The sequence below is a fragment of the Schistocerca gregaria genome, chromosome 2, assembly GCF_023897955.1.
Source record: "Schistocerca gregaria isolate iqSchGreg1 chromosome 2, iqSchGreg1.2, whole genome shotgun sequence".
NCBI lineage: Eukaryota > Metazoa > Arthropoda > Insecta > Orthoptera > Acrididae > Schistocerca > Schistocerca gregaria.
The window spans coordinates 735,847,665-735,991,843 of NC_064921.1; positions in this window are offsets into that span (position 1 = coordinate 735,847,665).

The window sequence follows — 144,179 nt, forward strand, 5'->3', positions numbered from 1 at the left end:
GCAATGGTAACGCCGGTTCCCGTCAGATCACCGCTGTCGGACTGGGCTAGCACTTGGATGGGTAACCATTCGGTCTGCCGAGCGCTGTTGGTAAGCGGGGTGCAAACTTGTGAGGCAAACTGAGGAGACACCTGAGTGAGAAGTAGCGGCTCCGGTCTCGCAAACTGACATACGGCCGGGAGAGCGGTGTGCTAACCCCCTGCCTCTCCATATCGGCATCCAGCGACATCTATGGGCTGAGGATGACACGGCGGCCGGTCGGTACCATTGGGCCTTCGTGGCCTATTCGGGAGGAGTTTAGTTTTTTAGTAAACAGTGATCAGCTGCGCAGTTGGCTCTGTGTGGTATGAACCTTTCCACAGTGTTAAAGCCGATTTCAGTTATAACGTGAACGAGTACAGAACACAGAACAGTTTTTATAGATTGATGATGTAATTTATATTTTTGTGAAATGTGTTTATGATATTTTTGTGATATGTGGTTTTCTTATGAGTCACACCACTGTGTTACTGTACACTTTTGTTTTCAATGTATAGTTCTTGGTTTTCTTGTATGACAATAACTATGTCATACTTCGCCTAAACTAATGTTGCGAATGCTTTTATCTGAGTGTGTGACATTTTCTTACATGTGTGTTGTAGTCAACATTTACACCACTTAACAGATTCATGACAGTTTAAACCTGTAATGCTACTAACATATTATTTATTCGGTATGTAATAGCCTGATGATGGTCAGACGACTGCAACTGTTATGTTAATAACGCATTCTACCAAAAGCGCAAAGTGGTAATATGGCATTTTTCCAGACATATAAAAGCTGTGGGGCACCACCTCCGGAAAATACGCACACTGAAAGTGTACAAGGGTTGTCCAGAAAGTAAGTTCCGATCGGTCGTGAAATTGAAACCACTGGGAAAATCCGGTAAAGCTTTGCACCGACGTGTTGGGCAGTGTCTCTAGTATGCCCGTCGATCGTGTTGCGTCGCTCTTTTCAGTGTTGAGTGAACAGTGAGCACGTAAAGATGCGTAGGGAATAGCGTCACCCGCCAAGTCTGAGGGTCTGGTTAGAGATTTCGCCTGTGTCATGCAGCCCACATAACACAACTGTCGAGCAGTTCCTTCTTCATGCCAATTCTCGGCTGCACACTGCAGGGGCAATGAAGACGCTCCTGCAGAGTTTCTGATGAGAAGTGTTTGATCACTCACAATACAGGGACAGCTCTACTCTCCAATTATACGACTCGATGGGCTTGGAATGCTGTGGCAGACATGAGATCCGAACTCTAAGATCAATATTAATAACAGCACTGACAATGTCACAATCCATTTTATCGGAATGTTTTGAATGGCCGCAGATAGTACCTATATCGGATTGAGTGCCATGGTGCTTTTGGCAGCAGAATTTAAACCAGGTTCAGTCACTGAGCTGGAACTCTGCCTGTAGTCTGGGATTTCAGAAGTTTAGGTTTCTTTCTTTGATAAATAGTAGGACTTTTACAGAACAACCAAGTGTAAAATGTCTTCAAAGTTAAAGTCCCGCAGCAGCTGTTCATTGCCCTGAATCAATCACTCACTTGATCAAATAGCTAACGTCATCTCTGGCAGGTCTCCTCTCTTCAAGAACGAATGTAAAAGTGCCAAGAATCGTTCCCTTGAGATCTTCACTCGAAACGTCCCGGCCTCCACTCCCATAATGTTAGCTACTGCCTGCTTCTCCACTGGCTGAAGGATGTCCCCACCAAAAATACATCGTTCTTAATCTCTACACACGTTATCTAATTCAACATGACTACTCCGTGGACTAAAGTAATAGATTGCAATAATGTTTAAATAAGAAAATATTGTAAATATTCGATCACTTCAATATCATTCACAATAATGATAAATAAAGGATAGTTCATAAATAAATAAGCTAGTATTCTTGTACTAGCGTGCTCATGTTAAATGACAATGAACGGACCTTAAATATGGTTTAAACAGTCATTTATGCCTTCGTGACAGACAAGTCTTTTAGTTCTCTTTTGAATTGTGGTGTCCACTAACACACGATTCACCGCTTTTAAATTAGCACATTTTAATAGCACTTGAAATCAATGTTTACATAAAGTTAGTGGAAAGATAGTAAACTGTTCATTAAATAAATGCGCATGTATGGCAAAATGTGAGGTATTCAGTTAGCATTCATTTGCATTGTGTCACTGTGGAGAATACGACGTTCTAACAAACATTTTCAGAATGGAAAAAGGTATAAAAGACATCGTAAATCAATAAACAAAATAGATACATATACATAACTTCCAGGGACGATCGCTAGAGTGCAATGCTATCATCTGTGAAATCGTTTTTTTTTTTTTTTTTAAATCGCAAGAAGCGATTAAAAGTTGTTAATTCAGAGTTTCATTGTGTAAATGTTTATTCATTGTGAAATATTAGTTTCTGTAGTCTTGAAGATAATTAAATATTCTTCCGTCACTGGATCCACCTTATTTATCTGAGACTGCTGATGTATTCAGATTTGTTTTGTTCCTTGACTGTGGATTAGTTTAGATTTTTGAAGAGCTGTAAGAATCCATCTATCAGGTTGTCTGACACATCGCCATTTCTTGGAGCATTGTCTCCCGCACAAAGGTGATGCGAGCATCAGACGCCCAAATGCCCTGGTTTGGGATTTACACGTTTTCTGTGACGTTCTCCTTGTCCTCGCATCTAATCCTGCATGGGGCGGTCATGTGACGTAGTCTTCCTGCCGACTCACATCCAGCAAGCAAGCAAACATAGTTCTCCTCAATACCAGCTCTAGGTGGACGAATAACCCACTTATATGCTTGTAACATTACATTGTACATGAAGAACTTGAGGGAAATCATTTCAGCCTGTTTTACATGTGTATTCAAGTTTGAGAATTATGTGATCACGAGTATGAAAGACATTGGGAGAGAGCAGAGCAGGGATCCGGCGCTTTTAGCATTGAAATGAAAGTGGGAAGACTGAAGCCAGGCAGCCACTAGGCAATTTTATTTATTGCGCGAGGGAACTGTATTCAACTGCAGCAATGTGGGAGATTCGTTATAGTGGCTATGTTCATCTGAAGATTTCACCTACACGGTCATCTGACACACACAACTTTGCTGACCTTATTTTGGACCCAGAAAACAGAGGACACTTTCCTATCTTTAATAATATGGAGAGAAGAATTCAAAGTGTTTTGTCTGTAAGTTTTGCCAGAAAACAAAACATTCAATGATAACAGTTCAGGCACCATTATACCCTAATGTTCCCAACTAGCCAAACGATTTAGCCACGGCAGACTTCATGGAACCTCTTCCATGCATATGCAGAGAATTCTGATACATGAGAGTGGTTGTAGGGCTAATATCCAGATTTGTCACTCTCAGACCCTTGAAGAAAACAAAAGATTTAACTTTGTAAGGGCTTTACATGAGGAATTCTTGTCACAAGTAGGACATGCGGGTAATATGATTTTAGATAATGGTCCTCAGTTTATGTTGGATAGGTGGAAGGCTACATTGAAGAGGCATAGAACAGGACCTATTAATTTACGTCTCCTCACATCACCCAGCTTCTAACCCAGCAGCAAGCGTAATGAAAGACCTAGATAATTTATGTAGAATATCTGTACAAAACAGCATACTACATGGGATATTTTCCTGAGAGATTTCCTGGTTGTAGTATTAAGTAAACGTCAACTGACGAATCTTATCAGAGAAGTTGTCGACTTTCTACCAAGTATAAGACAGCAACATAAAAAGATAGTGGGGCATGCACTCCACAAGATCTAGGTTGCAGCAAGGAAGTGGAAGGAACGGTCAGACAAGGAGGCATGAGTACGTGAGTTCCACGTTGGTGAGAATGATCTAGTGATGTCGTTTTGACCCTAAAGTAAGCATAAACGACTGTGTCACAAATTCTTTTCGACTTATAATGGACCTATGTATATCTGGAGGGTCGCACACCCAAATACAATGGAACTGGGATCCTTCAAATCCAAGAAATCGGTTTGAGTACTTCATTTATGTCACATTAAACCACATGTTGAGCGAAGTTGATAAATGTAGATTCAATTATACTACGATTGTTATGTTTCGGGTTATTTGTTATTTTAATGTAAAAATGTAGTTGGGAGATATTTTTAATAAGTGATTAGCTCCAAGTTAATAACTTGAAATATAAAAATGTTAAAATGTTATTATGTTGATCAGATGTGGTGTCATTCAGCTTGTAAAAACCTAAACATGTTCTAAGATATACTAATCTGCCTATTTAACCTGTTGTTTTGAGAGAAATAATTAATGGGTGTGCTGCAGATTCATCAGTATGAATCAGAAATAATTGTTGTTTTGTTTTATGTGTGTATCTGTGTGTGTGTGTGTGTGTGTGTGTGTGTGTGTGTGTGTGTGTGTGTGTAACACAATCACGTAGAGGTGTGCCCCGTATTGCTTTTGAATTAAGTTGGCTGTTATATGGGAGAAATTATCATGCTACTCCAGGTTATGAGTGTCTGGTTTGTTTTACTTTTACAAGACATGGTCGTCATTTCGCTTGCCGATAGTGTTGTTGGTGTTTAGTTCTGTCATTATCGTGACCGCGCAAGACAAGCGTTGTGGCCAAGTTGTCTTCTTGAGGGAGTTCTTGTTATGTGCATGCCAAGGATGTGTGCCTGACACAATATGAGCCACTGGGTTACGTCCATGGTAGAGCAGCATTGGGACCATGTTTGTCGACGACGCGAGTTACTTCCAAGAGCCCTATGTCACACTATGTGATGCGATTTGCGCTTCTTTTTCCACAGAGAAATGTGTTACTTTGCATGGAGAGTGTGAGACAATGTGAGTAGAAACTCTACCTGTAATATTTCAGGATATGTTCAACCAAGAGGAGGAATCGTACTCACCACAAACTGAGGATGACAGTCATCTTGCCGGCTTACCAACAGTGATGAATGATGTTGGGTATGTTAACACTAATTTTGTTTTCGTTAGTAGTCAGTACAGTATAATAGAAGTATACACATGAGTTACATGTATTAGAAGATCTGAGGACAAAAAAAATTACAGAAAATAAATATACTCCCTTAGACGCCACTATCTTGTGACAGGAAATACATTCCAACTACACAAAGTGATAAACATTGGAGAAAACCAGCAAGTCAGTAGTTGTAAGCATTCATCTACAAAAGGTTTGTAACCATAAATTTTTGAGCCCACATCAGCACAGCAGTGGGAACGAGATACTACATACTTTGCTCACGAACTTCTAAAGTGAAATTTTGTTTTTCTTATCGTTGTTTGTGTTGTTGGAGAGGTGTTCACAGGATGGCCAGTAGAGGCATCAGATTGCGTCCATTGTCACGTACGACTTATGACATAAGGAATAAGATGGGTAGCCACGCAAATAATCTCTGGTATACTGCATTGTATTTGGTATTATTTGTATCTTCGTATTTCTTGGAATGTTTATTTATCACATTAGGCTAGGCCATATTTACTTTACTGCTGACAAGAAATAGTTAAGTTATTGTCTCTTCAGAGATGATGGAAGCAATTATGTATAAGGTACTTTTGGTGCATTTATACACACTGCTACACAGACAATAGCTGGACCTGGTAGGATCATCTGTGTGCAATAACATACTAAGTTACAATCACACATCACACCCTTACTACAATGGCCAGTTCTTATTCTCTTTGTATATTTATCATAATAAGTTATAAGAGTCGAGGGTAATGAAAGGGGAGATGTGGTTGGGAAGGGAATGAGACAGGGTTGTAGCCTCTTCCCGATGTTATTCAATCTATATATTGAGCAAGCAATAAAGGAAACAAAAGAAAAATTCGGAGTAGGTATTAAAATCCGTGGAGAAGAAATAAAAACTTAAAGGTTCGCCGATGACATTGTAATTCTGTCAGAGACAGCAAAGGACTTGGAAGAACGGAATGAACAGAGTCTTGAAAGGAGGATATAAAATGAACATCAACAAAAGCAAAATGAGGATAATGGAATGTACTCGAGTTAAGTTGGGTGATGCTGAGGGAATTAGATTAGGGAATGAGACACTGGCAAGGAAAGTGTTTCTGAAGAAGAGAAATTTGTTTACATCGAGTATAGATTGAAGAGTCAGGAAGACGTTTCTTTAAGTATTTGTAAGGAGTGTAGCCATGTATGCTTTCGAAATGTGGTTCTATAGAAGAATGCTGAAGATTAGGTGGGTAGATCACATAACTAATGAGGAGGCATTGAATAGAATTGGGGAGAAGAGGAGTTTGTGGCACAACTTGACTAGAAGAGGGATCGGTTGGTAGGACATTCTCTGGGGCATCAAGGGATCATCAATTTAGTATTGGAGGGCAGCATGGAGGGTAAAAATCGTAGAGGGAGACCAAGAGATGAATACACTAAGCAGATTCAGAAGGATGCAGGCTGCAGTGCGTGCTGGGAGATGAAGCAGCTTGCACAGGATAGAGTAGCATGGAGAGCTGCATCAAACCAGTCTCAGGGCTGAAGACCACAACAACAACATAATAAGTTAAAAAAATAAAAAGTTTTCTAAGTCCCCAATGCATCAACTCAGACATATCAGCAGGGCGGCAGCGGCTCTCAGCGAAAACGTCTGGTGGAAGAGGCTACTAAACACAGTTATGCAGGTTGCAGCTGAAGTTGAAGTCTGATCTCTGACTGAGTGTTAATTAAAACGATACCTCGCAGTGCCTCATTTTGCACTTCTCATTGAATTTTCTTTGCCTCAGCTTTGGATCTTCTGAGTGCTGACTGATCAAACTTCTGCTTGTGAAACACTTGTCCCTTTCTTCTAGCAGTTAATCAATATCTTGTGACCTATCATCGTATACAGTAAAAAGCTGGGTCACCCTCTCTGTGCCTCTTTCTTTGACCAATGAGATGCTCTGCATCGTCACCATCTGGACACTCTTTCTGCCTTATAATTTATTTATGTGAGCCAGTGCTGGTGGGTTTTACATTGGGTAAACTTTTGTACTATGCATAGGCAAAACGTTTGGCAGTGTCTTACATTTTCAATGGCCTAAGAATGCGGTCCCTAACCTATCTTAGAGGTGTTTATCTCTGGCTTTCGGTGCTTTCTGGGAAACGGCCAGCTTTCTAAGTTTCGCGTACAAAGCACCTTCTGCTAAAAAGGGCGGTCCCGACTTGTCAACCACGAAACTTGTAAACCAGATCCTCTTAATTTTATCTTAGCATCATACTCGAAGCAGCATGTATTGTCGATTACTCTCTTCCAAAGAAGACTTACCGCAAGCGATAGCTCGCCCCTGACAACTACTGTGCTGATGACGGTCCGCCTTCACGACCTGAACTAAATCCTCGTATGCTTAAAATGGTAGTCCCAGTCTAGACCACACGAAAAAGGATGGCAACCATTAATTTCAACAATTTAAATATTGTTGTTGAAGGCTGTTGGCTGCACTCTCAGCAGGAAGCTGCAATGGTAGATTGTAATTTCTCTAGACTGCAGGACGAGAGGTTGTAGTGCACCGCAGCAACTCTCAACGTCTCGTGTACTGCATCTCGATATAATGAAAACTACAAAAAAGCAATTACAGAACACATATCAGAAAAGTTTAATAAAAATTGGTTCTTATATTTCTCTGATATTGACTCATTTCCATACGCGAATTTCAGTAAGTAAAGGTGACATTGTGAGAGCGTTCAACTTAACACAGCACAAATTCTTACCACTTTGATTGCCTCAGCTTCCATGCCTTACTTACTGTACTGCAGGAAGATTGTTATTATTCCATGAATGTAGATAAATTCAACAGCTTTTTAGTTCTCGATTTGTAATGATCCTGAAATTTGGTGCAATATGTGATTTTTGTTGAATGGAAAAGCAAGAACTAAAGCTTGTTCGTGACTGCAGAATCAGGAAAATTGTAACTAGTCGCTTCTAATTGCATTTTCTTTACTGAAAACATCTTTAGAAAAAGAGGTCTTCTGATTCTTTATATGTGTGTGTGTGATGCTAACATTGAGAGAGATATAATTCTCGTGGAAAAAATCGCTCCCTAATGAAGATAAAAGACATTTTACGAAATTTGAATGAATACTTATAAAAAGTTATTAGTGGATTCGTTTATTGTCTCATAGTATCCAAAATTTTTATTTCAGTTGTCAAATGATCATGCATCAAGCAGACAATAAGTAAAATTGAAAGATTCCTCGCTCTGCCCCCTCTCCTCCCCCCCCCCCCCCCCCTCCGTACCATTCTTCCTCCTCAGGTACTTCAACGTTGAACATTTACGCATTTTGTCAGTTCATAGTATTACGGCATTAGACCTGTACCCTTTTAGGCGTCCATGTCGTATGCACATAATACCTATATCTATCAGTTTATTTCCAGGCGGTAGACTGACCTTTCAATACATGGAAATTGATATAGATTGTTGCTCCCAGCTGTGAACAACTGCCAGTTTGTGTCTCAGTTTTAAATAACTCACTTCAGTCATTAATAGCATTAAATCACTCTTAAACATGAGCTACATGAACGGCCGGTGCGACTGAGTTTTCTCAGCTAGTTATTCTAGATCTCGACCAAAGATCTCCCTGCATCACATAAAGTGATAGCCGAATAACCAACTTGTCATCCACCAAAGTGTTATGATACCACGGACATCTTTTTCCTGAGGGATTGCATAATTATTTATTAAGTGTAGGAACACACAAAAAATCGCAGGATGGTCATAAAAAACAGAACATAGCCACTCGCCGTGTACTAACAGTGAGGTGATCTGATGACACGCCAAATCAAGTCTGCGAGCTGAGCCGACGTAAATAATCAAGCAACACACAATCAGAACCAATCAAGTACGCAAGAGGTCCAAGAAAAGTGTTACCAACCAGAAGACCCATCCTCAACAGAGAAAGGAAGGTAAAGAACTGGCGACATCATTTTTCCTCTTCAATTTCATTTTCAGCTGTGGAAAACTTCGGCAGGCAGCTGAGTGCACCAGTTCTAACAGGCGTATCATTACTGCAATTTAATACTTGTTTGTAATTTTTTATTTCTTGCTAACTTATGGTCCAGACTTAATTCCATAATTATTAAACCAGTTCATTCTAGTGTGGTAGGTGATCACAACGGGACGTGACCATATGTTGATGATTCCAGTTTGCAAACAATTTTCTTTGCAGCTGCATTATGAAAAGAACAATAAGGAATGCAGCTACAAAGAAAAATGTTTATATAGCATCACTTGTTTTAATTTGATTGCCTCCCCTTTTTATATGAAAATGAAAATAAAGTAAAATAATAATATAACATATTTTTAATGTTTCATAATATTATGAATAATGAACGGAAATTAGTTATTTGCTTAAGGTTATTCAGTTTGTAGCTTCTTTCAGTTTAATTTGGATTATAGCTAAGATTTGTTGGTTGTTAAAATTTTTTGTGTGGGGTGGTCCTTCATGTTTTCATTTATAAAAAAAAAAACACTGTTGGTCGGTTTTTATGTTACCAGCGAATCAGTGTCTTACAAACTAGATTATAATTTTGTAAATGATACTGCAGTAAGTCTGACTGCACAAATAAGGTAAAGATGATCGTGCGTGGGTATGTGTAACTATATCGATGTCTTGCATTTTGTCGAAGGATTGTCTTCAGTATTTCTATTAAATCTTGTCTGGTGATGATTATGTAGTGTCCAATACCTGCACTTAGTAGTACTTAGCAATTCTGAATTTGGGTGGTCTTTCTGTTTCATATGCTATGTTGCAAAGTATTCGCAAGTGCTGAAATGTAACGGCTTTGAATCTTTTTATGTGAAATTTCTTGACTCTTTTTGCATGAAACTAACGTTATTAACACTCTACTCCTCTGTTATTCATGTGTACGTATTTGTAGCCCTCTGCTGCTGGAGAGCTCCTAATTTTAGCGTGTATCATGGCGGTCTGTAACGTAACTGTCTCGGTGCGTGAGAAACAGAGCTGCGACATTCGTAACAATCCGACGCCTTGGGTTCACAGTCACCGATCATCCTCCGTGCAGTCCCGACTTGGTCCCCTTCGAGTGTCATCTGTTTCCGAAACTTAAAGATCACTTTGGAGGACCTCACTTTTACAGTGATGAAGCGGTACAGGCATAGAGGAGGCTGTGACTCCACCAACAAAAGTCAAACATTCAACACTGATTATATCAAGAAACTGGTCTCTTGTTGGCAGAAATGTGTTCGTTTACAGGGTGATTACGCTGAGAAATAAATATCTAGACACGAGGAATAAAGATGTAGAATGTTAATAAATTTGGTTCTATTTAAAAAGCTTTAAGAGTATTCACATCAGTTCAGATGCATTTCTTTTCAACATGCCCACGTAATGTAACGTTATAATCGTAAGAATGCTCGTAATATTGTGTTACTTCATTTTGAATTTGTTAAATAGTGACGAAAGCATGCCGTGTACAAGACGACTTTGGAGACTTCATCTATACTAGATCAATAAAAAAATTAAGTTCGTCGAAGTATGTAGAACTGATGATGTGAGAAATGGGCAGGGGAACTCTTGTGTAAACCGCAGTTTTTTGAACTGGGAACGTTTTATTAATCATCGCCTGAATACACGTTGTTAAAGACAGAAATAAAACGTAGGGGAGCAGTCATAGCGGCTGCATGCGAGTGTGTCTGTGTGCATCTGTGCGCGTGTGTGCGTGTTTGTTTATCTGCCTGTCCCTCGCACCCGTGTAAACAGTTCCTGTGTATGTAGGTGTCCCAGTCTCCACTGCCTGCCGTCCGTCGTCTCACATTAACCTAGCACGCGTCTCACCTTTACCAACACTTGTTAGACGCTACTCTCATTCATTCCACATTCCTTATAAAATTACAGCAGTTCATAAATTGAGTGATGGTGACAATCATCTTGTAGTGTTGCAGTTCTTCTTGTTATTTCCGTCCTTTCTACGAAATGGGAAGAGGAATTCCGCCTTATGCAAAACACCTTTTTTCTGTTTTGTTTCACCCAGACATGTTGTTTGCAGTTATGGTTACATATTTAGGTACTATTTTATAAACCAAACATAGATTCTTGAATTTTATGTTTTGTAAACAACATTTTCTTCAAAATGGCTCTGAGCACTATGGGACTTAACATCTGTGGTCATCAGTCCCCTAGAACTTAGAACTACTTAAACCTAACTAACCTAAGGACATCACACACTTCCATGCCTGAGGCAGGATTCGAATCTGCGACCGTAGTAGTCGCGCGGTTCCACACTGAGCGCCTAGAACCGCTAGACCACCGCGGCCGGCGAACATTTTCTAAACAAGATTTTATGTTTTGTAAACATGTCATCAGCAACACAGCAGACAAAACGTAAGGATGAAATCATGTGAATAAAGCAAGAAATCCGGTCTTTGTAATGTGTAACAACAATTTTACAGTTAAAAAAATAAAAAAGAACCCACTGAAGACAGCACAAAGCGTGCTGAAACATGCCTGGGTGAAACAAAACAGAAAAAAGGTGTCTTGCATAAGGCGGAATTCCTCTTCCCATGAGTGATGGTGCTACACTTAGACTGGTGGAAAATGAAAAACGATCAGCGTGAAGTAGTGTCCAGTTTCAGTAAAGGTTTTGCGTAAGACTAATTCCTCTCGACTGAATATAAAAAGTGGGAAGAAATTTGTGCTTATAAAGAACCTGTAGATGTCTTTTCCATGCATTAGCGAATACCACTGGGGTGTTCAGTACGTTTAAGTTTAGGGTCCGAGTTTCCATTTGGCTTTCAGAAACGTTCAAAGTGCATTACACCGGATTTACGACTATCGCTAAGACGTGAGACTAACGCGTTCCAAACTTACGCGAGAACGTCTGGAATTTTTGCACTCACTGGTGTTGCTATGTGACGTCACTGTTCACCCAAGGTTGTTACAAAAAGAGGAAACTTATCGTTCCTTTCACAAACCCCGAAAAATAAATCACGTGCCGTATACCTGGCATTCTTACAGGCCAGTTGTGCAATGCAAGATCTTTTCGCCCATTGTGGACGACGTGTCGTCGAGGCGGGTCATTGTTAAGGAATGTCCGACCGATAGCTGAATGGCCAGCGTGACAAGCAGTATGAGCAGCAATCTACGGGTTCGATTCCCGGCTGGGTCGGGGATTTTCTCCGCTCAGGTACTGGGTGTTGTCTTCATCATCATTTCATCCCCATCCGGCGCGCCGGTCGCCCTATGTGGCGTCGAATGTAATAAGACCTGCACCAAGGCGGCCGGACCTGCCCGTAAGGGGCCTCCCGGCCAATGACGCCAAACCCTCATTTCATTTCATTGTTAAGGGATGCAGATGGCAGTGCGGTACATCTACATCAACAGGGTGTTTCAAAAATGACTGGTATATTTGAAACGGCAATAAAAACTAAACCGTTTGTTGCAATATGCTTGGGACAACAGTACATTTTCAGGCGGACAAACTTTCGAAATTACAGTAGTTACAATTTTCAACAACAGATGGCGCTACAAGTGATGTGAAAGATATAGAAGACAACGCAGTCTGTGGGTGCGCCATTCTGTACGTCGTCTTTCTGCTGTAAGCTTGTGCTGTTCATAACGTGCAAGTGTGCTGTGTACAACATGGTTTATTCCTTAGAACAGAGGATTTTTCTGGTGTTGGAATTCCACCGCCTAGAACACAGTGTTGTTGCAACAAGACGAAGTTTTCAACGGAGGTTTAATGTAACCAAAGGACCGAAAAGCGATACAATAAAGGATCTGTTTGAAAAATTTCAACGGACTGGGAACGTGACGGATGAACGTGCTGGAAAGCTAGGGCGACCGCGTACGGCAACCACAGAGGGCAACACGCAGCTAGTGCAGCAGGTGATCCAACAGCGGCCTCGGGTTTCCGTTCGCCGTGTTGCAGCTGCGGTCCAAATGACGCCAACGTCCACGTATAGTCTCATGCGCCAGAGTTTACACTTCTATCCATACAAAATTCAAACGTGGCAACCCCTCAGCGCCGCTACCATTGCTGCACGAGAGACATTCACTAACGATATAGTGCACAGGATTGATGACGGTGATATGCATGTGGGCAGCATTTGGTTTACTGACGAAGCTTATTTTTACCTGGATGGCTTCGTCAATAAACAGAACTGGCGCATATGGGGAACCGAAAAGCCCCATGTTGCAGTCCCATCGTCCCTGCATCTGGACATTCTTCGTGAATTTGTGGCGGTACAAACTGCCTTAGACGACACTGCGAACACCTCGTGGTTTATGCAAGATGGTGCCCGGCCACATCGCACGGCCGACGTCTTTAATTTCCTGAATGAATATTTCGATGATCGTGTGATTGCTTTGGGCTATCCGGAACATACAGGAGGCGGCGTGGATTGGCCTCCCTATTCGCCAGACATGAACCCCTGTGACTTCTATCTGAGGGGACACTTGAAAGACCAGGTGTACCGCCAGAATCCAGAAACAATTGAACAGCTGAAGCAGTACATCTCATCTTCATGTGAAGCCATTCCGCCAGACACGTTGTCAAAGGTTTCGGGTAATTTCATTCAGAGACTACGCCATATTATTGCTAAGCATGGTGGATATGTGGAAAATATCGTACTATAGAGTTTCCCAGTTCGCAGCGCCATCTGTTGTTGACAATTGTAACTACTGTAATTTCGAAAGTTTGTCTGCCTGAAAATGTACTGTTGTCCCAAGCATATTGCAACAAACGGTGTATTTCTATCGCTGCTCGTTTAGTTTGTATTGCCGTTTCAAATATACCGGTCATTTTTGAAACACCCTGTACATTTAAACACATATTCCGCAAGCCACCGAATGGTGCGTGGCAGAGGACACCTTGTACCGCTACTAGTCATTAAATTTCGTTTTCCACTCGCAAATGAGCGAGGGAAACACGACTATCTATATGCCTCCGTGCGAGGCGTAATTTCTTCTATCTTTGTGGAGCTTACGCGAAATCTACGTAGGCGGCAGAAGAATCGTTCTGCAGTCAGCTTGAAATATCGGTTCTCCAGATTTTCTCACTAATGTTTTGCGAAAATAACGTTGCCTTCACTGCGTTAGGAGCACTACAAAGTGTGTCTGCAGCATATTCTCAAGCATCAGGAATAGGATCAAACTGTGCCACATTGCCGCTTGCAAAGTATTATTAACTACTATTACTGTTAACTACTATTACTATTTACTATTAACTACTATTAGTATCAAGTACTATTACCAGGTCACGGTCCATGTCCCAAACATTTATGTCGAGAGGGACGTAATAACACACCAATTTGTGAATATGGAGAGAAATATTCCGCTTATCATGTCGTTCTCAGATGCCCCGGTTTTCAGGTAGATAGAGACTACAGACAATTAGAATGCGATGTGCAAACAAATTTAAGTGACCAAAACTTGTGTACTACAGCAAACATGACAGCACACCGAATATCTAAAAGGCAACTGTTTAAATTCCAGATAAGATCAAGTGGATGCTCTGAATATAAACATAATGCCAACAGGTCAGAAGAAGCGTTTCCTCAATTACAAACGATGATAGGTATATACAAATTTAATTAAGAGAAACTTCAAAGCTGGCCGCGGTAGCCGAGCGATTCTAGGCGCTTCAGTCCGGAACCGCGCGACTGCTACGGTCGCAGGTTCGAGTCCCGCCTCGGGAATGGCTGTGTGTGATGTCCTTAGGTTAGTTAGGTTTAAGTAGTTCTAAGTTCTAGGGGACTGATGACTTCAGATTTTAAGTCCCATAGTGCTCAGAGCCATTTTTTAGAAACTACAAACACATAAACAAAGGAAGAAAAATAAAATAGAAGGAAAAAGAAAAGAAAGAATGCTGTCGCCACCCACACGGGTATGCTAAGACTGGAGGATTGCCCAAGCACATACACACTAGTGTAGGTGATGTGGAATAGTGTAGCAGCACGCGTTCAACCGTTTCTTCGCTCACTGCAGGCCGACCCGTTGATTTCCCCTTACAGGGGCATCCAGAAGCTTGAAACTGCGCATGGAGTTAGCAGTTGGTGGACCTTTGTTGAACTTCGTCCTGAAGTGTCGTTGCACTGTTATGACTGACTGATGTGAGTGCATTTCAAGCACGATATACGCTTTCTCGGCTCCTGTCGCCATTTTGTCTCACTGCGCTCTCGAGCGCTCTCGCGGCAGAAACCTGAAATGCGGCTTCAGCCGAACAAAAATTTATGAGTTTTTCTACGTATCTGTAGTGTGTCGTGACCATATGTCAATGAATGGAGCTACAGTGAATTCATGAAATCGCTTCAATCATTTGTAATAGCCCTGTACTACGAGAGCTATTCAGAAGCAATCTTTTGTTAGTCCATAAATAATATAATGGAATACTTACAACAAACTACCTCTTTGATAACTTTATACACATTCGGTATAATGCTATTGTGGCTGTAAATTTTTTAAGAGGTATGTAAAATACCATCTTAGGTGCTTCTAAGAAATTTTATAATTTCTAATGCCAGATATGTTTGTAAGGTGTCAGGCAAATCCAACACCTTCCATGAAAACCCTGACATGATAAGCAAATCCAGTAGTATGTCACATAGCTCGGAATAAATCGTGACATTAAATTAACCAAAGTAATACGAGTAACGAGTGAGCAAATGGAATACCACAGACTAACACAAGAATGCCTAAATGCATGTCGTACCTTCCCACCGTGAGGCAGATGCAGTTCCGAGGGGAGAAACGAGGACAGAAGCCGAGAGCAGAACTGTGTTCAGCTAGAAGGCCCTACGATAAGGGAGGGGCTGGACACCCACGCCGCCAGACTACCTGTACGACTACACAACCCGCACGTTTTAGCGTGAGGCTTTTTCGCGTCTCAGGTACGTCAAGGACCACTCCCAGCCCATGTTAAAGGCTAGAGCCCTCCAGAAAAGCAGTATAGATCTTACGATAACAAAAAAAGGGCCACTACCACCCGCAAGTTTTAGCGTGATACTTTTTCGCGTGTCTGTTACATTAGGACAATCCTCCAGCCCATGTTAAAAGATAGAGCCCTCCAGAAGAACAGTATAGATCTCACGATAACGCTAAAAGGACCACACCAGCTGGAGGTTTTAGCGTGAGACTTTTTAGCGTCTCTGTTACGTTGCAAACTTTAAAAACATTGCCCCACCACGAAAAGTATAACGTTTCTCATTGGATAGACAGAATTTTTGTAGGCGGAGCTTAAGGTTAACATTGAGACCCTGATTGGTCAGATGAAAACATAGCCAGATAGTTTTTTTAAACTAACTTCGGTAAATTGTAGTAAGGAGAAGTGAAGAGAGTTGGTTCCGAGACGGCGAGCTGGATGGCTGCTGCGCCGGCCGCTGCCGCCCTGACGCTGCTTAAACACCGACAAGGTAATGAACGCACGCGATGCCGCATTTTTGAGCGCATAAGGCGTCACTCAGAACTGCAGAAGTCTCATCTGTTACACCCCCCTTTTGCGTAATACTAGTGTCGATCGTTAATTAAAACTCATGGTGTTCACATTTGCCACTTGAAGAACAGATCTGAAACGCGATGATTTTTCTTTTATATAGTTATTGAGAAGCCACATCAGCCACTGTAATTTACGACAAGTTAGATAAGTAATTAAAGATAATTGAGGGTCACTGTAGACAATTTTGATAGTTTTCTCTTTTGTGAAACTTAAATTAAACCTAGATTATAGATGTGATATGGCATAGGTCATCCTTCGATCGATTGTAGAACTTGGAAACCCATTCAGGGAATATTCGTTCACATTTTTGTTGAACGCAGTTGGTTTTTACCATCCTGTATTGAAACATTTCCTTTTATCAATAGTGCAATTTATAAACGATGTTTTGTGAGTAGAATAAAATTTCCAATGGTAAACTTAACTGCTTTTTCGACGTTATTTTACCAGCTAACTAAAAATAGGAAAGCCTTGAACCCTGTCCACTAAATTTAGTTAGTATTAAGATTCTTTTACAGGGAGTGCAGTGGAGCTGACGCTGAGATCATTTAGTATTTGGTTATATCATCGCTAGCCTCACTGAACTCTTCTGAATTCTACATGTCATGTGTGGTCTGGCGTCTCCTTACCAGCAACAGGTCCCAGGTTCAAACTAGTTAATTCCCTAAAAAACATGCTCAGAGCGTCGTTGCGCGAAAGTGGTATGGAGACACGATATAAAACAAACAGACACCACCATGAATGTTTAGATGTTAATTGAAAGTCTTCATGTACCCTGAATTGTAGCGTACATTAGTAACAGCAGCTGTTATGAGAAAACAAAAATATTCACGAAAGTTTATGCACTATTCTTGACAATAGCGCCTAGGATTATGTCGAGTATCTTTGTATACATGAAAATAACTTCAGCAGCACGTGATCTTATGCCAAGCCTTTTGATAGATTGTGTAAATACAGCAGCAGCATTTTGAGGAAAGGCTAAGTTGTAATGAGCAAGTTACACAAAGTACTTGTCTGTAAACAGGTGACGAACAGCATTTGTTGTTTGTGTACATAGCAGAAAACTAGCCTGGGCTCACAGTTAGTGATAGGACCTGGTTTTAACAACCGACTACTTCTGGAACAGAGCGGTTCCTGACACAGTCTGCATGGTTATCAAACTCCTCAAGAGCCGATACAGTCTGCATTTTTGTCAGCTCCCCTCTTCCTTTCGCCCCTCCCCAATCTCCTACTCTATAAGCCAATTACGCGAGACCTGGTGGTCACAAAAGCTGACATACCATGCATGGTTGTCAGATTTATCCCAAAATAGGTGACGTCATTGCAGTCACTTTCCCTGCTATGCTAAATGTCAAACGGACTCATCACTCATGTTCTGTACACTGTAGGGAAAGGTTCAACACCATGGAGTGGCAGCAGCAGAAATCAGTAACTGCCCCAAACGGGAATGAGAAAAAAAGTGATACATTCCTCACATTATTCATTGTGTTCAAGTAACTTCACGAATAATTTCAGTTTTTTCCTCTTTTCCAAAGTGTAAAAGCCCTCCTGCTGAAACTGGTCCTATGGTAGAATAAGAAGAGGAAGAAGACTCGACTACATTAAGCAACTTTAAACGAATATATTTTGCGGTATCTGTGTAGAGTTGAAGAGACTTGAACAGGATGGAACAGCCTGGAGAGCTTCTTTGGACTGGTGGCCACAACAACAACAACAACAATACATTTCATGCATATCCTTTGTGGCAGGGAAAGCCACGATGCTCTGTTGACTCTGCTCTCGTAGTGATACTGTTCCCTCAGGCCGCACGGGAGAACACTTAGCCGGCCTGTGTGGCCGTGAGGTTCTAGGCGCTTCAGTTTGGAACCGCGCTACCCTACGGTCGCAGGCTCGAATCCTGCCTCGGGCATGGATGTGTGTGATGTCCTTAGGTTAGTTAGCTTTAAGTAGATCTAAGTTCTAGGGGACTGATGACATCAGAAGTTAAGTCCCATAGTTCTCAGAGCCAATTAAACCATTTTTGAGAACCCTTAGTAGCAGTGTGCGGAAACTGTAAGGGAAATCACCAGTGATTAAAATAGTTTGAGTCAAATGTTTCAAATGGCTCTGAGCACTATGGGACTTAACATCTGTGGTCATCAGTCCCCTAGAACTTAGAACTACTTAAACCTAACTAACCTAAGGACATCACACACATCCATGCCCGAGGCAGGAGTCGATCCTGCGACCGTAGCAGTCGCGCGGTTCCGGACTGAGCGCCTAGAACCGCTAGACCACCGCGGCCGGCAGTTTGAGTCACACATGGAAGATTGCTCAGATGACGACTCTTCGAGATAGGCAGGAAATCCGTTTTCGGTGTGGCACAAATTTTAAGACTGCCACGACATACTTGCCACAACATAATGTGCGTCGTCAGTTGGTAAACTGTCGCCTGCAGCTTTTCTGATCGATGCATCGCTCGCCACACTCACAATTTTTAATAGATTTCATTTCAGAAGAAGCAAGATTGTATATTTTGTTTAAATTGTGTTTGTTCTTATTAACGCACTGGTGATTTGAAGGTTTACTGTTTATTTTCTATTTCGTTACGCTTATTAGAGTTCCTAGTTTTACATGAACTGTGTTTGCGTTTATAGAGGTGAACAGTATATGCAGATTGGGGTAATATAAATAGACTTCGCAGACGGGAAATACGTTATATTTCATGAACTGGTTTGAATTTAATTGACATGTAATTAATAAGCTAGAGAGAAGCTTTGAATGTGAATGCGGATTCGAAAATATGTATGATCTGTGAGCACGAATACTTTGAAAGCTACCGACTGCAATTTTAAGGAATTACATAATGCACTATAAAGTGTGAAGTTTACATCCCAAGGCCGAGCACGGAGGATGAATGCTATATGTTGTTTTAGATTTATAAATGATTTTTCTTCTGTCTTTGTAAAACGTGAATGGTGATTTTGTCATTTGATTAAATTTCGCATCATTCTCAAATACGGGCTCTAATCTTTTCATAATAATCATACCTGTTAAACAGATAGTCACGCAGCATTTGATTTCTGGATACACTTACTGGTCGGTAGCGTTTCACCGACGCCTAACACAAGAAACATCTTTAAACAATAACGATATGCTATTATACACTGAAGAATCAAAGAAACTGATACACCTGCCTAATATCGTGAAGGAGCCCAACGAGCGAGCAAAAGTGCCGCAACACGACGTGGCATGGACTCGACTAATGTCTGAAGTAATGTTGGAAGAAACTGACACCACGAATCCTGCAAGGCTGTCCATAAAACCGTAAGAGTACGAGAGGGTGGAGAGCTCTTCTGAACAGCACGTTGCAAGGCATCCCAGATATGCTCCATAACGTTCACGTCTGGGGAGTTTGGTGGCCAGCGGAAGTATTGTGTTATTGGAGCCACTCTGCAGCAATTCCGGACGGCGGGTGTCGCATTGTCCTGCTGCAATTGCCCCATTCCGTCCGAATGCACAATGGACATGAATGGATGCAGGTGATCACAAAGGATGCTTACGTACGTGTCACGTGTCCGAGTCGTATCCATGCGTATCAGGTGTCCCACCTCACTCCAACTGCACACACCCCACACCATTACAACAGAGCCTCCACCACCTTGAACAGACCCCTGCTGACATGCAGGCTCCATGGATTCATGAGGCTGTCTCCATACCCGTACACGTCCATCTGCTCGATACAATTTGAAACGATATCGTCCGACTAGGCAACATGTTTCCAGTCATCAACAGCCCAATGTCGGTGTTGACGGGCCAAGGCGAGGCGTAATGCTTTGTGTCGTGCAGTCATTACATCTACATCGTATTCCGCAAGCTATCTAATGGTGTGTGACGGAGCGTACTTTCGGTAGCACTATCTGATCCCTCCAACCCTGTTCCACTAGCGAATATTGTGTGGGAAGAATGATTGTTGGTAAGTATACTGGCTCTAATTTCTCGATTTTGCTCCTTGTAGTCAATACGCGACATGCTTGTGGGTAATACGTTGTCCGACTACTCCCGAAAAGTGCTGTACCGAAATTTCAGTAGTAAATCTCTCCGTTATGCACAACGCCTCTCTTGTATCGTCTGCCAGAGGAGTTTGTTTAGCATGTCCGTAACGCTTTCTCACCAGCTAAACGATCCCGTGACGAAAGGAACCGCTCTTCGTTGGATGTTCTCTATCTTCTCTCTCAGTCCCACCTGATAGCGATCCCACTGAAGAATCGTGTGAACAAGAGCCTTATAAGCCACTTCTCTCGTAGACGAGTTACTTTTCCTTAAGATACTTCCGATGAATCTGAGTCTGGTGAATGCTTTTCCCACTATCTGTTTTATGTGTTCTTTCCACTTAAGGTCGCTCTAGATAGTTACGCATAGATATCTTTCGGCAGACGCTGCCTCCAACTTGTTGCCATCAATAGTGTGGCTGTACAGTATTGGATTTCTTTTCCTTTGTATGCGCAATATGTTACATTTATTTACGTTCAGTGTCAACTGCCAGAGCCTACACCATTCATCAATTCTCTGCAGATCGTTCTGCACATTCTTACTACCTGCTGGAGTTGCTACTGCATCATCTGCGAATAGCCTTAAAGAGCATCCTACGCTTTCTACTAGATCATATATATATATATATATATATATATATATATATATATATATATATATATATATATATATATATATATATATATTGTAAACAGCAACGGTCCTATCATACTTCCCTATGGCACTCCGGATATTACATTTACATCTGCCGATTTAGTTCCGTTAAGAGCGATATGTTAAGTTCTATCTTCAAGAAAGTCTTGAATCCAATCACAGGTGTGCTCCGATACTCCGTAAGCTCGTATTTTTTTTTTTTTTTTCATTAAACGGCACTACGGATCGGTGTCAAATACCTTACTGAAATCAAGGAACACGGCATTAAGAATCACGAGTGGTCCTTCGGCTCCGAAAGCCCATATCGATGATGCTTCGTTGAATGGTTCGCACGTTGACACTTTGATATCTGCAGCAATTTACGAAAGGGTTGCACTTCTGTCACAATGAACGGTTGTCTTCAATAATCGTTGGTCCCATTCTTACAGGATCATTTTCCGGCCGCAGAGATGTCTGAGATTTGATGTTTTATCTGATTCCTGAAATTTACAGTACACTCTATAAATGCTAGTACGTGAAAATCCCGACTTCAACACTACCTCGGAGATGTGTTCCACCGCCCGTGCGCCGACTATAACACCACGTACAAACTCGCTTAAATCTTGATAACCAGCCGTTGTAGCAGCAGTAACCGATCTAACAACTGCGCCAGACACTTGTTGCTTTATATGGGGTTTGCCGGCAGCAGCATCGTGTTCTGCCTGTTTAGATATCTGCGTATTTGAATACGCATGCCTAAACCAGTTTCTTTTGCTCTTCATTGTATTTCAAATAGCTATATCTAATGGAAAACTACGACATTACTTCAAAACTGTGTTCTACGAGTACACCAGAGCACAACCAGGACATAGTTTTCAAGATTGCAACAGCTGATAGTACCACAGTGCAAATTATATTTATTTCAGCAGTATATTTATCTTTCTTGAAAGGAATTAATGCTAAATACATTTTTAGAAGTAACTGATATTATCTGCTTGTATAGTCCGGATTATATAAGAAGTTTATATGACGTTAAAAGGCTTCCGTAATTTAAGACTGATGTTGATCAATGATGATTCAAATGGTCCAAATGGCCCTGAGCACTTTGGGACTTCACTTCTGAGGTCATCAGTCCGCTAGACGCAGAACTACTTAAACCTAATTAGCCTAAGGAATCACACACATCCATGCCCGAGGCAGGATTCGAACCTGCGACCGTAGCGGAAGCGCGGTTCCAGACTGTAGCGCCTAGAACGGCTCGGCCACCCCGGCCGGCAGTGATGATTGACAGCAACCGTTTGTAATATGCGTAACTTGATCTTCACTGCCCTAATACATTAAAGGGGACAGTCATCTGTAACAAAAATGTGGGAAGTTAAAAATCGTTCAAAAGCCAAGATCGAACAAAATACTTTTTTTATTCAAGAGAACAGTTTGCAACATCTTAGTTGTCATCTTTAGCTTCTAAACATTTTTTTAGTAAAACATGTTCATTTTACACTAACGTCATGCGCAAGATCTCAAGTCGATAAAACTCTTGACATTTTGTGCGTCACATTCGTCATAAATTCAACATGTTATACAAAAAAAAATGAAATAAGAAATGTTTAAGACAGCTAAGACTGTTGAAACCGGCTGTCTCGAATAACAAATATTTTGTGTGATCTTCGCTTTTTAATTGTTTTTAATAATTAAAACAGATCGTCGTTCAGTACTCTAGTAATAAGAAAATTGTATCGATGTAGGAAGGCATTGTTGTTCGACTACCTAATATTTCTCCGCGCTCATGGTCTCGCGATAGCGTTCTCGCTTCCCGAGCACAGGAGCCCGGGTTCAGTTCCCGGCGGGGTCAGGGGTTTTCACCTGCCTCGAGATGACTAGGTGTCGTTGTGTCGTCTTCATCATCATTATCATCAACATCATTACGGTAGGAGGAAAGCAGCGGCAAACCACCTCCAACCACCTTGCCTACTATGGAGGTGCGGGTCTCCCATATCGTTCGCCTATGCTCTGTCAAGAAGCATGGGACTTCACTTCCATTTCCATTACATAATATGTGTTTACTCATTAGAGACCATTTCAGTTGCCACACTCCGAAGCCCCACTTGAGCTGACTGTAGTCGTGATCAGAGTCGTAAATTTGTGCAAGAGACAGATCACTCCTCAGGTTTCAGTGTTTGATTAAAAGCTACACAACGGAGTGGTTAGGCCATAAATGCATTTTGGCGCTTAGCACTGTATCCTGATATATTCACATATTTTCATTCTAAACCACTGACTGAGAGAGGATTTACTAGCCATGAAATTAAAAGCATGACCTATGTAAATCCAGAATTTTTATTATAAAACTTGATGTGCAAAATTAAAAGAACAAACGCCCGATGAAAGTAACTGGTATACAATAAAAATAATTACTTACCTTGAAATTAAGTTATAGCCAAAGATAGTTGACAAAACATGGCAGTGGAACCTTGATAACGTCAGCCCGATAACATAACTGATTTAATGCAACACAGCCACGACTCAGTAAAAGTGATTGTAAGTCTTCCAATGAAGATAGTAAAGTTACACAAGCCAATATCCTTGTCCTGCCGATTCTGGGGAAGCCTAATCGAGAAGTAACACTGATTCTTCCTAACACACCGATCCTGCGAGACATTCTCACCATACTCAATGATAGTGTGTGAGCTGACTACTGATGACGTGGCAGGTCACCACCAACTTGCACCTGGTAATTCTGTGCTGCAGACTCCATCAGACTACCCCAAAATTGCCTCCGAACTCGACAGCCGCCTTCGGATTCCAGAGCCACAGAGTGGAATACCAGCCCGATGTATGAGTGAGACGAATGCAGAGTCCCGAATCACAGAATAGAAAGTATACAGAAAAGAAAGCTGAGGGCGGCTCCTTTGATCTGCATGAAGCCAAGCGTTGCGCTCGATGCCATATTGAAACCAAGTACACACTAAATGATAGTTGCTTACTACTGAGACAGTCTTACGAAACGGAACCAATCCAACAGACGAAATGAATGATTTTGCGAAAGGAAGCGCTAATGAATCAAGGTGTGATAAATCTTTAGTTAAATACTTACCACATGAACTTTTAAATTAAGTAGTGTTCACATATGCAAGCTGTGAACGGCTACTGTTCTTAACTTCAGATGACAATGAAGCTACTTTGTTTCGTAAATAACGGTTCTTTCCTTGCAACTATTTTATTTTACTCCTTAATTTTTCTTTCCTGGGACTGGAATTTTCATTCATATCTTTAGTCGGAAACTAACTCATAGGCATTACTTTAAATGAAGCAAGTAGGGTGATTAAAATGTAATTTGGATATATGTTTTGAATTAGGCCCAGACTTGTAAGTTCACTGCAATATATTACACAGGACCGGTGCTAGGTGTTTTGCTGCTGTAGGCGAGAACATAAAAATGACGCCCCCTCTTTTTTATTACCATCGCCCTCCCCGATATTCCCTCTTCCACCACCACCAACATCCAACGTCACAACAACGCAAATTTCCTGTCATATTTTTAATCATTAAACTAAGGCGACCAGAGGTCCTCATTTTCTAGGGACAGTTCTAAATTCTCATGCTCTGTCCTCAATTCCTTTATAACTGATTGAGGACACAAAATGTCCTCAGTTTCTTATTTTTTGCCTTAAGTTTTCGGAATTTTCTAATATACTTGAAATCGAAAGATCGTGCTGAACATTTAAAACTAGAACTCAACTCAGTATACTAGGACAACGAAACTTGGTGTAAATTACTTATTTCATTTAATTGCAAGAAAATAGACTGATAAAGGGTTGGAACTAATATGATTCAAGTTAGTTTCCGTTTTGCACTCAGTAGCAGCTGCTTTAGTTTTGAAGTAAGTAAAGGAAATGTGTTTACTTTTGTCAAAGTAAATAATGACTTATTAAGTAACTGTTCTGTATTCTACTGAAAACAATTCGGAGTTTTAATTTTTCGTCACTTTGATTTTTTCTCCTCATTTTCTGAATTTTTTAGCTGTTTGTTTTGAAATTAATTTTTTCTACCCTTTGTCTCCCCTAAAATATTACCTCCCTAGGCGGCCGCCTACTCTATGCTAATGGTAGAAACCACCGTGATATTACATAATATGAATCATATTCATTTAATAAATGAGGATTGATAAATATCGTGAAGAAACTTGTCCAATTTTGTGCTAAATATGACATGTATTCAGCTTTTCCATTATGTAATTGTTGATGTAGAATGTCTTCTTCTCCATCATTTTCTACCAGCAATAAGTACTACAATAAATCGCGATAACTAGTTTGAGAAGCGTGCATTAACTTCCTCCAGAAATATGACACCAGAAAGTGTAAATCATCAACTGTAAAATAATAAAATAAATGTTGTGTGACTAGGGCCTACCGTCAGGTAGACCGCTCGCTGGGTACAAGTCATTCGATTTGACGTCATTTCGGCGACTTGCGCGTCGATGGGGATGAAATAACGATGATTAGGACAACGCAACACCCAGTCCGTGAGCAGAGAAAATCTCCGACCTAGCCGGGAATAGAACCTGGGCCCTTAATATTGACATTCTGTCACGTTGACTACTCAGCTACCGGGGACGGACACTGTAGAATAATGAAAGCATCTAATTTTATAGACGAAGTTCTCGTGTGCTTCCTGGAAAATGATTTGGAACCCAAATTTTTGCTTACCTTTTCTTTTCATGCCTTTTATTAAAGTATTAATAAATACAATATATTAAACATTATATCTGTTTATTTTTCTGAATAAATAAACTTAAAAACTGAAAGCAGAGAAGATAAAGTATTTTACATAGACGGACTCGAACGCGCTACCCTTCGTTTTCCGTTACACATTCTTTTCGCTATGCCACACACTTCCTTTATGTTGCTCTCCCACAAACGACTTTTCCTGGCCCGAGTCGAGCCAGATATGCTATTTTCTTTTGAGCGCCTGGCCATCTGGAGCTACCACTTCTGTCCTTGTACATACCACAAATATGGGCGAAGTCTGTGATGGAGAGTAAGCGCAGTTCCTCATTGAGCTGCATGCTGCTTGTACGTGGCGCGCTCAAATAAAATACTTTTAACTTCTATTTTCTCCATACTGAGTGAGACTGGGTCTCCTTCCAACTTTAAAAACAATTACGGTGCGTTAGCTACATTTAGTATACAGTAACTTGTACTTAAAATGAACCAGACGTGAAGTAGCCAGTGACGACATTTCTCACTGCAAACCCTTCAGATTTTATGCTACAGCGCTCCGTCTTCAGGCCACAAGTGGCACATCGGGACCATCCGACCGCCGGGTCATCCTCAGATGAGGATGCGGATGGGAGGGGCGTATGGTCAGCACACCACTCTCCCGGTCGTTAAGATGACTTTCTTTGACCGGAGCCGCTACTATTCGGTCGAGTAGCTCCTCAGTTGGCATCACGAGGCTGAGTGCACTCTGAAAAATGGCAACAGCTCAAGGCGGCCTGGATGGTCACCCATCCAGGTGGCGGCCACGCCCGACAGTGCTTAACTGCGGTGATCTCACGGGAACCGGTGTATCGACTGCGGCAAGGCCGTTGCTTATGCTACAGAGTACTTGGAAATTAAGTATCACAGCAACTATGAGCCATAACGAAAAAATAGACACTTCATCATCAAGCTGTGATATGAAACTATAAGATAGGAACGATCTGTAGGATACTGCTGTGTGCTTCATATCGAGAAGTACCGCGAAAATGGTATGATATTCTAGCAAGCCATGCGAGATTAGAAATGTTCTTGTAATACCAGAGTCTGGAGATCGGAGTAGAAAACCAAGCAAGCTAGCAAGCAGGTCCGGACCAGAAACTGTAATGTGTTTGTGCCGAGGGGAAACGGGCCCGAATTTGTAGAGCCGTTCTGAGAGTGACTTCGATCCACTGAGGGCTCTCTGGTCATGCGTTGGAGTTGGATGCCCACCCGACCTCGCAGTAAATTTCTAGTGCTGCGAGTATACATACCGTGCTGTCTGTCTTCACTGTATATGTACGAATGATATAAAAGGACTGACTCTGTATGGCACAGGATACGAAGTGCATGTTTACTACATCAATATGGTAAGTGGTGATATATTGATAGGTTGGAGATCGGTTTCTCATTCTAATATTCAAGCTTCTGTCCTCAGTGAGCGAGCAGCGTAGTTAAGTAGGAGTCTTTCCGTATTTGATGATTTGAAGGGTACACAGTGATATATTGATGGGTCAGAGATTGGTTTCACATTCTAATATTCAAACTCTTGTCCTCAGTAGGCGAGCAGTGTAACTTAGTAAGCGTCTTCCATATTTGATGATATGTAGGACACGTTGCAGGGTGTAACTGTCCGTGCAATATGGTGATCTGTGTAAAATAGTTTTTTGCTGCTGAAAGTCTTGTCTGCAGAAAGAAGAAAAAAGGTGGATGGTGCTTCTCACCAGTAATTCGGCGAGGAAATTCGATAAGAGCCAATCTTAATGCTAGATTCATTCATAAGACATCCTTTGTGCCAGGAGTTATGAGTGTCTACAAATTGATGTGAACAAGATGGAGGGAAGGTATCTACGCAAAGTTATGAGAAAGCAAGTGTTCAAAGACAAGTTGAAGCATACCATCCATCTCTGGCAGGGATGCCATCTCTCATCCACCACTATGGCAATAGGACATCTCCAGACCTGTCGTTGTAGGATACCTAAAATTCATGACTTTTTATCTCTTCTGCATGACAGTGCTTCGAATTCTGTTTGTGTAACTGTTCTGAATTGCTTCAGTCAATGCTTAGACAGTGATCTATTTCCAAAGTAGGAGAATGATTTTATGATTAAGGGTGTTTCTGCAAGCTTGCACAGGCTTTTAGCTGTATGAACATTTAACGTTTCTGAGAAGTAAGGACCTACATTCCAATGTGAAGTGTGAGCCATGCTGGGTATGCAGGCACGGTTAGACACGGCTCAAATATTCCATTAGGAACATTAGGAACAAAGGACCCTGTGGTATTCTAGTAACAATTTCTGTAGTGTCTGTGAGGGTGAGTCACTAGGCAATTAGGTCTTCGCTGGGCCACAGGTAGAGAGAGGGTTGACATGTGCACACTGTCCTGAGGACGGCGTCGTGCATTTCCCCCACCATCTCGGGTTTCATGACTTAATGGACGACAGCACTCTCTGGTGGTGGTACTGTGTACTAGGTCAGTTGGACTCTAGATCTTGTGGTGCAGACAGTACCTGCAAAATAAAGGCTTGTGTCCAGCATGGGAAGAGTCCTTTTCCTGCTATTTCCCCCACCCTGGATTGTCATCTTGGATTACATCACGGAACGGACGACAGTGCTCTCTGGTAGTGGTACTGTGTACTACACGTGGACCTTGTGGCGAACACACTGCACCGCACCATCTTGGATAATGGTACTTGAGTCATCAGCTGACGTCATGGTGGCCATCTTGGGTAACCTCACAGATGGGAGGGCCCTCTGGCGGTGGTACTGTGTACTAGATCAGTTGGAGTCCAGACCCATTGGCAACCACACTAGATAGTGCTACTGCCTCTAACGGTTTGAATGAAATGTTGTTGTTGTTGTTGTTGTTGTCTTCAGTCCTGAGACTGGTTTGATGCAGCTCTCCATGCTACTCTATCTTGTGCAAGCTGCTTCATATTCGAGTACGTACTGCAGCCGGCATCCTTCTGAATCTGCTTAGTGTATTCATCTCATGGTCTCTCTATACGATTTTTACCCTCCACGCTGCCCTCCAATGCTAAATTTGTGATCCCTTGATGCCTCAGAACATGTGCTACCAACCGGTCCCTTCTTCTTGTCAAGTTGTGCCACAAACTCCTCTTCACTCCAATTCTATTCAATACCACCTCATTAGTTATGTGATATACCCATCTAATTTTCAGCATTCTTCTGTAGCACCACATTTCGACAGCTTATATTCTCTTCTTGTGTAAACTATTTATCGTCCACTTTTCACTTCCATACATGGCTACACTCCATACAAATACTTTCAGAAACGACTTCCTGACACTTAAATCTATACTCGATGTTAACAAATTTCTCTTCTTCAGAAACGCTTTCCTTGCCATTGCCAGTCTACATTTTATATCCTCTGTACTTCGACCATCATCAGTTATTTTGCTCCGCAAATAGCAAAACTCCTTTACTACTTTAAGTGTCTCATTTCCTAATCTAATTCCCTCAGCTGCACCTGGCTTAATTTGACTACATTCCATTATCCTCGTTTTGCTTTTGTTGATGTTCATCTTATATCCTCCTTTCAAGACACTGTCCATTCTGTTCAACTGCTCTTCCAAGTCCATTGCTGTCTCTGACAGAAATATAAAATCATCGGCGAACCTCAACGTTTTTATTTCTTTTCCATGGACTTTAATACCTACTCCGAATTTTTCTTTTGTTTCCTTTACTGCTTGCTCAATATACAGATTGAATAACATCGGGGAGAGGCTACAACCCTGTCTCACTCCTTTCCCAACCACTGCTTCCCTTTCATGCCCCTCGACTTTTATGACGGCCATCTGGTTTCTGTACAAATTGTAAATAGCCTTTCGCTCCCTGTATTTTACCCCTGCCACCTTTAGAATTTGAAAAAGAGTATTCCAGTCAACATTGTCAAAAGCTTTCTCTAAGTCTACAAATGCTAGAAACGTAGGTTTGCCTTTTCTTAATCTTTCTTCTAAGATAAGTCGTAAGGTCAGTATTGCCTCACGTGTTCCAACATTTCGACGGAATCCAAACTGATCCTCCCCGAGGTCCGCATCTACCAGTTTTTCCATTCGTCTGTAAAGAATTCGCGTTAGTATTTTGCAGCTGTGACTTATTAAACTGATAGTTCGGGAATTTTCACATCTGTCTGCACCTGCTTTCTTTGGGATTGGAATTATTATATTCTTCTTGAAGTCTGAGGGTATTTCGCCTGTCTCATACATCTTGCTCACCAGCTGGTAGAGTTTTGTCATGACTGGCTCTCCCAAGGCCGTCAGTAGTTCCAATGGAATGTTGTCTACTCCCGGGGCCTTGTTTCGACTCAGGTCTTTCAGTGCTCTGTCAAACTCTTCACGCAGTATCGTATCTCCCATTTCATCTTCATCTACATCCTCTTCCATTTCCATAATATTGTCCTCAAGTACACCGCCCTAGTATACACCCTCTATATACTCCTTCCACCTTTCTGCTTTCCCTTCTTTGCTTAGAACTGGGTTTCCATCTGAGCTCTTGATATTCATGCAAGTGGTTCTCTTTTCTCCAAATGTCGCTTTAATATTCCTGTAGGCAGTATCTATCTTACCCCTAGTGAGATAAGCCTCTACATCCTTACATTTGTCCTCTAACCATCCCTGCTTAGCCATTTTGCACTTCCTGTCGACCTCATTTTTGAGACGTTTGTATTCCCTTTTGCCTGCTTCATTAACTGCGTTTTTATGTTTTCTCCTTTCATCAATTAAATTCAATATTTCTTCTGTTACCCAAGGATTTCTACTAGCCCTCGTCTTTTTACCTACTTTATCCTCTACTGCCTTCACTACTTCATCCCTCGAGGCTACCCGTTCTTCTTCTACTGTATATCTTTCCCCCATTCCTGTCAATTGTTCCCTTATGCTCTCCCTGAAACTCTGTACAACCTCTGGTTCAAAAATGGTTCAAATGGCTCTGAGCACTATGGGACTCAACTGCTGTGGTCATTAGTCCCCTAGAACTTAGAACTACTTAAACCTAACTAACCTAAGGACATCACACACATCCATGCCAGATGCAGTATTCGAACCTGCGACCGTAGCAGTCGCACAGTTCCGGACTGCGCGCCTAGAACCGCGAGAGCACCGCGGCCGGCCAACCTCTGGTTCTTTCAGTTTATCCAGGTCCCATCTGCTTAAACTCCCACCTTTTTGCAGTTTCTTCAGTTTTAATCTACAGTTCATAACCAATAGATTGTGGTCAGAGTCCACATCTGCCCCTGGAAATGTCTTACAATTTAAAACCTGGTTCCTAAATCTCTTGTCTTACCATTATATAATCTATCTGACACCTTCTAGTATCTCCAGGATTCTTCCATGTATACAACCTTCTCTTATGATTCATGAACCAAGTGTTAACTATGATTAAGTTATGCTCTGTGCAAAATTCTACCAGACGGCTTCCTCTTTCATTTCTCTCCCCCAATCCATATTCACCCACTATGTTTCCTTCTCTCCCTTTTCCTACTCTCGAGTTCCAGTCACCCATGACTAATAAATTTTCGTCTCCCTTCACTACCTGAATAATTTCTTTTATCTCATCGTACATTTCATCAATTTCTTCATCATCTGCAGAGCTAGTTGGCATATAAGCTTGTACTACTGTAGTAGGCATGGGCTTCGTGTCTATCTTGGCCACAATAATGCGTTCACAATGCTGTTTGCAGTAGCTTACCCTCTTTCCTATTTTTTTATTCATTATTAAACCAACTCCTGCATTACCCCTATTTGATTTTGTATTTATAACCCTGTATTCACCTGACCAAAAGTCGTGTTCCTCCTGCCACCGAACTTCACGAATTCCCACTATATCTAACTTTAACCTATCCATTTCCCTTTTTAAATTTTCTAAGCTACCTGCCCGATTAAGGGATCTGACATTCCACCTCCGATCCGTAGAACGCCAGTTTTCTTTCTCCTGTGATCCGAATGGGGGACTATTTTACCTCCAGAATATTTTACCCATGGGGACGCCATCGTCATTTAATCATACAGTAAAGCTGCATGCCCTCGGGAAAAATTACGGCTGTAGTTTCCCCTTGCTTTCAGCCGTTCGCAGTACCAGCACAGCAAGGCTGTTTTGGTTAGTGTTGCAAGGCCAGATCAGTCAATCATCCACTGTTGCCCCTGCAACTACTGAAAAGGCGGCTGCTCCTCTTCAGGAACCATACGTTTGTCTGGCCTCTCAACAGATACCCCTCCGTTGTCGTTGCACCTACGGTACGGCCATCTGTATCGCTGAGGCACGCAAGCCTCACCACCAACGGCAACTTCCATGGTTCATGGGGGTAGTTTAAATGAAATAGTGGACGCAAAATAATAAAGACTTATGACAAGCACAGGTCGAGTCCTCTCGCCACTAATCCCTAGGAAAAGTTGGCGGTCGGGTGAGTAAGGTTAGTGGAGGTAGCCCAATTGACCTATCTTGAGGGCAAAATTCAAACTTCCCGCTAAATCCGACATCTTGGATGACGTCATCACCGCCATCTTGGATAATGGTACTTTGGCATAGAGCGCAGGCTGTCACAATACTATAATGTTTAGCAGAATAATTGGTTAGTAACTAATATGATAATGTCACAACTAACTGTTTTCTTATTCTGTCTGGAAGATCTTTGGTACATCATCATCCTATCACTACGGTGTAAAGCATATGAATAACAAGACTCACACAGTTGGCCCAGAGAGAAGGGGAGATGACGAAGGTGGAGGGGAGCGGCTAGGGGAGGGGGTGGAGGGGCATCTGGCTACACTGCAGAGTGGTGCATTGTAATTAAGTGCCTGAAATTAGTCGAATTCGACTCTCGAAGCGGAAAGTGAAGACAACCAGCTAGAGTGAGGCGTTGGTTCACCACTTCTATTGTAAGCAAAGAAATTCTGAACCTTAACAAGTGCCTTGAAATTCGTGGCCAGTCCTGGCAGGTTACTTCCTGTTATGCTAGTCACGTGATTCAACATATTAATGTTTAAATGGGTCCACTGGGCACAGGAAATGCGAATTGCAGTGATTGCTGGAAGAGTTGGGAGGGTGAGGGGGTGGATGGGTCGGGGTGTCAGGACAGTAGTCTAACTTTTTATGGAGGACACCAGACTGCCAAAGGAATGAACTATGTTGTGACATGAAATCATGGCGTTCTGTATGCAACAGGTGACCTAAAACAGTTTTTTTAATTACTTTGTGTTATGTAATGGCTTAATCTTCGGTCTTCCCACACTCTCCTCTCCGAAGATTGTTTTGAGGCTTACGAGTATATTTTTTTTACATAATCCATAGATTGGAGGACCAGGCTTTCTCTTACAGGTATTCTCCCTTAAGAACGTCGGCTTCACCACGCTTGAGGAGGCTTTTCTCTCCTCTGGAAGAGAAGACTAAGGAATTAAAACGAAAGACACACTGGGGCCTCGCAATCTAATACCTTTGAGGTCAAAAAAAAGCAAAGAGAGGTTGGTAGGAAGGGGAATAGAAGTCTGACACAAGTAAATGGAAACAATGTCAGACTTAGCTAAGGGGTCAAGTTGTTGCCTCCCACATAGTCCCAAGAAGGGAGCCCCCTACAGGATTACTCTTCGTTTGGTCTGTCACATGCTGATCAGTCTGGCACTTGTGAGCCTGCCAGGAGCATAGTTCAAGCCAGCATATCTCTGAGGATCACTAAGACACAAAAACTTCCTCACAACTTTACGGTGATAGTCTATGTGGAGGAGAAAGTTAGAAAAACATATAAAATGAAAAGTAATTTAATTTTTCAACATAGACAAAGATTTCACTGAATTATAAGATTGAAAACACGTTTATTACACAGGAATTGTGTGTTAGTCGTCTTATGTGTCCTTTAGCATCAAATGTAGCTCTTTCTCCAATGAATGGTTTGTAGTTTGCCTTTAGGAAGCGACCAGCAGTAATCTCCCATCATACTGGCATTACAACGGTCCTTATACTGTCTGCCCATAACTAATCCCCCAATGAAAGCTCTCACCTCTTTCCTCACGGATACTATCTAAGTCCTCAGGAATAAAATGAATGTCACTCTTCAAAAGTGGGTCCTCAGCCTCATAAATTTGTGTAACTTCCTGAACTTTTCTAGCTTGTTGGCTATAACATAAATATAGTGTGCAAACTTTTTGCTGTCTAAGCAAATTAGTAATGTCCTTCAGTGGCACTCAAGGCTCTCTCTTTCTGTCTCTCTCTCTCTCTATCTATCTTTCTCTCTCACATTTCGGACATAGATTTTAGAATGTGAGACTCATCAAACACGCATTCCTTCAATTTGGTATTGTGACAGACGTGGAAACTTCTCGCCAAAGTACCTGAAACGTGCTCTATATTTGGATAAGTCGTTCGTTTGTTGTTTCATTAGAATGTGTAGATATGACAACAGATTATGTTTCGGATGCAGGTGATTTTTGTGCAAAAATCAGAAGGAAAGACCTTGTCATAGTAGTTACAATTAATACCAACCAGTAAAATCACAGCCACCGAAATTTTAAATTCATACTGTTAGTAATAGAAATAATATACGAAAAATATCTTCAAGTCGCTAAAATGCATTTTCTAAAATATTGCACGTTAATTCTGAAAGAACAGAGCTGTATCCAGCGATTCCGACCTCAACTCAGAGAGCGAGATTGTGCGCTGGCTTCCGCAAGTTAACCAAGGAAGAGGCTAAAGTAGATGAAAGTGTAATTAATCTTAACAGATTTTCACCAGGAAACCAACAGTTTCAAAGAAAGTAGAAAATAGCAGGAATTTCTGTTGTTAGGCAGTAGCCATAAAAGAAGCCAGATCACAAAGGAAAAATTGGGTGACAGGTACCAGGTCACAAGTTTTTTCAAGCCCAGTGAATGTCTTTGCCAAGTGATAGAGTCTGAAGGATCACCGTGCAAAGTGGATCATGTTGTGATAGTGGTGAAGTATGAAAGAGTGCTGGTAGAGACCAGGGCTACAATACGAGTGTGGCCTGACGGAAGTGGCATCCGCAACGAGCCATACAAATGTTGGCATGTTCCTGCTTTCATCCAGTATAATCAGCCCAGCTGAACAGCACGGCCAAGAGGATGAATATGGAGTTAGATAAGCTGCTTCGGGCAACTACTTTGTCAGATGTATGTTTGGTTCCTGCCGATACTTAACTGCATCTCAGTAGGAAAGGTTAGGGTAAATTGGCTGGGATGGGAGCAAAATCTTTAAAGGGACGGGGGGGGGGGGGGGGGGAAGGGGGGGATGCAGAGCACTAAAACTCCTGAGAATACCTCTTTTTTTAGGCTAAGATCAGGGTGGCCACGCATATCTGACGAAGGAATTAAACTTAAATGAGCTTTTCAGGACGTGCAACGGCAGAGGTGCAGAGTGTGGAGGCTACAGCTTCGTGTCGCTACCATTTGATCATTATGGCACCTGTACTAACCTGCATTATACAAGTAAACTTATTAAACATAGGCACAAATGGACAATCGTGAAATCTGAGATCCATGTAAAAGCACTATTAATTAAGCACTCTTAATTTCTTTGAGAAGCACATTAACATTTAACGTAGTATTCACGTGACACTCATTCCAACTTTAACATTTCAAGTTTAATATTCACGGAAGAAAATCGCAATTTAAAATTATCTCCCTTTATTTTTCTCTCGCCATATAGAAACAAGAGTCTCATAAAAGTGCAGTGAAAAATAATGTTAGTATACCACAAGACTTCCCTAAAAGTACATTCAAAAATAATGTTAGTATACTGCATCAGAACATCAGGGAATTAAGAAACAAAGTAGATGAGTTTCTTGTTTGTTTACAAGATTTAGAAACTGAGAGTGGGATAGATGTACTATTCCTGTCTGAACATCATGTAAACACAGATATCGATAAGCTAAACGTAGGTTGATACCAGCTTTTAGCACATGTAAGTAGAGATATTACAGAGAGAGGAGGAGTCGCCATATATGTTAAAATTCATTGTAGTGTGAAAAATTTAGAAACGAGATTTTTTGCGTGGAACAACGTTAAGAAGCATGAACCTGTGACCTTAAACTAAATAATGGTACTTTTATAATTGTAGCTGTGTATAGGTCCCCACTGGGAAATTTTCAGCTATCTCTGAAAAACTTGGATTCTTTGTTGTGCTCTCAGTCGGACAGAGGAAAGCAAATGTTGTTTGTGGAGACTTCAATGTAGATTTTCTGAAAGAGTCTGATAGAAAGAATGCCCTTGTAGTATTACTTGGTTCTTTCAGTTTGACATCAGTTATTGATTTTCCTTCTCCGTTAGTACAGGAAAGCACCAAACTGATAGATTATTTTTTATAGTCCTAGATAAATTTAATCAAATAAAAAAATTACTTGTTAAGAACGGTCTTTCAGACCATGACTCAGAGCTAGTTACAGTATATGACATACAGTAGTCCAAAACAGTCCTCCAAAACAGTGCATTCAATTAACCGTTTAACAATTGCAAATTTTAAGGGAAGCCTGCGTCAGTTAGACTGGGAACAGGAAACCAGATGCTAATTTAAATTTTAACCTCTTTAATGATACCTTTGTGAGCATATTTGAATGTAGATTCCCTAAGAAAACGATGAAACACAGCTGTAAGCCGTGGCATACTAAAGGGACAGAAATAGCTTTTAATCAGGAAAGGGGAATGTATCCTATAGTTAGAAGGAGTGATGATTCAGGAACAGTCAAACATTATAAAAACGGCTACTGTATTAAGAAAAGTTAAAAGTCCAAACGTATGTGCCTTATGTCTGAGATTAGCAGCTCCGATAGTAAACTTAAAACAATTTCGAACATTGTTAAAAGAGGAACAGGGCAGCCAGGAAAATAGGAAGACTGTATTTCTATCAAACTCAATGAAAAATTTGTTAACACCAAGTCAGAAGCAGAAAATATTTCAAAAAATCATTTTTAAGTGTTGTAGAGAAAATAGCATCTCACTGTTGATTAGAAAATGCAACGTTGTACGTTGAAGAGGTAATACCAATGCAATTTTATAAAACTGAAATTCAACCCAACTCTCCTACTGAAATTAGAAAAGTAATAAATTCACTGAAAAGTAAAAGTTCCCATGGAATTGACAGCATTTCCAACATACTAAAAGGTTGTTCCCAAAATATGAGTAGCATTCTCACACACAAATGAAGTAGCACGCCATTTTCACAATTAATCTGAAACATGCTATTGATGAACCATTACATAGGAAGGGGGACAGGTCTGATGCTAACAACCACCACCCAATCTCACTTCTCCAGCCTAATCCTTTATCCTTGTAGAGGCAATGTATTCAAGAGTAGCTTTGCATATTTGTTAATATGAAGTAGTAATAAAAAGTGAGTTTGGTTTCCGGAAAGTCTTTCCAACAGAAAATGCTATATATGTTTTCACTGATCAAATATTAAATTCTCTGAGTAACTGAACATAACCCACTGGAACTTTTGTGATTTCCCAAGGACTGTTGATCGTGTGAATCATGAAATTCTTCGAGATAAGTTTAAGTATCATAGTATGAGTGAGACAGTGTAGAAATTGTTTAATTCACATTTAACTGGAAGAACGCTGAAGATTGAAATTAATGTACAGATAGTTTTCAAAAATCAGCAGAGTCCTCTAAGTGGGAAGGTAGCAAGAATGGTGTCTCACAGGGTTCAATCATGGGTCCCTTATTGTTCTTAATATACATTAATGATGTGCCATTCATGAAGATGCAAAGCTAGCTCTTTGTGTAGATGATACAAGTATAGTAATCACATACAACAAACGAGAATTAGCTCAGGATATTGTAAACAAAGTTTTCAGAAAATTATTAAGTGGTCCTCTCCAAAAGGACCCCTCTAAATTTTGAGAAATGACAGTATCACACTTCTGTACAGTAAATGGCATGACGCCGTTGATAAATATATACTTTGATTATAAGTCTGTTGCTAAGGCAGAATATTCAAAATTTCTGGGTTTGTGCATTGATTAGAAATTGAACTTGAAGAAACACATTGATGATCGGCTGAAACGTTTTTCAGCTGCTTAAGACATGAGGGTATTGCAAATTGTGATGATAAACGATAGAGTAAATTAGCCTACTATCCCTGTTTTCATCCACTGTTTTCGTATGGCATCACATTGTGAGGTAATTCATCATTAAGAGAATTGCACAAAAGCGTGTAATAGAATAATAGCGCGAGCCACGAAAGATCATCTTGCAAACATTTATTTGAGGAACCAAGGATATTCACAATACCTTCACAACACATATATTTGCTTTTAGTAACCCATTCCAGTTCAAAAATAACAGCAAACTGCATAGCTGCAACACTACAAGAAAGGACGATCTTCACTATTCCGAGTTAAATCTGTCTCTGGCACAGGAAGGGGTGAATTATGCTACAACAAAAGTCTTTGGTCATTTACTAAATAGCATTAGAAGTCTGACAGGTAGCCAACCAGCATTTATAAAAATACAATAAAAAATCTGACTGAAAATTCCTTCTACTCAACAGATGAATTTGTAGATATGAAGTAGTACTTGAGAAAAAGAGTATTAACGACATCGTACAAGGGAACCTTATGTTAAACTGACACGTTCTACATCATTATGTAATGCTGTATTCATGATCTATAGAACAAGTTCTTCTAATAATTTCCGGGTATGTAGCCGGATCCCGTCGATATTCTGCCACGATATTTCGGCCCAGAGACGTCCGGCCATCATCAGGTGAGTACACAACTACTGAAGAGCCCAGGTGCAGTCGCGGTATTTATGCCGAATCTCGCGCTTGCGAAATGTACTGGCATCCTACAGCGCATGCGTCAGGTGTTGCCATGCGCGGCATAACCGAGTTGTAGGTGCTACCCTCGATGGTGAAAATAAAAGATCATCTAGTCATTGAGGATCGAATGTCGCTGGCGATTCCGCTGTGACTGTACAATTTTAATAACAGGATTCCAATTTTTATCCAGCTGAAAGCCGTTGTCACGATTTATAAGATTATCGGCAAGACGTATTTCCACTGATTCCCTGATTACGGAATCCCAAAATGCGGAAACCGGAGCTAAAATTTTTGTTCCATTGTATTCCGTTGAATGTCCCAATGAAATACAGTGCTCTGCTACTGCCGATTTTGACGGTTGCCGCAGACGGGTGTATCTTTCATGTTCTGTACATCTTTCATGGACAGTTCTTGTCGTCTGGCCAATATATGCAGAGCCACATTCACAGGGAATTTTGTAGACGCCTGCTTTCTTCAGTTGTAAATCGTCTTTAACGGATCCAACCAGGGCCTGGTTCTTTGCTAGTGGACGGAAGATAACCTTGATTTTATTCTTCTTCAGTAATCGGCTTATTTTCGACGACACATTCCCGGCGTATGAAAGAAATGCAGTTGATTTAAAGTCGTCATCAGCGTCCTCAGTGCGCTGCTTCTTGTTATGACAGTTGCGCATGGTCTTTCTTATTTGGCGTGAAGTGTAGCCATTCTCTTTAAAAACCTTCTCCAAGTGTTCTAATTCTGCGTGGAGGTTTTCATCATCCGATATTACACGCGCTCGATGTATTAAGGTACTGAGAACACCGGCTGTTTGTGCTGGGTGATGGCAGCTTGACGCCTGGAGATAGAGATCTGTGTGAGTCGGTTTCCTGTACACAGAATGTCCTAATGAGCCATCAATTTTACGGCGTACTAGCAAGTCTAGAAATGGTAAAGTGCCATCTTTTTCAATCTCCATCGTGAATTTGATGTTCTCATGTAATGAGTTTAAATGATGAAGGAATTTCTCCAGTTCCTGTCTGCCATGAGGCCATACAACAAAAGTATCATCTACGTACCGCCAGAAGACCGTAGGCTTTAAGACAGCAGACTCAAGGGCTTTCTCCTCAAAGTCCTCCATAAAGAGATTAGCTACCACAGGGGACAAAGGGCTCCCCATGACGACACCGTCTGTTTGTTCAAAGAATTCGTCATTGAATAAGAAGTACGTTGAGGAGAGTATATGTTCAAACAAGGCCGTCATTTCTGCACTGAATAAGTTAACAATAAGATGTAACGATTCCATTAAAGGCACTTTGGTAAAACAAGTATTTATGTAATGTAACGTAACAAGCGGCGGCACAGCAGACCCGCGCCCAACGTCAGCTACACATTCGCTGAGGGAGACACGCCCCCTGTTGCCACGTCACGTGACATGATCTCGGGAGCGGGATACAGTGGCGCACACACAGATGGCAAGGCAGTCTAGTATTTCGCCTTCATGGTTACCAGATACACGTCGGCTTCCTTGCTCCAGACAGCATACTCGTACGATGTGAACTTGGGTTGGCCCTAGTAGGCGAGTTCACCTGAAATTGCGATAGAGCTACGACGGACTTGTGTAGTAATTCACAGTGCTGATTCCTTACGAGTACGATATTGTCGTTGGGTAGAATTCCGTGTTGCGCTCCAAATTCTTTACTTGAATTCAATTTGTAACCAGATTTTGTGTTTAAATGTGCTGCTGAATCCTGTGGATGCCTTGGGCAGATGGAGGGAATATTTTGAAGAGTTGCTCAATGTAGGTGAAAATACGATCAGCAATGTTTCAGATTTCGAGGTAGAAGGGGATAGTAATGATGATGGAAATAAGATCACATTTGAGGAAGTGGAGAAAATTGTCAATAGATTGCAGTGCAATAAAGCAGCTGGGGTGGATGAAATTAAGTCGGAACTCATCACATAAAGTGGAATGTCTTAAATGGCTACAAAGGATAATTGAAATGGCCTGGGAGTCGGGACAGATTCCATCAGACTGGACAAAAGCAGTAATTACACCAATCTTTAAACATGGAAACAGAAAAGATTGTAACAACTACAGAGGTATCTCTTTAATCAGCGTTGTGGGTAAAATCTTCTCAGGTATTGTTGAAAGGAAAGTGCGAGTATTAGTTGAGGACCAATTGGATGAAAATCAGTGTGGGTTTAGGCCTCTTACAGGTTGTCAGGACCAGATCTTTAGTTTACGGCAAATAATGTAGAAGTGTTATGAGTGGAACATGGAACTGTATCTATGCTTTATAGATCTAGAAAAGCCATATGACCGGGTCCCTAGGAGGAAGTTATTGTCTGTTCTACGAGATTATCAAATAGGAGGCAAACTTTTGCAAGCAATTAAAGGTCTCTACATGGATAGTCAGGCAGCAGTTAGAGTTGACGGTAAATTGAGTTCATGGTTCAGAGTAGTTTCAGGGGTAAGACAAGGATGCAACCTGTCTCCACTGTTGTTCATAATATTTATGGATCATATGTTGAAAACAATAGACTGGCTGGGTCAGATTAAGATATGTGAACACAAAATAAGCAGTCTTGCATATGCGGATGACTTAGTTGTGATGGCAGATTCGATTTAAAGTTTGCAAAGTAATATTTCAGAGCTAGATCAGAAATGTAAGGACTATGGTATGAAGATTAGCATCTCCAAAACGAAAGTAATGTCAGTGGGAAAGAAATATAAACGGATTGAGTGCCAAATAGGAGGAACAAAGTTAGAACAGGTGGACAGTTTCAAGTACTTAGGATGCATATTCTCACAGGATGGCAGCATAGTGAAAGAACTGGAAGCGAGGTATAGCAAAGCTAATGCAGTGAGCGCTCAGTTGCGATCTACTCTCTTCTGCAAGAAGGAAATCAGTACCAAGACTAAGTTATCTGTGCACCGTTCAATCTTTCGACAACTTTGTTGTATGGGAGTGAAAGCTGCGTGGATTCAGGTTACCTTATCAACAAGGGTGAGGTTACGGATATGAAAGTAGCTAGGATGATTGCAGGTACTAGCAGATGGGAACAATGGCAGGAGGGTGTCCACAATGAGGAAATCAAAGAAAAGCTGGGAATGAACTCTATAGATGTAGCAGTCAGGGCAAACAGGCTTAGATGGTGGGGTCATGCTACATGCATGGGAGAAGCAAGGTTACCCAAGAGACTCACGGGTTCAGCAGTAGAGGGTAGGAGGAGTCGGAGCAGACCAAGGAGAAGGTACCTGGGTTCGGTTAAGAATGATTTTGAAGTAATACGTTTAACATCAGAAGAGGCACAGTCATAACCGATGATGATGATGATGATGATGATGATGATGAAGTGAACGGTAACAGTGTTCCAACAAATAGTGGGTAATAGTGCTTCTTTGGTATGATATCAAGGCGTAGCAAATCAAATGACACAAGAATAACTTCCTTTCATCTGCGGCCTGTGCACTCCACGCCACCACGGCCTGCCATGAATGGCTCCAACAGGTAGTCGATTCTGCGACCACTTGCAGCAATAAATTCGCCCCTTTCGCGAGACTTGATGAAACTAATGAGTAAGTAAATGAATGTCGCCTGATTATTTAACGATGATGCCCAGCCTATGGGACAAATTTCACAGTAATCAAACACAGATACCCGCTGATATTAATGATGCGTTTGTGTCGAAGAAGGTGGAGCCAGACGGGAATTCGTTATGTCGTTACGTCGTGGCGGAACATCCCCAACATAATGAACACACTGTGTTGACAACACAGGGACGCAGTGTGAGGTTAAAGTAGTTACAGTTGGAACTTTGTGTATAATGCAGTTTGTTTTTTGTTGTTCCTCCTACGGACTTCAGTCCGAAGTCTGCTTTGATGCAGCTCTCTGTGCTAGTCTATCCTGCTCAGACCTCTTCATCTCTACGTAACTACCACGATCTTCATCCGCTGAAGCCTGCATTCTGTATTCAGGCCTTGGTCTCCCTCTACAATAGAAAAGAAGCAAACATAGCTAGACATCAAATGGTTCAAATGACTCTGAGCACCATAGGACTTAACATCTCAGGTCATCAGTCCCCTAGAACTTAGAATAACTTAAACCTAACTAACCTAAGGACATCACACACATCCATGGCCGAGGCAGGATACGAACCTGCGACCGTAGCGGTCGCCCGGTTCCAGACTTCAGCGCTTAGAACCGCTCGGCCACCAGCGGCCGGCGCTAGACAACAGTCAGCAATTGGAATTCTTATGGAAACTGACTGCTGAAGTGTTGCTAAGAATATGTCAGAATAAAGGCTGCCATCCCGAGGTGACGACTCATGAAGGAGCGATAACAGCAGACAATAATGTATCAACGGAGTTTAAACCTCAACTACCATATTTTTGTTGCCATTTTCACAAAAAAGTGGATCAAATGGCTCTGAGCACTATGCGACTTAACATCTGTGGTCATCAGTCGCCTAGAACTAATTAAACCTAACTAACCTAAGGACATCACACACATCCATGCCCGAGGCAGGATTCGAACCTGCGACCGTAGCAGTCGCGCGGTTCCGGACTGAGAGACTAGAATCGCGAGACCACCGCAGTCGGCGCCATTTTCACAAATACACTCCTGGAAATTGAAATAAGAACACCGTGAATTCATTGTCCCAGGAAGGGGAAACTTTATTGACACATTCCTGGGGTCAGATACATCACATGATCACACTGACAGAACCACAGGCTCATAGACACAGGCAACAGAGCATGCACAATGTCGGCACTAGTACAGTGTATATCCACCTTTCGCAGCAATGCAGGCTGCTATTCTCCCATGGAGACGATCGTAGAGATGCTGGATGTAGTCCTGTGGAACGGCTTGCCATACCATTTCCACCTGGCGCCTCAGTTGGACCAGCGTTCGTGCTGGACGTGCAGACCGCGTGAGACGACACTTCATCCAGTCCCAAACATGCTCAATGGGGGACAGATCCGCAGATCTTGCTGGCCAGGGTAGTTGACTTACACCTTCTAGAGCACGTTGGGTGGCACGGGATACATGCGGACGTGCATTGTCCTGTTGGAACAGCAAGTTCCCTTGCCGGTCTAGGAATGGTAGAATGATGGGTTCGATTACGGTTTGGATGTACCGTGCACTATTCAGTGTCCCCTCGACGATCACCAGAGGTGTACGGCCAGTGTAGGAGATCGCTCCCCACACCATGATGCCCGGTGTTGGCCCTGTGTGCCTCGGTCGTATGCAGTCCTGATTGTGGCGCTCACCTGCACGGCGCCAAACACGCATACGACCATCATTGGCACCAAGGCAGAAGCGACTCTCATCGCTGAAGACGACACGTCTCCATTCGTTCCTCCATTCACGCCTGTCGCGACACCACTGGAGGCGGGCTGCACGATGTTGGGGCATGAGCGGAAGACGGCCTAACGGTGTGCGGGACCGTAGCCCAGCTTCATGGAGACGGTTGCGAATGGTCCTCGCCGATACCCCAGGAGCAACAGTGTCCCTAATTTGCTGGGAAGTGGCGGTGCGGTCCCCTACGGCACTGCGTAGGATCCTACGGTCTTGGCGTACATCCGTGCGTCGCTGCGGTCCGGTCCCAGGTCGACGGGCACGTGCACCTTCCGCCGACCACTGGCGACAACATCGATGTACTGTGGAGACCTCACGCCCCACGTGTTGAGCAATTCCGCGGTACGTCCACCCGGCCTCCTGCATGCCCACTATACGCCCTCGCTCAAAGTCCGTCAACTGCACATACGGTTCACGTCCACGCTGTCGCGGCATGCTACCAGTGTTAAAGACTGCGATGGAGCTCCGTATGCCACGGCAAACTGGCTGACACTGACGGCGGCGGTGCACAAATGCTGCGCAGCTAGCGCCATTCGGCGGCCAACGCCGCGGTTCCTGGTGTGTCCGCTGTGCCGTGCGTGTGATCATTGCTTGTACAGCCCTCTCGCAGTGTCCGGAGCAAGTATGGTGGGTCTGACACACCGGTGTCAATGTGTTCTTTTTTCCATTTCCAGGAGTGTATGTGCTGGATAGAAATCAGGTTTTATGCGAATGTTATAAAACTGAATATCTATCACATTCATATTCGGTTTCAAGTTTGTGAAAGATGTACACTGGGACCTCTCGGGCCATAGTATTGTAAATTAAAACTGTTGGGAGTATATGCTCTTCCGAAATTCCTTGGAAACTGAACAAATGAGCTGCGCAATGCTCTTCCGACAATCTCCCATTGCTGGCTGCGAAGAAGTGAGCTAGCGACATGCAGCGCTCGTCTCTAGTGCCGAGGGGCGCTGGAATTATTGCTAATCGGACATTACCCGCGTAACAAGACACCTCCGGGGCAGTCAGAAACCATGTGCAGCCTGGAAAACGTTCCAAGCAGAATTACCGCACGCTGTATGCGTCCAGCCTAACATACAATGAAAAGCCAAAGAAACTGGTACACCTGCCTAATATCGTGTAGAGTCCCCGCCAGCACGCAGCAGTGCCGCAACGCGATATGGCATGGACTCGACTAATGTCTGAAGTAGTGCTGGAGGCAACTGACAGCATGAATCCTGCAGGACAGTCCATAAATCCGTAAGATTACGAAGCGGTGGAGATCTCTTCTGACCATCACGTTGCATGGCATCGCAGATATTTTCAATAATGTTCAGGTCTGGGGAGTCTGGTGGTCAGTGGAAGTGTTTAAATTCAGAGGAGTGCTCCTGGAGTCGCTCTGTAGCAATTATGACCTTTGGGTTGTCGCGTTGTCCTGCTAGTATTGCCCAAGTCCGTCGGAGTGCACAACGGACACGAACGGATGCAGGTGATCAGACAGGATGCTTACATTGGTGTCACCTGTCAGAGTCGTATCCAGAAGCATCAGGAATCCCATACCACTCCAATAGCATGCGCCCCACACCATTGCAGAGCCTCCACCAACTTGAACAGTCCACTGCTGACATGTAGGGTTCATCGATTCATGAGGTTGTCTCCATACTCGGATGCGTACATCCGCTCGATATAATTTGAAACGAGACTCGTCCCACCAGGCAACATGTTTTCAGTCATCAACAGTCCACTATCGGTGTTGACGGGCCCAGGCGAGGTGTAAAGCTTTGTGTCGAGGAGTCATCAAGCGTACACGAGTTGGCCTTCGGCTCAGAAAGCCCATATCAATAATGTTTCTTTGAATGGTTCGCATGCTGACATTTGTTGATGGCCCAGCATTGAAATCTGCGGCAATTTACGGAAGGGTTGCACTTCTGTCACGTTGAACGATTCTCTTTGGTCATCGTTGGTCGCGTTTGTGCAGGGTCTTGATGATTTACCAGATTCCTGATATTCACCGTACACTGCTGAAATGGCCGTACGGGAAAATTTCATCGCTACCTCGGAGATGCTGTGTCCCATCGCTAGTGCTGCGACTATAACACCACTTTCAAACTCACTCAGATCTTGATAACCTGCCATTGTAACAGCAGTAACAGATCTAGCAACTGCGCCAGACCCTTTCTGTCTTCCATAGGCTTTACCGACCGCAGAGCTGTGTTCTGCCTGTTTACATATATCTGTACTTGAATACCCATGCCCATACCAGTTTCTTTAGCGGTTCAGTGTATAACACGGGGACACGGTGAATTCTTGAAGACGATCGTCATCCGATGCCATTGTAATCTCAAGACATAGACAATTTGTAGCGAAGATCGTGTGTACTGTTTCGCGTGTCAAATTCAGTCACAGTGCGAATGTTGGGTAAATAATCGTAACATAATGGTATTACTTAGGGTGACCAGACGTCCGGATTAATCCGGACATGTCCTCCTTTTTAGCTCTTTGTCCGGGGTCCGGGCGGATTTTTACAGTGTCCGGCTTTTTCGCAGAGTTGAGCATAATACATTTAAATTTATAATTCTTCCCGTTCTATTGCTCTTTTATTAAATACTTTAACTATTGGCACAGCCTTCGTGATAAACACGCACGAAGGCGGTGTTAGTAGGTGGCACCAGGATCGTTTATGTTATCGTTCATCGACCTATAAGCGAATGCAGATATCGATTATTTAAAATTTTCGTTTCGTATCTCCGCTTTGTATTGGATTGGCTTCCTGTAGTGCACGTGTGATTTGTGAGTTACGTAAAATATTTGGCTATATATAAACGAAAGTGTACATTTTCTGATGTCCTTTACTGCAAATATCCAGCTTTCAAGAAAGGGAAAAATAAATTTAAAGCAGAATGTAAGATATGTGGAGGTGGAACGTACGTCTCAGTGGCCAATAAAGGTAAGAAATAGCTCGACAGATTAACTGTCATGGTTTTATTTCATTGTTTACATGTCGTCAGCTGCTGCCTGATTGTAGATGGTAGCGGTGCGTCGAATGAAGGGAGGTGAATGGTTTTACGTTTTTCGCTTTGTAAACAATTCCGTGTTCTTGACATAACAAAACAATTGACGCCACACTGTCGCCACAATCAATGTTTTTGATTTTATATATTGCTCAGTTAACCACCACCTGACCATCAGTAACAATTAACTACTAGTTTTACCGGTAATTCCCGGCAGTCACGTGACTTATCCAAAGCCGACGGGCGATATACTCGTATGCAGTTGACCCGTTTGATGTGTCCTCTGGGTTTCTTCCTTTGTCCTCCTTTTTGAAGCTGTTTGTCCTCCTTCTTAAACAACTGCATCTGGTCACTCTAGTATTACTGCACTTGTAATGTTATGTTATTGCCTGTCATTATAGTCGGGCAGTTACCTGGGATAAAATACTACACCTAATCCTAAATACAGCAGCGTGTCATTGGTCTAATGTAATAACCTGCATAAATAAACTAAAAACAGTAAGCAATTTAACTAGAGAATCACTTTTTCAAAACTGTCTAAATCTCACCCATTGCCCCGCATAAGATTAAAATTTGACCCAGAGGTGCGTACAACCATCTTCTCTAATGGTACAAAAGCAGGACACCCTGTGACATCCAAAGTTGAAATCAGCTGTTTTCTTATGAGTGGCCGAGCTCCAGACACACCGCCGCTCACAATCCGCACGAAAGGGCCTCAGGGAGTGACATGAAGGCATCAATGGAACCACGTCTCTCTCTGGGGCATTGATTCCCAAACATTTCGCTGTCAAAAACGACAGTTCGCAGTACGTTGAACAAAAGACGTCCTTGACAACATTTAACACTGCTGACACCCTTAGATGTTTCAGTCCTTCTCCAAGGACGTTGTGGGGCTGCCTCACCATTAGACGTAATCTCACGCCCTTGAAAGGTAGCACGACTGTAGTTTTTCTCTCGTATACAGGCTGGGACCGCTAGGGGCCGTTCACATTCCACGAAATCTGAACGTGACCCGTTCCAGGAAACAATACTTACACCCTTTCATCCCTCCTTTTTCACGCCCACCTATGGTTTGATCACATGGAGGTGGAACTTTAAGATCTGCGTGAATAAAACGGCAAAGGGTCCCTATAAGACCCCCAGTTCGGCAGCACCCTGGGTGCCACAAAAAAACTTAGTTGAACACCTTACAAATGTACCCCTCTGAAACTTCGATACTCATTCTATGTTGCAGCCGCTCTAGCACCTGAAAGCAGGCAATCATCGCCTGAGGGGCTGTCGAAGAGCTTGCCTAACAGCCAGGCGCTAGAGCAACCACGAGCCTTAATCTGTGTCGAAGTTTCAGACAGGTACATTCGTAACGTGTTCAACTAAAATACGTGGGTGGTACCCAGGGCGTTGCCGAACTTGGGGGTCTTAGAGGGACCATTTACCGTTTTATTCACTCAGATCTCAATGTTGCACCACCATATGATCAGCCAACACGAGGGCCGAAAACGGAAAGATGAAAATGCGTAAGTATCTTTTCCTGCTAAAGGTGAATGGTTTTGAGCGGCCCCTAGCGGTTCCAGGCCGTACACGGTAGCAAAACTGCAGTCGCGCTGCCTTCCAAAGGGATCAGAACACGTTTAGTGGGGAGGCACCGGCCGGAATGGCCGTGCGATTCTAGGCGCTACAGTCTGGAGCCGAGCGACCGCTACGGTCGCAGGTTCGAACCCTGCCTCGGGCATGGATTGTGTGATTTCCTTAGGTTGGTTAGGTTTAATTAGTCATAAGTTTTAGGAGACTGATGAAAATGGCAAATGGCTCTGAGCACTATGGGACTTAACATCTATGGTCATCAGTCCCCTAGAACTTAGAACTACTTAAACCTAACTAACCTAAGGACATCTCACAACACCCAGCCCTCACGAGGCAGAGAAAATCCCTAACTCCACCGGGAATCGAACCCGGGAACCCGGGCGTGGGAAGCGAGAACGCTACCGCACGACCACGAGATGCGGGCGACTGATGACCTCAGAAGTTAAGTCGCATAGTGCTCAGAGCCATTTGAAGCATTTGGGGAGGCAACCCCAGATGCCAAAAGCGTCAAATATTGTCAAGAAAGTCTCCCTCTTGCTCATCGCTTTGCGAACAGTCGTTGTCGACGGCGAAATGTGTGGGAATCAATGCCCCATGTAGAAGTGTGGTTCATTGATGCCCTTTTCGCCGCTCCCCCTCGCAACTGAGGCATTTTCATGCCCATTCTGAGAGGCGGTGTGTCTGGAATGTTTCTCTCGTCCACTCATAACAAAACCACGTGATTTCATCACTGGATGTCGCTGCTCTGGCCGCCATGTCAGAGGCGTCAAAGCAAGGGCTGAAATGTGGGTAAGAGGGCTATGAGACCCTCATCATCAAGTGACACGTCCACGGCAGCGCTGGGCAGAATTGTGGTGACGTTTGGTGTCAATGCGACATCATTAACCTACCTTACACGTCACATGAACTGCTGAACTGCTCTTTTTTTTCTGCATGCGTTAACGCCTTACTGTCTGAAGCGTCGTCGGGGCAGAAAGTGACGTCGCAGGGCGCCACGCTTTTGCACCATAAAAGAGGAAGGTTTTAGGCACCTCTGAGTCTAATTTCAAACTTATGCGTCGTAATGGGCGGGAATTAAGGGGTTTCTAAAATGTGATCCTTTAATTCTGTTGTGCGGTGATCTCCTTAGGTGGACCAATCGGGTCTGACCGACGGTTGTATCATCCTTAGGCGATGGCGTCATTTGGATGAGGAATGGAGGGGCGTGGCATCAGCACAGCACTCTCCAGACCCATTATTGAAGTATCACGAGGCCATTGGTGTCCTCCCACCATGGAAATATACCTAGTATACCTTGAAACGAACACGAGTCCTCAACATGGCTGTCAGTCATCCTGACCATTCAGCTATGGAGGCGGTCATTTTATAAGTTGCTAAATTTGTTTCCAGCAGTACATTAACATATAATATTTTGCTCATTGAACTGGTTGAACTACTTAGATGTTTGCTACATTCCTTAAATCTTTAATTTGAAAGTAGTGAGCCTCATTAAAATAACTTACTTCTCTTACTAATAATTAACCTGGTAGGAATTTTCTTTTATTCTCTGTTTCTTTTACTTATTATTTGACTACATCGAGCGTGACAAATGTTATTCAGTAAAATTATCTTTATAGTTTTGGTGATCAGATTGTGCTCTCCTGTATCTGTAAGGGTTACTATGCCGTGACGCGCGTTCCATGTCGTGCATATGATATCTGAAGCACAGTAATTGCGGTACTAATTATGGTACTAAACTTCCTCAAAATTTGCAGGAAATGTGTTTATTTAATTCAAAACATTTAATCCAGTATCACACCGGGAAAATTTCGTCTGGTAATCGTGACGCCATTATGTGACAGTGAATACACGTTCAGAGGTGGACAAAATTATGGAGACACCATAAATATAAGATATTTCCGTACCTATTACTTTGTAGGAAAAATGGTTGGCGTTCAGAACAGCTTCCACTCATCTCGGAGTGGTCCTGTATGGTTTCCGAGGGGATCTTATAACATTCTTCCAGCAAAACAGTGGCAAGTTCAGGTAATTATGATGAACGTGGATACCCATCAAGCACCATTCTCTTCATAGTAGACCACAAAGGTTTAATAATATTGAGATCTGCTGACTGTGGTGGCCAGGGGATATGTGACAGTTCATCCATTGTCATCCCCATTATCGTAAAGAAAAATCAGTTGTTTCTTTTTATACATGACAAATCTAGCGGCCAGCATTGCACTGGGCTGTGCCAGAAAAATTTCTTTTAGGAGTAGATATATACGCGTTATCCGGCGACTTCATCGAGGTAATAATTTTCAGTTTATTTAGAATGACTTTTCAGGACCATGACGCAGCATTGCTGACGTCCAGATTTACCAGTTTATATTCACAGCCAGTTAATTATTGAAAGGTTATACATGAGACACATTTTTATTAGGAGGTCAGTCACGTTATTGTTGTGAGGTTACGGAATAATATTCTGTTCGGAGGTTACACTTGGTCTGAATGTGAATGATTATACATATTTTTTCTGTTGGGAGGTTACACTGAATGTGAATGTTATAAATAATCTTTTGCTGTTGCGAGGTTACAACTTTCCCTCTATAATGCTTCGATACGGTGCCTCTTGAAACACCAAAAACTTCGGCTTCCTTGGTTACGGAAGCACTCACTACGCGAGCAACAACAAATTACCCACGTTCGAATTCACGTAGCTCCGACATAATGCACTGACCACGATCGACACTTGTGACGTATTGCGGGCACTGCACAGCAGCGCGACGTGCGGGCTTGGTTAGCATCTGCATTTGTATTCAAGTACGCATTTCTTGCAGTGTTTGCATATATGTATTCAATCCCTCTGTGTGTTTAAATTACGAGATCTACTGCTGGGATTACTAATTAGTTACTCAGTGAATTGTCCATAGTGGACTGGTGACCATATTGTTTAATAGTAATTTATTGTTTCTTTTTCAGAATCAGAAAATTGTAAGCGTTTCTGCCTTTTCAGACTCTTCGTCACTTTTATTAGATTTATCAAGTTCACCAGCATTCATATTAAAAGTTGAGTAGGAAGGGAGACTTGCATTTTCGGCAGTAGATGCACATTTCCCCATCTCGTTCGGGTTGTGTTTCTGAAATGACTGCTTTATTTGTGAAGTGTCGTGGTTTATGCACGTTATCTTCCAATTAAAATATGATAATTAGAAATTTCGATAAGCCGTTCGGCAATATGCATATGTCACTAATCTATCATTCGACATAATATACACAAGCTGAAAAAAAGGTGACTTCAGATAAGGAAAGGTGGCAATGAAATGAATCTTTACTTCTTAAAAGTTATGTAGTTTTATTACACTGTTACAGTGCCGAGTGCAAAGTACTACAAAGTTTCAGTACGATCACACTGCTAGTCCTTTGTCAATAGCATGCTGAAAGGCCTTAGACCCCGATATATGCACTGAACAGTTTGGAAAGGGCACTTTACAGCTGTGCCCGTTCCTGTCCCTCAGCATCCTGAATATTCACTCTAATACGGTTTTGATGCCGAACGACGGGACTAGCCCTGACCTGTGCAGAACTGCGTGCAAATGATTGTTGCCATTCGTCACAGTCCATACTATCAAGCTAAAGCGCCACTGCAAACGCAGATCTGTGTTGTTAACGTCAAGCTATGTGTAGGATGGCATATCAGTTGTCCGGTTCCTGCCACTCTCCTACAACAAGGGGTGACATGGGTTGTTACAGTTAAACCTAGTTTACACGGAAACACTGAGCTTTGAAACTCGTGTCTTGAAACTAATAGTGGGAAACTAGTTTCGTAAACTGCTGTCTACAAGGCGATATCAATGCGCACTTCAGTTTGAACATTTAATGAAAATCGAAGCACCATTTTTGACTCTGAAATGAAAATTCCGGTAGCTGAGTTGGGAGTTCAGGTTTGTCTGCCTGAAACCACTGCAAAAGAAACACAGAAAACCTGAAACTTTTTGGCAGATTAAAACTGTGTGCCAGACCGAGACTCGAAGTGGAGACCTTTGCCTTTCGCGGGCAAGTGCCCTAGTTAGGGAGGTAGGAGACGAGGTACCGGCGGAAATAAGGCTGTGAAGACGGGTGGTGAGTCGTGCTTGGCTAGCTCAGTGCAGTACCACGTATCAGCGCACACCCCACTGGAGAGCGGAAATTTCATTCTGATAGCAAACCTGTTTGAATTCGTGTCTGGCTAAAGAGGAGATATCAGTTCGGGTGCTCAGCGACGAAATTTTGGTATATTACCCCAGAAAGTATGGCAGCCACCTATCAATGATGTTATATCAATTCACGGACCTTAAGGAAGGTACAAGGAAGAAGGTACAGTAGTGCGTGACCCGTTGTCATCTGAATTAAAAATGCAGAACACATAGCGATCTTTCAACCAACTGCGGATTTTATACCTCGTCCCCATAGTATTGATATCGCGTTCCTAATTCAATAATTGACAAATATACTCCAGATAATTGTGATTCCATCTTTTTGGGAAGTTTATTTTCTCGGACATTTGTACATCAAGCTTTTTGCTCCGTACTTAACAAATTATTTAGTTTCACCGTTATCTCCATATTTTATTCTTTGTGTAACTTCTGAATTTTGACAGGCGTATTTTTAGTGTAGTCAGTGTCTTTTGTTTACACCTGTTTATAGTTCTGTGTATTATGCCACGTCTCATCTGATTTATTTTTTTATTTATCATCGTTCCGAAGCTGTTAGTTGACGTCACAACCCAATATGCTAAAATGTGAAACTTGATGTGCAACGTAGCACTATTTTCCAATGGACACAGATTTTTCCTGTCAAAGACACAATCTTAGTCTTCCTGCAAGAAACATAGACTAATAATAATAATAATAATAATATATTTTTTGTCCAAATCTTGTAGATGAACAGTACCAACTCACAAGCAGTCAGGATAACAAATTATACACAAATATCTACAGTGACATTAGGAAATGAAAGAAAATTATTTGCCCTTGTACACCCGTACTAGACAATATATTGCCCTTTTGACATCATCCAGTTATCTGGTCTTATTTTAATACCTCAGTTGAGCTTAGATTACGATCATCTAATAATGCCTTCATTACAGATATTAAAAGTTGCGTGTGATAATAGGCTTTGTGCCACGTGCACGTGACAGCTTTGGCGCTCAATTATCAACAGTACCTGCCCTGTGTATATCTCTGCCCTGTTGCTGGGAAACTGGACGACGCCTGAGCAGCGGCGGGCAGGGACACAGGGACATGTGAGGAAGTGACTTGCTGGCAGCAATGTAGAGAGTTGGAGGCCCAGTTTCACGCAGGGCATGTGAGTGCTCCGGTGGGCTGCACGTAGCTAGAAGGCGGTGGCCGGACTAACCTGTGGAGTGCTGTTGGCGCTTCACCCCAGTCGGAGTTTAACTGTCAGCTGCTCGACCATTGGAGGAACTGAGCCTGCCTATATTGTGTAGTTTATAACGAGCCTGTCTGTGATAGACATCATTCTCCTGCCGACTCAAGGCATGCTTCTTCGGAATGGTAGATCCACAAATCCACAACTGTGTAATGTTGAGGAAAATTGTATCGTTCAGGTGATACAGTAGTTACATAGATTATCATATCAAGTAACGTATTTGTTGCTCACAGTTCGACTGCCTTGTATGAAACAGTTCATGGCTTTTGGCACTATGTTGTGTAACTAGTTAGGTTAATAACGAGGTGTGAGGTTGGAGAATGTGACAGTGAGTCCGAAACCGGTAACCACTATAGCAGTAAATTGTATCTTCATGCAACTGGGAGGAACAAAATAAAAAATTATCAAAATTTCCTCAATAAATTTGTTCTGAACTGACATGCGGTCCAATGTATCCTCGTTCATCCTGCTGTTATTTGTGGTCCTTCCTCCGATATTTGCCGGCCGGTGTGGCCGAGCGGTTCTAGGCGATACAGTCTGGAACCGCACAACCGTTACGGTCGCAGGTTCGAATCCTGCATCGGGCATGGATGTGTGTGATGTCCTTAGGTTAGTTCGGTTTAAGTAGTTCTAAGTTCTGGGGGACTTATGACCTCAGCTGTTAAGTCCCATAGTGCTCAGAGCCATTTGAGCCTTGGATATTCTGTGTGGGTGCGAGTTCGTATTTTTCTAAAAATGTGTGCTTAGCTGATTTTCTAGGCAGGTATCCGTGATTTGTGGCGAATGTGTATTGTAATTTGGATTTTGAGTCTTACTTACCGCATTACAGGGTAGCATGGCTTGGCTGACTGTGCGCGCAAGCCTATGTTTACTGTTTACATGTTTCTCTAAGTTGATTGTCTGGCGTGCTACCTATTCAGCCAGCCTTGTTTTATTTATTGGTGTTTTATATTTTGTTAGAACAGTATTTAATTCTGCTTGTATGTGCTGTTACAGAAAAGATCAGCCATTACTTCGTACCTTGTTTACCGAATTAAAGAGACAACGCAGAAAGAGGTATCGCTGTGCGCTTTAGTTGGTCTTGTGGTTTTCATCAGATTATTTTTGGTAATGAAAATTACTCGTACATCTGTGAAAAGGTATCTATTTTAGTAGGACAGCTGGCCATCTGATTCCAGTAAATCGGAATGCTGTTTGTCGAACTAGCCAGCTGTGTAATGATTATATTGTGATTTGTTTGTTTGCCGTTTCTGCCCGTCGTGCTTAACTGATTCTTTCTATATATTTGATCGGCTACCGCCTTTGTTTTGTTGCCTGTAACCCCCTAACGCCTCTTGTTGGGGTAATGTATTTCAATTATTTATGATACTGGCCAGGGAACCTTCACATTAACAATTAGTTTCCTCTATGATTAACTATAGCTGATTCCTCCTAAATCCCCCTGATAGCCTGACTGCCTCCAGAGGTGTTTGAACTTAAACTTAAGGATTCTTAAAATAATTACTGATGGGCATCTTGTATCCTTAACCAAAGTTCGTGTAAATCCTAAAGCACCTTCGTCCATTGTAAAACTTGTTTGCATCGCCGCCGGCCATTGATTCTGTTACCTTGTATCTCTCTTAAAATTATTAACGATTTTTGAGTACCGAAATTTTATTCGTTTTAGTTTAGTCAATGGTGCCATAAGCTGGTCTTTAGTGACGAGACATCTTAGTCCTTCGTTAAATCTGTATGAAACTTTCAACTACTTGAAAGGGCTTAGCCATAACACACTTTCCTTGGGGCTTAAGTCGTTTGTGCAGTTGCTAAGTTTTTTATGGCTCTGAGCCCTATGGGACTTAACATCTGAGGTCATCAGTCCCCTAGACTTGGAACTACTTAAACCTAGCTAGCCTAAGGACATCACACACATCCATGCCCGAGGCAGGATTCTAACCTGCGACCGTAGCAGCAGCACGGTTCCGCACTGTAGCGCCTGGAACCGCTCGGCTACCAAATTGAAGTTCTTGACCTGTAATTGTCTATTAACGATCAACGCTTACGGTAACTAACAACTCTTGCTGCAACTGCTTAGCACTTTGAACTATTTTTATAAGAAACGGATGGAGATTTCTTTTTTACTTTTTGTGTCCGCAACGCGTAATTTTTTTATCATCACCTTACCCTCATACATTTTAATAACTGCATTTATTGATGTTGTGAGCCTTCGGTTTAACTGCCTTATTTACTAGTCATCAGCGGTCCCACTACTAAATTGTGTATTTTACTAATCGTAAAGTGTTCAGTTGTTTTTTTGATAATAAAGTAATGTTTAAGAATATACAATTTTGTTATCCCCAAATACCCCACTATCGCTTCATTCTCTTAATAACTTGTCTTACGTTCTTGGGGTACCCTTATATTTCTAAAATGCTCTTCAAAATATGTCCGCTGACCCGATCTAAAACTTTCTCGTAGTCTATAAAACCAACATTCCATATTAAAATCCCTCAATTTTTCAACGATCTGTATTATTACAATTACGTTGTCACTACAGGATCTTCTGTTTCTAAGCCCATTCTAATCTTCAAATGGTAGGGGATCAGCTATGTTTTTAAAACGATTGTTGATTTAATTGTGCGTATAGCTTATAAATGTTGCAAATAAGACATTTTTCCTGTAAACTGTTATTACTTTGGCTGTTGTCCAGAATTGCGATATTACTTTTGTTACCCAACAAGAACTCACTATTTTAGATATGAGTAGATCCAGAATTGCTAGTTCATATTTTAGTAACTCTGTCTTAAAACCGTCTGCTACTGCCCGTTTTCTTCAAGTTGTGTAAGGGCTTCATTTAGCTTGTTCGTGGTTTTTGTTGTTGTTGTGGCCTTCACTCCGAAGACTGGTTTGATGTAGCTCCCTACGCTAATCCGTCCTGGACAAGCCTCTTCATCTCCGCATAACTACCGTAACCTACATCCCTTTGAGCCTGCTTACTGTTATCATTCCTTGGTCTTCCTTTATAAACTTTATTCCCTACACTTCCCTCCTTTTCAAACTGACGATTCCTTTCAATCAAGTTGTGCCATGAAATTATATTTTACCATCTTCTGTTCATTAATTTCTCATTAGTTCCGCCTCGTAATTATAAATTAGTTACAGTCAATTCCACAGGGAAGTGTACACCGTTATCTATATGATAAGAGAGTATTATAAATATATGTTTACATGGAAATGCGTGTTATTACTAATTGCACAATTACCTAATAGTTAATCCAATCGCCGCCATTATCTATCATAGTTTGGCACCTTTCTGGCACGCTTTTCACATTTTCTGCATATTCTCTCGGTAACGCTATCTATATCGTCCTAATTTTATATGAAACTCGCTTGAAAATATATATCGGCTTTCCTTTAAGCTTCCTCTTAATTACGACCAACATTACCGATCGGATTTGCATCCGGAGACATTGCAGGCCAGTCTATCTCGGACACCCCTTTGTCTTGTTTCCACGCTGTACAGAGACGGCTGCGCTGTTTCGGATCATTATCCTCTTGAAGCACCCAGTTTGCATCGTTCGAACCAAATAGCTTCTTAACGGACCTTGAAGACATTTTTGATAAATATTGCACATTTTTTCAGCGTTTACGTTGGCTGTAAATAAGTGCTTATAGCCAAAACCTTGTTTAGAGAAATATCCTCAAACATGTACTTTCACCAGGTGTTCGACAGTCCGTTGAAGCAACCTTTAAAACTTCGTACACCAAGCTTTTGAAAGCGGAGACAAGGACCAAAAAGACGATTTACAAGGAACACTACCTACATCTACATCTACATGATTACTCTGCAACTCACATTTAAGTGTTTTGCAGAGGGTTCATAGAAACAACAATCATACTATCTCTCTACCATTCCACTCCCGAACAGCGAGCGGGAAAAACGAACACCTAAACCTTTCTGTTCGAGCTCTGATTTCTCTTATTTTATTTTGATGATCATTCCTACCTATGTAGGTTGGGCTCAACAAAATATTTTCGCACTCGGAAGAGAAAGTTGGTGACTGAAATTTCGTAAATAGATCTCGCCGCGATGGAAAACGCCTTTGCTTTAATGACTTCCATCCTAACTCGCGTATCATATCTGCCACACTCTCTCCCCTATTACATGATAATACAAGACGAGCTGCCATTTTTTGCACCCTTTCCATGTCCTCCGTCAATCCCATCTAGTAAGGATCCCACACCGCGCAGCAATATTCTAATATTGGACGAACGAGTGTAGTGTAAGCTTTCTCTCTAGTGGACTTGTTGCATCTTCTAAGTGTCCTGCCAATGAAACGCAACCTTTGGCTCGCCTTCCCCACAATATTATCAATGTGGTCTTTCCAACTGAAGTTGTTCGTAATTTTAACACCCAGCTACTTAGTTGAATTGACAGCCTTGAGAATTGTACTATTTATCGAGTAATCGAATTCCAACGTATTTCTTTTGGAACTCATGTGGATCATCTCACACTTTTCGTTATTTACTGCCACCTGCCACACCATACAGCAATCTTTTCTAAATCACTTTGTAACTGATACTGGTCTTCGGATGACCTTACTAGACGGTAAATTACAGCATCATCTACGAACAACCTAAGAGAACTGCTCAGATTGTCACCCAGATCATTTATATAGATCAGGAGCAGCAGAGGCCTCGTGACGCCTCAAATACTTTGCTCTCATTTTAAACTGCAACAAAACATTCATCTCTCACACTGTTTATCTACACTCTGTGCAAAAGCGCAGTGATTGCAGATTCGGAGTGGCCGAGCGGTTCTAGGCGCTTCAGTCTGGAACCGCGCGACCGCAATGGTCGCAGGTTCGAATTCTGCCTCGGGCATGGATGTGTGTGATGTCCTTAGGTTAGTTAGGTTTAAGTAGTTCTAAGTTCTACGGGACTGATGACCTCAGATGTTAAGTCCCATAGTGCTCAGAGCCATTTGAACCATTTGTGATTACAGATTCGAGACCAATATCATGGAACATGCCTATCTCACCACTGACTACTAGTGTTAGACACATATGGTTGCTGTCAACAAGTATGGGTCTGAAGATGATGTTGCAACAACATCGAAACTAGATGCCAATAAAACCAACACCTTAATACAGCTGGAGGAATTTCGTCTTTTTTTTAACATCAACATTATGCCTTCATCACTTGTTTTACTTTTTCGCAGACGTCGTGTTCCTTATCGATTTACGTATTTAAACCTTTCTATATATATGATCTGCATTCGCAGCGCCAGATTTGCACCTAGTAGCCAAAATTGGAACTGATGTTTTTTTTTGCATTAACAGATTAGAATATCTGCCAAGTTTCGCTGCCATATGATAACTACAGCCTACACATGACTTCTGTGAGTAGCTGCACTTTAATTTTAACCACCCGGTTCCTGTGTGGCGATTTGGGTTCTGTGCCATTTGGCGAGGAGTTGGTTCTACATGTTGTGGCTACTTACAGGTTGTTGCTATTTTTGTGTTTTGGCCCAGCATAGAATTGTCTAATGACATACTGGACATGACGGGGTACAATACCACACAAAGAACGAGAAAGAATGTCTTCGTCAGCAGTCTGTTGTAAGTCACTGAAGAGACGAAACGTTCTACATGATGGCAAACATGCGCAGCTCATTGCTGTTTACAACAAGGGTCGTCCAACAGATTCGTAGAACTATACGAGGCACAAATATAAATTTTTAACTGTCAATCGAAAAATCAAGCTGTGACCATGAAATTTCGTGATGGTGTTAGTTCTCCCCTACGTATTCACCCTTCAGTGCGACACATTTCTGTCAACGATGGTAAACTCTTGGTTGTAGAAGTTCAAGCAAGGATCCACCTCGAAGATCACCTTGCTGTCATGTGGAAATGCCTGCCATGCAATGGTTTCTGCATCCGACGAAACAGGAAAAAAGTTACTGGGTGCCATGTCAGGAGAATACGGGGTGTAAGCAAAATTCTACAGCGCAACGAAGCTGTCTGTCTGATTATGCCTTGTGCATAATGTGCTGCGGCGGCGTCGTGGAGCAACAACACCCCCTTCGGCGCTACGTCCTGAAAGCCTTGGAAATCTCGTTAGGAGATTGCAGCAGTATGCTCCGGCGATGGTTCATCCTGACAGGCCTAATCTGTCAGTAGCACACCATGGCACTCCCAAAAGACACTCTCCATCAACTTACCCGATGTTGGTTGAGCCTTCGCCGTTATCAGCTTCGGTTAATCCACATGTCTCCGGTACTTGCACTGCCCCTTTATCTCGTGGTCATGATGTGCTCACCCGCAGCTCGTCGACGGTGATTGGGTGGGTAAAGAAGTCGTCAGAACTGGCTTGAAACAGCTGCAACATTTCCGTTGCCGCCTCTGTTGAGAAGTTTTTTAAATGGTTTTGTGCTGTGGCGTCGACCTCTCTCATAATGGCAATGTCGTGCAATATGCTGAAAACTGGTCCACTGGAAGTAAAGCTGTGAAGACGAGGCGTGAGTCGCGCTTGGGTAGCTCAGTTGGAAGGGCTCTTGCCCGCGAAAGGCAAAGGTCCCGAGTTCGAGTCTCGGTCCAGCACACAGTTTTAATCTGCCAGGAAGTTTCATATCAGCGCACACTCCGCTGCAGAGTGAAAATCTCACTCTGGTCCACGTGTGATTTTCACACTTCCCACTAGTGGCTCGACTTTGATAGGCAGGTCTTCGAGCACAAGAGCCTCCAGTCCCCTTGCGAATCCCAGTCCTCCACGAATTCTTCGTGATTCAGCCTTGTCTCACTGTACTGGAAGCGCAGGCACCTCCTAATAACCGTGTGCATAGTTTCAGTGCACTTTTAACTATTCTACATGGATTGTTGCAGCATTTGTTCCCTTTCCTACTTTATCACACTATTCTCTGCTCGATCACTGGACCGCGCCGTTTTGTTTTGGCTCTTCTGAGTCCCCTCCCCTCCCCCCCCCCCCCCATTTTTTTAACCTAAAACATCAGTATAAGTTGACTGCACCCGTTTGATGAATACTCTCAATCAGTTTTGTAAGGAAATTAAGCTGAACCGTATCACACTTCCTTTCCAGAAGGGCGTGCCACGTCTAATTTGATTTACTTCAGTGAACTATTCAGATTAATTTTCTGCGAGATTGGAAGTAGAGGGTGACAAAATTTCAATCATTTGCGTATCAACTGTTCCACAAACATCCATACTTTACCAAAGTTTACGAAGTTAATTGTTGTCTCTGACCTTGACTAAAAGCATATCGATCGCTGACTCACTTCAAACTTCAATAACTTCCAAACAGTGTCAACAAGACCTGTTCCTCAAAAGTACTCTTCTGTCGATGAATTCAGATTAAAATTCATAGTACTTTTCAGCATTCTTGAAATTTAAAATTCTTGAAGGCTACGTAAATAAATTTTTACTTTCACCCATTTACTTTATTATAACGTATGTCATACAATAACATCGATGCAAAATCATATGAGGTCAGACATGAGTTAATATTAATCCTCATTATATTTTCCATTAACAATATTGATCGTACATTATTTTGTTTGTTAAAGACAATTGATCCGATTTATTTTTATGAAAGTCAAAAGAAGATACACGAGCCGACAGAATCTTCTTAAGCGTGACCACCTTCACTTGGTCAGTAGCGGTCAGCTCTCTACTGTTGGAGGCGGCATTGAAGATGCTACCGACATGATGTTAAGGCACTCTCCCTCGACACGAAACAGATTCAAAAAAATAAGTACGCAATTCAAACTTAACTGTTACAAAAATAGCATTAACAATAATCCTACTAAACATACTTTTACTACACTCATGCTCATAAATTCAGGATAATTGCAGAATGTGGTGCCACACAATGTGGCACTACACAAAACTGGCGCTAATAACATAGGCACATAGGGAACACACGCGACACAGATCTTTAAGTCCACGGTATTGGTGCTACATTGAGAAAACCGTCCCGAAACACATGTGCGACAAAACGCCACTGTTTCCTGCGCATGTACCCCGGCATCAATATGCGATATGGTCACCATGCACACGTACACAGGCCGCACAACGGGTTGGCTTACTCTGGATCAGGTGGTCGAGCAGCTGCTGGGGTACAACCTCCCATTCTTGCACCAGTGCCTGTCAGAGCTCCCAAAGTGTCGTAGAGGTTTCAAGTTATGCAGCGATACGTCGACCGAGAGCATCCCAAACGTGCTCGTTGGGGTTTAGGTCTGGAGAACAGGCAGGCCACTCCATTCGCCTGACATCTTCTGTTTCAAGGTACCGCTACACGATGGCAGTTCGGTGGGGCCGTGCGTTATCATCCATCAGAAGGATGGTGGGACCCACTGCACCCCTGAAAAGGCGGACATACTGATGCATAATGGCGTCCCGATACACCAGACCTGTTACAGTTCCTCTGTCAAAGACATGCAGGGGTATACGTGCACCAATCATTATCCCACCCCACACCATCAAACCACGACCTCCATACAGGTCCCTTTCAAGGACATTAAGGTTTGGTATCTGGTTACTGGTTCACGCCAGATGAAAACCAAGCGAGAATCACTGTTCGGCCTACATCTGGACTGTCTGTGAACATAACCTGGGACCACTGTTCTTTGAGCCATTTTCAACACACAGTCACCATTAGCACTTGTGAAAACTTCTGCACACTTACTCGCTGCACCGTATTCTGACATGCACCAACACACCTCTTCGTATGTGGACTGCTGCCAGAGCCACCGTGCGACGACCGCAGGTCAAGTGCACCGCATGGTCATACCCCGAGATGATATAAACCCGGAAACCGCCCACCGGAGTATTGTTTCGCCATGTATCAGCATTATCCTTAGTTTATGAGCATGAGTGTATTACCCGCAAACTGAGCTGTAAGGGGCATACTGTAATTGCCTTGGTGTCTGTTTACACCGCACCCAGAGGCGCGCTATTACTGCAGCTCAGCGCCTTCATTGTGTGCCAGGAGTAGACACATTTACCTTCACACAAACAAAGAAATTAATTACGTAACTTCATTTCTGAGGTAGTAATAAAAACTCAGTAACTACCGCTCGTAGGCGTATATAGGTCGCGTCAATCTGTCGTGTCATAATATATCTACATCTACATCTACATTTATACTCCGCAAGCCACGCAACGGTGTGTGGCGGAGGGCACTTTACGTGCCACTGTCTTTACCTCCCTTTCCTGTTCCAGTCGCGTATGGTTCGCGGGAAGAACGACTGCCGGAAAGCCTCTGTGCGCGCTCGAATCTCTAATTTTACATTCGTGATCTCCTCGGGAGGTATAAGTAGGGGGAAGCAATATATTCGATACCTCATCCAGAAACGCACCCTCTCGAAACCTGGCGAGCAAGCTACACCGCGATGCAGAGCGCCTCTCTTGCAGAGTCTGCCACTTGAGTTTTCTAAACATCTCCCTAACGCTATCACGGTTACCAAATAACCCTATGACGAAACGCGCCGCTCTTCTTTGGATCTCTTCTTTGGATCTTCTCTATCTCCTCCGTCAACCCAATCTGGTACGGATCCCACACTGATGAGCAATACTCAAGTATAGGTCGAACGTTTTGTAAGCCACCTCCTTTGGTAATGGACTACATTTTCTAAGGACTCTCCCAATGAATCTCAACCTGGTACCCGCCTTACCAACAATTAATTTTATATGATCATTCCACTTCAGATCGTTCCGCACGCATGCTCCCAGATATTTTACAGAAGTAACTGCTACCAGTGTTTGTTCCGCTATCATATAATCATACAATAAAGGATCCTTCTTTCTATTTATTCGCAATACATTACATTTGTCTACGTTAAGGGTCAGTTGCCACTCCCTGCCTATCCGCTGCAGATCTTCCTGCATTTCGCTACAATTTTCTACTGCTGCAACTTCTCTGTATACTACAGCATCATCCGCGAAAAGCCGCATGGAACTTCCGACACTATCTACTAGGTCATTTGTACATATTGTGAAAAAGCAATGCTCCCATAACACTCCCCTGTGGCACGCCAGGGGTTACTTTAACGTCTGTAGACGTCTCTCCATGGATAACAACATGCTGTGTTCTGTTTGCTAAAAACTCTTCAATCCAGCCACACAGCTGGTCTGATATTTCGTAGGCTCTTACTTTGTTTATTAGGCGACAGTGCGGAACTGTATCGAACGCCTTCCGGAAGTCAAAGAAAATAGCATCTACCTGGGAGCCTGTTTCTAATATTTTCTGGGTCTCATGAACAAATAAAGCGAGTTGGGTCTCACACGATCGCTGTTGCCGGAATCCATGTTGATTCCTACAGAGTAGATTCTGGTTTTCCAAAAACGACATGAGACCGGAGACCGAAACTCTCCTCTGCTGAAAGAAACATAGATTTCGCAAACAACGTTCGTATGAAACCCACATAGCTGAACTTCCATCTTCTGGCATAATTCCGCGATAGTCGTCGGTAAACGTATCAACACTTTCCTGCACACGTCATTTGGCTGAGCGACGGCAGTTGTTTTACCCATAATCGAGGTATTTACCGTTTACAGTAGACACGTTACACATGAAACGCCCAGTGCCCTGTTACCTCTGGTAAGTCTGTACGCATCTCATACCTAGAATGGTACTCACGTCCTGTCCCGTACCATGTAGACTGACCCGGAAAACCATGGATGATTTCTGTTTGTAACTCTTTTTATTGGAGTGCATATTCACTCCACTGAGAGGTCTATTTTATTGTATGCTTTGGAGCCTAATTTCAGTTTACACAGTTGTTATACTGTAATTTAAAATAATCTTCCCATGGAATTTTGATTACATTCCGTATTTCAATGTGTTCATTAACATCCTCTTTTGGTTTTCGAGCATTCATCATATTTTCTTTTGTGTTCCATAAAGATCTCTCTCGTTTCACATCTTTTGTATATCGCTCCGAATAACCGTCTTAGTTTTCCAAAATCTAAGTTCACCCTATTACGAATGATCTCATACTCCACGCAATCACCTCGACTTTGGCTGGGTTTACGTTTTATGTCCGCTTTCATCTTCTGAATAGTTATTTCTTTAACGTCTTGGTTAAACAAAGAAAAAGCAGACCCATTAAATCGCCTAGGAACCTGTGACTGTCACAGATAGCACATAGTTGCGTTCTCAGAGGGACAGAAATTTTAATGCAGGCCACTGCTTTGACTTACTAGACTGATCCGCACTTGTGAATAAAATGCAGTCGGGTACTCTTGCAGCTCAGCATGGCGCGGACAGTATCGACACACGGAGCGGCAAAGAGAAACGTCTCGTTTTTCTCGTATAAACCAGACAATATCGGGGGTTAGCGGAGCAGTTACAGGCGGACTACATAGCAAAAGTAGGTCGCGCGTCACACAGTTCCCTGGAACAATAGAAACGTGTAGCGGGAGGAAATGAGCAGACTGTGTGTTATAATCGTGTCAGCTCTTTCATCGTTAACGGCTGGAGTCTTGCTCTATATGTCAAGTCTAGACGTCCAAAGCGAATTCGTCTATTTGTGAGCAGCGAAATATGGAGACACGAATTCCCTCCAGTTTATTCTTCATCCTTGTGTTTTATTGTGTTTGTTTGCTCGCTGCCTTTTCTGAGCCCGCTCACTTGTTACTTCTGGCCGCATGGCTCATTCGTTAAGACAACTGGAGTTTCATTCCGGAGGAGGGGAGCATCAACGACAAGCCATTCTAATCTAGCTTTGTCGTGGCGGTGTTAAACGAATCTATCTACCTGTCACTTGAGCCTTGTCCCGCAGTTACGCAGGGTCAGCTATCGTTAATCGGAATTGGCATGTCAATGGTTAAGGGGTGGCCGGATGCCCTTCTGCCGCCACCCCATACCCCCGTGACGGAATCACTGTACTCCAGCTGTCTGCGTCGAGTGTAATCCATGGAATAGTGCGAATGTGTTCAGATGTCTGAGAGCCGTGTAACTGAGGCGGAACATGGGGACCAGCCCAGTATTCACCTAGCGGGATGTGGAAAACCGCCTAAAAATCACATCCAGGATGGCCGGCACATCGGCCCTCGTCGTTTATTCTCCTTCCACTTTCCTGATGATTCTCATCCGAGTGAAATCATCCAGACGTCGTCTCCAGACCATGTTGTAGTGATGAACACCACCATAAAGACTCAATGATTGGCACACACTGTTTCTTTTCGTTCTTTAAACTCCCTCGTGTTGAAAGACCCATTTGGCGCTTTAGTTACACTGAGCTCACACCATGGGACGTCCAGCTTCCTGTGCACGACTGAGAGACATCTGACAACATGCCCTATACTTTCTTTTATTTCCACCAAGTAGTTAATATCGGTCCTGCCTATAAAGTTCCAAATGTTCTCAAGTGGGGAGAGACCTGGCGGCCTTGCTCGCCAAGGCAGGGATTGGCAAGCACGAAGACAACGGCACAAACTCTCGTAGCTGGTGGGCGGGCATTATCATGCTTAAAGGTAAGCCCACAATGATTTGCCATGAAGGGCAACAAAAACGGCTCCTAGTAAATCTCACATATACCGCTGTACTGTAAGGGTGCCGCGGATGACAACCAAAAGGGTCCTCCTTTGTTTTTTGGGTTATCAGTCTTATTGGTTTGATGCGGCCCGCCATGAATTCCTCTCCTGTGCTAACTTCTTCATCTCAAAATAGCACTTTCAACCTACGTCCTCAACTCTTTTTTGAATGTATTCCAATCTCTGTCTTCCTCAGCAATTTTTGCCCTCTACCGCTCTCTCTTGTACCATGGAAGTCATTCCCTAATGTCTTGACAGATGTCCTATCATCATGTCCCATCTTCTTGTCAGTGTTTTCCACGTATTCCATTCCTTTCCGATCCTGCGCAGAACCACCTCATTCCTTACCTTATTAGTCCACCTAATTTTAAACATTTGCCAGCAGCACCAAATCTCAAATGCTTCGACTCTTTTTTGTTCCGGTTTACCCACAGTCCATGCTTCACTACCAGCCGTACATTCTCATAAATTTCTTCCTCAAATTAAGGTATGTGTATGATACTAGTAGATTTCTCTTGGCCAGGAATGCCCTTTCTGCCAGTGCTAGACAGATTTTGATGTCCTCCTTGTTCCGTCCGTCATTGGTTATTTTGCTGTTACGAAGTAGAATTCCATAACTTCGTCTACTTTGTAACCATCAATCCTGATGTTAAGTTTCTCGCTGCTCTCATTTCTCCTACTTCTCATTACTTTCGTGGTTCTTTAATATACTTTCAATCCATATACTGTTCTCATTAGAGCGTTCATCCCATTCAGATCATCACGTAATTCTTCACTACTTTCACGAAGGATAACAATATCATCAGCGAATCGTATCATTGATATACTTTCACCTTCAGTTTTAATTCCACTCCTGAACCTTTCTTTTATTTCTATCATTGCTTAATCACTGCACAGATTGTACAATGTGGGGGAAAGATAAGATCCATGCCTTACACCCTTTCTAATGCGAGCGCTTCGTTCTTCGCCATTTCCGTCTTTTCCCTGGTACATATTGTATATTACCCATCTCTCCCTATAGCTTATCCCCATTTTTCTCAGAATTTCGAACATCTTACACCATTTTACATTGTTGAATGCTTTTTCCAGGCCGCCAAATCCTATGAATATGTCTTGATTTTTCTTCAGTCTTGCTTCCGTTATCAGCCGCAACGTCAAAATTGTTTCTCTCGTGCCTTTACCTTTCCTGAAGCCAAACTGATCGCCGTGTAGCGCATCCTCAATTTCCTTTTACATTCTTCTGTATATTATTCTTGTGAGCAACTTGAATGCATGCGCTGTTTAGCTGATTGTGCGATAATTCTCGCACTTGTCAGTTCTTGCCCTCTTCGGAATTATAAGGATGATGCTTTTCCGAAAGTCAGATGGTATGTCGCCAGACTCATACATTCTACACACCAACGTCAATTAGTCGTTTTGTTGCCACTTCCCCAAATGATTTTGAAATTCTGATAGAATGTTATCTATCACTTCTGCCTTACTTGATCTTCTCCAAAGCTCTTTTAAATTCTGTTTCTAATACTGGATCCCCTATCTCTCCTAAATGGACTCCTGTTTCTTCTTCTATCTCATCAAACAAATCTTCCCCCTCATAGAGGCCTTCAGTGCACTCTTTCCACATGTCTGGTCTCTCCTCTATATTTAACAGTGAAATTCCCGTTGCACTCTTTAATGTTTCCACCCTTGCTTTTAATTTCACCGAAGGTTGTTTTGACTTTCCTGTATGCTGAGTCAGTCCTTCCGACGATCATTTCTTTTTCGATTTCTTAATATTTTTCATGCAGCCACTTCGTCTTAGCTTCCCCGCACGTCCTATTTCAATCATTCCTCAGCAAGTTGTAATTCGGTATTGCTGAATTTCCCTGAACGTTTTTGTACTTCCTTTCACCGATCAGCTGAAGTATTTCTTCTGTTACCCATGGTTTCTCCACTGTTTCCTTATTTGTACCTATGTTTCTCTTTCCAGGTTTTGTGGTTGTCATTTTTAGACATGTCTATTCGTCTTCAACTCTACTGCTTACTGAGCTATTCCTTATTGCTATATCTATGGCCTTAGAGAACTTCAAGCGTATGTCGTCATTCTTTAGTACTTCTATATCCCACTTCTTTGCGTATTGATTCTTCCTGATTAATCTCTTAAGCGTATGTCGTCATTCTTTAGTACTTCTATCTCCCACTTCTTTGCGTATTGATTCTTCCTGATTAATCTCTTAAACTTCAGCCTCCTCTTCGTCACTACCACATTGTGATCCGAATCTATATCTGCTCCTGCGTACGCCCTACAATCCACTATCTGATTTCGGAATCTCCGTCTGACCACGATGTAATCTAACTCAAATCTTCCCGTATCACCAAGTCTTTTCCAAGTATACCTCCTCCTCCTGTGATTCTTGAACAAAGTATTCGCTATTACTAGCTGAAACTTATTACAGAACTCAATTATTCTTTCTCCTCTCTCATTCCTTGTCCCAAGCTCATATCCTCCTGTAATATTTTCTTCTGGTCCTTCCTCTGCAACTGCATTCCAGTCCCCCACGACTATTAGATTTTCATCACCATTTATGTACTGTATTTCCGCTTTAGTAACCTCATAAACACTTTCTATCTCTTCATCTTCAGCTTACGACGTCGGCATGTATACCTGAACTATCGTTGTCGGTGTTGGCTTGTAGTTGATTCTGACAACAACTATATTACTGAACCCTTCACTGTAACACACTCTTCTATTCATAACGAATCCTACTCCCGTTATACCATTTTCTGCTGTTATTGATATTACCCCACACTCATCTAACCAGAAATTCTTGTCTTCTTTCCATTTCATTTCACTGACTCGTGTTATATCTAGAGTGAGCCTTTGCATTTCCATTTTCAGATTTTCGAGCTTTCCTGCCACAGTCAAGCTTCTGACATTCCACGTTCCAACTCGTAGAACGTTGTCCTTTCGTTGATTATTCAATGTTTTTCTCATGGTCACCTCTTCCTTGGCAATTCCGTCCCGGAGATACGAATGGGGGACTATTCCGAAATCTTTTCCCAACCTAGAGATCATGACAGTTTTTCAATTACAGGCCATACGTAGTGTGGCCACATGTCCCTTTAATACAGTGTTTTCCATTGCCTTCTGCATTTGTAGACTTAGAGAAAGCTTTTGACAATGTTGATTGGAATACTCATTTTCAAATTCTGATGGTAGCAGGGATAAAATACAGGGAGCGAAAGGCTATTTATGTACAAAAACCAGATGGTGGTTATAGGAGTCAAGGGACATGAAAGGGAAGCAGTGGTTGGGAAGGGAGTGAGACAGGGTTGTAGCCTCTCCCCGACGTTATTCAATCTGTATATTGAGCAAGCAGTAAAGGAAACAAAAGAAAAATTCGGAGCAGATATTAAAATCCATGGAGAAGAAATAAAAACTTAAAGGTTCGCTGATGACATTGTAATTCTGTCAGGAACAGCAAGGGACTTGGAAGAGCAGTTGAACAGAATGGACAGTGTCTTGAAAGGAGGATATAAGATGAACATCAACAAAAGCAAAACGAGAATAATGGAATGTAGTCGAGTTAAGTCGGGTGATGCTGAGGGAACTACATTAGGAAATGAGACACTTAAAGTAGTAAAGGAGTTTTGCTATTTGGGGAGCAAAATAACTGATATAGGTCGAAGTATAGAGGATATAAAATGTAGACTGACAATGGCAAGGAAAGTGTTTCTGAAGAAGAGAAATTTGACATCGAGTATAGATTTAAGTGTCAGGAAGTCATTTCTGAAAGTATTTGTATGGAGTGTAGCCAAGTGTGGAAGTGAAACATGGATGATAAATAGTTTGGACAAGAAGAGAATAGAAGCTTTCGAAATGTGGTGCTACAGAAGAATGCTGAAGATTAGATGGGTAGATCATATAACTAATGAGGAGGTATTGAATAGAATTGGGGAGAAGAGGAGTTTGTGGTACAACTTGACAAGAAGAAGGGACCGGTTGGTATAACATGTTCTGAGACATCAAGGGATCACAAATTTTAGCACTGGAGGGCAGCGCGGAGGGTAAAACTCGTACAGGGAGACAGAGATGAATACACTAAGCAGATTCAGAAGGATGTAGGTTGAAGTAGGTACTGGGAGATGAAGCTTGCACAGGATAGAGTAGCATGGAGAGCTGCATCAAACCAGTCTCAGGACTGAAGACCACAACAACAACAACATGGAGACCTACTAGGAGCTTAGCAGCTTCAGTAGAGTGTATACAGTTAACTACATAACGAATTTGTTACAGAATGTTGCTCAGTATAGGATACATCGCAGAAATGAAGTCTGTAGCTAATCAGCTGCACTATGCATTAAAGGGTTAATAACGTTGGTTTTATTTAAAAAAAACTTCAAGAATTTTTACATAAAAATTCGGAAGCAACTACTTTTCAACACGCCGTCGTATACAAAAATCTGAATGTATTCAATAAAATGTTGTTTGGTCGGTGGAGAGTCATAATCCCCATCGCACCCCTCTCCAACAGGGATCCGGGTGAGCTACTAACACAGTGTCAAGTAGAAGACATTACACTTGGAATGTACGAGACGCCATACGCAGCAGCTACTATTGTCTATCGTTCCTGAGAAACCATCGACAAGAACGGAGCAACAAAAAATGGTTCAAATGGCTCTGAGCACTATGGGACTTAACATCTGAGGTCATCAGTCCCCTAGAACTTAGAACTACTTAAACCTAACTAACCTACGGACATCACACACATCCATGCCGGAGGAAGGATTCGAACCTGCGACCGTAGCAGCAGCGCGGTTCCGGGCTGAAGCGCCTAGAACCGCGCGGCCACAATGGCCGGACACAGAGCAACAAGTTCACGGCTTATCTCTGCGGCAAAGAGGCCGCCTGCTGCATGCGAAGTCCGGAGAGCCGTCCTCCGGTGGAAGTGGAGGGAGCGGAGCCATCTCAAGTTTAATCTGCTTCCCCAGAGACGGTGGCCGCACCTCCGCTGCCTCGAATTGAGAACTGTGACGGCAAACTTGGCGGTTCCGCTTGTCCGTCCGGAGGAAAGAGAAGTGAAGAGAACGGCAGGGGGCGTAGAATTTGGCCTGAGCACTACCCAGCATCATGGTGTAGCTCTCACAAAACGTGCTGCACGCAGATATAAGGCATAAGTCAGAGATTCTAATACAGTTTGTACCTGATATTAAAGCCAGCACTGAGCTTGTTGTGCCACAGTAAAATATATATGGAACTTTCACAAGCTGCGACATCGTCGCCGAAAAAACAGTGACCCGTATATGTAATAAGTTTCCTTTAATTTAAGTCTATAGTCACAAACGTTTTCTTAACAGATTACCGGTTTCGGTCTTTAATGACGATCACCAGATCTGTTTCATAAAAACAAAGTCCTAATGTACTGCGGCCATAGTGGCGTCGTCAAATGTTAAATGCGGAATCAGCACCATCGTCAAATGTTAAATGCGGCATCAGCACCAGCCACTATGGCTGCAGTACATTAGGACTTTGTTTTTATGAAACAGATCTGATGATGGTCATTAAAGACCGAAACCTGTAACCTGTTAACAATAAGTTTGTGACCATAGACGTAAATTGAAGGAAACAACTTTCAACATGGCTGACGTTTGCAGCAACCGTATACACAAATTTGAAAAATATGTAAAAATCAGCCAACCAGTTACATAGATTTTCCATATACTTTGACCAGGTTTCGTCACCTCTAAGAGCGACTTCATCAGAAGGTAAGGCAAGTACATGAAGAACACGTAGTCAAAGATGTACAGTGATTTAAGAGATGAGTTGCTCAAGTCATACATTAAAATATAAGACATAATGTTCTTCAAAAAGTCACACACCCGTGTGGTGTGAGGAGACATTGTCATATATTTTAATGTATGACTTGAGCAATTCAGCTCTTAAATCACTCTACATTTTTGACGATATGTTCTTCATGTAATTACCTTACCTTCTGATGAATCACCCTTAGAGGTGACACAATCTGGTCAAGGTATATAGAAAATCTATGCAACCGGTTGGGTGATTTTTACATATATTTCAAATTAAAGGAAACTTATGTATGGAACTGTCGGTGTACCAAATACCGGTCCCCGGGTTCGATTCCCGGCGGGATCAGGGATTTTATCTGCCTCGTGATGACTGGGTGTTGTGTGGTGTCCTTAGGTTAGTTAGGTTTAAGTAGTTCTAAGTTCTAGGGGACTGATGACCATAGATGTTAAGTCCCATAGTGCTCAGAGCCATTTGAACCAAATACCGGTTGAAAATGGAGTAGAAACAATTACCTCTCATAGCCAATAGACCATATGCAAAGCAAACGATCTTGAAGATAATATGGTGGAAAGGGATGAGGAAATTTGGAAATTTGTGTTAGTGTCTTATAGGGCCAAACTGCTGAGGTCATCGGTCCTTCAGTTTACGCACTACTTAGTCTAAGTTAAACTAACTTCCGCTAAGGACAATACACACACCCATGCCCGAGGGAGGTTAAACTAACTTACGGTAAGGACAACACACATACCCATGCCCAAGGAGGACTCGAACCTCCGACGAGGGGAGCCGCGCGAACCGTGACAAGGCTCCTAAGACCGCGAGGCTAGCCCGGGGGATGAGGAAGTTCGTTTAGTGAGGACTTAATCGCAAGGTATATGCCAACTTATCGCCTGTCATTCTTTGGTTAAAGGCCACTGGGGGGAGGGGGAGGGGGGGGATCTTGCTGTGGATGACGAACACACCTCGGCCGCATTCGGAACAGTATCATTTGTAAACGTTGACATTTGTTTTCAGGCAGTAGGTCATTGATTCATAAAGTGCTATTTATGTTCAATGAGAATAAAGAAGTTTGCGAACTTGTCTAGTTTGATATTTACGACGATCTATTCAGCTGAGTTGGTCGCTGCGCCCTGCATGTACGCTCCAGCTGGTGATGAAGCCTCTTGCGACCGCGTGCCTCACTACGCCGTCCGGGCCACGTCTGCACTGCCGGAAACTTGCCCAGCTAACGTGAACACCTCGCAGGCTGAAGTGGAGTGACGGCGATCTGCAGAATGGGTGATCCCGACTGCGCGCAGACCCCATAATTTAGCTGTTCTTGAAGTTGTCAGCTGCGCATGCGGTCACTTTTCGCAGTAGCTCAACTGCACGTGGTGATCTGTTTTTGAGTCAGGTCAACTGCATGTGGAGGAAAACGCAAGTTGGGACTATAGTACTTTCCTTCCCATTTTCAGAGACTCAGCGTCTCTATGACTGCTAAGCTAGACCAGTCATAGGTACGGTTAAAAATGTGAGATAAAATACTCATGCCCCCGATGGGACACTCGACAATGTATTTAAAAAGACACGGAAACTATTTTTATGATAGTAAAAAACTCTTTTTAAAAAAATTTTAACGACGCATTTCAAATGGTCACATTCATACTCATGTAGCTCATTACGAGAATGGGATATCAACGCCAAGGTCCATCAGGAAGGAAGTTCTGACTCTGACATTGGTAGGAGGGGGTGTGGTGATGAGATCCATTCCATTTCTGTACTTTGAACCATTTCCTGTTTATACTGCACATATTTTTCAAGTTCAGTGTTAGATCGGTGAGGCTTTTCTACATCATTCGCGTTAAAGTAGGTGGTTGTCTGCGTTTAAACGACAGCGTCAACAAAATGATGTATATCTGGATGTGCAGTTTGAAAATTGAGGCCGAAAGCCCTGTGAAATGCCTCACATGCACTGCTTTACTTGGAATAAAATATTGGTGGGAACTCACCTGTAGGAAGTTTTTTTTAAAAAAAATTATCAATAGTTTCATTGTTACGACTGACTTTATTAGTCAACAGAATGTTGATTGCAGAGTCGTTTGAATAAATACGTGATTTACATGCTTTTATTGAACACCTCAATGTTGCTGCCCGTTGTTTATCTTTTCGAGATTTATGTCTTTCAACAACGATCAACATGGTTCCTCTCCCTTGTCGTACTCTCCACTGGAACGTTACAGTCTTAGTAGTCATGCACGAGGAGTAGGAAGTGGCTAATGATTACAGTGTCACCAACAGTCCGGTGCAAACATTACCAAATAGAAAATAAAACATGCGCTGTGACGTGTTTGCTGTTGTCTTTGTTTTTTTGTTTTTAATAAACTGGCTTTTGAGAGGTGCCCATACAGCCATGTCAACAGTGCCAGAGACATCAAGTGTTTCGACTGTTCAAATCATTCACTAGAGCAAACATGTAACCCGATGCAAAGTTATGTATGCTTAGAGTTGTCATGTGACGCCGTTAAGGTGATTTTTGCGTTAGTTTTGACGGTACGAAGATTAGTACCACACAAAGCCCAGTCACTGAGCGGAGAAAATCTCAAACCGGACCGGGAATAGAACTCGGGCGGGTCCCTTCTGTTACCAGTCTGCTGCGCTGATCCCGCAGCTACCGTGCTGGACATTCTTGCGCGCTCTTGTGCAATCTGTACTCACCTTTGCAGAATGTCGCCCTGTCATCCTCTGTGCGTCGTCTCTTCTGAGATAATGGCCAGTGAGTAGACATCTAGCAACCAGAAGTACTTCGCCATCAGCCATACGAAATATGTATCAAACGATTGCGCCGCTGTTCTTTTTATTATAAAGACCTTACTCTGTTTTATATATGGTGTTCCTACTTTAATGACCTGTGCTCTACGTTTATATTTAGCGAATAGTTGATAGAAATTTTATTTTGAAATTGACCTTTATAGTTTTTACAATTGATGATTTATCTTGTAGAGGACACGCATATCTAGCGTTAAGAGTGGGGAAAACTGATAGCTGGCAGATGATATGTACTTTCCGTTTGACAAGGCACGAATGTTCGTGGACCAAACACCTCCCATAGGCATCATGAGATGAATGTTCTTTAATTTCAGATTACGTAATTCACAAGTAACCTGGTAAGAACATTCTCACTTGGTTGAGGGTCTTAATAAAAGCCTTATTTATTTTTAATATTGTAGGGTCTGAAAGTGCCTATTGTGAGCCGACATTGCCTACGGTTGTGTCAGAAAAAGTGATGGTATCAAGAATAAATAGAAGCTTAGAATCATATCTTCCTTGGTAATCGTCCCCAGTGAAAGAATTCTGTCTTGTGCAGCGGCGTGATGACGCTAGAACCTCCTACTTACGCAGTCATTTGGAAGAGTCTAGGGATTTCCAGACAGAGCTGCGTTAAGCCATCCACAGTAGTGTTTGCTACGAAGCCTGTGCGATACAGAAATAGTACTGGAACGATAGCACTCTGCTACTATTTGTGAACACACAACAGATGTAGGTCGTTAGCTGCAAAGTGTTGCTTTCCTTTCGAAAAGTAATATATGTAGTTCCCCGACGATAGGCGTTGCAGGCAACTCACTTTGGAGGACTTATAGTGGGACCAGAGAAGAAGGGAGTCTAGAGAGCAGTTGGAGCACGATTTCACGAATGTTTATGAGACAACCAATGAAAAAGAGTGAAAAAACCCGAAGCGGTTAGGAGAACGGAAGCATGTGGGGAGCGATGACAGTCCGTGTTAGTCTGGTGTGGGCGGCCAGATCGCGTGCCGCGAGTGCGGAGTGCTGCTAGAGATACAGAGGCAGTGCATAGCACAGTATAAAATGTCGAAAGGAACGCGCCGCAGTCAATTAACAGGTGGGAAGAAGGGTTTTTGTTCGGCCGAAAACTGAAGGACCCACAGTTTTCTTTTAAAATTACCACACCAGGCAGCAGTCCGTCCCTGGTAGCTGAGTGGTCAGCACGACAGAATGTCGATCATAAGGGCCCGGTTTAGATTCCCGGCTGGGCCGGAGATCTTCTCCGCTCAAGGCGTGGGTGTTGTCCTAATCACCATTTCATCGCCATCGACGCGCAAGTTCAAATGGTTCAGATGGCTCTGAGCACTATTGGACTTAACAGCTATGGTCATCACTCCCCTAGAACTTAGAACTACTTAAACCTAACAAACCTAAGGACATCACACAACAACCAGCCATCACGAGGCAGAGAAAATCCCTGACCCCGCCGGGAATCGAACCCGTGAATCCGGGCGTGGGAAGCGAGAGTGCTACCGCACGACCACGAGATGCGGGCGACGCGCAAGTGGCCAAAGTGGCGTCAAATCGAAAGACTTGCACCCGGCGGAAGGTCTACCAGACGGGAGGACCTAGTCACACGACATTTACATTTATTTGCTAGGCAGCAGAATTAAAGGATCACCGAGCGAGGTGGTGCAGCGGTTAGCACACTGGACTCGTATTCGTGTGGAAGACGGTTCAATCCCGCGTGCGGCCATCCTGATTTAGGTTTCCCGTGATTTCCCTACAACTCTCCAGGCAAATGCTGGGATGGTTCCTTTGAAAGGGCACGGCCGACTTTCTTCCCCGTCCTTCCCTATTGCGATCAGACCGATGACCTCGTTGTTAGGTCTCTTCCCCCAAACAACCCAACGCAATTAAAGGGTCACTTGTTCGAAACTCTGCGTCTCCCATTGCAGCGCAGAAGTTTTAAATCTGGCCCAAAGTTGCCTGCGCCCTTCCTCTACAACGGAGAAAAACCGTGGAGCGCTGTGACGTCACCCTCGATCTCGACGACGCTTGAAACAGTTAGGTGTCGACGCATGCGAAAACATTGCCAGACTTCGTAAATCCATGAGTCGTGTAGGGCGGGATGATTACACTGAGGTGACAAAAGTTACGGGACAGCGATATGCACATACATAGATGGAGGTAGTATCACGTACACAACGTGCAAAAGGGCACTGTATTGGCGGAGCTATCATTTGTTCTCAGATGATTCATGTGAAAAGGCTTCAGACATGGTTATGGTCTCATGACAGGAATTAACATACTTTGAACGCGGGATGAAAGTTGGAGCTACACACATAGGACATTAAGGAATTCATCCACAATGTCAAGAGTGTGTTGACAATACTAAATTTCAGGCACTACCTCCCATCACGGACGACGCAGTGGTTGACGGCTCTCGCTTAACGACCGAGAGCAGCCGCGTTAGCGTGTAGTTGTGATTGCTAACAGTGAAGCAACACTGCGTGAAATAACGGCAGAGATCAATGTGGGACGTACGACGAACGTACCCATCAGGACAGTGTGGAGAAATTTGGCGCTAATGGGCTGTGGCAGCAGACCACCGACGCGAGTGCCTTTGTTAAAAGCACGATATCGCCTGCAGCGCCTCTGCTGGGCTACTGAGGATGTCGGTTGGATGCTAGATGACTGCAAAACCGTAGCCTGGTCAGATGAGACTCGATTTCGGCTTGTAAGAGCTTATGGTAGGGTTCGAGCGTGGCGCAGACTCCACGAAGCTATGGGCCCAAGTTATTGGCAATGCACTGTGCAAGCTGGTGGTGGTTCCACAACGGTGTGAGCTGTGTTTACATGAAATGGACCGGTTATCTGGACCAACTGATCCGATCATTAACAGGAAATTATGTCTAGCTACCTGAAGACTATTTTCAATGGTTCATGGACTTACTGTCTTCAAACAACGATGGAACTTTTGTGGGTGAGAATGCACCATGTCACAGGACCACAACTGCTCGCGGTTGCTTCGAAGAACATTCTGGACAGTTCGAGGGAATGATTTGCCCAACCAGATCACCCAACATGAATCCCATCGAACATTTATAGGACAATATCGATACACAAAACCCTGCACTGGTAACACATTCGCAATTATGAATGGCTATAGAGGCAGTATGGCTCCATATTTCTGCAGGAGGCTTATAACGACTTGTTGAGCCCATGTCACGTCTAGTTGCAGTACAACGCATGACAAAAGGAGATAAGGGTATATCCCATAAGTTTCGTGACCTCAGTGCATGTTCGCATTGTCACCAAATTTCAATGCAATCCTGATCAACGCCACTGTGAATGTTCACACGATGGGAAGGTCATCACATGCTTTCTTATTCATATTTATTCTGACGCCTCTGCAATGGAGATCAGAACCGTGACGCCCAGCGTTGAAATCAAGCGGTTTTCTTGTCGGTGGCCGAGGAAAAGAATTTTAAAAATGTTCCTAAAGTGAGACAACCAGTGAAATAGTCCTAGGCGCCTGAAGGCAGGCAACCCTTCAGAACCCAGACGCTTACTAGCAGGCACCTCATGCTACTGCACAGGTTGTCCTACTACTAAAGGTACGGTTTGAAAACTGTCTGTAAAAGTGGAGAGGTCGAACAGAGGGGTCTTTGAGGGACCCTTATCCGTTTTATTCATCGAAGTGTCATTGTCTGTGATCACGCCACAGGAGGGTGCGTAACAGGAAGCCTGAAACTGCTTAAGAATCCTTTGCTGCTTCGGATAACGTTCAAATTTCGTCGACTGGTTGTGTATGTCCCTAGTGGTTCCAACTAGTACATGAGAGCAAATATTGTGATCGCGGTTCACTCCAAAGGGTTGAAGATGTTCAGTGTTGGTGCAGCCACACAGTGCCCTTACATCTACACCTGCATCCATACTCCGCAAGCCACCTGACGATGTGTGGCGGAGGATACCTTGAGTACCTCTATCGGTTCTCCCTTCTGTTCCAGTCTCCTATTGTTCGTGGAAAGAAGGATTGTCGTTATGCCTCTGTGTGTGCTCTAATCTCTCTGATTTTATCCTCATGGTCTCTTCGGGAGATATACGTAGGAGGGAGCACTACACTGCTTGACTCCTCGGTGAAGGTATGTTCTCGAAACTTCAACAAAAGCCCGTACCGAGCTACTGAGCGTTTCTCCTGCAGAGTCTTCCACTGGAGTTTATCTATCATCTGCGTAACGCTTTCGCGATTACTAAATGATCCTGTAACGAAGCACACTGCTCTCTGTTGGATCTTCTCTATCTCTTCTATCAACCTTATCTGGTACGAATCCCACACTGGTGAGCAGTATTCAAGCAGTGGGCGAACAAGTGTACTGTAACCTACTTCCTTTGTTTCCGGATTGTATTGCCTTAGGATTCTTCCTATGAATCTGAGTCTGGCATCTGCTTTAAAGACGATCAACTTTATATGATCATTCCATTTTAAATCTCTCCTAATGCCTACTCCCAGATAATTGATGGAATTAACTGCTTCCAGTTGCTGACCTGCTATATTGTAGCTAAATGATAAAGGCTCGTCCTTTTTATGTATTCGCAGCACATTACACTTGTTTACATTGAGATTAAATTTCCATTCCCTGCACCATGCGTCAATTCGTTGCAGATCCTCCTGCATTTCAGTACAATTTTCCATTGTTACAACCTCTCGATATACTACAGCATCATCCGCAAAAAGCCTCAGTGAACTTCCGATGTTATCCACAAGGTTACTTATGTATATTTTGAATAGCAACTGTCCTACGAGACTCCCCTGCGGCACATCTGAAATCACTCTTACTTCGGAAGACTTCTCTCCATTGAGAATATTCTGCGTTCTGTTATCTAGATAAGGATTGAAATGTCCGTGGGTGTCAGCAGTGCCAAAAGTAGTCGAGAACGTCGTCCTGCAATTCATCACACTGCGAACTCTCATTTTCGAGCTCGAAATATGTATAACTCAACGTCCCAACGAAAGGTGAGGTTTCAATGATCCTCTTTATGTCACCTCCGTTGGTCTTTTCTTGTGTATTTAGAGCGGCAGTGTGTTGAAACAATTTCCGCAACCACCCATAAGAAAACCGTGTGATTTCAACGCTGGAAGTCGCAGTCCTCTCCGCCAGAGGTGTCAAAAGAAGGGGTGGAATGTGGATAAGAGGTAGTGTGCCTATCTTCCCGTTGTTTTTCTCGCTGTTTGGAGCGTCGCCGAGCCCAAGGGGGACGGCGCAGGGTGTCACGCTTTTGCACAATGACAGAGAAAGGTTGTAGACACCTTTGAAACAAATTTCAAACTTTTGCGTCGCAATGGGAGACACAGAGTTAGAAAAAGTGAGCCTTTATGTTGCACAGTGTTCTTACTGCTGTCAGTCTTACGGCAGTTCTCTGATTCTATGAACCAATGCCGTACCTTCGAGTAATGAACATTCCGATGGCCCTTATGATTCGCCTTTAAGCAGTTAGGAAATTAGCCCTCATTCACGGAGTGAACATTTTATTGTGAGGGTAAACCTGTGAATTTTTTTCGGCGATGGTGGGGGGAGGGAGGGAAATTAGATATAGCTGAACGTGAACGTCTTTATTTAGATGGTTATACAAAAGGGTGGTACATCACAACTGTAGATACGATACTGCGAGAAGAATTTGACAGAGCAGTGACAGCTAATCGTTCAGAATTATTCAGATCGTTGAAAGAACCACGACAAAAGTATTCCATGCGGTATGCAGGATACATGAAGCAGACGTAATATCATCAGACATTAAGAAACATTTAATAATTGTACTGTTGAAGAAGGTAGGAGCTGAGAGGTGAATACTACCGAACCAACAGTTGAATAGGCCATGATTTAGAAAAAGATAGAAAGAAAGAACATCCTCCTCCCAAAGAGGCATCGGAGGCCCAACGGTAGCCACCGACCGCTGTCACATCCTCGGCCAATAGGTGCCACTAGATGCGGCTATGGAGGGGCATGTGGTCAGCACACCGCTCTCCCGGTCGATGTCAGTTTTCGTGACCGGAGGCACTACTTTTCAGTCAAGTAGCTCCTCAATTGGCCTCACGCACCCCGCTTGCCACTGCAACAAGGCCGCTGGGCAACATTATGAAACACTGACACCAATTATTTTTAGGTGAATGGAATAACAGGTAGTAGCCAACTTCGGGGACGATTAGTTTGTGTTCTGGGGAGATGTAGAACCACGCAAAACGCTATTGACTTTACATCATTTCTTAAACTGAACCGAGGCAAACGTGCCGTAATAGTATTTGTAGATCTAGAGAAAGCTTTTGACAATGAGTACTGGAACACAGTCATTGAAATTCCGAAAATATCAGAATCTAAGTACATGGAACTAAATGTTATCTTTTACACAAAACCTGACTGTAGTTGTGAGTCAAATAACATGAAAGTGGATCTGTAGTTGAGAAAGGAGTGAGACATTGTTCGCAGCTGATATCATAGTTATTCTGTCGAAGACGGCAGGGGACTGGGAAGAGTAATTGAACTGAACGGATAGTGTCTTAAAAAGAGGTTGTATGGTGAATAGCAACAAAAGTAAATCGAGGATAACTGAGTGTTGTCGAATTAAATCAGGCTGTGCTAATAGAATTAGGTTAGGAAATGCGATATTAATGTGGTAGATGAGTATTGCTGTAACAAACAACGAATGGGGTACGTGATACCTAAATATCATTGTGTTCCCCAATCCAAACTACTGAAAGTATGGGTAAATAACTCACACGTATAGGTCTTGCTGGTATACAGTGTGTTTTTGATAACAGTCCCTGCCCTGAGGCCTTGAAAACACGGTTTCTCAGCACCGTAAACGTAATCCCTGTTATAGGCCAAAAAGAATAAGTCAAGGAGAGCGATAACTGATGAACACGATGGTATGGTAGAGGACTATTTCAAGCCATTCGTCTTCCTGCGAAGGTTTCAGAAGAGGTCCTCCACTGCCCATTGGAGTAGACCATCATAGACTTGGAGGTGCAGACCTGCAAGCTGTATGAAGCATTACTGGGCCAGTATGTAACATACGTTGATACTGTGTGACCTTTACGAAGAAAGATGGCCCGATTGGAGAACTACACATGAGTGCACACCTGACATTAACCATTGAGCTTTCCCGCGTGGGTTTTCTATCGAGTAGTCCATCTAGCCACGCACTATCATATGCTGCTGAAAGATCAACAAAGACCACCGATTTCTTTAGTTTCTTCCGGAATCCAGCCTCAGTGTAGGATGTCGAGGCCAGAACCTGTTCGAAGCCAGCGCAGCTGCTGTGAACAGATTCTAGCCTTGACTTCCTACGCTGAGTCTGTATTCCAGAACAAACTAAAAGCATCGGTAGCCTTTGTTGATCTGTCAGCAGCATGTGATACTTACTGTGTGGATAAATGGACTTCTGCTGAAACTAGAAAAGCATCTCTCAAGTAAGAAACTTATGACACTTGTGGGAAATATGTTAACCAACCGTTACTTCAAGGTTAGCATTGGACAAAAACAGAGTAAGATATCTTTAAAAAAAGGATCCGTCCTAGCATCCTTGTTCTTCAACCTGTGTACCAGTGACATGACAAACATTACAAACAAAAATTTTTGTTACGGCGATGACCTTGCTGTAGCCTTACAAACCAGCACACTAGAGGAAGGAGAAATATTATCTACAGACTCAGAAAATCTCAATATATGTTACAAAGCATGGAGACTCCTACCAAAATCAGCTAAGAGAGAAGTGTGAACATTCCACTCAAACAACAAATCGCAAACCAACAGCTCAATGTGAATTTCTATCACCAGAGAATTAGAAACGATTTTAAGCATAAGTACCTTGGTGCTACGCTCCATCGTCGTTAACATTAAAAAAAAAAACACCTGGGAAAAAAACCACCACCACCAGATCATATAAAACAGTTAGTAGCCTTTCCGACACAACGACGTTTAAGACACCGTGAAATAATTAATTTAGCAATGGAAAGCATCAAGAAAGGCGCACAGAAAGGAAAAATCTACAGAATTCACGAGTGAACATCAAGAGTTTGCCGGTAGGTCAGAAAGTGTTGCTCAGAAAGGAAAGCCTTTAACTAGCAAGTTTGTCTTGGTGTATGAAGGTCCCTTTCGCATACGACAATCGCGCATTCAAGAACTGTGGAACTAGAAATCATCAACATACATAAAGCAAGAGGTCTTCATCATGTATCGATATCAAAGGTGCCAAAGAATAGTATCCTAACTGGTTTACTGTACTTTGTTGATCATATACAGTGGCGACCATAGGTGCCCCAGACGTTACAGTGCATTTTCTTACTTAAGCTTACAGCACTGTTTCGTACTCTTCAACTAATCTGTGTATCTGTTAATGTATCTCTTGCTGTCAATCTACTTAATAATTTTGAAAAATAGTGGTGATCTATAACTTGTGTTATGTGAAGAAAAGTTCTTCGAATCTGCTAAGCATAGTCTGAAAAGCTGACAAAATAGTGGAACTTTTTTTTTTGCATCTGTATTTCCTCTGACAATATGGAATGGCAAGCCATCTGTAAACAATTTAACTTTAGCTTCTGTTATTCTGAATCTATTAATAAAGTATCTGATTGAAATGTAATAATATTAGATTATTTTTCGGTTATTTCTTTTGAGATCTTTGTATAGCAGACCAGACTAGATTTTGAGGTTCTAAGATAGTCATTTTTTCTTCAGGAAGATAGTTTGAACATATATTGAAGTTTCTTGTGTGTTGTGGTAACTTGTAATGTATATTTTGCTTTACCTTTACCAGACTGAGTACTGTGTTATTTTTGAGGAAAGTGCATGAAATGACTTTTTCTATAGGTACATATTTCGTGAAATAGGTCATGAATTGTAAAGGTGTAACTGCTGACTTTACACTGAAGGAGCCATGTGTAGGAGTGGTTCTGAATTGGGCAGTAGTTTTAACTAGGAACATTTCTGACTGATGCTTGTTCTGCTATTTATGGAGTATTTTTGAAGAGCGATAATTTCAGAGTTGTATGCATACAGACCATGAATCTAGGGAATACTGTGCGATATAGATTTGGAATATCATGAGGAATTTTGCTTTAGGATTGATATCAGAGGCTTATGATGTTAATATGGTTTATTATGGTGCAACTAATGCATATTTTTGGTGCAGTTACGGTATATTATGTGAAGTGGACAATGAATCGTAGGAAATTATGCTGAAGGTTTACGAAATGCGTCATTCTGAGGAAGATAGACTTGGAGGCATTATATACGATTTAGGGAGAAAATATTTTTTGCAGCTATTTATGGAACAAGACAAGGTAAGGAAAGCACAATTTTTAAACGAGGCAACCCACAGCTGTACTAGATACATGGAGGTTCTGTTTGTGCACATTGTATTCGAAGGTAGTCACAGTGATATCCTCATAAAAGATTTATTTCGTCATGAAAGTATGTCTGAGAGGACAGTACTACTGAAGTTTTGTTGCTAATGACAAAATGTATTATGATGTTTGAGATACCAGTCATACCTGCTATAGACATTGTAAACGCTAGAAAACACGTAACCTTTACCTGTATAAAACACCAGCGCTTGCAGATGACACATTTTCTCTTCACCTATTTGAAGACAGGAGTGCATGTTTGAGTGTATGCGTCAAGTAATGAACAAGGATAGTTTTACAAATATTTTTTTTATACTGCTGTATTATGTGAGGTATACGTGAAATGAATTTTCTAGCTTTGCGATGTTGTGGAATAAAATTGTCTCAGCAAAAAAAAAAAATGTTTTTCTTCTTATTACTGTTTACACTTTTACTTTCTTGTTGTGTATGACATGCGCATAGTTGATTTTTTTTAATTGCAGAAGTAATACAAAGATAATAGAACTCTATGCATTTGTAGGAACTAAACAACGTTTTTCAGATCACAGTATAACGTACATAGTGAGCGAGTTACATTTTAACAATGCAAATGTTGCAGTGGTCTGTTATGGAGAACTAGATATTGCAGAAGTACCCAGTCGTGCTAAAGACATTGATCAATGACGTGTGTATAAATAGGTTATGCATTTTGACAGCCTTTTCTTTTCAGCGTGTAGCATTATTACACCTTGATGGAAGTTGATCACCTACATTTTCATGCATGTTGTAAATAATTGCGTAAAATAAGTTACTTGAGCACATTTGTGTCTTTCTATTTAAACAGTTTTATTTCAGATTTTCTCTTAGGGTTCTGTTACAGCAGTGATGCAGTGCCGATTCTGTCACGTCAATGATTGTTAGATGATGACTTTTTTCTCTTGTCATTAAGCAGTGCTGAAGCTCAAGAGAAATTACTTGCTTCACTTTCGATTAATAAACCATTCCTTGCACCTACTACTGAACAGTTAAAGGATAAATCTTTTTTGTGTTGCATCTTAGAGTAATTTAGGTCATTAATAGTTACTTTATAAGATATGTCTTTTGAATGTTGTATGTATTTTGCAGTTGTGACTACTTGCACATGGCCATAAAATTCTGACTTGAGAGGTCGCAGCCTGCCATGATTGTACTGGTAGCGCCGGAGGAGGCTGATATTAATTAAGAATTTTTTTGGTAATTTGCCTTTTTGTTGCAGGTAGTTATTGGTAGCTTGCGTACTGGAGGGATTCTATCAGATTTGTGTATGGATACACTCAGTCATATTCGTATCTTAGTTGTGGCCAGAAACGAGTTTATTGAGTATAAATATTGTGGAATAATTAAAAGTCTGTGAAAAGTTTATCAGAATTTAAATCATCTACTTTCTGAATATAGTAAATTATAAGTTTTTATTGATTTCTTTCATTTTCCTTTACGTCATTTAAGGTTTGCTCACCAAACCTCTAACAATTATTCACTTTCTATGTATGAAAGTATGACAGTAGTTGTTGCAATCAGTCCATGCATTGCACTCTGCATGTATCGCAGTACTGGATTTTGAAATATTTTAGCATGTTGCAGCGCAAGACGAGATAGATTGACTGTTACGTACAAGAGCATTGCAGAACAGTTGCAACAGGATGTTTTAAAACTCGGAATCAGATGGCTGAAATTGATTTCTTTATAATTCGTCACCGGACAGGGTAGAAGCGCTGTTCTAGGCGCTACAGTCTGGAACCGTGCGACCGCTACGGTCACAGGTTCGAATCCTGCCTCGGGCATGGATGTGTGTGATGTCCTTAGGTTAGTTAGGTTTAAGTAGTTCTAAGTTCTAGGGGACTGATGACCTCAGAAGTTAAGTCCCATAGTGCTCAAACCCATTTGAACCTGTTATAATTTGTCGGAGGAGTAATTAATTTTCTGTTCAAATTTCTGTTTTTATTTGTTCTCGATAAGAATACCATTGTCAGAGACAGAACGTCACAAGTTCTAGGGGACTGATGACCTCAGAAGTTAAGTCCCATAGTGCTCAAACCCATTTGAACCTGTTATAATTTGTCGGAGGAGTAATTAATTTTCTGTTCAAATTTCTGTTTTTATTTGTTCTCGATAAGAATACCATTGTCAGAGACAGAACGTCACACGCACATTTCCGTACACGTCTTTAAAAATAATTACGAACACGTTTCAACAGCTTCTCAGACAAGTTTCCTGATTGCTACAGCAAGAGAGAACTAAAGGCGCACAGGTAAACGCCGAGAGATGCCTCACACGGAGAAGGCCTCATAGACAGCAGATTCTGTTCATATTTGGCAAGTCACCTGTGTACAGCCTAAAATGAAATGCTCTAAGATATTTTGAGAAAACCACATGATCCGTGTGGCTCGCCCGCGGTGTGTATCGCTATCTCTGCTTTGCGCGCGTTAATGGGTCTGCAGCATCGCCTGCCGGCCTTCTTGCCCTGCTGGGAGGTGGCTCGAAGCCGAAGAGATGAGCCAGAAGAGAATAGCAGTGAAGAGCAGACCTCGCCTTAGTCCTGGTGCAGCCTAGTTTTTACCTTACCCGTTGCTCTGTGACGGGAAGGCTGTGGCACGAGCAGCTTTTCAGTATTTCTTCTGTGGGCTGAGCTGCATGAGGAACAGGCGTGGCGCATGCCTGTGTTTTCAGTGGGGCGGTCACAGTGATCTGCTGGAAGCAGGTAGTTTAAGTTCCACTAGAGCTGGTTCTGTCAACTGAGTGTGGCTAAGAATGCTGTGTTCACGGTTGCAGCCTACCGAGTTTTGTTCATTGTAACCCAGTGGATTTCCTGTTCGTTGGTGAAAGTATTCTAGCAATGGAATTGTGGGCCGTTAGTATAAGTATTTTGGTACGCTGTTGAGCCTAGCTTGATTATATGTTTTCTTGGCAGTACCTTGTACGTAACATAAATTGAACTTATGGTTAAGTGGTGCTACAAGAACGAGGTTTAAATGTGAGTTAATCCCTTTAAAAGGTCCTATGACAGTAATTGTAGTAAATATCTAGCTGGTCCGAGTCAATTTGGAGCGTTTACCAGTGATTAATTCAACCATACAATGAAGGGGTGAATTACATTCGCTTATGTAGTTACTTTAAGTCAAGTGTAATATTATTTTCCTGTTGTTTAGTATCATCCGAATTAATTACTCGCACTTGACGCCTAATTTATGTCGTCTAGTTGCACACAACTGATAGTTACCGGGCCGTTGTATCGTTTATGTTTGATTCTTTCCCAGGCTTGTTTACTTTTGCTCTGTATCTTAAAACAGCTCGTGTGATTACCTGTTCTTACATGGGATTGTATCGGTGTAATTTGCTATGGCATCTTGCCCATCATTGGTCGTTCATGCGCAGTCTTGTTGTGTTGCAGATGTACCTGTGAGTCTGGCTGGCCTTTCCTACAGTGGGGCATCGACGGTGCCTTGTCGTTCGTAGTGCTGTCAAAGCATTTGGTCACACGCTGGGGGCAGTCATCAGATTAATCGCTTGGTTATTGAAATGACTTATTGTATGACTATTGCCAAGGATTAATTTTCCAGAGTTATGATTTTAATATCTTTCTAATTCTTTGTTTATCGAAAGCCCAAAATTTTCTGTGATTAATTATTACTGTTTAAAAGGAGAGTTTTTGGTATTATCGTTATCGGCATTTGGGCATAACGTTACATCACTCCCAAGGTTTAATTCTTTTGGATTTGAAGACAGATTTTTAATAATGAAGTTATTTGGTATTTGTGTTTCCATTTTTAATTATTTATTGCTTTATATGAGATTTTCATGTCTTAGCCAGATTCTGTAACTAAATATTTACAAATTTTCTGTCATTTTAATTTATTGTTTACTGCCTTAAATGTGAATTCAATCTTTATTACTGTCAGAATCAATTTTTGTAACTGGACTTGATTTCAAATTTTCAACCATTCAAATTTATTGTCTGACTGATAACTCAATATCATTACTATTAACAGTTAATCATTTTGGGACTGAAATTTGATTTTAGCACTGGAGTTATGTAGTTCACGGCTTGGTTAAAATTCGGAAGTTGTGTGAGTGTGCAACATTCTGGTTGTGATCACAGTTGTTATTCTGGGCTAACAGGACTGACTTATGTAACATTGGTATTACAGTTTAGTAATTAGTTAGAATATGAATGCTAAATTTCTGATTAAAACGTTATTTAGTTTGCACAGTAAAGGATTTTGTGTGTGACTGTGAATGCTGCTGTCCTTGTATGTTTACCTCTCTCAGCCCCCCACTACACAGCCACATGTCTGCTAATCCTTGCGTCGCTTCTTTTTATTGTTTAATTTAAACCACCCCAAAAGTTCGTGACGTGCAGTCAACTCACAACTGACGGGATCGATAGATAACTGAAAACTGAACATATTTCATCATCATATATTGTGTCCGCAAACTCGTATTTTCCTGGATACCGACGAAAGAAATTTTTCCTTGCTGCCGCTTAAGTACCCACAAGACAAACGCCGGACAACAAAAGCGCCGCTGGTGTAGCGACCAAGGCTTATTGCTGTATTAGATTCCCCAAATATCTTTTTTCTTTTTTTTTCGTTTCGAAATTCATAGGAATAACAGGGTTAATATGGCAAGAAAGTCAATCAATAAGGAATAATAACAAGGTAGGCAAATAAATTTCTCTGATTTGGATTAGTAAAGAATTAAAATTTTTTTATCTTCCTTGTATGGAAACAGTTACGAGTAGAGTGCTGCGAAGACGAGCATTGGACAGACGTTATGGCAAAAGGGAGTTGGTAGCATACACACCGTCCAGTCACATTAATGTGACCACCACCTATGTTCAACGCCAAAGTGCAATAAACATTCACAGACGGCAGGTGGCAGGACTGCCCGTGGAGAATACGAAGAGCGTTCCAAATAACTTCCGGGAATTCACCCAGGTAACACTTTCAGCGACCGCCGATATTTCGGCGGGAGAACAACCAGCCATTTTCAAGGCAAATATCGGCGGTCGCTGAAAGTGTTATCTGGCTCTATTCCCGGAAGATATTTGAAAGTTGTATACACCCTGAGAAACTCAGGTCTCATATGTAGAGCGTGTCGGGGAGACGCAAAAAACATTGGAGTCGTCGTAATGTGCAAACGGAGCGGTTTATCTGACTAATCATCTTGGTATTTATCTGACGTCTGAAAGGGGATGAGCATTAGGTTTTGGGCCAAGGGTGGAAGCATTTCCGAAACGGCTAAGCTCACTGGTCACGTGCCGCCATGGTTAAAGTATGCCGTGCATGGCAAAATGGTGCTGTCCTAAACCGGCGCCTAGGAAACTGTGGTGCGCTTTGGACCATTGACGACAGAGGTGAACGACTGCAGCGTAGGTGTGTGGCTGAATAGACGTGCAACTGTTGAGTAACTGACAGCGCAGATGAAACAAGGGGCCACCAACAGTGTCTCCTCAACGATCGATCAGTGAATAGCGGTGCGTATGGGCCTCCGCAGCTGGCGCCTGGTTCATCCAAACTTGATGACTGCTATTCATCGGCTACGAAGGCCTCAATTTGCACGCCAGTACGGCAACTGGACGTCCACTGAGACGCTACAAGTGGCCTTTTCAGGTGAATCACGATTCATGTTCCATCGGCCATTAAATTTTTCAGAGCATTCACACACGGTTGGCGCCGGTGGCGACACCCACAACGTGCTGACATGAGGAAAGTTTCTAACCGATTTCTCATACGCAAACAGCAGTCGACCGGTGTTGCCTGGTGAAACGTTGTTGTGATGCCTCATGTGAGGAGGAGAAATGCGTACCATCATGTTTCCGACTTTGGTAAAGGTCGGATTGTACCCTGTCGCGATTGTGGTTTATCACATCGCGACATTTCTGCTCGCATTGGTCGAGATCCAATGACTGTTAGCAGAATATGGAATCGGTGGGTTCAGGAGGGTAATACGGAACGCCGTGCTAGATCCCAACCTCGTATAACTAGCAGTCGAGATAGACATCTTATTCGTATGGCTGTAACGGATCGTGCAGCCACGTCTCGATCCCTGAATCAACAGATGGGGACGTTTGCAAGACAACAACCATCTGCGCGAACAGTTCGTCGACGTTTTCAGCAGCATGGACTATCAGCTCGGAGACCATGGCTGCGGTTACTCTTGACGCTGCATCACAGACAGGAGCGCCTGCGATGGTGTACTCAACGACGAACCTGGGTGCACGAATGGCAAAACGTCATTTTTTCGGATGAATCCAGGTTCTGTTTACAGCATCATGATGGCCGCATCCGTGTTTGGCGACATCGATATGAACGCAGATTGACCAGACGATTTCGTCATCGCCATACTGGCGTATCACCCAGCGTGATATTATGGGATACCATTGGTTATACGTCTCGGTTGTTCGCATTGACTGCACTTTGAACAGTGGACATTACATTTCAGATGTGTTAAGACCCTTCATTCGATCCCTGCGAAACCCTACATTTCAGCAGGATAATTCACGATCGCGTGTTGCAGGTCCTGTACGGTCCTTTCTGGATACAGAAAATGTTCGACTGCTGCCCTGGCCAGCACATTCTACAGGTCTCTCACCTATTGAAACCGTCTGGTCAATGGCGGCCGAGCAACTGCTTCGTCACAATACGCCAGTCACTACTCTTGATGAACTGTGGTATTGTGTGGAAGTTGCATGGTCAGCTGTACCTGTACACGCCATCCAAGCTCTCTTTGACTCAATGCCCAGGCGTATCAAGGCCGTTATTACGTCCAGAGGTCGTTGTGCTGTGTACTGTTTTCTCAGGATCTATGCAGCCAAACTGTGTGAAAATGTAATCACATGTCAGTTCTAGTATAATATATTTGTCCAATGAATACCCATTCATCATCTGCATCTCTTCTTGTTGTAGCAATTTTAATGGCCAGTGGAGTATTGTTTGGCATTTCCTGAGTGATTTTGTCATTCTAGAAGGCACTATGAATCAACACAATATGCATCTTCCCTTGGGGACCATGTCTACCAGTACATGTAGTGTGTTCTTTCTCCGAACGATGGCATATACCAGCAGGACAACGCAACGTCTTACACAGCCCGCAGCTTACGTGCGTGCTTTGAAGAGTTCCAGGATGAGTTAACCGCACACCCTTCGCTATCAAACTCCCCGGACTGAAAGCAAATGGAGAATCCGTGGGACTTTTTCGTCCGGGCTGTTCGCGTCCTGGATCGTCAACCGAGAAACGTAGTACAGGTGGCCAAGGCACGGGAGTCGGCTCCTCATCCACGTTGGTACCTTCCAGAGCCTCACTGACTCTCTCCCTCCACGGCTCGCACCGTTCCTCGCTGCAAAACGTGGTTATTCTCGCTTCTGACGTGTGGTCACATTACTAGAGTGAACAGTGGAAAATAAAGCATTCGCACAAGGCACACAGAGTCTGGATAATTGTTGCCTAATGTATTCCTGTGCTCATAAGAAACTAATGATTAATTTTATCCTCGGGGCGTAGAAGAAATCAATCGTTTAACCGACTTGTTAAGAAACGTCATTTACTCCAAATCCGGTAAATTGACAAATTAAACTTACAAAACATACCTTGAGAACATTTTACAACCATACGTTGCTGATAACATGTTTTGTATGATACTGGATTATTGGGGTGGACAAACTAATACCATCATGTACGATAGCATATTTATAGATGACGAAGATCAACGAAGTTGCACTACAGGAGTAGTACCGCTGAATTGTACATTTTTGCATCAGTCATATGACGTTTATTTTTATCACCAAGTTAAGGACGTTATTTCGAGGCTTCAGAATTGTAATCTGCTTCAGTAAACCCAGCAGGATAGCGTGATGCAATAACGATTCTTATGATCAACTTTCAGCATGGATTTTTCAGGAACTGTTATCGTATGCATAGTATATATCAAAAATTAATACCCGAGAAAGAAATATGTGAACCATGTCTGTTTATCGTCGAACCTTCGAAAGAAGCGGTGTAATTGAGCGAAGACTGCATTCAGTAGATCTTTTTGGTACCGCAAGTATATTTGCTTCGTACGTTTTTATAAAAAAAACTACCATCCATCTAGCTGTTCGGAAGAAATCGAGGACATGTAACATAGTGAGTGAAAGAGCTGTTGTCAAGCAACCAGATTTACATTTTAATTCTTTACTAATCCAAGTCGTTTGATAAATCAATTTGCCTGCCTTTTTGTTATTCCTTATTGATTTACTTATGTCATTGACCCCTGATTATTGCCACTATCGAAACTTAAAAAAATAAATGAATGTAACCAACACAGATTCTCTGCTCCCCAGCCAGACGGTTTGGTCGCTACATAAGCGGTGCTTTCGTTGTATAGTGCTTATCTTATGGGTACTTGAGCGGAAATCAAAAACGGTTTTTACCTCGATTTATAGGAAAATATGAGTTTGTGGGTACAATATATGGGAGACCAGGACAAAACGATCCCTATAAGGAGTCCGTCCATTTACTGTGGGTAACATTCAAAATATTTTATAAAATCCATTAGGTATATGTTTTGCACATATTTTACTTGTTATTTAAAAATGTCCAGATGTGTGTGAAATCTTATGGGACTTAACTGCTAAGGTCATCAGTCCCTAACTTACACACTACTTAACCTAAATTATCCTAAGGACAAACACACACACCCATGTCCGAGCGAGGACGCGAACCTCCGCCGGGACCAGCCGCACAGTCCATGACAGCAGCGCCTAAGACCGCTCGGTTAATCCCGCGCGGCACTTGTTACTTAACTTACTTACAAAATTTTGAAACTTAAATGAAGTTTAGAAAAAAATGCACGGATTTTTTAATGTAAAGGATCATTTTCCTCCAGGAGACATGCATAAAACTGCTGTAGTCGACTCACCACGCTTGCCAGACACAATTCGCCTTACTTTTAGTCGTCCCTTCTTCGCCAAAACTTGTGAATTCCTAGATGAAACAGCTCCAATAGAAGTTTCATCGACGTTAAAAATTCTGTGAGAAGGATGTGGTCGATCAGAAATTACTTCCCCAAGAATTTTGAAAAATTTCGTCACTACAGGCCGATTGAATGCACGAGCTCTTGCAGCTGATGTTGATTCTGGAACTCTGAGGGAGAGCTCTGGATGTCGTCAAAAACCTGCTAACCAATCTTCTCCAGCCACACCCAGTTCTGTGTTAAAAGGATGTGATGTACCACTTTTCGCTGCTAATTGGAATGCTAAATGTTGCACATCTTTTGTTGTCAGACCATAAAATCTTGTTTCCATATCCATGATATGGTTAACCAGTTCCTCCTCTGGGCATTGAGTGAAAACAGGTTTATAATTTCCTAAGACTTTCTTATCTTGCACAGCAGATGTATTTCTTCCTGTTCTCTTCTTTGTAGTGTCATTCTAGGGACATTAAAATTCTTACTTGCTGTTTTTACAGGCATTCCATTTCGAACTGCCTTGATGGGGTTCTTCATATTGTCAGCACACCAGCTTTGACGATTAGTTTGCCGAACGTAAGTTCTCACCATTGTTGAATCTAAAAATTGAAACACTTATATAAACAATTACATAAAACTGAACAATTAAGTATGTCGTTAAGTAAACGCATGGATAAAAATATATAAGTAGGTTTATTTATAAGAAATAGTTTATTAATGGGGTAATATGATCCCTACGGGGTATGATGATCACCCCTACATGATCATTTTGCCCAAACCCTCGTCCTGCACCAACAACAACGTTGCGGGAGAACGCCATCTTGTATGTTAACAATAATGCGAATACAACTTCCTTATAAACTGCCTTAAAAGCCGCAATATTTGTGACTCGCTTTAGAGGCACACAGTATGACATAAACAACTACAGATTTAGAACTTACCAAAGATCAACAGTGCGTAAAACGAAGTTTTCTTCTGTACAGTTTTCTTGTGTAAATCTTGTTGCAGAACACACGAGGGGAACTATATCACTGGTGTAATCTTAGATTCATGTAAGCTCTTAATTTACGAATTGTCCGCTGCATGGCAGCACTAAATGTGAAGACTAACTGTGACTGGATGGAGAGGGGTAGGGTTGAGCAAATACACTTCAGAGTATTTTCATTTCAGGCTGGTCGTGTCTGAAACCTTCCCCTTGTTAGTTACATTTTTGCTTAGTTTTCAGATACTAGCACAGCCGTTTGTCGGACTTCTTTCTCCTGGCGGCAGGACATTGGTTTGCGGCGCTGTCATCAAGATCTAAATATATTCCTCTTCAAATATTCTTTCCAGTGCTACAGGTAAAATATATTACTCCATCCAAAAAAATCAGTGTCAGGATTCTACAGATATAAACGCTACAAATTACTTGTGTACGTCACAAAATTCTCCCTATTTTCAGCTAAAACTTGGCGAAAACTAGAATTTGATATACGAGTACTTAGTTGTTTTGGATGTACAATACGACACAAAAACGGGAACTTTTGCAATGGGTAGCGGCAGTGATATAATGTTGGCAGAGGCGGCCGTTGTGGCCGAGCGGTTTTAGGCGCTACAGGCTGGTACCCCGCGACCGCTACGGTCGCAGGTTCGAATCCTGCCTCGGGCATGGATGTGTGTGATGTCCTTAGGTTAGTTAGGTTTAAGTAGTTCTAAGTTCTAGGAGACCGATGACCACAGCAGTTAAGTCCCATAGTGCTCAGAGCCATTTGAACTGTTGGCAGCACTGCGGAACAGGGCTCTAAAGCTGTAAACAGTCTCACCATTTTACTAATCATGAGTTAGTGGAACGGCCAACATTTTTTAATCTTTTACAAAAGCGACATTTTCGAGAGTGCTGAGAGCGAACTTCGACGTTTTTCAGCTCAGGGCATCGTGGTGGAGTTCCTTCGACACACGCGAAAAAATCTTGGATTAAAAATTTTGAGGAGACTGGATCTTCTTTAAAAGAGAACCCGACAGGGCTTGAACTCCACAGAATATCGAAGCTGTACGCGTTTTAGTCGCGCGAAGCCCACGGTATTCAGGTCGTAAGCGAGCAGTTGTGAGGAGTGTGTCCCTCTTGAGTGTTCGCCGAATTTTCCGTTCTCATTTAAAATTCCACCCGTACAAGCTGCAGATCGCGCAACAGCAGAAGGAGAACAATTACCAGCTGCGATTACAAGTCTGTCAGCAAATTATGACAAAACATCAAAGAGGATAATGAATTTCTGGACACGCTGTGTATGTCAGAAGAGGTCCATTTTCATTTGACAGGTTACGTGGATAAGCAAAGCTTCCGTTAATGGGCAGACAGCAACCTAAAATTAAGTTCCTGATCGCTCTTTACACGTGAGCAAGGTGACAGCATCTACATCTACATCTATATCTACATACATAATCCGCAGTCCACCATACGGTGCGTAGCGGAGGGTACCTCGTACCACAACTAGCATCTTCTCTCCCTGTGCCACTCCTAAACAGAATGAGGGAAAAATGATTGCCTATATACCTTTGTACGAGCCCTAATCTCTCTTATCTTATCTTTGCGGTCTTTCCGCGAAATATATGTTGGCGGCAGTAAAATTGTACTTCAGTCAGCCTCAAATGCTGGTTCTCTAAATTTCCTCAGTAGCGATTCACGAAAAAAATGCCTCCTTTCCTCCAGAGAGTCCCACCCGAGTTCCTGAAGTATTTCCGAATTACTCGTGTGATGATGAAACCTACCAGTAACAAATCTAGCAGCCCGCCTCTGAATTGCTTCTATGTAGCAGTACTCAAGAATAGGTCGTATTAGTGTTTTATAAGCGGTCTCCTTTACAGATGAACTACATCTTCCCAAAATTCTACCAATGAACCGAAGACGACTATCCGCCTTCCCCACAACTGCCATTACATGCTTGTCCCACTTCATATCGCTCTGCAATGTTACACCCAAATATTTGATCGATGTGACTGTGTCAAGCGCCACACTACTACATCTACATCTACATGACTACTCTGCAATTCACATTTAAGTGCTTGGCAGAGGGTTCATCGAACCACAATCATACTATCTCACTACTATTCCACTCCCGAACAGCGAGCGGGAAAAACGAACACCTAAACCTTTCTGTTCGAGCTCTGATTTCTCTTATTTTATTTTGATGATCATTCCTACCTATGTAGGTTGGGCTCAACAAAATATTTTCGCATTCGGAAGAGAAAGTTGGTGACTGAAATTTCGTAAAAAGCTCTCGCCGCGACGAAAAACGTCTATGCTGTAATGACTTCCATCCCAACTCGTGTATCATATCTGCCACACTCTCTCCCCTATAACGCGATAATACAAAACGAGCTGCCCTTCTTTGCACCCTCTCGATGTCCTCCGTCAATCCCACCTGGTAAGGATCCCACACCGCGCAGCAATATTCTAACAGAGGACGAACGAGTGTAGTGTAAGCTGTCTCTTTAGTGGACTTGTTGCATCTTCTAAGTGTCCTGCCAATGAAACGCAACCTTTGGCTCGCCTTCCCGACAATATTATCTATGTGGTCCTTCCAACTGAAGTTGTTCGTAATTTTAACACCCAGGTACTTAGTTGAATTGACAGCCTTGAGAATTGTACTATTTATCGAGTAATCGAATTCCAACGGATTTCTTTTAGAACTCATGTGGATCACCTCACACTTTTCGTTATTTAGCGTCAACTGCCACCTGACACACCATACAGCAATCTTTTCTAAATCGCTTTGCAGCTGATACTGGTCTTCGGATGACCTTACTAGACGGTAAATTACAGCATCATCTGCGAACAACCTAAGAGAACTGCTCAGATTGTCACCCAGGTCATTTATATAGATCAGGAACAGTAGAGGTCCCAGGACGCTTCCCTGGGGAACACCTGATATCACTTCAGTTTTACTCGATGATTTGCCGTCTATTACTACGAACTGCGACCTTCCTGACAGGAAATCACGAATCCAGTCGCACAACTGAGACGATACCCCATAGCTCCGCAGCTTGATTAGAAGTCGCTTGTGAGGAACGGTGTCAAAAGCTTTCCGGAAATCTAGAAATACGGAATCAACTTGAGATCCCCTGTCGATAGCGGCCATTACTTCGTGCGAATAAAGAGCTAGCTGCGTTGCACAAGAGCGATGTTTTCTGAAGCCATGCTGATTACGTGTCAATAGATCGTTCCCTTCGAGGTGATTCATAATGTTTGAATACAGTATATGCTCCAAAACCCTACTGCAAACCGACGTCAATGATATAGGTCTGTAGTTAAATGGATTACTCCTACTACCCTTCTTGAACACTGGTGCGACCTGCGCAATTTTCCAATCTGTAGGTACAGATCTATCGGTGAGCGAGCGGTTGTATATGAGTGCTAAGTAGGGAGCTATAGTATCAGCGTAATCTGAAAGGAACCTAATCGGTATACAATCTGGACCTGAAGACTTGCCCGTATCAAGCGATAATGGAGTATTCAAACATTACAGGATTCTTTTTCCTATTCATCTGCATTCATTTACATTTATCTATATTTAGAGTTATCTGCCATTCTTTACACCAATTACAAATCCTGTCCAAGTCATTTTGTATCCTCCTAGAGTCACTCAACGACGACACCTTCCCGTACACCACAGCATCATCAGCAAACAGCCGCACATTGCTGTCCACCCTATCCAAAAGATCATTTATGTAGGTAGAAAACAACAGCGGACCTACCACACTTCCCTGGGGCATTCCATATGATACCCTCACCTCCTATGAACACTCACCATCGAGGACAACGTACTGGGTTCTATTACTTAAGAAGTCTTCGAGTCACATATTTGTGCACCAATCCCATATGCTCGTACCTTAGTTAGGAGCCTGCAGTGGGACACCGAGTCAAACGCTTTCAGTAAGTCAAGGAATATGGCATCCGTCTGATACCCTTCATCCATGGTTCGCAAGATATCATGTGAAAAAAGGGCGAGTTGCGTTTCGCAGGAGCGATGCTTTCTAAAGCCATGCTGATGCATGGACAGCAACTTGTCTGTCTCAAGGAAATTGTTTATATCGTGTGCAGTTTCGTCAAACGGGGTCATCGCACCTTACTTTTCCGAAAACAAAGAGCGTATGACGGTGACTTTTAATTCGGATCGGTATGTTGAAATGTTACAATCTTTGTTTCAACGGTATTCCACAGCATCACGGAGCCTGGTTTTAGCAGCAAAAGTGACGGCGCAAGGCAACCAATGGTAACACTGGGAGAAGTGTTCGGTTACCTTGTCGTCTCAACAGTGCCTGGCCACCAAGGTCACGGGATTTGTCCATTTGTGATTTTCTCGTGTGGCTACCTTAAGAGTCGAGACCGCACGACTCGGCCACGAACAATGGATGAACTGAAAGAAAGAATTCAAGACGAAATCCGTGGAATCTCAGCTGAGATACTGCAGCACTCAGTGAGGAACTTCAAGAGCTTATTCGAAGAATGCATACGTCCAGGACGACACCATCTGCAGGACGTAATTTTAAATCAATCTTAATTTGAATTACTGTGACTTTAAAAGCCAAGTTATGATGTTTCAGCTGCTGTCAGTAGAATTTTTGTTGGTTTTTTCTCTTTTTATTGTGTGTTTCAAAAGTTACCGTTTTCTGTGTCACCCTCTATTTGCAGCGCTCTGGATATAGCTAACAGTAACGGCGCTGTAACACTCCATTGCAGTGCCCACGAATTTACTTTTACGCCTTACAAATGCGCCATACACAAAATTACGGGACAGTAATGCGAATAGCTCGTTCCCTTTGTGTGGTGGTAATAGTTCTCTGTCTGTTTTATACCAAATGACAACTGCATGTTAATCCGAAATTGTTCTCGCGGAGCTCTTCGTTTATAGTCTTCTTTGGTTTAATACTTCTGTAACCCCCTGCGGTCGTTCCAGACGAGAGAATACAAGAAGTTATCCCATTCGGCACTGGGAATGAGCCGAACGAAAAAGAGCTGACTGAAGAGTTAATTTGTCTCTGACAGCTACGGCCTGTGAGCTGGTACTATTGGCTGGGTCGCAGTGCGGTACATCACGAACAAATCCATGTTACCTAGAGATCCGAGAAGGGTTGAAACCATCGTCCACAATATACGACAGACCGAACTGTGCTAAAAAGGCACGGCTGTTGCGCTAATCAGAACCCGTCTGGGTGTAACAGTCTTAAATGATGAGCCACTGGCGCGCACTGCATCCAGAGTTTTATTTTCTCTCGGCGCAGCATCGTTATTTCATAACCTAATTTTCGTGCAGCTCAGCATTCAACAGAATAATCAAGTCGGAAACTCCCTGTCTCCACGCCCCCCCCCCCTTCTCATCAGCTCTTTGTCTCTACCATATTCATTCTCTCTCTCTCTCTCTCTCTCTCTCTCTCTCTCTCTCTCTCTTGCGTGCGCGCGCGCGCACACACACACACACACACACACATGCACACACACAGAGAGACGCGCACGCGGCGGAAGATAACATACGTAATACTCGCCAACAGAGTCAACACGAGTATTACTAGTCTCATCTCATTCGATGTCCCTGCTGGGAAACCGTACATGACGACAGCACAGTAAATTATATACGTACATCACCCTGTCCTCGTAATTTGCAGACTTACGAGGTTCTGGTTAATATGTGTTGCAGTATTTAGGGCAATTAGCCAACACGTCATTTAGATGAGCATAAACTCACGCAATATCGCACCACATTAAGAAGAGAGGGAGCGGAGCGTAGAACTTGAGCTGCTTCTCCTTTACGGTAATCACTACCCATTAAGTTGTTAATGAACAGGATTCTCTGTAATATATTTCAGTCACCGAACGTTCGTTAAAACTTCCTGGCTTTCCAGTTTTCTCGGTTTACATGGGGGAAAAAAATATAATTTTGATTTCATCGTGTTATACTTCTTCTTTTTTTAAAGCTTGTACACTGATTACGACAGCTACTTTCTTTCTCTTGTTTCAATGATCTTCAGAAGTCTGTTGGGTAGGAGACTGGAACGAGGAACACTGAGATCTGCTTATATTACACGCACGACAGTGATAACTCTAAAATGACATCGTCTACTCAGGATGCTTAGCCAAGCCTTAATGCAAGTGTCCTAAGCGACTATTGTAACTTACGCACACCAAGATATGCAGCATATTGTCTTTTGTAATACTGTGCTCTGCTGAACATAAACGGCTTTCGGATGCAACATCTACTGTGACTAATGGGAATATGTTTTGTAGTTCTATCAGCAAAAAATGGTATAACAGGTGTAGGATTCGTTATGAATAGGAAGGTAGGGCAGAGGGTCTGTTACTATGAATAGTTCAGTGACCGGGTTGTTCTAATCAGAATCGACAGATGAACAACACCGACAACGATAGTCCAGGTATACATGCCGACGTCGCAAGCTGAAGATGAACAGACAGAGAAAGTGTATGAGGATATTGAAAGGGTAATGCAGTATGTAAAGGGGGACGAAAATCTAATAGTCATGGGCGACTGGAATGCAGTTGTAGGGGAAGGAGTAGAAGAAAAGGTTACAGGAGAATATGGGCTTGGGGCAAGGAATGAAAGAGAAGAAAGACTAATTGAGTTCTGTAACAAGTTTCAGTTAGTAATAGCGAATACCCTGTTCAAGAATCACAAGAGGAGGAGGTATACTTGGAAAAGGCCGGGAGATACGGGAATATTTCAATTAGATTACATCATGGTCAGACAGAGATTCCGAAATCAGATACTGGATTGTAAGGCGTACCCAGGAGCAGATATAGACTCAGATCACAATATAGTAGTGATGAAGAGTAGGCTGAAGTTCAAGACATTAGTCAGGAAGAATCAATACGCAAAGAAGTGGGATACGGAAGTTCTAAGTAATGACGAGATACGTTTGAAGTTCTCTAACGCTATAGATACAGCAATAAAGAATAGCGCAGTAGGCAACACAGTTGAAGAGGAATGGACGTCTCTAAAAAGGGCCATCACAGAAGTTGGGAAGGAAAACATAGGTACAAAGAAGGTAGCAGCGAAGAAACCATGGGTAACAGAAGAAATACTTCAGTTGATTGATGAAAGGAGGAAGTACAAACATGTTCCGGGAAAATCAGGAATACAGAAGTACAAGTCGCTCAGGAATGAAATAAATAGGAAGTGCAGGGAAGCTAAGACGAAATGGCTGCAGGAAAAATGTGAAGACATCGAAAAAGATATGATTGTCGGAAGGACAGACTCAGCATACAGGAAAGTCAAAACAACCTTTGGTGACATTAAAAGCAACGGTGGCAACATTAAGAAGGCAACGGGAATTCCGCTGTTAAATGCAGAGGAGAGAGCAGATAGGTAGAAAGAATACATTGAAAGCCTCTATGAGGGTAAAGATTAGTCTGATGTGATAGAAGAAGAAACAGGAGTCGATTTAGAAGAGATAGGGGATCCAATATTAGAATCGGAATTTAAAAGAGCTTTGGAGGACTTACGGTCAAATAAGGCAGAAGGGATAGATAACATTCCATCAGAATTTCTAAAATCATTAGGGGAAGTGGCAACAAAACGACTATTCACGTTAGTGTGTAGAATATATGAGTCTGGCGACATACCATCTGACTTTCGGAAAAGCATCATCCACACAATGCCGTAGGTAAAGGCACGAGAGAAACAATTTTGACGTTGCGGCTGATAACGGAAGCAAGACTGAAGAAAAATCAAGACACATTCATAGGATATGGCGGCCTGGAAAAAGCGTTCAACAATGTAAAATGGTGTTGGCTTTCGGACCAAGGGTGTAAGCACGTAAATTTGCAAAGTTTGTCGTCCCTCCGTGGATAAAGTATACCGTGTGCACTGTAATGGAACAACCCTTACGTATCTGCATAGTAAACTGTTGCTACTTCTTGTGTGCAGGAAGTGACAATGTTGACAGACAACGTTACTCCTGATCTCAACAGTAAATAGAAATACGGGGGTGGTTTGATAAGTCTGGTAAATTTCCACGAAAAATGGAACATTTTTGCTGCGCCTTCACGGTTGGTATGCTTTGTTATAACAAAGATCGCACAGTTTCAACAATGAACAACGTACAGTTCATTGTTTACAGCCGTCTGAGTTGATCAGTGTGGCTACTGCGATTGAAAACTGAGAAAACAGAGCTTGTGCTGTTAGTAATCATTTTCATTTGAAGGGCCGGACTGCCGAACAAATCAAGACAGCACTGAACTAAGTTAAGGCTGCTTCTGCACCATCACTGAAAACATTTTCTTTAGAATTAATGAATTTAAATGTGGTCGGACAAGCACCGAAGATGAAGCTCGCTCCGGTTGTTCAGTTATGGTCACAAAAAATAGCTGAAAAAAATCCATGCTATGGTGTAAGACAACTGAATTAAAATTTGTAAGATTCCTGAGGCTGTAGCTATCTCAGCTGAGCAGGTGCACAATACCCTACATGGAGAGTTGGCTACGATGAAGCTATGTGCGAGGTGGGTGCCGCAAGTTCTCACAGTCGAGCAAATCACATCCAGCACAACATTTCATCACAATGTCTGGCGACCATTAATCGCAATCCTCAAGACTTCTTGCGTCAATTTGGGACTTTTGATCTAACCTCGATCCATAATTACACCTCAAAGTCGAAACAACAGTCATAAAAACGGACAAAGGGTGGCGAAAGTGCACCGAAGAACGCAGAAGACATTTTATTAGCTGTTAAAGTGATGGCCACTGTCTTTTGGGATTCCCATGGAATAATCCTCATAGATTACTTGGAAAAAGAGCAGAATAATAAATGGACTCTATTATGATTCATTGTTGGATCGTTTGAAACTTGCGTTGGCTCGAAAAGACGACGGTTGACACTAAATAAATGGTCCTTCACCGAGATAATGCACCATCCCACACATCAGCGATAACAGTGGCGAAAGCCCATGAACTGGGCTTTGAACTTAATCCTCATCCACCTTCTTCACCAGATTTAGTCCTAACTGACTTTTTATGTTCCCTAACTAGCAAGTCTGACTCCTGGGAAGAAATTTTCATCAACTGAGAAGGTGATAGTTTCAGTCAACAAGTATTTTGAAGAGTTTAACAGAACCTATTTTTCCCGTGGAATGAAAAATCTGGAACATCGGTGGACCAACTTTATTTTTCCCTCAAAGGAGACTATGTGGAGAAACATCGTGAATTATTTATGAAAGAAACATTTTTCTTGCTTTTTTACAGGACTTGTCAAACCACTCTTGTATACTGTAGCGGCTAAATGTTTCTTATGCTGTAACAAGGAGAAGGTCTTAGCCGGTAAGCAACTTCTTGTCTAATTTACATAGAGTGGCATTCGGCTATCAATTAACTGTAAATAATGATTAATTACACAAGCTTCATACCAGTACAAGCTTCTTACAAGGAATATCACCTATAATTTAAGCAACAGACTATGTACTCCGTTTCAGCTCAAGATTATTTTACTTATTAAGTTATTACAGTTGCATAAATAATTACATAAGCACTCACATCTCAATCGACAGTGATCAGAAATAACAGTGTTTCGCAGTCCTTGTTTGCACCTGTAAACTTTCGGGTTTGGAGCGTATCCTAATGTCACCGCCAAAGTCATCACTTCAGTGAATACGTTACTATTATGACTTTACACAAGTAACGTATAGCCTTATAATAGCCACCAATTAAACTGAATTATTTGCATGTAGAGAATAATGCTTCGAGCGCGACACCTTCGGTATTATCACGTCGTAAATCTCATAGTAAGTATCTGCAGTTGTTTATCAAATACTAAGAATCTCAAAAAAATTCCTTATCATAAGCTTCCTTCTTAATAAATAAACCTTCTTAAATAATATCAATCAGAAAGTATATCTACGGACGCAGTTGATTCATTTGTATCATCGTTGCCTTCTTTACAGTGACGTGAAATACGAATACGTTTTATAACAGATTACAAAGCTAGCAATCACCTTCTACCTACGACGAATGGCTATTATCTTGTATATCGTGTAAATAACTAATTACTCGCCATACAGGTTTATTACAGTAACCTGAATTTACATAAATTATGTCCGTCGACAAATTAAGATCAAGAGATGTAACTGGTTGCTCAGCCAGGGATACTAAATTTTCTCGCTACAAATTATTTATGTTTAGTTTTACGTAATAATATTAATGTCTTTGCTATGCGTCTACTTACTTCTCCTAGAAATGAATCGTTTAGCACTATTCTCTTTGTGTCTTCGTCGTTTAATACAAATGAACTGATTTGACTATTTCGTGATTTCAGTCAGAAACTTCTTCTGACAATGTTATTTCAGATGTGACGATAAACTACAAAATCTTTGAATTTTTGTTATTTCATACAGTCAAAATTAGCATCAAAGAACATCTCTGTCTGATAATATTCAGTGATATTTCCTTTAATTAATTTTATTATCTCACTTCAAATAATTCCCTTGCGTTTCTTTACGGAGAAAATATCTTTTACTACTCTTTTCTGTTATGGAGGTAATTTCAATTCTTTATTGAAATTAAGAAGCAGAACTTCTTTAATTCAGTTTAACGCACCTGTGCTTTATTAAACTTTCGCGTACAGAAAATACACTCAAAACAATATGTACCTAAAACCTACGTGGTACTACTACTTTGTGCTATACCATTTAAACAATTGGAGCAAATTATGCCTCTGAGGTACTGGCTGATTGCGATCCACTATTTTCTCCAACTTTTAAAGTCTTTCGTCACACACACACAAAAAGTAATGGTAATGCCTTGACGTGCATAGTTATAGGTTAATGTGAGCGCAAGGTAAGTAATTCCAAATGTGGAATGCTGGTACAGTAACGACGGGTGTATCCGCCAGTATGTTGTATGTAACCACGAAAACGTGCATGCATTGTACCGTGCATGAGTAAACGATTCTAAGTAATTATTAATCGACTTCTGAGGTAAAATCTAGGCATTAGAGGGGGAAATTAACACTGTACGACAAATCACTTATGACGTTGCGAAATTCATTAGTACCAGCGAGGTACCACAGTCGTCGGTAAAAGAGTTCCTGTTACACGCAACAAAAATAATTCTATTCCACGCTATCTCATCCGATACTTTGCTGGCTTTTGAGTTAACAACGTCAATAATTTATCTTTAAGTTACAGGGTCGTTGTGAGAACAGACATCATTCTCGAAACGTTTACAAAAGATGCTGTGCTGGAATATACCACCCCGAAAGATGAATACAAAAATTACACACAGTCTTGCCTTAAAGCAAAACTCAGAACAACGTCACAGTCACATCACCATGAGTCGACTTGTGCAACTTTAGAAGGATTGAAATTTTCCTGCTAGAGTTCTTGTTCAGGCGGCATCCATTGACTAGCCCACGTTCGAAGTGGCTGAGCTCTCCTAGCTGACCTCTTCCGATTTTACTGCTTCCCTACTGACAACACAGCGCTTCCCACCACCTTTTATACTGGCGGGTGCTACTCCCGTGACATCTAGTGGTCAATTCCGGATTACCTAGGGTGTCTGGAAATTTGCGAATAGGTAGTGTATGTCTGAGATTGTGCGTCTAGGGCACGGAATTGAAGAGAGAGGCTCCCGCGGTCACGGTAAGTGGAACAACTAGCGTCGTGATTGGGATGTCGCCAGACTTAGCGTTGCACGGGAGAACGCAGGGTGAACGATATAGTGTCGCAACTTATCGATACTGTCGGTGCCGGAGCCTCGAAGACTCCTGCGGGCGCTGTGAGTGGCGCTTTGAACATCGCCACCAGTGAAGAACTTCCAGGCTGCCGACCAATGAAGGACGGCAGAACGGTGTGATAAGTGACGGGCACCTGGGCACCAGTCTTCTCTTCAAGATTACTTCTAGTTGCTAGACGGTGCCGAACGCTACACGTAGTTCTTGGGAGTTAGTTCTATTGGCAAACATCCACTGTACAAAGACGCATGTCCGTGTCTGGGCCGCTGCTTACGGCTAGGAACGATTGCCACCAGTTGCCAACCGTGTAGTAGTTTTTTCGCACAAGTTGAGTAAATTATATATTTTTTAAAGTGGATTTGAGTCGAATAATTTTTTGCTTGCCTGTCCAGATTCTTACGGCGACTGTTCCCTTGGCCATCTTTCACCCATTTATCAGTAGCCGCGAGTTCGTAACATCGGGCTCCTCGGAACATAAAGCCTATCGACTCATAGCGTAATATACGAGACACACTATCAGCGCATAAATTCGCAGCCGGTTTGGGGTCCAGCCCGACGCATGCGACCCTTTATCTACCAAGGTCATACAGGTTGTTCATGCGCTGCCAAGGCTGACTGCCGAGGGCAACGACGAGTTCTTAGAAAGGGTCGACGTCGACAACTATCGCAGAGATTATCAGTGAGAACACAGAGCAAAGTGCAAACAATAAATTATTCACAAATGTAATGCTACACAACACTGATCGCTGAACAACTGTACAACGCAGATCCACCTGTGGGACGCAGAAGCAGTCGATTCATACGTGTACCTCTGCACATCAAAAGCCACACGACACATTGGGCTCTGAGATTTTCTTAGCTGTAGGACGGTCATTATCGGACACTCGAAGTGTTAAAAACTGTCGTCTGAACCGTTGTTTCACAATACACTTTGGTACACACCGATGATAAAATACGCGCGCGTAGGAAAACCACTTCAAGTGACGCCGAAAATGCATCTTTCAGGGTTGTGACGTAGATATTGGCGCATTTCCCACTATTTCTCGGTCATATACTGACCTACAGCTTTCTTTAAGCAGTCTGCATTTCTGATATAATATAAACTACCGGATATTGAACAACGATAAAAGAAATCCATGTTGTTCTCGTTGTTGTTGTGGTCTTCAGTCCTGAGACTGATCTGATGCAGCTCTCCATGCTACTCTATCCTGTGCAAGCTGCTTCATCTCCCAATACGTACTGCAGCCTACATCCTTCTGAATCTGCTTAGTGTATTCATCGCTTGGTCTCCCTCTACGATTTTTACACTCCATGCTGCCCTCCAGTACTATACTGGTGATCCCTTGATGCCTCAGAACTTGTCCTACCAACAGATCCCTTCTTCTTGTCAAGTTGTGCCACAAACTCCTCTTCTCCCCAATCCTATTCAATACTTCCTCATTAGTTATGTGATCTACCCATTTAATCTTCAGCATTCTTCTGTAGCACCACATTTCAAAAGCTCCTGTTCTCTTCTTGTCCAAACTATTTATTGTCCACGTTTCACTTCCATACATGGCTACACTCCATGCAAATACTTTCAGAAACAACTTCTTGACACTTAAATCTATACTCGATGTTAACAAATTTCTCTTCTTCAGAAACGCTTTCCGTGCCATTGCCAGTCTACATTTTATATCCTCTCTTCTTCGACCATCATCAGTTATTTTGCTCCCCAAATAGCAAAACTCCTTTACTACTTTAAGTGTCTCATTTCCTAATCTAATTCCGTCAGCATCACCCGACTTAATTCTACTACATTCAATTACCTTGTTTTGCTTTTGTTTATGTTCATCTTTGGATGTACATATATATTTGTGTATGTACGTTTGTTCCAAATCTCCTCCTAAACTATTCGATCGATTTGAACGAAACTTGGCAAGCATGTCATTTACTGCGTGGGAATCATCGCTGATAGGGTAGGAACCACCTACCCATCAATGAGGAGGGGGTGAGAGTGAAACAGCAGTTTAACCCACGACCCGCGAATACCCATACTTCAGTCATCCAGTGTTTGAAAATAAGAGCTCTTAGTGACTAGGAACTAATTTTATACATAATCTCAAATCTTTACGAAAATTTATCTCACAGGCAACCCCCCCGAAATGACGAAAAAAAAAGTTTATCGCTTACTACGTTTTCGATGTTCTTGCAGTAAAACTGCCGCATGAAGCAAGACGTTTTAATTTATTACTTCTTTAATACGAAATGAATACGTGACACTTTTTTCAGACAGTATTCACATATGCCACTGAATACCAGCATAATTACGTCATTGTACGACTCATAGTTCACACATCAATGGATGTACCTGCACAACTATATCATTTTACAGCACATAGTTCATGAGATACGACGTCATAAATATTAAGCTGCGCCAACATGAAACTGCAGGGCGTAATTGCTAGAGATACTGGGGAAAAATGTTCACAGTTATGCGTGATACATGTTAAACATGTGTCAGCGTGTGGGTGCTATTCTGTCATTGTGCGCAACGGATTAATCTGAGATGTACCCTTTACCCTGTGACTCCTGCAAGACGTAATTTCCACCCCCACACTACTACAGAAGTCAGACAGACGCTCCTAACGTTCTAAAGAGAAATGCCTGAAAAACTTTCAGCAATAAATATCTTCTGGAGTCGTCCGCTGTAAGGAAATGACACAAAAATTCGCAAAATGTATTACGTAACTAGTGGGGTACTTGGGTACTGGGGTAGTGCTACTTAGTGTAAGAAAAAATGAAACTAACGAAAATTATTATTTATTTTGGCAAAATTGTGAGAAACCACAATGGCACTTTTAGTTATGAACTGAACAAGTTATTTCCGGGTTCTTTTCGGAATGTGAAGTTACCTCTTAAGGATAGGATCCGCTAATGAAATTTCTAAACAAAGTCTAAGATTGTTATTGACTTCGCAGAATGGCTGAGAGCCGCGCCTACTCAACTAAAATCATTATCCATTAAAATGTTGCTAGGTACGGTCGAGGCTGTCTCATGTGAAATGCAGTGAAGTGTACTGTTGTGGAGGAAATATGGTGCTCGCAAGAGCTGTAGCGCACAATACAGTTAGCTGCGATGACTGCTGTCTGCGCCGCTCGCTGCTGTCAAATAAGATAACTCTCGTTCTATATGCATTGACCTTTGCCAATCAAACTCTCCCTACGCCTTGATGATGTGAAGGACTCCTATTCGCCCCTAGTCTAACTATTGGCATGGTACATCGGTCAGATAACCAGTCCACCGCGATGCCACTCAAAAATTCACTTGCAGGCATTTAACTATAACTCTGTCCATTCACACCGCACAATTAGTGTGTCGGGCAACACAGTGAACAATGATTAATCACAAGGACTCACTTCAATTCGCTCTTGACAGAGGCGCTGTCCCAGTAAAGTACTGAGGAGAGACTTGTTCCTCACTCTTTGAGTACACGTACGAGCGCACACGCTCTCGTTATTTGTTCTTGCTCCAAGAGCGACAACGGAATGGCCTCTCTCCATGGCAGACGTGAAGGTGTATATCTTGCAGTCTCTTCCATTACTCCTTCAGCTCAAGGCGTCTGGAATATCGTCTGCCAATCAGTATTGCTCTTCTAAAACGGGAGAATGACGTTTCGTTTAAGGCGACCAATCCAGAAATCTCTAGCATCGGCGTTTGGCGTTTGCTGTCTCCCTGTGATAACTTCTGAAACTGCATGCTAAGTTTGTAAAGAATGCATAGGCTGGGTGCTCCCACACAATGTAGCGGAATTTGCTTTTAAGCCGAACATGGGGTCATTCTCCCCTTTCACTCAGGTGAACGCTGTCTGCTCCATAGGCGGTCGCCGTCCTACGTAGATAGGCTGAATCGTCCTCTGAAGGGACCGGACTCTCGGCATGTGGTCCACCTCTCCCGAACTATAAGCTCTTGTGACCGTCGTGTCTTGAATGTGTGTGTGTACGCCAGCCTCGAGTATCTCAACCCCGGTGCACACTTGTTATTTGCATATCATTTACATGAATTCATACAACATTGACCTTATCTTATCCAGTTTGGGTTCGAATGAAGCGTCTTGATGTGCAGAATATGATTATTTGTTAAAATCTGGAAAAAAGTGCTATGGGAGCAACAACCAACAGCAATACATTGGAGCAGTGTGATAAAGGGAGAGATATAAGGGGCAGAGGAGATGGACAGACAGCGACGGAGGAGGAGGAGATGGACAGAGAAAGCAAAGAGGAAAAGGTAGATGGCGATAGAGGGAGGAAGAGGGATGGGGTAGGAGGAGATGAACAGAGAGAAGAGGAGGAGGAGGAGATGACTAAAGAGGGGAGATGAGAAGATGGACAGAGAAAGGAAAGAGGAGGAGGTAAACATGGAGAAGAGGAACAAAGAGGGGGAGGAGGATATGGAGAGAAAGGGGGTGAAGGATGAGATCGACAAAGAGAGGGGGAAGGAGGAAATGGCCTAATAGACTAAATACATACCTGGATAACACCAGGTATTCAGCTAGCAAAGAAATAAATAAACAGTCCAACTACATTAACATAGAAACCTTGACACAATTTATACTCACATATAAAGACAAGTCGTTGAGTAATATTGTTATCAAAAATCTCAAAGAGTTTTTGACCGACTTGCATCAAATTTTTACTCGATACTGTAATAAAAGTTCGGCCAGACAGACGCTACTTCTTTTCATTTGTATCGTATATAAATAAATACATATTATGTAAGAAGGAAACGTTTTTAGAAAATCTCGAAAAGTTCTTGACCGATTTACTTCAATACAATACAATACAATACCCTAATAAACATTTGGAATGACACACGCTTCTTTTATATGCAAACTGTGAGACTTAAAATGCCGTGCTATGTTGTGCCCTCGTATTTCTTTCTCATTATATATAATTTTCAACAAAAATTGTGTACACAACTAGATTCTGTTTTGTTTTCTACTTAGTACTTGGCTATTAAAAAAGGAAAAACTGGAGCGGTGTGTTTATGGCTTATTGGCTTATCATTGGCAATATTACTACTGAATCTGAATCGTCTGAAACTTTGTAATCTTATCCGTTTGCAGATTAAAACTTAAGGATTTACTGTCATTGAAGCTCTCACCATAACAGACACAAGCAAGCAAGCAAGATTAGGGTTTAATGTCCTGCCAGCATGGAGGTCATTGAATCACAAGCTCAGAATGTTTTAACGATGTGGAAGGAAAGAGGCAAAGCTCTTTCAAAGGAACCGTCTTACGATTTAGGGAAACCACTGAAAATGTAAATCACTATGGCCGGACGTGGATTTGAACTGTCGTCTTGAATGTGAGTCCGGCTTGCTAAACTCTGTACCACCTTCCTCTGTTCACAGACCTAGGAGCAGGAGAGGTCTTTCATTTTCTTTATATACCAACGATCCTAACCTATTTATGGATTCATTTTAAGCGACTTCAATTCCTAATCTAGATTTTGCTCTCGATAAGAACAAACAAGGTTCAAGATTATCGAGAGTGGGAAAGAGGAAATGGACGGAGACGGGGGAGGAAATGGGCATACAGGGGAAATGAGATGGACAGAGGCGGGGAAGAGGAGAAGGTGGAGAGAGATAGGGAGAAGGAGGAGATGGACAGAGAGATGGAGGAGGAGGAGAGGGATAGATATAGAGAGGGGACGGAGATATGTAGAGAAACGAGGGTGGAGCTGATGGACAGATAGAGGCGTGGAGAAGGAGATTAGGAAGTACAGGGTGTCCAAAAAGTCTTTCTCTGATTACATAAATTGATAACTCAGGCCAGAAGTAAGATACAAATATGTAACTGGTGTCTAATTGTTTACAAACCATCAAAGTTTTTTTCACACATCAGTAAACTTCCACATGAGCACCCTCGGCAGCACGTAGCACATCTAGGCGATATTCAATTTCCGTCCACACATTAGCCAACATCACTGGAGGAATTGATTCAACGACTGTGGTTATCCGTTGCTGTAGGGTTTCAAGATCTGGTACACGTGTTCAGTAGACCTCGCCTTTGACTTAATCCCATAAAAAGGAGTCTAATGGGGATACATCAGGAGAGCGTGGAGGCCAAACCGTTGGCCCGTCAAAACCAATCCATTGCCCAGGAAAGGTCATATCGAGATAGGCACAGACATCCAAATCCCAATGAGGTGATGCACCATCTTGCTGAAACATGATATCTGGGTGATACTGAAGCAACTGAGGAACAGCATACAGTTGCAACATGTACAGATACACTGCAGATGTAATGGTAGCCTCAGCGAAGAAGAATGGTCCGATAATTCGATCGTGCAATAGCGCGCACCAAACATTCACCTTTGGACGTGCTACCAAGGGTGCTCATGTGGACGTTTACTGGTGTGTGAAAAAAAAAAAACTTTGACAGTTTGTAAACAATTAGACACCAGTTTCATATTTGTATCTTACTTCTAGCCAGAGTTATCAATTTATGTAATCAGGGAAAGACTTTTCGGACACCCTGTATGTCTAATTCCCGTACGTATTAAGCAACTGCGAAATATTGCTGGGTTCACTAACGCTAATATAGATGTTAATGGGGGAGAAAAACTAAACTGATGGCAATGTAAATGTTATATCATGAAGCATTTATCGATATTTATTAAACTTTTGCATATATTCGTCAATTAGCGAGTATTAAATGATTTTATTTTCGTTCCATTCGGAAATAATTTCTGTCATCAAGATCGGTATGAGGTGTGTGTCTTTGGCTAAGAATGCATTCTTGTACACATTGTGGCATGGTAGCAAGCAGCCTCTGAATGTCATCACACAAACTCATACGAACCACATTATTAATCAAGCACAAAAAACGATGCAATTATCACTGTATTAAAATACATTGTGTAGCTAGTAAGATTCTCCAGACATACATCATCACAATAAACATTATGGTGTGGAACGTGTCAACAGAACAAACGTAGAAAACGTATACACAACTAAAAAAATTATATTTGTATGACTGTATGACTAATTATCTCTATTAAAGAATTCCTCCATGGTACAGAAGGAGTTGTTAAGTAGAAAGGTCTTTACTCTACATTTGAAAACATTTGTGCTATCTGTCATGCGTTTCATCTCCAAGTTGTTAAGGAGGAGGTTCTTTAACCTACATCTGTCACATGCTTCGTTTCTGTGAGTAGCTTGTCAAAGAGTATTATACCTACATATTATTACACCTCTTTCTGTGCCAAAATTTGATACATTACTGAGTGCTGCAGGTCACTTTTTCTTTTAGTGTTGTACTTGTGAATATTTCTGTTACTCTCAAACTCACATGGGTTGTTGATAACAAATTTCATAAATGAATTAATATGTACTGTGAGCCTGTGTTTAGCAGTCTCAGCTGCTCAAAAACATACCTGCAAGATCTATAATTGCCTTTAATGTGAAATGTTGGCAGAATGAATTCGTGAAGCAAAATAAAATAAATGTTAGTGCCAAATGTTATTGAAGCAAATTTATCCTTCTGTTTCAGTGGAGTAAATATGTTTCCATCATTTGCCTAATATTTGCCATAAATATTGTTTTCTTATGATGCATTTAGAAACTGAATAATAAAAACAGCTTTGCTGAAATCTCTTTTATTTGATGAAATAATATCTTGAAATCTATCCAAATTCTCCTTGGACAATTCCTTCTTTTCCAACATTTAAGTCTCTACAGTTTTCATACCTTCCAGATTATAAATATCACTACAAGAATCAAATGGCATCATGTCCTATTTGATTATCTTCAATAACTACTTACGACTGAAACCTGCTCATGCTTCACCCCTATACAAAACTGTAATTGTCCCTTTTTCACAATATATTTTTATATTAAATTTATTCATAAAGCCCTTCTTAAAATTATATTTAACCATAAATTCAGTATCACTAAAAAGCATTTTCTATTTCACATTCCTCAATCTCAAATGTCAGGTAAACTTGGCTATTTACTGCTTTATTCAGTTTTACTGAGGCACTGACCACCCATACTCCAAATACAAGCATCTCTACAATTTTATTAGTTCTTTTTATATGTATCCATAATGCTTATGGCAGTGCGATATTTCATTCCCAGTGTCCAGCAAGACTCTTTCTTTTAACCCATAAATGTTAACCATTATTATAGGTTACCTATTTTAATATAACACAGTTTTCTTCTTTAACAAATCCTAGTCAGTTTTCTCTGTTATCAAATTTCATTAAACTAATAGTTTTCATCCTGGCTTTTGCACATCTCTAAATTTATGTTTATGTTCTCCATGTTTTGGATCATCTTCCCCTCTCTCCTTCTCCATAGATTCCAAGCACTGAAAACTTCTGTTCTCAACGGTCTGCTGCCATCATAACTCAGAATTCATTTTCCTTTGTATTATTGGTAACTTGGACCTATTCTTTATTGACTGTATTTTGATTTTCAATCCATATACCAAGCCAACACAACTTCCAAATTGATTGTCCTCCCTGCCTTCCTTTTCAGCATCATCTTCTAATTCTTTCACATTATCATTTCACACACTGTCCTCTCTATTACACTCTACTTTACTCGCTTCATTTTCTTCATTCTTGTCTACTAAACAATGTAAAACCTCCTGTTTGCTACTTTCTCCTTTTATTATGACCATTCCTTAAGATGATCCCTTAGCCTATTCATATCTTCGACACACTCATTACACATCATCTCATAAGACGGAATACCTACACTAGTACTAAAAACACTTGCACCATATTCAGTATCTACTTCCATTTTGATTGCAATTACTTGCCGCATCTTTATCTTCACTATTTCTTGTGCCATAGACCAGCCTGTCCTGACTATTAATATTCTCCTACAGATTATCCTTTTCATGTAACTGTCAAACTCTGTAAGCATTATAGAACCTACTTTGTAAAATCTTCTGGTGATTGCCCAGGTTACGTCGTGAGTGCTCCATATTACGGTGGTCAGATGTGATCAACTGGAACCTTGATGATGAACGTGCCTGTCCACAAATTCCCATGCAGTTCAACATCACATCACTGTCACATCCAATTACTGCACACATCTGTATATTGCACTCTTCGACAAGACAGTCAAATGGCGGCTCACAGTGAGGCCTCTTGCAAACTACGTCGCATACTGATAACGCTGTTCATACAAGTATGCAGCGTCTGTGTTTCCTTGAAAGTGATCACTTAGCATCAGCTGTTGTTCCCATCCCTTATATACTCTGCTGTTTTTGTTGATGATGATCTCTCTAGCCATTAGTGTGTCACAGCTGTGACTGAGCGGGATAGGACAATGGATAGCACACTGGCCTATCATTCAGAAGGTTGACAGTTCAAACCCGTGTCTGGCCACCCTGATTTTCTGTGATTTCCCTAAATCGCTTAGGGCAAATGCCGGGTTAGTTCCTCTGAAAGTGTGCACCCGCTTTCCTTCTCCACCCTTCCATAATCCGAGCTTCTGCTCCATCTCTAATGACCTTGTTTTTGACGGGACGTTAAACACTAATCTCCTCTTCCTCGTCCTCCATTGCTGTCGGAAACCTATCTCAATTGCTTCATTGGTCTCTGGTAACAACGCTGGGCACGAACAACATGAATTCACGCTGGTGGCCATTCTACCTGTCACAGAGTATTGCAAATCTGTAAGCATCTACGTACCGCCCAATGGTGTGTACTCATACCAAGTTCTGTTCACATCCGACCATGTCTGCTGCTTACTTAACGTTTGTTGTCGGATAGTGTATAATCGACGTCCTACAGAACAGTTTGTTCAGTATTTGCACCAACAAATAAATAAGTAAAAAGTACGTGTGCGGTACTGCAAGGATGAGGCTTTAATATGATGTGCCACCCTTCTTTTGTCTCGTTTGTAGCAGCGAGAAATCGTAGCGACGAAGTCCGGGTTGAGTCCCGTTCAAATGGCTCTGAGCACTATGGGACTTAACTTCTGAGCTCATCAGCCCCCTAGAACTTAGAACTACTTAAACCTAACTAAACTAAGGACATCACACATACCCATGCCCGAGGCAGGATCCGAACCTGCGACCGCAGCGGTCGCGCGGTTACAGACTTTAGCGCCTAGAATCGCTCGGCCACTCCGGCCGGCTGAGTCCCGTCCGATGCATAATTCTACTATGTCATAAAGTTTCATCAGGTCGATAATTCTGTTGTCGAGCGAAGGCTTCATTCTGGGAGCTTGTTTGACGATCTCCTATCGTGTTAAGCATTACTCACACCAGCATTGTACTAATACGAGTATGTTACCGATCCGTACTTATAGGATGGCTAGGATCTTTCATTTTATCGCATTCCTTATTGACAGGACGTGTATTGCGGCTGACAGCAGATGTGTCACAGTTGGCCATCAAATTGTATTCGACGACAGTGAATACCTCTTTACGATCGAGAATGCCTGTCAGCTACCGAAGTTCATAATTCAGTTGTCGGTTCGACAAGTCTCGCTAATTCAATTGTGCTCCGAGCCTTCTTTCTCTCTTTTTTCATTTTTGGACCTCAGCGGCTGCCATCCATCACGGGTGCGTTATTTATGTGCGGCACGTTCCTTCCGCACGCTGTGATTTATGTGGCGTCGAGCAGAAGTTGCACCGACAGTTTCCACACCCTCGACGCTGGCTAGTATGAGAAGGGTACGCGCGCTATACCGCCGACGATCACCTCCAGCACACATCAAGTTCAATGTGAAGAGATGGTCAGCTTCTGCTTTCAGAAGTTTCCAGTTATTTTCTTACTCAGTTCAACGGTTTTTTTTGTCATTTGTTTCTAACATTTTTAAACACGAACACACGTGGTAAAAAGTCTAAACTGGTAATATAGAAACTTGATAGTGGCGTGAGAATAGATCCTGATGCTGGCTTTTTCATCGGTCTGCCAAGTGTTCAAAGTGACGTACGAGATGACCCGAACAGACATCTGTACATTAACTTAAAATAATTCTGTTCCAGGTTGCATATAATGGTAGCACATAGAATTGATCATGCCTTTTCAGACATGGTCGATTTTATTGTTATTTTCGTTAGCCATTAGTGTGTCGCTACTGCTGGAAAACCTATTTTAATTGCTTCATTGATCTGTGCATCGCCCTGTGACAGGTCAAGAGGGTGATACATGTCTTCTCAGCTCATTTCGCCAACGTCTCGTACGGAAGACGTTTACGTGAAGTGAAACTGGGACCATTGATACGTCTGCTGTCATCTCCATCGGGAGGATATAACAACCAGCTGTCTTGTCGTGTGAATGTGTCTGTTGTCCTGTAAATCTCAGCAGAAAATAAGAAGGATAGTCACAAAGTTTTAATTATCACCGCGAAAAAATACAGTTATTTAATTTTTTTGTTTGTTTGCAAGTAAATTCTCCAGTTCAGCAAAGCGCGCTGTGATTTTGTTCTGGCTTCTCAAACGACGAGATGTGGTTATGTGGCGCAGGCATTCCATTGTGTAGCAGGACTGCAAACATGTACCCTCGCAGTAGTTCTCTCTCTGTATTTTTTCTCAAATTGCAAGTACAATAGCAGTCGTTACAAAAGGCACCTAACTCGGAAATAATTTAATTAGGATTTTTTCCGTCGTCCTGATGTAAAATGAAGTCCAAATATTTTTGTTAATATATTATTTTTATTCGTCCCTGTCACAGTCTGCTCAACGGAGCTAATTAACTTTCCGTGCTGGTTTCTACCAGAGTTCTTAGAACGAAACACAACAGAAATTAACGATAATTATTGTTAAAAAAACCAAAGAACAGAGCCTACGTGGCAGATGCGATAGTAGCCAGCGACAGGTCTGTGTTCGGCACCAGACGAACTTTCAGTCCGTCGCAGCGCTCGCACTTTCTACATGAAATTAAAAAATAAAAATAAAAAGAATGAGTCGGGGGTAAGCTACAACCCTGACTCACCCCCCTCTCAGCTACTGCAGTCAAGGGCGACGATACGACATTTTGTCGTTTGGAAGGGGGGGGGGGGGAGGGGCTACACTGGGGGTATGGAGTATTTTCAATATTTTGGAAGGCGAATAGCGACTTGCGAGTAGCCATAAAAAAGTTCCAGTTCTGACTCTGTTAAATATTTGCGTCGTGAAACCGACTTTTAAATCATTTTCTTAAAAGAAAAACACCTGATTACACTACATTTTTTCTATTCCCTGAGATCTAGGACAGAAAGAGGCGAGAAGCAGGGGGTGGGGGATGTCGGTTCCCCCCCATGCCCCAGCTATGGGCAGCCTTGACTGCATTCCTTTCATGCCCTTTGACTCTTACAACTGCAGTCTAGTTTCTGTACAAGCTGTAGAAATCTTTTCGGTCCCTAAATTACAACTGTGCTACCTTTAGAGTTTCAGTGTGTATTCCAGTCAACATAGTCGAAAACGTTTTCTAAATTTACCAGTGCTATATCCGTAATTCTTCATTTGCGTGGTTACATCGTCCCTATATCTACAATAAGTCTTAGAGTCAGTAGTAATCTCACTAGAAAACTTCTACATTTAGCAGGAACCCGAGTCAATTATATCTGACCTTAGCTTCCACAACTTTTTCGATTCTTCTGTAAAATAATTCGGATCGGTGTTTTACAACCACGACTTATCAAACCGATGGTTCGGTGATGACATTTACTTCTGTCAGCATATGCCTCCTTTACAACTGTCATTATTACATTCTTACTTTCATCTCTTACATTCATCATTGCGTAATCTAAATATTGTAACCAGCTATGAATACTTTAACTGAACTTTGAAATTAAAGCAGTGAAATGAAATGATATTACTTTAATGCTGGCGTTTGAATTCCAACGACACTCGGGTTCATTCCGGAAAAGGAAGGGACCCTGCTTGGTAATGCAATTGGGACAATGAGCAACAAAGGTTGATGTTACGTTGCTGTAATTTGGTGACACAAATTGACCAGTTTGAAAAGCTGAGGTCTGCCATACTGTTCTAAAACTTTTCGTGCTTCCAGTCTTCATTGTTGGTTGATTGGAGGTTTAGAGTCGTCGATCGAGGAGGTGACGACATTCACTCATTGTCGGCCGTCGCTGTTGCAGAAGCTGGATGATGGCGCGCCTTCTTCTCGACACGGTCACCAGGCGAAACGGGCTCTTGATGTGCGCCAGCTAATGCTTCCCGTCCGCGACACCGTGTCAGAAACTATCATGGCAAGTCGAGCGCAATTACATGCTGCCAGACCCCGAAAGCGCGGCAACTCGCGCGAACGTCACACAACACACCTGCTCAACCGCACTACTCCAGCCAGACTCTCTCTGCTCGCGCTCCACGCGGCAGAGTTAACACTACCAAAGGCCGTAAAGACTTTGGTTCTCCACACGACCTATCGATGTAATCGTTCGGTAGCATAGTTTTCCCTAGGGAAGACCCTGCGTAAAAATACAAATAATATTTACAAAACAAACCAATTATACATCGACGTAAATGCATATATAGTAAACAATTACAGTATATAAAGTCACAGAAATGTCATATCTACAGGAAAAAAAATAACGAAAAAAATTATAGTACAATAGATGGAAATACGAGGATATGCATTTCCGGCGTTACATCTTTACTGGTGTTATTATAGATCCCGTAAGATAGAAAGCAACAGAACAGTTAATAAATGATATTTTCCAAAGAATTATTATGTGGTACTCTGACAAACAACTCTCCATAAATTTTGAGAAAACGTTAAACTTCCCCTTTGAATATAAAGAAAGACTGTGCTGGTAAACTTCTGTGTTATTTGATTCTAAAACAGCTGAGTAAAACTGAACGTACTCAGACAGTTTTCTCTTTGCTTATTCTGATCATTTCTAAACTGACACATAATATTTTAGCGCACCGCAATCTGACTTTTAATAATCCTTACAAAAGAATATCCCTGACTAACAATAACCTATCCTTCATGAATCACTTACATTACCAAAATCTTCGTTACTCGAACTACTGGAATACAGCGAGCGCCAATACTGCCAGCTAAATAAAAGATTCTAACTATTCAAGCACTAACTACCGATAGGCATATAGTTAGCAAATGAAAGATTTTGATAGAGAACAAACAATGTATTTACCTTAATATAGTTCAAAAGTCATCATATATTCGTGACATCCAGTTTGACAAATTTCCCTTTTCTGACGGACGCACATCCAGATCGTCCGCTCATATTAAACATCTCAAAACTATGGCATCTCTCTCCCCACATCCACCACTGCTGGCGGCTCACCTCCAACTGCCCAACGCTACGCGCTCTTCACATCCAACTGTCCAACACTACACTAACGAATAATCCAACAATTAGTCCAACCAGCCACAGACTGCACACAGCGCAGTCAGCGATTTTAATACAGAGTGCTACGTGGCTTCACCAATATAAAAACCTAAACAGCCAACTTACAAACACACTACAATCAGTGCACTAGAAAAAATAGGGTCATACAATCAGTTGATGAAGCACATGAACAGGAGTTAGTAAGTAGGCTACAATGCTTCAAGTTTTTGGGTGCTCGAATTGATAAAAACTTCAACTGGAAGAACCATATTACTGAGATTATCAAACAATTAAGTTCAGGTACTTTTACTCTTCACATAATTGCTAACCTCGGGTACAAAATTAGTAACCTCCAGACATGTTTTTCATATTTTCACTCAGTGATGTCGTACGAAATGGTCTGCTGGGACAACTCACAGCTTAGAAAGAAAGTATTGACTGTACGAAAGTTAGTAGTGAGAATAATAAGTAGGGTTTACCCGCGGACTTCCTGTAGGTATCTTCGAAGGAGCTAGGAATTTTAACTGCACCGCCACGATACACATTTTATCCAATGAAATCACAATTTGAGAAGAACAGCGATGTACATAACTGCAGCACTAGAGGGAAAAATGACCTTTCTTAGCTACCGTTAAAAGTGTCAGTGGCCCAGAGAGGAGTTCAGTACGCAGCAGTAAAAATTTTTGATTATTCCCCCCCCCCCCCCCCCTCCAGCCCGCATCTCGTGGTCGTGCGGTGGCGTTCTCGCTTCCCACGCCCGGGTTCCCGGGTTCGATTCCCGGCGGGGTCAGGGATTTTCTCTGCCTCGTGATGGCTGGATGTTGTGTGCTGTCCTTAGGTTAGTTAGGTTTAAGTAGTTCTAAGTTCTAGGTGACTGATGACCATAGATGTTAAGTCCCATAGTGCTCAGAGCCATTTGAACCATTTTTGATTAATTCCCAGTCATACAAAATGTTCGACAGTAAGCAAAGCCAATTTTAAATCTAATTTAAAATCATTTCTCCTGGATAACTCCTTCTATCAAAGAATTTCTACTTCACAGCTGACAGCCAATCAAAAACCTTGTTTCTAAGTGTAGTTGTATGAGCTGAAATAAAATGATATTGCGTTCATTCTGTAAACTGACTCGAATGTTAGCACTAATCATTTATACATATACTGTAAACTGGCTCGTTCCACAGCATTCGATAACACAAGCTTTCACACGATGTACGTTACATGTAGCTAACTAATTAATTAACTACACTCCTGGAAACTGAAATAAGAACACCGTGAATTCATTGTCTCAGGAAGGGGAAACTTTATTGACACATTCCTGGGGTCAGATACATCACATGATCACACTGACAGAACCACAGACACATAGACACAGGCAACAGAGCATGCACAATGTCGGCACTAGTACAGTGTATATCCACCTTTCCCAGCAATGCAGGCTGCTATTCTCCCATGGAGACGATCGTAGAGATGATGGATGTAGTCCTGTGGAACGGCTTGCCATGCCATTTCCACCTGGCGCCTCAGTTGGACCAGCGTTCGTGCTGGACGTGCAGACCGCGTGAGACGACGCTTCATCCAGTCCCAAACATGCTCAATGGGTTACAGATGCGGAGATCTTGCTGGCCAGGATAGTTGACTTACACCTTCTAGAGCACGTTGGGTGGCACGGGATACATGCGGACGTGCATTGTCCTGTTGGAACAGCAAGTTCCCTTGACGGCCTACGAATGGTAGAACGATGGGTTCGATGACGGTTTGGATGTACCGTGCACTATTCAGTGTCCCCTCGACGATCACCAGAGGTGTACGGCCAGTGTAGGAGATCGCTCCCCACACCATGATGCCGGGTGTTGTCCCTGTGTGCCTCGGTCGTATGCAGTCCTGATTGTGGCGCTCACCTGCACGGCGCCAAACACGCATACGACCATCATTGGCACCAAGGCAGAAGCGACTCTCATCGCTGAAGACGACACGTCTCCATTCGTCCCTCCATTCACGCCTGTCGCGACACCACTGGAGGCGGGCTGCACGATGTTGGGGCGTGAGCGGAAGACGGCCTAACGGTGTGCGGGACCGTAGCCCAGCTTCATGGAGACGGTTGCGAATGGTCCTCGCCGATACCCCAGGAGCAACAGTGTCCCTAATTTGCTGAGAAGTGGCGGTGCGGTCCCCTACGGCACTGAGTAGGATCCTACGGTCTTGGCGTGCATCCGTGTGTCGCTGCGGTCCGGTCCCAGGTCGACGGGCACGTGCACCTTCCGCCGACCACTGGCGACAACATCGATGTACTGTGGAGACCTCACGCCCCACGTGTTGATCAATTCGGCGGTACGTCCACCCGGCCTCCCGCATGCCCACTATACGCCCTCGCTCAAAGTCCGTCAACTGCACATACGGTTCACGTCCACGCTGTCGCGGCATGCTACCAGTGTTAAAGATTGCGATGGAGCTCCGTATGCCACGGCAAACTGGCTGACACTGACGGCGGCGGTGCACAAATGCTGCGCATCTAGCGCCATTCGACGGCCAACACCGCGGTTCCTGGTGTGTCCGCTGTGCCGTGCGTGTGATCATTGCTTGTACAGCCCTCTCGCAGTGTCCGGAGCAAGTATGGTGGGTCTGACACACCGGTGTCAATGTGTTCTTTTTTCCATTTCCAGGAGTGTAGATGCAAATGAGTAGTAAAAGCAGTCCTGCAATGCTCGAATACAGCATTATGAGTGTGTTGCTCGACAGTCTCGTTGATGAAATATCTAGGCGCAACGGCGAAATCGCCTTTCGCAAGTGTGGATTGACGTCAGCCGTTTTTGAGAAATGGAAATTTGTGCCAGACCGACACACAACCCCGCATTGCCCGCTTATCAGGTTCAAAATGGCTCCAAGTACTGTGGGACTTAACATCTGAGGTCATCAGTCCCCTAGACTTAGAACTACTTAAACCTAACTAACCTAAGAACATCACACACATCCATGCCCGAGGCAGGGTTCGAACCTGCGACCGTAGCAGCAGCGCGGTTCCGGACTGAAGCGCCTAGAACCGCTCGGCCACCGCGGCTGTCAGATGCTTACCAGGCGCTGTCGCCTTAGCCACTTCGGCTATCCAATCCCACCTCCACGAGCGACCCAAACTTCCATGTGTCACGGAGTCCACAAGCCTAATGCTAGCATATTTTGTGATTCCCACATATGGACAAACAAATATTTTACGATCACTTTAGCCCGTCGAGGCATGGATACATCATTGATCGTTATAATGTTTGTATTTATACAGAGCGTGTATCTTCACCTTACAATGTCCTTGGCGCATGCATGCATGGTGAAGAATTGTGGACGCTCTGACCTATGGCAGTTTGGGTAGTGCCAGATGTGTGCTGTCGAAGGGGTGCTGAGATAGCGGAAGTGATTAAGGGACAGCTCGCGATAAGCGGCAAAACCGTGTTCCAGTCTCGTGCCGGCACAATTTTCATTTGTCACAAACAGCTGACGTCCACATGGATTCGCGAAATACCGATCCATTTCATAGTAATTACCACAGCTGTAATCGTCATAAGTGCCAGTTCATTCAGACGCGTATGCCTGTCTGAAGGACATTACGTTCCAGGTTACAAACGTTGCTCAATATATCGATCATCTGCATCCACGATCGCCTGGAACCGGAATAAAGGTGCTATTTCACAACTGCTGGTAGAAGTTTTCTAAGGTGGACCATGAAATATTCAGCTGCCACGATATAGTTCTTGCGCTGCTTGAAGTTCGCACAGTGCATCCAGCATGGCAACAATAGTTTCTTTAACAATTTGCGACGCAACTGGCCCTTCGCATCTCCTCGGAACAATCCCCAAATGGCCAGTTAATTCGAACTTCCTAGTACTCGTTTAATGCGTCGGAACTCGCCAAGTGGAGCAGCACTACTGCTGTTGCTATGATAAAACAGCTTTACGAACGAAGCCTTGCTCACCTTGCCCACACTGTCTATCTGTTGACTGTCTAAAACTGTAAGCCGAGCTGATGTTTGTGTTTCAGCCTACGTCGCCGTACCAGTAGCGGCGCCCAGCGGCAAGTCGTCACACTACCAGTACTAAAAGCACAAATCCTGCAGAGCACAGTTCGAGCATCGTTCCTATGAAGTTGGATACACATAAAGACCACGAAGATTAAATAACAGAAATTACGGCTCGTATAGAGACATGTAGACAGTCGTTGACGAATAGAAAAAGGGTGTTGTGTGCTGTCCTTAGGTTGGCTAGGTTTAAGTAGCTCTAAGTTCTAGGGGACTGATGACCATAGATGTTAAGTCTCGTAGAGCTCAGAGGCATTTGAACCACTAATCAGCCAGAACATTATGACTATCGTCCCACTATCGAGTTGAACCTGCCCGGACGATAGTAGCGTCACCTGGCGTGGAATGACTGCAAGTCAGGCACACGCGCTGTGCTTGTAGTATCTGTGAGCGCGCTGTCCGTGTGTGGAACGTCTAAGACGCGCGATCTATCTAAGTTTGACCGAGGGCAGACTGTTATTGCCTGGAGGCTCGACACGAGCATTTCGAAAAATGCACGACTCGTCGGGCGTTCGAGAAGTGGTGCGATGACTCTTCAACACGTGGCGAAACCAACGTGAAACCACGTCCAGACGTCGTGGGGTTGGGTGGCCACCCCTCATTACAGATGGTCAGACGTCGCAGGCTGGGCAGACTGGCAAAACCGGACAAGCGGCGAACTGTGGCGGAACTAGCATCAGACTTTAGTGCTGGGCAGCGCACTGAACACTCCTAACGATGGGCCTCCGCAGCCGATGACACATGCATGCGCCACCACGACATCGACAACTACGACTCAAATGAGAACGTGTCCATCGGCACTGGACGTTGGCGCAGTGGCAGAGCATTTCACGGTCTGATGAATCCCGATACCTTCTTCATCATACCAATGGGAGGTCGCAAATCTGTCGTCTTTCACGGGAACAGCTGTTTGTCACCTGCACTGTGCGACGGAGGCAAGCTGGTGGTGGCTCCATTATGCTCTGGAGGACATTGACGTGGGCATCCATGGATCCAGTGGAGCTCCTGCAAGACACCAAGATGGCCAAGGAGTATCATGTACTGGTTGCACACCACGTACAACTCTTCATAAGGATCATGTTTCACTATGGTATTGGCATTTTTCAGCAAGATAATGCGTCATGTCACAAGGCCAGGAGTGTGATATAGTGGTTCGAGGACCACAGCGGAGAGTTTCAATTGATGTGCTGCCCCCCCCAACTCGCCAGATGTGAACTCTGTCGAACAGATCTGGGATGTGATTGAACAGTGCATCAGAGTTTATCGCCCCTCTCCCCGGAATTTTTGGGCACTGGGTGATTTGAGCGTGCAGATGAGGTGCTAACTCCCTCCAGCGCCCTACGAAGGCCTCATTACTTCCATAACGCGAGTTGTCGCCGCTGTTAGCCGTGCAGAATGTGGACGTGTCGGCTATTAGGTAGGTAGTCATAATGTTCTGGTTGATCATTTTATATCCATTCCATGACAAGAGGAATGAACACGCGTTTTACCTCGCAATGCCAAGTGAGGTGAGGACGGGGGGAGGGGGGGAAGTGCTTTATGCCCACTCTTTGAAAATATTGTAATCTAGTCAGTTACTTGATACTTTAAAATTTTGAAAAATGTATTTAATGTTCTTAACGAGTTCTTCTACTGGATTCCACATATGTTCCAAATTTTTCTGTTAAACTGAAGTCAATAATTTGAAACTCAGCGTAGATATCACTTTCCCGATTATATCGCATTCATTATTTCCAGTTTCAGAGCCTTACTTACAAATTAAAATCTCTTTAAACGTTTGTTGAGAGTAAAAGTCAAAACAATGAAACAAATTTGAATTTTTAAATTATTTTGTGATGATCATAAAGTCGGTAGAACACGTTACTGAAAGTAAAGTAAGTAAGTAAGTTACTTACTAGTGTTAAAAGGCACTTTCATGTTCTGGACCCTACTTACACACGAGTACCACTTTAAAAAGTATGTTGTTAACATAACTGAACAACAATTAATGAAGTTTGATCTTTTATTACTTTTCTTTTAGGGTGGGCATGAAGTTTACTGATGACACTAGCGTGGCAGTAAAGGATGTTATGTGCCACATTGGCTCTGTTTCAATTAATGAAGACCCACTAGTGTAACCTTGATGACTGCACGACACAAAGCTTTACGACTCGCCTTGGCCCGTCAACACTGACATTGGACTGTTCATGCCTGGAAACATGTTGCCTGATCCGACGAGTCTAAATGTTATCGAGCGGATGGACGTGAACGGATATGGAGACAGCCTCATGAATCCATGGACCCTACATGTCATCAGGGGACTGTTGAAGCTGGTGGAGGCTCTGTAATGGCGTGGGGGGTGTGCAGTTGTAGTGGTATGGGACCCCTGACACGTCTAGATACGACTCAGATGACACATACGTAAGCATCCTGTCTGATCGCCTGCATCCATTTATGTCCATTGTGCATTCCGACAGACTTGAGCAATACCAGCAGGACAATGCGACACCCCACACATCTAGAATTGCTACAGAGTGACTGCAGGAACTCTCTTCTGAGTTTAAACACTTCCACTGCCCACCAAACTCCCCAGACATGAACATTATTGAGCATATCTGGGATGCCTTGCAACATGCTATTCAGAAGAGACCTCCACTCCCTCGTGCTCTTACGGATTTATGGACAGCCCTGAAGGATTGGCTCTTCAGTACAATCTACATATTTGTTCAATCATTTTTTGCAGTGTCTCGATATTTGTGTCCAAACCCTGTGTATGTTCCCCACGCAAATCAAGGTACGCGATGTAAATGGTACGTTTATATCAGGATATTGTGAAACACTCACTAGAAAATCCTGAGATGACCCTTACTTATTGCAGCCACTTACAATACGCTGACAAAAGGGATGGAGAATTAACTCCTCCAACTGAGACGTCTTCTTTCTTCTGGCGTACCTTAGCCGCAGTTGTGTGGAGTAAACATCTCATGCTCTCTATGAAGACCGTCAGTTGATTGAAATGCACCCGTGTGAAGGTATCTCCTTTTGCTAAATCTCTCTTGATAGAAATTTGTGTGTGACCGCTTCATGATTGAATGGCAGTTCGTTCATGTAATTTCAGTTTCTTGTCTGTCTACTTTACAAAACAGATTTATTTGGTCGTTCGAAATGGAATAGTTACAGATGTAGCACTCCAGTAGGTATTTCACAGTTCTGACTGATCGATCAGCAGCGGTGGTCTTTCCGCGCATTGCAATACATTTGATTATGTTGAGAATCAGTGGTCAGTTTTTGTAACAGGCGCTGATAAGCTTCAAGTCTCACTAAATTTGCAACAGTTTTTTTTAATGACTGTTCCATTCTGTGTACAAGTTGGTTGTCCCTATGCAGCCTAAAAGTACCACCGAGATGCCATTATTTCAAAACAGGTGCTATGAGACTCTCGTCTAGTAGAAAATAAACTAACGCTAAATCACAGTAATACTGAGTTTTTACTGTTTCTAGCACACAATTCAACAAAACTCGACGTTTTAATTTCACAGAATGGACGTATGATTAGTGAAACTGAGAAGTTCAAATTTCTAGGAGCTCAGATAGACAGTAAACTGTCGTGAAAAGCCTACGTTCAGGATATTCTTCAGGGACTTAATCCTGCCATTTTTATTATTCCAACAGTATCTGAAGTAAGTGATAGCTCGACACGAAAAGAAGTCTACTTTGCTAATTTTCATTCACTGATGTCGTATGGTATTACATTTTGGAGTAACTCTTCCCATTTTCAAAGGATATTCTTGGCTCAGTTCGGACAATAAGTGGTGTAAGTTCGCGAACCTCTTGTCGACCCCTGTTCACTGGTCTGGGTATTTTGACATCGGACTCCCAATATACAGGGTGTTACAAAAAGGTACTACCAAACTTTCAGGAAACATTCCTCACACACAAATAAAGAAAAGATGTTACGTGGACATGTGTCCGGAAACGCTTACTTTCCATGTTAGAACTCATTTTAGTTTCGTCAGTATGTACTGTACTTCCTCGATTCAACGCCATGATTTCATACAGGATACTCTACCTGTGCTGCTAGAACATGTGCCTTTACAAGTACTACACAACATGTGGTTCATGCACGATGGAGGTCCTGCACATTTCAGTCGAAGTGTTCGTACGCTTCTCAACAACAGATTCGGTGACCGATGGATTGGTAGAGGCGGACCAATTCCATGGCCTCCACGCTCTCCTGACCTCAACTCTCTTGGGGGCATTTGAAAGCTCTTGTCTACGCAACCCCGGTACCAAATGTAGAGACTCTTCGTGCTCGTATTGTGGACGACTGTGATACAATAGCCCGCATCTCGTGGTCGTGTGGTAGCGTTCTCGCTTCCCGTTCCCGGGTTCGATTCCCGGCGGGATCAGGGATTTTCTCTGCCTCGTGATGGCTGGGTATTGTGCGTTGTCCTTAGGTTAGTTAGGTTTAAGTAGTTCTAAGTTCTAGGGGACTGATGACCATAGATGTTAAGTCCCATAGTGCTCAGAGCCATTTGTACCATTTTTAGTGATACAATACGCCATTCTCCAGGGCTGCATCAGCGCATCAGGGATTCCATGCGACGGAGGGTGGATGCATGTATCCTCGCTAACGGAGGACATTTTGAACATTTCCTGTAACAAAGTGTTTGAAGTCACTATGGTACGTTCTGTTGCTGTGTGTTTCCATTCCATGATTAATGTGATTTGAAGAGAAGTAATAAAATGAGCTCTAACATGGAAAGTTTCCGGACACATTCCACATAACATATTTTCTTTCTTTGTGTGTGAGGAATGTTTCCTGAAAGTTTGGCAGTACCTTTTTGTAACACCCTGTACATTCTTTACTGTCTTTTCTTTTTAACAATATCAGCTTATTCTTAAGAATTAGCAGCTTCCACTCAGTTAGTACTAGGCAGGAATCCAATCTGCATTTACATCGCACTTCCTTGACTCTTGTACAGAAGGGTGTACAGTATAATGCTGTATCCATTTTCAATAAGCTACCACAAAATTGAAAAATCCACGTTTACAACAAATTACGGCTTGTCTTTTTTTATATCCACAAGCAATTTATTTTATCTGTTATTACATTTATGTTGTAATTTCATGTATTGAAACTTTCCATGGCCCTGCAGATTTGCTTCTCAATTTGGTCCTACGGAACTAGACGCGTAAAATAAAATAAAATAAAACCCATCCTTTTTGGTAACGAGCATTATGGAAAATACCTTGGTACTACTATGGCTGATGAACAACATAATAAATAAATTTGTGGCGACAGGAGAGACTTAAAAAGTACCATATGGTGCAGAAGAAGTGTAATACGAAGCAGATCCCTACGTACACTATAGAGATAATGACGTCACGGGCAGCGGCCGGACTGCAACACGGGTAAGTGCACGTGGGTCGCTGCCGGACTCGTTACCATTAACGATGGCCGCCTCACAACGCCGCACCGCACGCCACACGCTCTCCCATCTCTCAAGAGCTCCCGGCCTCTGATGACCTGCTCTGTAGCTGTCGTCACCCTCCCAGGAGCTCAGTTCTGCAACTGACCTGGTCTCAACAAAACACAGAATGCTAAGCACGCACTGCCACCAGAGAGAGCCGCCGGCTGTCTCCAAAAGAACCGATCAGTTTATAATCTGCATAGTCCATATGAAGGGCTTATTTCAATAGTGGTACAAGTCCATTACTTCCACTTATCTGACTATAATGCTTCTGCAATTAATGATCCAAACAAACAGCAAGAAAGGTTCATCTCTAGCAAGAAGCCATATGCTTGGATATTTCTGGTATCTCAACTGCAGATTTTTCAGCGCTCATTTAACTTTAGGACTCTGTATCTCACAATGAACAAAAATGGACTTGTACCACTATTGAAATAAGCCCTTCATATATATCCCTTAACTCACTAGGTTACTTTTCTGTAACATATACTACGCGGTGGGGTCTCTGGAACCCTTATGTTTAATAATCTGAGACTTAAGAAGCAAAAAATTTGAAATTTTTAATTCAAGTTAAATGACATTTCGTTTTAGAACTACTTAAATGTTGTTTAAGAAATCCCTGTTGATCTTACTGCTATAAATTAGGTCTGCAGGAATTAACTTTTTATCACACAAAATCATACATTATGTGCGGATTTTTAAACAGTACACATAAGAGAACTGTCAGAGAACTGAATTTTAGATGCTCAAAAACTTCAGTGCCTCTGTAGCAAGAAAATTTTCACATAAACTAAATTCTAGGATTTCAACTAGCACATAAAAATTCCCTCTACAGGTACAAAACGAAAGTCTGAAATAATGACATTCAGCGCTGGGATTCATAGTTTTCTTTATCGCCAAAGAGAACATACACACATCAAAAAAAGTTTTGCATCACCCCGGTTCCCAGAACTCCTGAAGATAGACGTTGACTGTGGATATTGTATCACTGACACAGTCCCTTACACTGGTCAGAGATCTCACTAAATACGCCCAAAGATATAAACAACCATGCATGAGCAGCGCCTGTTAGACGGAGGGGGTCCGATAGCCGATCAGTTCCAGTCATTGCACCAAGGAAGACGTACACGACTAGTGTTATCTGTAGTCTAGCCATCCCTAGACGGTCAATATCGCGGTTCGATCGCGTCCGCATTGTTACTTTTTGCGAGGAAGGGCTCTCAGCAAGGGAAGTGTCTAGGCATCTCGGAATGAACCAAAGCGATGTTGTTCGGGCATGGAGGAGATACAGGGAGACAGGAACTATCATTGACGTGCCTCGCTCACCCAAGGGCATCTACTGCAGTGGATGACCGCTACCTACGGATTATGGCTCGGAGGAACCCTGACAGCAACGCCACCATGTTGAATAATGCTTTTCGTGCAACCACAACACGTCATGTTACGACTCAAACTGTGCGTAATAGACTGCATGGTGCGCAACTTCACTCCTGACGTCCATGGCGAGGTCTATCTTTACAACCACGACACCATGCAGCACCAACAACAACAGGGGCCCAACAACATGCCGAATGTAACGCTCAGGATTGGCATCACGTTCTCTTCACCGATGAGTGTCGCATATGCCTTCAACCAGACAATCGTCGGAGACGTGTCTGGAGGCAACTCCGTCAGGCTGAAAGCCTTAGACACACCGTTCAGCAAGTGCAGCAGGTTGGAGGATCCCTTGTGATCTGGGGTTCCATTATGTGGGGCCGAAGTACGCCGCTGGTGGTCATGGAAGGCGCCGTAACGGCTGTACGATACGTTAATGTTATCCTCCGACCGATACTTCAACCGTATCAGCAGCATATTGGTGAGGCATTGATGACTATTCGCGCCCCCATCGTGCACATCTTGTGAATGACTTGCTTCAGGGTAACATCGCTCGACTAGAGTGACCAGCACGTTCTCCAGACATCAACCTTATCGAACATGCCTGGGATAGATTCAAAAGGGCTGTTTATAAACTACGTGACCCACCAACCGCTCTTAGGGATCTACGCCAAGTGGGACAATCTGGCCTAACAGTGCCTTGATGAACTCGTGGATAGTATGCCACAACGAATGCAGCCTTGTATCAATGCAGGAGGACATGTTACAGGATATTAGAGGTACTGGTGTGTACAGCAATCTGGACCACCACCTCTGAAGGTATCGCTGTATGGCGGTACAACATGCAATGTGTGGTTTTTGTGAGCAATAAAAAGGGGCGGAAGTGATGTTTATGTTGATCTCTATTCCAATTTTCTGTACAGGTTCCGGAACTCTTGGAACCGAGGTGATGCAAAACTTTTTTTTGATGTGTGTATTTGATTTTAACTAACACTTTAAGGATTTTATTGGAGAAACAGAGAACAACACCACTGTTGTCCCGAAGTTCTTCCTCTGAATGATCCTCTGCTAGCAGAACTGTGATCCCTGGCTCTTATAAAATCCGGGTCTTTCTTGATCTATATCACTGACATCTTCTTCCATCCGGTATTATACCGAAGAAAAAAGAAACGAAGTTCACGAGGCGTGGTCTAGGAGACCACAATACATGTCGATAACATGTGTAAACAACAAGCAAAGAAGGTAATAATGCAGCTGACAGCAAAAAAGTAGTAGAGTTGGCGATTTAAGGAAGGTAGGGGGGAATATAGAAGCACTCCGCCTGAATTGAACTTGAAGAGATTTCTTAATTTTCGCGCACCTCGTGACTTAAGGAATGTTATAAAAATGATGTACTTATGTATGTACGCACGTTTCACATCTCCTTCTAAACCACTGGAACGACTTGATACACGTATCACTTACAGCCTGGAAATCTCGCTGAGGTAAGAACCATCTGCCTAACGAAGGGCTGAGTGTGAAAAAGTAGTGCAGCCTACGACGTGCGAGTGCTCATACTTTTGTCATCCAGTATTTAAGAGTAAAAGCTCTTGGAGACTGTAAGAAACTTTAGCTACAAAATTTTTTTTGTGTAAGTACTTAAATGGAAGACATATCAGCGAAAATTTTTTAAAAATCTTGTGCTATTGAACAGGGAGACCTGTTATAATTTACTACTGAAAGATGTTCTCATCTTATCACCTGAACGTTTTACTGGAAAAAATCATTCTCTAGACTACTCTGATAAGGAATGAAATAAAAATGGATGTTCCTTTACTTAGTGGTTTAACAATACATTCATTTTCGAGAGCTCGCTGAGAAGCAATGCATCCGAATTTTCTATGTGAAAACTCTAAGCTTTTTAGATAAAAAGACTTTATTAATATTCTACGTCTTTATTTTTCATGTCCACAAATTTATTTCTCAGCGTAGCCACCCTTGCGACGAACACATTTTTGCCAACAATAGATCAGTTTGTTGGTCGCGCCACTATAGTTTTTTTTTTTTTTCTTTTTTTAGCCTCAACCTCACTTCTGCTTGCACCGCTTCATCACTATCACAGTGAAGTCCTCGAAGGTGTTCTTTAAGTTATGGTAACAGATGAAGAAAATTGTGTGATGTCAAGTCGGCACTGTATGAAGGATGATCGATGACAGTGATGGTTGCCGATGACGCGAAGCTCGTGTGGTCTGTCTTTGTCATGCTGAGTGAGAGGGTGCTCCATGCGTGGATGAGGTCTTCGAATTCGAAACCCGATTACGCACATTGTCTGCACGCACCGACATCATTATGTTACACACCGCCATGTTACACTGTACAATTCGGATCCCCTAGCTGCAGAGGGCTATAAATATGCAGACATGAAGAATAAAGACGTAGAATATTAATAATGTTTGCTTTATTTAAAAACCTTTAAGATGTTTCACATAAATTCCGAGGCATTAGTTTTCACCACGGCCTCATAGGTTCCACTGGAATCTCGCAATCTAGCCCGGTGTGAAATACATGATACACAGAGTAGTTATCTCTCAATACATTTAGTTTTTTACAAACAAATCATAATAGTTTTTTTTTCTTTCACTGGTATAAGCGCTGAGACCTGTTGCCGACACTGTAAAACAATCTAAACACGTTCCATCTTCCTTTGAAATTTCGTTGTGAAGAAATTTATCAGAGGAAAAAGTCTGCAAGCTTTCTGATTTCCTGCTACATAAGTAATTTTCTTTGACGCAAAGTTTCTGTTATTCTGCAAACGTCTTGAATGCATCGCAGCTGTTGCGATCGGTAGAAGTGCCGATGAGATTGTATTTAAATGCTGTACTGCTTCATTCATTTACTAGGAGAAAAATAGAATAGATTTTTTTGCAGTATTGTCGTTACTTGTCTGGCTAGAGTGCTGTAATTATCTTTATTGGAACACAGGTTTACTATATTTTCTGCATATACCCCTTACTAATATTATCATTCATGTCAGACAAGAACCTTCCATATGAAGTCCGCTTATGTAAAGTTGGACGTTGAAAAATTGTCGCGTCCCTTTTGGAGAAATACTTGTCTGAAACTGTATTCATGTTACCCTCGCTCATGAATAAAACAGGCGACGTGTAATTTGAAGCCTGTCACGTGATTCGCATACGTATGAGTGGACTGCCCTAGAAGCTGCAGACACATACTCCAGACGCGTATTCCACATGTCACAAACAGTTTCACCCTGCATGGAATCATAAATCTCATAAATCTCAGTTGTTGAATCTTGATCGTATTCTTGGGCTGACGACTACCACACCAAAGATTACCAACACAAGTATCCTGGGGAAGCCTAGTTACACAGTTTAGAAGACCAGAAATCCGTGAGGAGTCTGGGGACGTACTACAGACCTCAACGTACCGTTCCTGTGACTGCGAACACAAAATGAGACTAATTTCGGCGTGCACAGAGGCATTTAAGCAGTTATTCTTACGACGCTACACACCGGGTTTGGACGAAAATATAGAAACATTGCGACAAATGTATGCTTGAACGTAACTGAATGGTGGAACTGAAAAAAAAGGCCATGTCTCAGGAAGCTAATTTTTCAGGAGACACAAGAGACTGTTTTACTACAAAACGGCTTTAAACTTGGTGCATGGAGTTGCTGTGTAGCAGTCGGCCCAAAGTGAGATAATATACATTATTACACCACACTTTCGCTATCGAGTGTAATCAGCGATCAAGTCTGAATATACTGGAGGTAACCCGTTTCCGAATCTGATGATGCTGGTAAGGCAACTAGCGTCCTCTTTGCAGCGGAATGATTGTGTTACGCAAATTAGTACTAGTCATATTCATTAAAAGAATAATGTACGCAGGATACAGTCACAAGCAAAATACAGCAAAGCAGACAGTGGCGGATGGGTATGTTTCACCTTTATCTCCTCCATCGTTCGGTGGCCCCTGGCGTACACTGTTATCAAATGGTTTCTGCTCGTCTGGTGTGTGCTTTAAACTTTTGTTTACATCGTCTAGTTTCTTCTTTTTTATTGGAACACGTGTACCATACGCAAGTTGATCCGGAGACGGCCCTTCTCTAACGCAATAAGTATGTAACGGTGATGGGCTCAAATGGCTCTGAGCACTATGGGACTTAACATCGGAGTTCATCAATCAACGGTGATGGGATAAGACTCCTTTCGTCAACAAAGATCAGTTATCGCCGGTAAATGTAATTTATTTTAAAAAAAAAAGAGAAAGTAACTCGTTCTCCAACTCACTGACTGAAATCCAGATCCTTGCCAAGTCCACAGGTTGCATTGTTGTATTTGACTACGAATGGTACAGGTGTAGTGTCCTCAATACGTTCCAAGTGTCAGTCGTGGTCAGAATACTGTTCTGTGTAATTGGGAGAGATTACGTCGGAGCTAAGTGTAATCGAATGTGGACAAATGGTTAGCGCACATATCTTGGCTGCTTTCCGAACGAAGGTAACAAAAGTCTTTGGTGTTTCAAGAGGTACCGTATCGAAATTTATACAGCTTACGGAGAAAGCGGAGATACCTTACTCACCGAGTCATAATGCGGACGAAAGCGTGTGCTGAGCGGTCGTGACAGACGGTCATTGAAGACGACTGAGACAAAAAAAAAAGACGGCAGCCGTAAAAGTCAGCGTAGAACTGAATGTCGCACACGCAAATCCTGTCAGCACTAAAACAACACGAAAGGCGCTCCTTAAGCAAGAAATTTCGGGGCAAATGCCCGTAATCTGAAAACGTGGTGAAACTTCCTGGCAAATTGAAACTGTGTGCCGGACCGACACTCGAACTCGGGACCTTTGCCTTTCGCGGGCAAGTGCTATACTAACTGAGCTACCCAAGCACGACTCACCCCCCCTCCTCACCGCTTTAATTCCGCTTTCCACCTTCCAAACTTCACAGAAGCTCTCCTGCGAACCTATAGAAAGGATATCCTGGAAGAAAGGATATTGCGGAGACATGGCTTAGCCACAGCCTGGGGGTTGTTTCTATAATGAAGTTTTCACTCTACAGCGGGGTGAAAATTTCATTCTGAAAGCGTGGTGTCGAAGCTATGGAGCAATGAAATAAAGTCATTTTGTCGGTCGAGGCTTGTTTCGCACTTTTTCCAACTTCTCGCCGAGTTTACGACCCATGAACATGGCGGAGTCTCGGTGATGATTTTGGCAGCCATACTGCGGTATTTAATGGGTCGCACCGGCACTCGGTGAAGTCACGTTACTGACAGGGGTTATGTGACATTTTGGCTGGTCAGATGCATCCCATGTTACAGTATTTGTTCCCTAATGAAGATGTTGTGTTCCAAGATGATTGGCTCCCTGTTCACACAGCTCGCATCGTCCTGAACTGGTTATATGATCACGAGGATGAATTTTCGTATCTCCCCTGGCCGCCAGTCACCAGATCTCAGTGCTATTGAGTCTTTGTGGTCCACTTTGGAGAGAAGGGTGCGTAATCGTTATCCACCGCCATAATCGTAGCTTGAACTATTTTGCAGGAATAATGGTATAAGATTTCCTTGAAATAAATACAGGACCCGGGAGAACTGGAAGCTGCAATGAATTCCAACGGTTTTCATACACCATATTTGGTATGGTACTGTGTAGTGTTCGTGGTGTTTCCACTTTTCTCCTCCCTCTATATACGACTGGAACGGGCAGAAACCGTAATAGGTGGTACAATGGAAAGCCTCTGACAAGCACTGCACAGTGGTTTGCCGAGTACAGATGGAGATGTAGGCTGCACCGCTGCGGTGAAGCTCTTTTCTTATGGTCATTCCCGCCTGTTCATTAACATCATGGGTGCCAGTCTTCGTCTTTTGTTCGTACTCGAGTGCCCGGAGTTGTTTGCTGTCTTCTCGGAAGGGAGAGAGACTAGCTTACCCTTAATGAAAACCTTGGCGAACTGCTTTGCCCCAAAGCAGTAAATAACGCCTCCAGTTGTGGGGGCGGCCGCTATTCCGAGCCGTGCGTAGGGTCGAGTTTCCGGACCGCGTGTGACTCTGTCGACGCCCCCTGCCGCCCCACGCACCCACGCAGTGGGGAGGACAGCCTCGTACGAGTTAGGCCCTCACACCTTCCCGCTGATATATCGTCACCAGCCGACTGCTGGCTCCATCTGCGAGCGGATACGCAGCCGTTCCCACTGTCGTCGTATGCATGGGGTCTGGCGCACTGCTACTTTATGAAGCAGTTGAGCATTAATCTGACTAATCTCTCGTTACAATTACGACGCCCAGCCTTTCTGTGCCTTCTCTAACGCCCAGGCTATAACAATACTATAACACTATAGAACGATAAGGTTCAGTATTATTATTTCAGAATTGTACGCAATTATTATATTTTAATGTTTTGACAGGATCCATATACCATTTAAGATTCAGAATTATGAATACAATGCAACAGAACATAAGTAACAATTATAAAAAAAGTTCACAAATTTCACCGAAACCCGTAAAACACAAGTAAGGGTTAGCAAGTGAGTGGGTTTACTTAGTTAGAAATGAGTAGAAAAGTTAAATTATTCACGGTTACTGCACTTTTAACTACTTCATACTTCCACGCGTAAGACACTTCTGTATTCAGTTTTCTTTGTGGATTATTCACACAGCTCCTTCTTTCAAACAGTGCTCTTGGCAATAGTTTTATTGCACTTGCATAACTCAAGAACTTGACATTTAGACGTTTGTGTGCTATTTCGTCTTCATTTTCATTTCCATTGTTTTCTTGACCGTCTGTGATACTACAAAGTGACGACTCTTCACGTGCTCAGAGCATAATTTCCCTGCATGTTGCTAAATAAAATATCTTATTTTTATCTTATTGCCAGAAAGAGCCCTGAATGCTACATGCGTATTTACCTCTTCTACGTCAAGAATATTGTATAGGGAGAGTACAGGCCATTTTCTTAAGGAGACCTTGACGCAAAACTGCCTGGCCATTTAGTCAACTATGTTAACCCTAAACTTTGTCCTGTTGTAATAACGTACGGTTACTGGAGTTATTTTTTTCCGTTTTTATGCATAGTAACGCTAGCGTGATAGCCCATCCAGGAAATATTATCACATTTTAAAATGTTTGTCAAGTACAGAAGGTCCTTCAAAGACTTCACAGCAAATGGTATTTCTCTTCTAGCTCTGTTAACTGTTGTTATAATGGAGGTGGACTTGTCTTTCAATTTGTTAGCGAGTTTGAGGGAAGTAAAATAATTATCTGTAGTGATGTTTCTGGCTTTTGATAGAAATGGGTCCATAAGACGCACCACTACATAATCTGAAACCCTTCCACCTTGGAATCGTGCAATATCCTTACCAAGATAAGGGAAACCATTGAGAGTATACTCGCTATCAACATCTACTGCTAATCAGTAATTTTTTCCGTACCTGTTGAAATTCGAGGCAAAGAAATGGGTGAACAGGCACGTAGTTTTTCTGGGGAAGAGTCGCTCGTCAATCGTTATAACAGATCTCTGTTTGTAATACATGGTGCAGTTTTCTATTAATTTGCTCCAAACAGCAGAAACCAACACTAATTTATGAGTTTGTAAATGTACAGAAAGTATAGACTTCTTGTTGAACCTTAGGAATCTCGTAATTTGGCAGAATCTACTTCTACTCATCCTCTATAATTCTTTGTAAGTCTAAAACTATCTCATCTTATCATAAATAATGTTTGCGATTCATTTCAGCCTTCATCTCATTGTCACCTTCGTAACACTGAATCTTGGAAGGGAACGACTAACAGAAGTACGTCGTAAACTGCAAAAATATGAATAAGAGACATTACGTCACAAAATAAGAGGACTACAATAATAAAGTGCATGAAACAAACGGATTTTTGCAAGAGAATGACAATCAAAAGTAAATTGTATTAAGTCCATTGTTATTCATTGATACCACACTAAGTTAGATATTGCATCACAAAGTAAAATAGCTGAAGTTTGGGAGTGCATGAAATTAACGAAAGGCATACCAATGAACAAAATTATAGCATTATCTTAAAGGGGTCAATATGACTGCGATGGGAATTAAATGTGAAGCCTACTAAAATCATAATCAGCTGTGAAAAGTGTGCAGTTTTCCAAATGAATAAAACTCACAAAAGGAAAAATTTCTAAACATAAAAGGGTCATTTTGACACCTCCCCCCCCCCCCCCCCATCCCAACCCCCTGGTTGGCATTCTAGAGTTAAACGTCTTTTCTATTTTGTTATCGTAAACCTGTACATCAACAGTGGAAGTCAACACTAACGAGATACCAATTAGCAAGCAGACTTAACACCTAAATGACTTCTTGGTCAACGGTTTAACTCATTACACTTTTAAACACATCCTCCATGTACCTATAGTTCGGTGGGTGTAATGTTAAAGCAATGATCATATTCTACCTACGCGTCTGGATTGCGCGACCTGGAGAAACCAGCGTCTCGTGATCTACTTTGTACCGCTGAAACGCAATTGTCCCTCACCTATACTGTCACCTGCGTGCCTTGTCCTACAACGGACGTACCCACCGCACAGTATACACCACGTGAAACAAGATCATCAGGTACTAACAAACGGTAACGGTCGCCACTGGTCTCCCAACCCAGATTATCAAAACTAAGTCAAGAGAACGCTATTTTTTTATCTAATATAAGGCAAAGAATCTACAAACATTCCCTTTACCGAAGCACTGTTCAGATCTTATTACATTATTACACACTATGAGACAAAAAAGTTAAGCTCCCAAGAGACATCGTTGAATGCCAATGTAACTCCGTACAGATACATACACTGGCGAGTATAGAAATGATTACACATGAATTTCTCTGTGACAGGCAGAACGGCCCAAGACTGTATTTAGCGTTGTTATCAGGCCTGATAAGTTATATAAGCGATTTGGACAATGTCAGACGTTGAGCGAGCACTGTGAAGAACACAGAGGTACTGACTGGTCGTATGAGATAGCATTGTCAGCGCCTGGCAGAATTTGAAAGTGGCATCGTTGAGGGTCTCCATTTGGCCGACAGGTCGTTAATATCCATCTCTGTGGTACATTCGTTTATGCCTGTGGCTCGATGCAGGACTGCCTCGGCACGTGAAAGGACGCATACTCGTCATCAAGGTTGTGGTCGGCAGAGTCTAAACGTCATCTACATCTACATTAGACTCTGCATGCCACCTAACGTTGCTTGGCAGAGGGTTCTGCTCTTATCACTAATTGGGAATGGTGCATGAGAAGAATGATTGCCAGTAAGCCTCCGTATTAACTCTAATTTCTCGAATTTTCCCGTCGAGGTCAATTCGTGAAATATACGTGGGAAGAAGTAATATGTTGTCTGATTCTTCCCGCAAAGTGCTCCCACAAGATTTCAATAATACATCTTTCCATACTGCACAAAAGAAGATGGCAGCATCGAGCACATCGCGACCTCTTCACATCTGCGCCTGCCATCCGAGGACAAATAATAGACTCTTTGCAGCATTCTGTGTGATCCCATACCATTGTTCGGAGATAAGCAGCAGCCAGACAACGCAATTACTCTCCTGGAAATGGAAAAAAGAACACATTGACACCGGTGTGTCAGACCCACCATACTTGCTCCGGACACTGCGAGAGGGCTGTACAAGCAATGATCACACGCACGGCACAGCGGACACACCAGGAACCGCGGTGTTGGCCGTCGAATGGCGCTAGCTGCGCAGCATTTCTGCACCGCCGCCTTCAGTGTCAGCCAGTTTGCCGTTGCATACGGAGCTCCATCGCAGTCTTTAACACTGGTAGCATGCCGCGACAGCGTGGACGTGAACCGTATGTGCAGTTGACGGACTTTGAGCGAGGGCGTATAGTGGGCATGCGGGAGGCCGGGTGGATGTACCGCCGAATTGGGCAACACGTGGGGCGTGAGGTCTCCACAGTACATCGATGTTGTCGCCAGTGGTCGGCGGAAGGTGCACGTGCCCGTCGACCTGGGACCGGACCGCAGCGACGCACGGATACACGCCAAGACCGTAGGATCCTACGCAGTGCCGTAGGGGACCGCACCGCCACTTCCCAGCAATTTAGGGACACTGTTGCTCCTGGGGTATCGGCGAGGACCATTCGCATCCGTCTCCATGAAGCTGGGCTACGGTCCCGCACACCGTTAGGACGTCTTCCGCTCACGCCCCAACATCGTGCAGCCCGCCTCCAGTGGTGTCGGGACAGGCGTGAATTGAGGGACGAATGGAGACGTGTCGTCTTCAGCGATGAGAGTCGCTTCTGCCTTGGTGCCAATGATGGTCGTATGCGTGTTTGGCGCCGTGCAGGTGAGCGCCACAATCAGGACTGCATACGACCAAGGCACACAGGGCCAACACCCGGCATCATGGTGTGGGGAGCGATCTCCTACACTGGCCGTACACCTCTGGTGATCGTCGAGGGGACACTGAATAGTGCACGGTACATCCAAACCGTCATCGAAGCCATCGTTCCACCATTCCTAGACCGGCAAGGGAACTTGCTGTTCCAACAGTACAATGCACGTCCGCATGTATCCCGTGCCACCCAACGTGCTCTAGAAGGTGTAAGTCAACTACCCTGGCCAGCAAGATCTCCGGATCTGTCCCCCATTGAGCATGTTTGGAGCTGGATGAAGCGTCGTCTCACGCGGTCTGCACGTCCAGCACGTACGCTGGTCCAGCTGAGGCGATATGTGGAAATGCCATGGCAAGCCGTCCCACAGGACTACATCCAGGATCTCTACGATCGTCTCCATGGGAGAATAGCAGCCTGCATTGCTGCGAAAGGTGGATATACACTATACTAGTGCCGACATTGTGCATGCTCTGCTGCCTGTGTCGATGTGCCTGTGGTTCTGTCAGTGTGATCATGTGATGTATCTGACCCCAGGAATGTGTCAATAAAGTTTCCCCTTCCTGGGACAATGAATTCACGGTGTTCTTATTTCAATTTCCAGGAGTGTATTATCCAATACATGGGCTGCCGTTGAAGTCACAATACAAACGACTGCTTTTGGAGTGGGTGCCGTGGCCACAAAGCATGGACTGCTGATTAATGACGTCGCATTGTGTTCAGTGATGATGATAGTGGTTTTTCACTCCCTCGGATGATCACAGTCGGCGAATAAAGCGGTGGCCTAGGGATAGATCCAACTCTTCTAATGTTTTGGAGCGCACAGCTGCGTCACTCCTGGTGTCATGGTGTGAGGAGCCAACTAGTATGATTCCAGATCGTGGCTGGTAGTGACTGAGGGAAGTCTGACGGCATAAAGGTGCATCACGAACATTGCGTGTCCTCACGTGTTACTTCTCATGTGAAAGTATCGCGGTGCCGCTTTTCATCAGGACAATTTTCGCCGATCGAACGAGGCGGCGCAGTGGTCAGCACACTGGACTCGAATTCGGGAGGACGACGGTCCGGCGATCCTGATTTATATTTTCCGTGATTTCTCTAAATCGCTTCAGGCAAATGCTGGAATAGTTCCTAAGAAAAGGTCACGGCTGACTTCCTTCCCCATCCTTCCCTAATCCGACGAGACCGATGACCCTGCTGTTTAGTCTCTTCCACCAAATCATCCCAACCCAATGTTCGTCCACACATGGGACATGTTTGTATGACCTGTCTGCCTGATGAGATGATCTCACGTCCAGCTCGTTCCCTTCATCTGTCCCCCATAGAACGTCTGAGGGACCAGCTCTGACATCAACTCTGTCACAGCGACAGCACTTTGGTCATTAAGGACCACCTACAACAGTTGTTGACCAGCTTACCTCAGGAGAGGATGCAGTGGCTTTATCAGACCCTTCCCAGCCGAATTAGTGCAAGCATCCAGTCCAGAGGAGCCTGCAAATTCATACTGATAACTGAGCTCATGTTGCCAAGTTCTTTGTAAGTTTGACCCACATTTGTAATCACTACAATTACATCATATACGCTCCCAATCTGTGAAGCTTCATTTCTCCTCCTCCTTCCCTTATGGCTACTTTTTTTGTCGGACAGTGTATTTACTACGGGACAACAGAGCAACGGGTACTGATGACATCCATGCAGAACTGATAAGGAATGCAGATGACAGCATGAAAACTATGCTGCTTTAACTTATTAGGCCCATCTACCACACACGACAGATACCTACAGACTTCCAAAAATGCATAATTGTTCCTGTAACAAGAAGGCAGCAGCTCTAAAATGTGAACAGTACCTATCTTTAAGCTTAATATCACATGCATCAAAAATTCTCATAAAAATAATTCTGAAGAGAATTGAAGAGATATGCTGAGTGACGATCAGTTTCGTTTCAGAAGGGGATTGAGAACAAGAGAAGCGATTCTGGCACTGAGACTTCTTATCAAAAAGCAATTACAGAAAAATGAACCAACTTATCTTGCCTTTGCAGACCTGCAGATGATATTGTTATAGTCATGGAGACAAAAGAAGTTCTAGAGGAAGTCCTCAGAACAATGGAAAGGATTCAATGTAATCAGACAAGAAAAAGACTAAAATGGCGGTATGCAGTACAGGAGCAGAATATGAATCTCTGAGAATGAGAATTGGTAGAGCGGAGCTGGAAGTGATAGAGGAATTTACTTACCTGGGAAGCAAAATCACAAGGGATGGTAGAAGCTGGAAAGAAATTGCGAGCAGAATACAAAAGGCCAAAGTTGCAATTAATAGGAGGAGGAAATTATTCACCGGCAATAACATCAGTCTGCAAGTAAGGAATCTTATCATGAAAGCTTTCGTTTGGAGTGTGGCCCTATACGGATGTGAAACTTGGACAATGGGAAGAGAAGACGGCTAGATACCCTGGATATGTAGTGCTATAGGAGGATGA